General features: G+C 46.5%; 1 protein-coding gene across 1 annotated transcript; it reads right to left on the bottom strand.

Annotated features, from left to right (window-relative positions):
• Window positions 1-32,473: 32,473 nt before the first annotated feature.
• C6 (complement C6) lies at window positions 32,474-103,237 on the bottom strand. Its single transcript, XM_083154298.1, has 15 exons — window positions 103,090-103,237; window positions 98,553-98,710; window positions 96,694-96,850; window positions 96,321-96,465; window positions 82,900-83,038; window positions 81,129-81,276; window positions 72,000-72,200; window positions 69,123-69,363; window positions 59,961-60,083; window positions 57,270-57,436; window positions 55,676-55,901; window positions 53,177-53,348; window positions 49,831-49,942; window positions 34,565-34,697; window positions 32,474-32,868 (listed from the first exon to the last, which is right to left on the bottom strand). The coding sequence occupies exons 2-15, from the start codon at window positions 98,693-98,695 to the stop codon at window positions 32,858-32,860; spliced, it is 2,118 nt and encodes a 705-aa protein (XP_083010424.1). The 5' UTR covers window positions 98,696-98,710; window positions 103,090-103,237; the 3' UTR covers window positions 32,474-32,857.
• Between the last annotated feature and the right edge of the window lie 19,214 nt (window positions 103,238-122,451).

Raw genomic sequence — 122,451 nt, 5'->3', positions numbered from 1 at the left:
TACCATTACCTTCCCCATCCCTAGCCCCATCATGTTCCTCAGCCCCCAGTCACATCAGCGTAGTCAGCCACCAGCCCCATCGCCTTCTTCAGCCACAGCCCCATCACCATCCTCAGCCCCGTCAGCTTTCCCAGTTACAGCCCCTTCACCATCCTCAGCCACATCACCCATCACCTTCCTCAGCCCCCAGTCACATAATCATCATCTGTGCCTATCAACACACCTTCTCCAGTCACAGTCCCATCACCTTCCTCAGCTTCCAACCCCATTACCTTCCACCATCACCTGCCTCAGTGCGAATGGTGATGATGTGTGGTAATGACATCACACTGTCGACTATATGTTCAAGTCCAGCTCGCGCTGCATCTAGGAATAGCCCAGCACTAGCCAGGCCAAGCCACAATGCCCATCACCTTCCTCAGCCAAAGCCCCTGCCTCAGCCACAGCCCCCATCACCTTCCTCAGTCACAGCTCCAATCGCCTTCTTCATGCACAGTTCCCATTACCTTCCTCAGCCTCAACTCCCATCACATTCCTCAGCCACAGCCTCTATCACCTTCCTCAGCCACAGCTCCCATCACCTTTCTCAGCCACAACTCCCATCATCTTCCTCAGCTACAACTCCCATCACCTTCCTCAGTCACAGCCCCTTCCTTACCAAAATGCCCCCATCACCTTCCTCGGTCACAGCCCCCATCAACTTCTTCAGCCACAATTTCCATCACCTTCCTCAGCTAAAGATTCCATCACCTTCCTCATTCACAGCTCCCATCAAATTCTTGATTCACAGCGCCCATCACCTTCCTCACATTCCTTCATCAGCAATATGCCCCCATCACCTTCCTCGGTTACAGCCCCCTTCAACTTCTTCAGCAACAATTTCCATCACCTTCCTCAGCCAAAGCTTCCATCACATTCCTCAGTTACAGCCTACATCACCTTCCTCAGTCACAGCCCCCATCACCTTCCTTAGCGACATCACCTTCCTCAGTCACAACTCTCATCACCTTCATCAGCCACAGCTCCAAAAACCTTCCTCAGCCACCACCCCATCTCTTTCCTCAGCCTTAGCCCTATCATCTTCCTCAGCAAAAGCCATCATCACCTTCCTCATTCACAGCTCCAATCACATTCCCAAGTCACAGCCATCACCTTCATCAGCTGCATCCCCCAACACCTTCATCAGCCACAGCCCCCATTGCCTTCCTCAGCCACCGCCCCATCACCTTCCTCAGCCACAGCCCCATCACCTTCCTCAGCCACACCAACTTTTTCAGCCAAAGCTCCCATCAACTTTATTAGCCACAGCCACATCACCATCCTAATCCACAGCCCCCATCATGTTCCTCATCCCCCAGTCACATCACCTTGCACCATCACCTGCCTCAGTGCAGACGGTGATGATGTGTGGCAATGTGACCTATCACATCACAACTGTATGTCCAGCTTGTGCCGCACCTGAGAACCATCCAGTGCTGGCCGGGCCAAGCCACAAAAGAGCTGTGCACGAGGGTTCCAGAAGGGGCTGCCTGGATTCCAGATCATGAAATGCCCCTGACTTGGCCCCTCTCAAATGCTGGTATTCTTGGAGGAAGGCATGAGGTTGGGTGGAGGACACAAAGTCACCTTTCCCCATTCCAACGCGATACCAGTGTTGAAGCCCTGCATGTGTGCATATGTCCTTTGCGCATGTGCAGAGCTCCTGTGCGGGCGCCTTCGAAGACTTGCTTAGTCTCCGTGGCACTCGCACAGGGGGCAAGGAGGAGGGCCGGGGGCATTTGCATGGGTGCACCCAGGAAAATGCTGGGTGTCCTGTGCAAACGCTGGCGGCCTTACAAGTTTCACAAAGCAGTGAACTACCGCTGCTTAGCAAGCTAACCAGAATCAGGGCCATGGTATAATTTGCTGATTAGATCCTAAAGTTAGAACACATATTTATCTTCCCCTTTTTATGGTTACTTCATATGTCTGTAATGTTTCATTTAATGAAGAACAGTGTTTCACAACAATCCCTTTATACCAATATAGATAGGGCGTAAATGTTTCAGATATTTTATTTGTGTTGGGTGAATCCCAAAAATACTTTTCATATGCAGCTGCATTTAATGTGCTTGTAGTTGCATATCAAGATTTTATTCATAGAAGAACCAAACAAAACGGTTATTTGTGAAACTGCGCTATTCAATTATAAACAAGGCTGACATGGGCAAATACACAGGCTGTGATAAACCCAGGGTTGCCTACCCTCCCTGAATGATTGGGAGGCTCCCGAAAGTTGGGCATCCCTCCCGGGTACCGGCGGCACCCCCCCAAATCTCCCTGGGCAACCAATCAGATCCTGTCTACTATAAATAAGTAGATTCTGATTGGTTGCCCATAGCAACATTACATGTGAAGTAGAATACACATCTTAGTAAATTTCCCCCTAATTGTCATTTCCTAGCAGAATGTATGGTGAATGACCACTGCACAGCAGGTAGGGGGCTGGTGTCTGTAGTTACTGTGTGCAAGGTCTTAGTAGTAACGAGGGACTTTTGTATATAGACAAAAAGAATCGACACCCCTGGCGCACTTCAATCATATATCACTTACACTAAAAATCACAGGATATAGTGTCCATAAAACTCCAAATAAAGGAAAGTCCCTCTGTGTTTTCCCACATAGACAATCAAAGTTCGAGATAGGATAACATCCTCCAAAGTGCAAAGTGCTTTAGGCTTTCTCCCCTCTGGGTTTTTCTAGGGAAGAAAAAAACTGATCGTGCAGACACCTTTTTTAAAGGATAACATATATTTATTGTTGCACTCACAATTTTCCAGAATAAAAAAAAGCATATAGTCACCAGCCGGTGACAAACGTTGTGGGAGGTTACACCCAGTACTTCCACGGTAGTAAAGGCTCCGGAACCTCTCAGGCGTCGAAGTGATCAGGATGGTCTACAGCGTGTAACATAGACGAAGTCGGGTGATTCTACCAGCCACGGGAACACCAGCTTAATGCATTTCGGACCTGTTTGGTCCTTTATCAGAAGCGTGATGTTTCCCGTGGCTGGTGGGGTTTAAATAGCAAGAAAAGGCACCAAGGAACCTCCGTTCCCGAGCGCCGAAAGCGGAAGTCTGCGTCACTTCCGCCGGAAGGGACGCGTTTGCGTTCCATTCTCGGGACCTTCATGCGTTCCATATTGCGGAATGGTACTTCCGGTTTCGATATACACATGAATTGATATTGCACATTACCCGATATTAGCAGCATTGAGAAAAACATAAAGAATTGTTCAATGTTAATATGCAATAGCATTTGGGACATTCTTCTTTCTATTCGAAGGTTCTTTTGTTATCCATAATGCAAGGTCCATTTTCCAATTTTAATTCATCGGGAGTCCATTTTTTGGATAAAGTCCATATATATATAAAAAAGATTAAAAACAACAGTTAAGAATCATCATAAAAAAGTATTAAAAATTGCAAATTAATATCAAGAACATACTTATGTTTTGGTTTATCAAGTTTTTCTGCCAGGAGGTATTCTCTTTTTATCACATCTGCCTTTTGTTTAGCAGCTAATAATTCTTTTTCGTCATAACCTTTTGCTAAAAACCGGTCTGACATGTCTGCCACTTGAACCTCATATGTATCCTTCTCTGTACAATTTTGTTTGACCCTAAGGAACTGACCGTACGGAATTCCTTCCAGCCAGTTCCTATGGTGCTGACTATCCCGCTCTATGTAACTGTCGGTTGCTTTCTTGTGATTGGAAGTATACAGCGAATTATTCTTTATATAGATATTCAAATCTAGAAAGACTATTTTTTCCATGCTCCAAACAAAGGTCAAGTTCAGGTTAAAATCATTGAGGTTCAATTTTAAAAAAAATTCTAATAGGGATGTTTCATCACCCTTCCATACCATAAAAACATCATTGATGTATCGATGCCAGGAGACCAGACTTGCCCCCAGTTCTGGGCCCTACCATATGACAAGCTCCTCCCAGTACGCCATGTACAGATTGGCGTAACTGGGGGCAAATCTGGTCCCCATTGCAGTCCCGACCATCTGCAGATAAAAACTCCCGTTAAAATAGAAAAAATTGTTTTCTAAAATAAAAGTTATGCTTTCTAGTATAAAGGTTTTGAGCTTATCAGACAGAGTGGTTTGATCAAGAAAAAAGGAAACTGCCGCTCTTCCCTTGGTGGGGTCAATTATAGTATATAACGTTGACACATCACCACTTACTAAAAAAGAATCAGACTCCCATTTTATTTTGTCTATCTTGTTTAACACGTTTTTTTTTGTGTCTTTAAGATATGCTTTAGTCTCTTTAACAATGGGTTGGAGATAGAAATCTACCAAAGCTGAGAGGTTTGATGTGAGGCTGTTGGAGCCAGATAAAATGGGTCTTCCAGGTGGGTTGGTTTGGTTTTTGTGAATCTTCGGTAATATGTACATGGTCGGTACCGAAGGTTCTTTTATATTCACAAAGTCGTATTCTGCTTTTGTAATTACCTCATCCTGTAGTGCCTTATTTACAAACACATCAAAGGATTTCCTAATTCTTACGGAGGGGTCAGATTTTAATTTTTTGTATGTATTACCGCTTTTTAATTGACGGTTGATCTCATTTATATAGTCATCCTTATTTAGAATAACAACCCCCCCCCCCCCTATCAGTGGGTTTAATTATGATTTCTTTATCGTCTCTGAGAGATTTAATAGCATTCATCTCTTTAGAGGTCAGATTGAGATTTTTTCTTTTTTCTTTCGTCTTTGTAATTACACTCAAATCTTCTGCTACAATTTTATTGAAGCTATCAATAAAACAGCCCTTAATGTGGGATGGAAAGAAGGTAGATTTACCCCTAAAACCTTTTGTATGGGGACTTTTGTATGTGAAGTGTCAAGTAGGTAAAGGAATCCATGCTTTCCTGTCCATTTGGTAGATATTCTAATGAAATTGGATTGAACCTTTTGACATATAGGGGGAAATTTATCAAAATGGATTCGTAAAAAATAGGTGTATTCGTAGGCAGAAATACACCTATTTTTTACACATTTGTATTTTCGGGATTTACAATCCCGGAAATACAACAATTCGTATTCCTAATGATGGGACATTCGTATTTGTATTTACAAATACGAATGTCTACACCATCGATAGGATACGACAGAAATCACCATTCAAAAGAATGGTGGTTCCTGATTTACTAAGCAGCCGTATTGATAATACGGCTGTTACTTGGTGTAAAACAGGCACCAAAATACGACAGGAAAATACACCCTGATGTTCCTGTCGTATTTGACTTTAGCCTGCACGGATCAGTCAGATCCGTGCAGGCTTTAGTGTAAAAAAAAAAGGAAAATTAAATAAATAAATTAAAAAAAACAGCGTGGGGTCCCCCCCCCACAGCTGTAAACAGCACCAGGCTGAAGGAGACGGGGCCGGTAATTAAAAATCAGGGAACCCGACAAATAGGGGTTCCCCGATTTTTAACAACCAGCCCAAGGCTCCAGGTCCGGGGCTGGTTCCCAAAATACGGGGGACAAAATGACATGGGGTCCCCCGTATTTTAAGAACCAGCCCCAGGCCAAACCAGCCAGCAGGGTAATGTCACAGCCGGGGGACACTTATGATATAAGGTCCCACGGCCAAAACATTAACCCTACTGACCAGTCAGCCTGGCCAGGGGCCCTGGGGAAGTGGGGACCCCCCCAATGAAGGGGTCCCCCCCCCTCCAGGACTTACCTGACCAGGCTGAAGCCTGGTGCTGTCCCCGGTGACCCTGGGCTGTGGTCACCGGGCTGATCTTGGTGTAAAAAAAAGAATAAACTATTGTTTAATACTGGTGAACTATGAGTCCCAGCAAGCCTCCCCCGCAAGCTGGGACTTGGAGAACCACAAGTCCCAGCATGCGGGGCATTAAAGTGCCCACTGGGTCTTGTAGTTCCACAGTATTAAAAATAGTAAAATAAAACACACTGACACACACTTAAAATAAAACTTTAATACATCCAAAGCCCTTACATACTAATACTTACCTATCTTCATCCCGTAGGTAGCCCTGGTCCTGATGTCCTGGTCTTCTGGTCCTGTGTCGTCTTCTGGCTCCATGTCGACCGTCGCTGTCGCCGTCCGGGTCAGACGAAATCCATGGAGGAAGCTGTGGAAGGAAACTATTCTCACCTGTCCCAGGGCGACGTAGTCCAGGGAAGGGGTCTTTGCAAAAAAACAAACCGAGAACGCTAGCCAGGCGAACAGCTGAGTTGCAAGGTACTCTGTGTACATCGTGTGGCTCCGCCCCCGAATGCCGCTATTGGCCGCCTTGCGGCCAATCAGGAGCCGCTAAGCCGGCTCCTTCAGCCTGGTGCTGGTTACAGCTGTGGGGGGGGGACCGCACGCTGGTTTTTTTTATTTATTTATTTATTTTTTCTTTTTTTTTTTACACCTTGCAGCCTGCACGGATCTGACTGATCCGTGCAGACTGCCAAAAACATTCGTATTAGCGGCCGTATATATGGCCAGCTAATACGAATGGTTACACCAACGGAGGGTTACAAAGCAGTCGTATCTGACTGCTTTGTACATTCCCCTCCGGAACACGACTTTGCATACGACTGAAACAGTCGTATGCAGTCGTAGGGGAAATACTAATACGAAAAACTAGGTTTTTCATATTGGTAAATTTCCCCCATAATCTGGATTTATTTATCACAGTAAAATGGTCTAATTGACCTATATGAATGCAAATGTCTCAAGCATGTACATCTCATACATGCCCAGTCCTGTGTAAAATTGGACATCTACTCTGACTGCTGTAACATCTTCTGTATGCTGATCCCCTAGCAATAGGGAAGAGTTCTTCTTCAGGACTTTGAGCAATAAACATCCTTGCCTCATCTTGCGACCAATAGGATTACTGCAATAATCCCATTCTCTGCCTGTACTGGGTAACGGATCCAGGGTCTCCAAAGTTCCGCCCTCTGACAGCTACCACTGTAGAGGACCTGGTCTGTGTTCTGTGACCAGTGGGGGAGTAGTCGAGGTCAGTGAGGTGTGTCAGCAGCGTGTCGATGCATACATCGCAGGTGCCTACATCAGGTGCCTATACGATGTATACATCTCAGTACTCAGGTGCCAGCGTGTAGGCCTGAGGCGGTATCCGTGGTTCCAGATGCCACGTGGTAGGAGTCTGGTGGTGGCAGCGATATCCCCACCCACTGCGTAGTGGGTGGAGTCAGTAACGGGTGGTTACTAATGGTAACAGGGAATCCCCTATTGGCCAGGTCCCATGAGACCAGAAACTGCCATCTGTGGAGAGTGTAGGGCAGGGGTCCGCTCACAGTGGGGTGTATTTATCAACAAGGGATATTCTTGATATTACTTGTTATGAATAATTAATTGGGCTCCAACATCCTCCTGTTATTTCTTTTATTATTAAATATTTATAGACAATTATTCTTGCAAATAAAGTGTACTTACTCTTTGGCCTTTATAATGTGTCTTTGAACTACATTGTGTTTGAGTTTTCATGATTACATTGATCGTACGCACGCGCAGTGTATTGGTAACCGGCTGCAGTGCGATGAGTTCGGAATTGGGCCCTCTATTCGCTACACAGAGAACCTCAGACCTGGTTGCCTTTCCTTCCTGCAGTAGTATTGTAATAGTGTAATCCATGGAAAGTTTCCCATATCTGATAAAGGCCTGCTTCTCTTTTGGAAATGTAACTTGGATGGCCTGATGCCTGATGGACTTTAATTTCTGTCTGTGTAGCCCAGCATAAGTTGTTCTGACCAGGTTACTATGCCCTTTTAAAATTCCATAAATACATCATTCCCTTATAAGCTTATCTTTAGACTGCTCTGCGGCTGTCACTATGTTTTAATTACAATTTTATAGCTAGGGACTCTATGGGCAATTGATATAATAATTTTTAGGTTTTGTTAAGGATGGCCGAGTGTCTACAGCAATAATATTCAAGATGACATTGACTGTTTAACCCCAGCCTGTTTTTGCCTTCCTGACAGAGCCCTTTTTTTCAAATCTGACATGTATCACTTAAGTGGGGATAACTTTTTTTTGCTTTTACTTATCCCAGTGATTTTGAGATTGTTTTCTCGTGACACATTGTACTTCAAATTAGTGGTAAATTTGGGTCGATACAGTCTGTGTTTTTTTGTGAAAAATACCAAAATGTCGTAAAAAAATGGAAAATTTAGCAATTTTCAAAATGTTAAATTTTCTGCTTGTGAGACAAATAATCATACCACTCAAAATAGTTAATAACTAACATAGACCATATGTCTACTTTATGTTTCCATCATTATTTCAACCTCCTTTTAATTTTTTTGGACACTAGGAGGCTTAAAATATGAATAGCAAATTCTCAAATTTTCAAGAAAATTTCAAACACTGATTTTTTTGGGGACCAGTTCAGTTCTGATGTGACTTTGAGGGACTTGTATGTGAGACACCCCCATAAATGATGCCATTTCAAAAACTGCACCCCTCACAGTATTCAAAACAGCATTTTGGAAGTTTGTTAACCCTTTAGGTGTTTCACAGGAATTAAAACAAAGTGTAGGTGAAATTTCAAAATTTCATTTTTTTTGCAGATTTTCAATTTTAATACATTTTTCTAAGGAACACAGTAGATTTTACTAGAGAAATGTGACTAAAAATTGATTCCCCCAATTCTTTTGTTTTCATAAATATCCTATATGTGGCCCTAGTGTGCACGTTGACCAAACCACAGGCTTCATAATAGAAGGAGCACCTACTTGATTTTGGAGCCTGCTTTTTATGAGATTATTTTTTAGGCACCATGTAGGTTTCTAGGCACCATAAGATGCTAAAAGTTAGGAACCCTCCCCACAAGTGACCCCATTTTGCAAACTACACCCCTCAGGGAATTCATCTAGGGGTATAGTGTACATTTCAAACCCCCAGGGGTTTCACCAATTGTGGTACAACTGGGCAGTGAAAATGAAAAATTAGAAAAATTAGAGACAAAGCACCCCAAAATCTGTGCCCCAATTTCTCCCGAGTACGGCAATGCCTCACATGTGACCAAAAAATACCATTTGGGTGCATGGCAGGACTCAGAAGGGAAGGAGTGATTTTTGGATTTTGCAGCTCAGATTCTGGTGGAATGTTGGTGGGTGCTATGTCGCATTAGCAAGACCCCCGAAGCACCAATACAGTGGAACCCCCCCACAAGTGACCCCATTTTGCAAACTACACCCCTCAGGGAATTCATCTAGGGGTATAGTGTACATTTCAAACCCCCAGGGGTTTCACCAATTTTGATACAACTGGGCTGTGCAAATGAAAAATTACATTTTTTTACACAAAAATGCAGTTCTGGCTCAAAATTTTTCATTTTCATAAGGTATGAAGGAGAAAAAGCACCCCAAAATCTGTGCCCCAATTTCTCCCGAGTACGGCAATGCCTCACATGTGACCAAAAAATACCATTTGGGTGCATGGCAGGACTCAGAAGGAAAGGAGTGATTTTTGGATTTTGCAGCTCAGATTCTGGTGGAATGTTGGTGGGTGCTATGTCGCATTAGCAAGACCCCCGAAGCACCAATACAGTGGAACCCTCCCACAAGTGACCCCATTTTGCAAACTACACCCCTCAGGGAATTCATCTAGGGGTATAGTGTACATTTCAAACCCCCAGGGGTTTCACCAATTTTGATACAACTGGGCTGTGCAAATGAAAAATTACATTTTTTTACACAAAAATGCAGTTCTGGCTCAAAATTTTTCATTTTCATAAGGTATGAAGGAGAAAAATCACACCAAAATCTGTGCCCCAATTTCTCCCGAGTACGGCAATGCCTCACATGTGACCAAAAAATACCATTTGGGTGCATGGCAGGACTCAGAAGGGAAGGAGTGATTTTTGGATTTTGCAGCTCAGATTCTGGTGGAATGTTGGTGGGTGCTATGTCGCATTAGCAAGACCCCCGAAGCACCAATACAGTGGAACCCCCCCACAAGTGACCCCATTTTGCAAACTACACCCCTCAGGGAATTCATCTAGGGGTATAGTGTACATTTCAAACCCCCAGGGGTTTCACCAATTGTGGTACAACTGGGCAGTGAAAATGAAAAATTAAATTTTTTACACAAAAATGCAGTTCTGGCTCAAAATTTTTCATTTTCACAAGGAATGAAGGAGACAAAGCACCCCAAAATCTGTGCCCCAATTTCTCCCGAGTACGGCAATGCCTCACATGTGACCAAAAAATACCATTTGGGTGCATGGCAGGACTCAGAAGGGAAGGAGTGATTTTTGGATTTTGCAGCTCAGATTCTGGTGGAATGTTGGTGGGTGCTATGTCGCATTAGCAAGACCCCCGAAGCACCAATACAGTGGAACCCCCCCACAAGTGACCCCATTTTGCAAACTACACCCCTCAGGGAATTCATCTAGGGGTATAGTGTACATTTCAAACCCCCAGGGGTTTCACCAATTGTGGTACAACTGGGCAGTGAAAATGAAAAATTAGAAAAATTATAGACAAAGCACCCCAAAATCTGTGCCCCAATTTCTCCCGAGTACGGCAATGCCTCACATGTGACCAAAAAATACCATTTGGGTGCATGGCAGGACTCAGAAGGGAAGGAGTGATTTTTGGATTTTGCAGCTCAGATTCTGGTGGAATGTTGGTGGGTGCTATGTCGCATTAGCAAGACCCCCGAAGCACCAATACAGTGGAACCCCCCCACAAGTGACCCCATTTTGCAAACTACACCCCTCAGGGAATTCATCTAGGGGTATAGTGTACATTTCAAACCCCCAGGGGTTTCACCAATTTTGATACAACTGGGCTGTGCAAATGAAAAATTACATTTTTTTACACAAAAATGCAGTTCTGGCTCAAAATTTTTCATTTTCATAAGGTATGAAGGAGAAAAAGCACCCCAAAATCTGTGCCCCAATTTCTCCCGAGTACGGCAATGCCTCACATGTGACCAAAAAATACCATTTGGGTGCATGGCAGGACTCAGAAGGGAAGGAGTGATTTTTGGATTTTGCAGCTCAGATTCTGGTGGAATGTTGGTGGGTGCTATGTCGCATTAGCAAGACCCCCGAAGCACCAATACAGTGGAACCCTCCCACAAGTGACCCCATTTTGCAAACTACACCCCTCAGGGAATTCATCTAGGGGTATAGTGTACATTTCAAACCCCCAGGGGTTTCACCAATTTTGATACAACTGGGCTGTGCAAATGAAAAATTACATTTTTTTACACAAAAATGCAGTTCTGGCTCAAAATTTTTCATTTTCATAAGGTATGAAGGAGAAAAATCACACCAAAATCTGTGCCCCAATTTCTCCCGAGTACGGCAATGCCTCACATGTGACCAAAAAATACCATTTGGGTGCATGGCAGGACTCAGAAGGGAAGGAGTGATTTTTGGATTTTGCAGCTCAGATTCTGGTGGAATGTTGGTGGGTGCTATGTCGCATTAGCAAGACCCCCGAAGCACCAATACAGTGGAACCCCCCCACAAGTGACCCCATTTTGCAAACTACACCCCTCAGGGAATTCATCTAGGGGTATAGTGTACATTTCAAACCCCCAGGGGTTTCACCAATTGTGGTACAACTGGGCAGTGAAAATGAAAAATTAAATTTTTTACACAAAAATGCAGTTCTGGCTCAAAATTTTTCATTTTCACAAGGAATGAAGGAGACAAAGCACCCCAAAATCTGTGCCCCAATTTCTCCCGAGTACGGCAATGCCTCACATGTGACCAAAAAATACCATTTGGGTGCATGGCAGGACTCAGAAGAGAAGGAGTGATTTTTGGATTTTGCAGCTCAGATTCTGGTGGAATGTTGGTGGGTGCTATGTCGCATTAGCAAGACCCCCGAAGCACCAATACAGTGGAACCCCCCCACAAGTGACCCCATTTTGCAAACTACACCCCTCAGGGAATTCATCTAGGGGTATAGTGTACATTTCAAACCCCCAGGGGTTTCACCAATTGTGGTACAACTGGGCAGTGAAAATGAAAAATTAAATTTTTTACACAAAAATGCAGTTCTGGCTCAAAATTTTTCATTTTCACAAGGAATGAAGGAGACAAAGCACCCCAAAATCTGTGCCCCAATTTCTCCCGAGTACGGCAATGCCTCATGTGTGACCAAAAAATGGCAGGACTCAGAAGGGAAGGAGTGATATTTGGATTTTGCAGCACAGATTCTGGTGGAATGTTGGTGGGTGCTATGTCGCATTAGCAAGACCCCCAAAGCACCAATACAGTGGAACCCCCCCACAAGTGACCCCATTTTGCAAACTACACCCCTCAGGGAATTCATCTAGGGGTATAGTGTACATTTCAAACCCCCAGGGGTTTCACCAATTTTGATACAACTGGGCTGTGCAAATGAAAAATTACATTTTTTTACACAAAAATGCAGTTCTGGCTCAAAATTTTTCATTTTCATAAGGTATGAAGGAGAAAAAGCACCCCAACATCTGTGCCCCAATTTCTCCCGAGTATGGCAATGCCTCATATGTGACCAAAAAATACCAGTTGGGTGCATGGCAGGACTCAGAAGGGAAGGAGTGATTTTTGGATTTTGCAGCTCAGATTCTGGTGGAATGAATGGTGGGTGCTATGTGGCATTAGCAAGACCCTCGAAGCACGGTGAACTGATGAACCTAATAATCCATAGATGTGTGGTATATTTTAAAACACTCCTTTATACATAGGCCGAGTTTGTCGGGGCAAGTTTCACAGTGGAAAATAGTATCCTTTCTTATTCCCTTTTTATAGCAAACTTTGCACCTTTTTTGTGTCCTGCCCTTTTTTGCAGTGGAGGGGATTTCGTTAGGAAAATGCTGCCCTGGTACAATACGGGGGCCAGTACTAGAAGTACTGGGGCCCTCTGCCTGCTGGTTCCCAAATATTAGGCCCTTTATGACTTCCTCTTGAAAGTGCATAAATGTCCCCCTCTGGCTGGTAGAACGGAATAGCACGTAAGCGTTATACAGTGCCATCTGGATGATATACACGGCCAGCTTCTTGTACCAGATTTTTGTTTTCCGCAGGGCACTGTACGGCTTCAGCACCTGATCTGAAAGATCCACTCCGCCCATGTACTTATTGTAATCTATGATACAATTCGGTTTTGAGGTGTGGGTACTGGTACCTCATACAGGGACGGAGGTGGTACTGTCTCCGTGAATTGTTGTCAGTATAAGGACATACCTCTTGTCCTTATATTTGACCAACAACATATTTTCGGTGCATATTCCCCTGCTTTCACCCCTTCTCAGTACTTGGGCAATGTGCGTTTTTGGGAGGCCTCTTTGGTTCTTGCGCACAGTACCGCAAGCTGCTGTACCTCTTGAACCAAGGGCCTTAAACAGGGGGATGCTAGTGTAAAAGTTATCCACATAGAGGTGATAACCTTTATCCAGGAAGGGGTGCACTAAATCCCAGACAATTTTTCCACTAACACCTACGAGGGAGGGGGGGCATTCTGGCGGTTCAATTCTTGAATCCTTCCCTTCATATACCCTAAACCTGTGGGTGTACCCTGAGGTGCTTTCACACAGTTTATACATTTTTATGCCATACCTTGCCCTCTTACTGGGAAGGTACTGGCGGAATTTAACCCTTCCTTTAAAATGTATAAGGGACTCGTCGATACAAATAAATTTTTCAGGGATGTACAACTCTGCAAATTTGGCACTGAAATGATCAATGACCAGCCTGACTTTGAATAGCCGGTGAAAGGTGGGATCATCTCTGGGTGGGCACTGTGCATTATCGGTGTAATGTAAAAATTTAAGGATTATCTCAAAACGAGTCCGAGTCATGGCCATACGGTAAAGTGGGGTGCTGTACAGAACATCTGTACTCCAATATTGCCTAATTTCTGGCTTTTTTACTATGCCCATATGTAACACCAGACCCCAAAACGTCATCATCTCTACTGCATCTACAGGGGTCCACCTAGCAAATGATGACGTGGGGTTTTGAGCAATAAACTGCTGGGCATATAAATTACTTTGGTCCACCATTAAATTTATAAAATCATCAGAGAAAAATAATTTGAAAAAGTCAATTTCTCTGAGACCTGTTGAATCAAATTGGATTCCTGGGATGGCCAAAAACTCAGAAACCTGGGGCTCTAAATTGTCTGGTGGTGGGGTCCATACGGGATCAATCATTTGGGGGGGGTCTCAGCTGCTCTACGGGGGCGTCTTTGAGGGGGTCCCTCATCACTAGAGGAGGAAGAGGAGCTTAAGACGAATCCTTCAAATTCCCCGCTTGCATCACTGGCTGTGTCAGAGTCAGAGGCAAGCATGGCATATGCCTCCTCCGCTGAATACATTCTTCTGGATGACTGGGATGACATTTGGGATGACATTTGGGATGACATTTGGGATGCCATTTTTATTTTTGTGTTTCTGTAAGTGTAATGTTTCAACACGTGTATAGTGTAGGGGGGGTACAAACTTTATTTCAACACGGGGGGTATGTAGTGTGTAGTGTGTATGTAGTGCAGAAAAAAAAATACTTTTTACAGGAATTTGATCCCAATAAAAAAAAAAAAAATTGAAGGGGTTAAAAAAAAAAAAGGTCCTGCGCCAAAAATTGAGCACAGATGTTGGTCAGTAACGTCCGTCACTGAACAGCGCTCAAAGGCAACAGGAATTTGATCCAAAAAAAAAAAAAAAATTATATCAACCCTGTGCCAAAAATGCTGTTCAGTGATGTACGTCACTGATCAGCGCTCAGCGGCCACAGGACACCCAAAAAAGCAACGTGGGTGTAAAAACAATTTAAAAAAAATAAACCACAGCACTCTCCAAAAAAAAACAATTTAAAAAAACTGCAGAAAAAAAATTATATCAACCCTGTGCCAAAAATGCTGTTCAGTGATGTACGTCACTGATCAGCGCTCAGCGGCCACAGGACACCCACAAAAGCAACGTGGGTGTAAAAACAAAACCCCACTGCACTCTCCAAAAAAAAAAAACTGCAGATCAGTGATGCAGTGATGCAACACTGATTAGCAGTGAGGGGCAGCAGGCACACAACTGTGGGTGCAACCTGACAGGGTATATATAAAAAAAAAAACCCTGGACCCCCAAAAAGTTGCTGATCAGTTAATTTATACTGATCAGCACAAAAGGGGGGGCAGCAGGGGGGCAGCAGTCAGTTGCACAGGCAGCACAAGCTTTGGTGCAACTGACAGATATATATATAAAAAAAATAACCCCTGCACCCCCAAAAAGTTGCTGATCAGCACAGATATACTGATCAGCACAAAAGGGGGTGCAGCAGACACAAACTATAGCACTCTCTATCACTCTCTATCACTCTCTGTCACTATCTCTCACTATCTCTCACTATCTCTCACTCTATGACACTGCAGCAGCAGCACACAGGAAGTCACAAGATCCAGGAAGCATCCAGCTGCTGGCAGCACGCTACCAGCGGTGATCAGGTAAGTATCAGGCAAGGATCAGGTATGTATATCACGACAGATTGGCCGGTGACCGCTCTGCACGCAATTCCAGACCGGAATGGCGTCTGCAGCGCAGTCACCGTTAGTTTAAAACACGCGCTATGGCTGTGATTGGTCCGTCGGTCCGACGGACCAATCACAGCCTTGGGGGCAGGTGGGGTGAGGTGGGGTGAGGTGTGGTCATCACCGGTGACCCCCTCACGCCCCCTCACACCCGGCGGTGATTGACACCTGTGTTACCGAGCGTCTGATTCGCCGGTAACACAGGAAAACGCTGCGACTGGCTGTTCACATTGAACAGCCAATCACAGCGATCGCCGACGGGGGGAGGCATCGCCGCCCCCCCTGGACATGCTGGTACATGTCTGCTGTCAGGGACAGCAGACATGTTTAAACTGTCACCGCGTCTATAGACGCGGGGACAGTTTAAAGTCATGACGTATATATACGTCATGTATCGGGAAGTACATCCCGGCCATGACGTATATATACGTCAAATGTCGGGAAGGGGTTAATTGCCCTTTAGGAACATCAGACTTTTGTCTGAATAAACCCCTTCATTTAATGCTTATGGGTACGTAGTCTGGCAGATGCAGCATATTTCCACATGAGGATAATGTGGAAAATCCAGACCATATTTTAGAGCAGCAGCAGGAAAATTAGATCCAGTCCAGGTTTCCTGTGATCAGAGGTGGGCTGATTAGCAGCACCTGTGGCGTTCTGATATAAGTGTTTTAAGAGTAAGAGGTCAATGTTCCTGATGGTGAAATAGCTTCCCGGGTGATAGGCTGAGGGACAGGGTGTGGACTACAGTAGGGACCAGAGGCGGATTGGCATGCCGGGACGCCGGGTAGATTCCCGGTGGGCCGGTCCCTCTCCCCCGCTATTTGGGCTGCCTCAGCCTGCCTGTCATTTTGCCGTGCACAGCTACAGGCTTCAGTGGACTCGGCGGGGGGCGGGGCTACACGGACTCGTGGGGGCGGAGCTACACGGACCCAGCCTGCCTGTCATTCTGTCATACACAGTTGCAGGCTTCAGAGGTCTCGGCGGGGGGCGGGGCTACACGGACTCGTGGGGGCGGAGCTACACTGACCCAGCCTGCCTGTCATTCTGCCATACACAGCTGCAGGCTTCAGAGGTCCCGGCGGGGGGCGGGGCTACACGGACTCGTGTGGGCGGAGTTACACGGACGGGGGGGCGGAGCTACACAGAACTACTGGCCTGATTCCAATCCATTCCAAGAGGGAGAGAACTGAAGTGACTGCAGTGCCCAGACTGGAGATTTCAGTGTTTGTTAAGGTGTGTACATACAGAGAAATATGATTGCTGGCAATATATTGCCAGCAATCATATTGCTCAGTGTCTCCTTTTCATCAGCGATGAAAAGGAGACACTGCCAAAGGGGGAAACAGCCAGCAGCCAGCCACTCATGGAAAACAGCAAAACACTTACCAGTGGCTGCTGTCTGTGCTGTGAGGGTGATACATAGGGGCCCATTTATCAAACCATATTTGTGGCTAAATCCCCAAAAACGCACATTTTCGGGGTTTAGCCGCAAATGTTTAGTATCTCCTAAATGTATCAAAGGGGGACCGCAGCAGGGATCTCCGATCCCTGCTGCGATCCTCCCTGCAGCGCCGCCGGCCGCATCCCCCATAGGTTTCTATGGGGGATGCGAAGCTGCCCGATGTATCAACATCGGGCAGCCCGGGATCGCACCCCTGGGCTATCGCCATTCTGGGATGGCGATAGCCCATTGTAGCCTATGGCTACACATTGCACTGCCCGAGCATCGGAGCCCTGTCCCTGCGCCCTTAAAAATGATACATTCACCTGATATGATCGCATTTTACAATGCAATGCTGGGCGGTAATATTCCGCCCAGATCGCATTGTAAATGCGATCTTGATAAATGCGCCCCTTAGTGTATAAAGTTACAGCAGAAAGGTGTGCCAGTGTGGTGGGCTGCTCATCCTCTCCTGCTCAGGCACTGTTCCTGTTATAAGGGGGGGGGGGGGGCAGCAGCTCAGCACACACACAGACTAAAGGGAGGAGGGAGCAGAGGCATCAGCAGAAGCAGCTTCATACACTGACCTCCAGCTGGGGATGGGTGTCCGTCCGCTGCTGACCTGCACCGCTGACCTCCTGCTCGGGGTGAAATGCAGCGCCGGGGGAAGCCGCTGGTCGCAGGAGCATGCTCCTGTGACCAGCGACCATAAGGGGCTACACACGGGAGCATGCAGCTGGTGATTTATCGCCAACAGCACTACAAATCATTGGCAATATGGTCGCTCAGCGACCATATTGCCAGCGATATGTGCTGAAATCTCCCCCGTGTGTACACAGAAGAGGTGAGAGAAAAAGTATGTGTGTGTGTGTCAGTATCTACAGGGAGGGGAACAGCTTGCTTTGCACTGCTGTCATATTGGGTTTTGTGTCTGCATTACTAAACTAGTGTGCAGCACATGTAAATCAGCCAAGGGTGTTCAATTAGGATGCATTCAGGCTTAGGCTGCAGGGAGGGTGGGTAAGGGCTGCAGAGAAATTTAAGGTTAGGGAGTGCGTGATAGAGCGCAGGCCGCAGGGTGAGGGAGCATGTCAGTGTGATAGAGCGCAGGCCGCAGGGTGAGGGGGCATGTCAGTGTGATAGAGCGCAGGCCGCAGGGTGAGGGAGCATGTCAGTGTGATAGAGCGCAGGCCGCAGGGTGAGGGAGCATGTCAGTGTGATAGAACGCAGGGTGAGGGAGCATGTCAGTGTGATAGAGCGCAGGGTGAGGGAGCGTGTCAGTGTGATAGAGCGCAGGCCGCAGGGTGAGGGAGCATGTCATTGTGATAGAGCGCAGGCCGCAGGGTGAGGGAGCATGTCAGTGTGATAGAGCGCAGGCCGCAGGGTGAGGGAGCATGTCAGTGTGATAGAGCGCAGGCCGCAGGGTGAGGGAGCATGTCAGTGTGATAGAACGCAGGGTGAGGGAGCGTGTCAGTGTGATAGAGCGCAGGGTGAGGGAGCGTGTCAGTGTGATAGAACGCAGGCCGCAGGGTGAGGGAGCATGTCAGTGTGATAGAGCGCAGGGTGAGGGAGCATGTCAGTGTGATAGAGCGCAGGCCGCAGGGTGAGGGAGCATGTCAGTGTGATAGAGCGCAGGGTGAGGGAGCATGTCAGTGTGATAGAGCGCAGGGTGAGGGAGCATGTCAGTGTGATAGAGCGCAGGGTGAGGGAGCATGTCAGTGTGATAGAGCGCAGGCCGCAGGGTGAGGGAGCATGTCAGTGTGATAGAGCGCAGGCCGCAGGGTGAGGGAGCATGTCAGTGTGATAGAACGCAGGGTGAGGGAGCATGTCAGTGTGATACAGCGCAGGGTGAGGGAGCGTGTCAGTGTGATAGAACGCAGGCCGCAGGGTGAGGGAGCATGTCAGTGTGATAGAGCGCAGGGTGAGGGAGCATGTCAGTGTGATAGAGCGCAGGGTGAGGGAGCATGTCAGTGTGATAGAGCGCAGGCCGCAGGGTGAGGGAGCATGTCAGTGTGATAGAACGCAGGGTGAGGGAGCATGTCAGTGTGATAGAGCGCAGGGTGAGGGAGCATGTCAGTGTGATAGAGCGCAGGGTGAGGGAGCATGTCAGTGTGATAGAGCGCAGGGTGAGGGAGCATGTCAGTGTGATAGAGCGCAGGGTGAGGGAGCATGTCAGTGTGATAGAGCGCAGGCCGCAGGGTGAGGGAGCATGTCAGTGTGATAGAGCGCAGGGTGAGGGAGCATGTCAGTGTGATAGAGCGCAGGCCGCAGGGTGAGGGAGCATGTCAGTGTGATAGAGCGCAGGGTGAGGGAGCATGTCAGTGTGATAGAGCGCAGGCCGCAGGGTGAGGAAGCATGTCAGTGTGATAGAGCGCAGGGTGAGGGAGCATGTCAGTGTGATAGAACGCAGGCCGCAGGGTGAGGGAGCATGTCAATGTGATAGAGCGCAGGGTGAGGGAGCATGTCAGTGTGATAGAGCGCAGGCCGCAGGGTGAGGGGGCATGTCAGTGTGATAGAACGCAGGGTGAGGGAGCATGTCAGTGTGATAGAGCGCAGGGTGAGGGAGCATGTCAGTGTGATAGAACGCAGGCCGCAGGGTGAGGGAGCATGTCAGTGTGATAGAGCGCAGGGTGAGGGAGCATGTCAGTGTGATAGAGCGCAGGCCGCAGGGTGAGGGGGCATGTCAGTGTGATAGAGCGCAGGGTGAGGGAGCATGTCAGTGTGATAGAGCGCAGGGTGAGGGAGCATGTCAGTGTGATAGAGCGCAGGGTGAGGGAGCATGTCAGTGTGATAGAGCGCAGGCCGCAGGGTGAGGGAGCATGTCAGTGTGATAGAACGCAGGCCGCAGGGTGAGGGAGCATGTCAGTGTGATAGAGCGCAGGGTGAGGGAGCGTGTCAGTGTGATAGAGCGCAGGCCGCAGGGTGAGGGAGCATGTCAGTGTGATAGAGCGCAGGCCGCAGGGTGAGGGAGCATGTCAGTGTGATAGAGCGCAGGCCGCAGGGTGAGGGAGCATGTCAGTGTGATAGAGCGCAGGCCGCAGGGTGAGGGAGCATGTCAGTGTGATAGAACGCAGGGTGAGGTAGCATGTCAGTGTGATAGAGCGCAGGGTGAGGGAGCATGTCAGTGTGATAGAGCGCAGGCCGCAGGGTGAGGATGCATGTTAGTGTGATAGAGCGCAGGCCGCAGGGTGAGGGAGCATGTCAGTGTGATAGAGCGCAGGTTGAGGGAGCATGTCAGTGTGATAGAACGCAGGCAGCAGAGTGAGGTAGCATGTCAGTGTGATAGAGCGCAGGGTGAGGGAGCATGTCAGTGTGATAGAGCGCAGGCCGCAGGGTGAGGATGCATGTCAGTGTGATAGAGCGCAGGCCGCAGGGTGAGGGAGCATGTCAGTGTGATAGAGCGCAGGCAGCACGTCAGTGTGATAAAGCTCAGGGGGCACTGGGAGGGAGTTAGTGTGATAAAGCGTACGCTTTAGGGATAGGGAGCGTGTCATTGTGATAGAGCTTACGCCTCAGGCAGAGGTAGCGTGTCAGTGTGATAGAGCGTATGCCTCGTGAGAGGGAGCGTGTCAGTGTGATAGAGTGTACGCCTCAGGGAGAGGGAGCGTATCTGTAGGGGCCAGTGTTTTTGTTTGTAATTACATTTCGGGTGCCACTGTGTTTTATTTATTCCTATTGTGGACAATATGTCTGTTTATTTTTCTGCACCGCAAATTGTTTTGTTTTATTTTTTTTCCCGTGGGGGGACAATGTGTGTGACATGGGGCGTACCAGGGAAGGGTTTAGTAGCGGCATTATCGTAGTCACATACGCAACTGCAGCAAAAGACGCAAGGACGGCTGCGACTGTGTCCAACTAAGGCAGAGATAGGGAACCTTCGGCCCTCCAGCTGTTGTTGAACTACACATCCCAGCATGCCCTGCAACAGTTGTAGCACGACCACATAGCAAAGCTGTAACAAGGCATGCTGGGATGTGTAGTTCTGCAACAGCTGGAGGGCGGAAGGTTCCCCATCCCTAGTAAGGCCACATAAGGAGGGATCCCGCCCATCTTGACAAACCCCACCCCTAAATAGACCCCGCCTCCATGAGGGCTGCTCCCAAAAATTTCCCGGGCTGGTTTTTCATCCCAATCCGCCCCTGGTAGGGACCACTGAAACATTGAAAGGAGTTTGTACTATGCTGTGACATGCATGCACCAATACTGTAACCATCCTTGCCTCTGCTGTTTTCCTGGTATGCTGTTTACCTGCTACAAATTAAGACCAAGACTTCATCTTATCCAGTGTATGTGATTCCTGGCCACATTAGGTCTTAACATATATTTCAATGAATATTAAAAAGCTAAAAATAACCCAAAGCTACTGTTTATGCCTCATAAGCAAGTATTATAGGCATATATTGGTACTTATGTATTATCTGGGCTCCCATGTTAAATGTACCCAATTTTTTCATACCCCTACTATCCAACTACGCATGGAGTTGATTTTATATAGTGTGGCGAGCGCAGCGAGCCACCGTGCCCTAAGCGTTGCGAGGGGACGCGGTCTCATAAGAAAAACGGGAGCCCAGATATTACATAAGTACCCATATATTTTGTTAAATTTAATAAAATATTTTTGTTAAATATTTTATTAACGTTTAATAGTGTACAAGAGAACAACATTGTCAGTCTGTTTAATTATATCATTCCAGGCTTGTTCTTTCCTTGTGTTTGTGTAACACATATTTGTGTTAGACCTTTTACATATTTTTCTTTATCCAGTTTTCAAGAATGATCAAAATGTACCAGAGAAAAATCCCTGAACCAGAATGAATGTTAAAATTTGGCACCTGAATTAATTTATGAATATTTTTTTTTATGGCTCATAAAAGCCATAACCCTCCAATTCTGAGTAATGTGTTGTGTCAAACCCCCCTCCCCCCAAAACTAAAGTCCATACCATTATGTAAGATCTGACTTGCCTTCTTCATTGCTTTGTAACATTGCCTCCCTGCCTTTAAGTCCCCTGAAATAGTGACACCTAGACCCTCTATTCTTCAGTAGTTTCCATTATAGTGCCATTTATACTATAAATATATACTATAAAAAGACATATATCCACTCTGGTGGATTCATGCTGCATGCACATCTCCATAGAACTCCATTATTGTACGGGCCGTTTTTCATTTGAGCCCAGTATCATTTATTATTGGAGAAAATCAAGCCCATCGGTTGTTTCAATTGTTTCACTGCACCTGATGAAGTCATGAATATGACGAAACGCGTTGGGCCTTCCATTCTGAATTGACTATACCACCAGTGTCATCGATCCAATTGTGATTCATAATGTCTCACCAGAGTTATATATTTATTGTTTATGTGTAATCATCACACCCAAGGAGGTGTTTTTTATGACAATTTTTTTATTGTGGTTGTAATAAATACAATTTTTTATTGAAATTGTTGTGGTACATTAGCGCCCTCTGAAACCCCACTTTCGTTTTTTATATATATATATATATATATATATATATATATATATATATATATATATATATATATATATATATATATATCCCAATATTGAGATATATATATATATATATATATATATAACCTTTTTATTACCATTTCTATGCATCCATTTTTATGTATTGTTATGCACCTTGTTTTCACCCACATTTAAACACACAATGCTTTACACATCATGTATAACATGCCCCGCTTGCTCTTTTTAGATGGACTCCACAGGCACGCTACCGACCGGCTGACAGCGGCTGCTGTCATGGTAAATGGAGACGCCGGGCCGTGTTTCCGACAACTAAGGGAGACGCTGCTAGTCGTCCCCTTGGCAACCATACGATGCAGCGCTCAGCTGTTTCCGGAAAGCCAGCGGAAGCTCTGTCCTCCCACGCAGCGGCTTGACACTCCACACAGGTATTTAAATGCTGTAATGGCTGCACACTTAATGTTTTGGGGACTTGTGTAGTTTCACGGCGCCAGCATGGCGCCGTGCTACTTCCGGTTTCTACGCTTGGCAAACTATCTAAAATAAACTAACTTAACTCCATGCCAACATGGATAGTTCATACCCCCACTATCCATGTTGGCATGGAGTTGATTTTAGATAGCGTGGCGAGCGTAGCGAGCCACCGAGCCCGTAGCGTGGGCAAGCATGCTCGCGCCGTGAAACTACACAAGTACCATGTTTTGTTTTGTTGTTTATCACTTCTCACCCTGTTGGTCGTCCTGATGAAGGGGATTGCTCCCCGAAACTGTTGACAGCCATGACCTGATTTTGTCACGATTTTTTTGTATGCTGTGATTTAATATACATTTTCTCAAAAAATCCAGAGAGTGCCGCCTCGTGATTCTATATTCAGGAATCCAAAGCCAGACCTATTAACCTTTCAGGAAGGCACCCTGGTGGCTATCTCATCATCCACAGTGCCAGACCACTCCACCACTATATATATATATATATATATATATATATATATATATATATATATATATATATATATATATATATATATATATGGACTTTTGGTTTGCAGTATGGCACTCTAAATAGAAAAAGTCCCGGTGCCAGGAACATAAAGTTTTAGAACATGAAAAGCACTTACCCCCCTTGGTTGTAGAAGAATAGGAACCGGCACACGGGTAGATGGTGAAGAAAGGTTGATTTATTGTACAAACATGATTGCACACAACGACAGCTGTACACCTGACAGCTGTTTCAACCGAAATAAACGGTTTTCATCTGATGAAAACCATTTATTTCGGTTGAAACAGCTGTCAGGTGTACAGCTGTCATTGTGTGCAATCATGTTTGTACAATAAATCAACTTTTCTTCACCATCCACCCGTGTGCCGGTTCCTATCCTTCTACAACCAAGGGGGGTAAGTGCTTTTCATGTATATATATATGTATACTAGCTGAATACTCATGCTTCGCTACGGGATGAGGATGGTAAAATAGTATTATAGTTGTTCGTTAATTTATGTTGGTTGGAGATAAAAATCAGTAAAAATCAGTGAAGTGAAAATATAACAGTTCAGGGTCTAAAAAACATTAGAAACTTCACAAATAAAATAGAAAACGCTTTTTTAGTACAAAAGCACTGGGAGGCTCCCGAAAATCAGGTTCCCCTTCTGGCCCGCCGGAAAGGTGGGCAACCCTCTCATATACCGCTGGAACCCCTCAAATTTCCTTGGCCATGGCGGTAAATGAACCTGATTTAAGGCTTTTCAGGGGAGGGGCAGCGCTAAAGATGCAAATTGCATCATTTAGCCCCTCCTCGGGATTTGCAGTACTGGGGGCAGGGCTTGATGATGTCTACATCAGGCCCCGCCCCGGAAGTGCTGCTGAGAGGAGACTTTAAAAGTAGGCAACCCTGAGTAGCACAATGAGAATGACTGTGCTCAGTAGAGAGCAGCTTGTGTTGTCAAGCCAGGCATTCCTAAACTGAAAGTGAAATAGCATTTCGCGTAGAAAAGCCAAGCACACCTGAAGTGAAAGTAACATGTATAGGAATACCGATGTTAGTGGACAGTGGATGGTCAGCATTGAGAGGCAGGCGCAGGCAGCGATGGGCTCACGTGGTGGAGGCAGCAGGCGGTAAGTGAGGTGTGGGAGAGATGAGGGGAGGGGCCCTTCTAGAGCTGCAATCTGACCACATCTGTTGTTAAATCCCATATCCACTACCCCCTCTATCAGGACCTGACTGGCCATCTGGCCCTTCTGGCAAATGCCAGAAGAGCCGATGGCCAGGTGGCCTGATTTTCGCCATCCTCTTAGTTGAACTAGTCTGTCAGCTCAGCACCGCCTCCTCGGCCGGCGTCCCTGTGCTGAACGGACAGCCTGAGCCATGTCATTTGCATATGCATCATGACGTTATGATGCAACCTTGACTGAGTCTCCGTCCTCCAGTCTGAGCGTCACTGGCGTTTGTGGGGGATGGAGGAGCTGAATGGCATGGGGCAGAAGCAGAGCATAGAGGCATTGCCGCATTTGTGGATGTCCGACGTCATGACAAGTTCCCGAACTGCGCGACTGTGCGGGAAGTGTAGAGCGGCTGGGCAGGCACCATCTGAGAACACGGTGCAGAATGGACACATCGAGACCCCGGCAGATAACTGGCTTCTTCAGGATGATCGCAGTAACTGGCTTACTTCTCCGTGCCTCCTTTTATCCCCTGGAGGTGGGTGGGATCAGCGTGAGTTGTCTTCTCCTCATTGGGCAGCTGTCTCTGTTCTAATTCAGCGCTCGCTCCGTCTCTCGCTGGGCGTGACGTCACTTCCGCCCTTCTCCCTCTGTGGCATCTTGATTTTACTTCCGCCCTGAGCTGCGTGATGTATGTGGCGCTTCACTTTGTTTGTGGCTGGTTGCCTTGGTTACAGGTCTGCTTGCTCGCCGTGTCTTCACTCTCCCATTTGGCTGGTTGCCGTGGTTACTTGTACGCCGATTTTCTGCTGGAGCTTTGGACTTTCTTGTTCAGCGGGATTGTTGATAGATAATTTCTTATAGTTTTTGTTTTTAGAGATCTTGAATACATAGGGGAGGAGGTGGTTATGGTGTTTGACACAAGGGGTACAACGGACATAAATGGGTATACAGATTACTTTACTTAGTGAATTGTGTGTAATCTGTAATTGCATAGTGTCTATGTATGACAGATAAATAGCAATCCTACATCCTAATGGGTAAATACATTCCTTGATGTTTATGGTACATAGGTTGCTCCACTCAGTGAATCTTATGCGATCTATGATTGTACTGTGTGTACATATTGCGGATGAATTGTAATCCTAGATCCTCATATGCAACTCGGTACTTGTTTCCTAGCACGGCCACACCGATTTGCATCGGGGTAATCGTGTCGGAAAAATCGCGTCGGTCGCATCGCGTGCGACCAAATCGCATGCGATGCGACCAACGCGACCGACGCGATTTTTACATTGAATCAAATGTGAATAGGGTCCATGGGACCCTATTTTACATTGGATTCAATGTAAAGTATTCCCCAGACCCCCAATTTTACCCCCTCAATGCCACCCTACGATTGACGCCAACCCAAAGCGTGGCGAGCGCAGCGAGCCCGTGAGGGGCGGCGGTGCGCGTCCTCCGACCTTTTCAAACCCCTACTATCCACGTCGGCGTGGAGCTGAGAATCTAAAGTGCGCTCGCCACCGAGCCCGAAGCGTGGCGAGCGCAGCAAGCCCCGCGAGGGGACGCGTATAACTTTACAGGTATACGCATCCCCTCGCCACGCTTCGGGCTCGGTGGCTCGCTGCGCTCGCCACACTTTATATTCTCAACTCCACGCCGACGTGGATAGGTCGGAGGTCGGAGGACGCACACCGCCGCCCCTCGCGGGCTCGCTGCGCTCGTCACGCTTCGGGTTGGTGTAAATCGTGGGGTGACGCTCACAATGGGGTTGCGTAACCCATGACGGGGCCATATACAATGTGAAATGGGTCATATTGGCCCATTTCACATTGGTTTCTATGTGAGATGGACTTAATCAAGTCCATCTCATCTTGTGCCATTATAATGGCACAAGACCAACGCGATGCTCCCGATTTCAATGTTAAAAATATTTTAACATTGAAGCCTATGGCAAAATCGCGGGCATCGCGTCGGTCGCATCGGGGGCCATGGTAATGCACGCGACCGACGCGATGCCCCCGATTTTGCCTTTGCCGGCAGAATGGACCTGATTTCAAAGGAAATCGGGTCCATCGCTTGCATCGTGTACCTTAACTTAAAGGTACACGATGCCCGCGATTGTGGCCGTGCTAGGAAACAAGTACCGGCAAATCTATTTCTTGATGTTTAAGTGAAACATGGTAGGATCTATGCCCTTGTCTAGAATTTTAGTTATGGTCATAGCTTTTAAACTGGGGGCTTTCTTTATAAGGTGGCGTGTGCTCATATAAAATATAAAATATAAATGGGCACCTATAGTCTCGCCTATATCTTTGATTGAGGGTCTTATTATATTAACTAGATATTCTACGGCCGGAAAAAGTCATGTCATGTTATATCCTCAGATCAAGTTAAGTTGTCTCCTCAAATTTTCAGTAAACTTAGGTACCCCATCCTTTGGTGTTTTGGATTGATGTGTCCTTATTTATACTCCTTTAGCTTTTATTTCAGGAAGGCTGAGATTTCAAAGTCAATATTAAGGCCCTTGGGGGCGAGGGTCCCCATATGATATATTAGTTTTGTTTCTTCCTTAATGAGTAGTGGCATAATTACTCCAAGGCATAATTACTTTCTTGAGTCCAGTGAATTTTAAGGTGCTGGGGTCACTTTTGTGCTTTTCTTTATAGTGTGCTGATACTCTATGGTTATCTTTCCCGTTCCTTATATTGCATATATGCTCCTGGACTCTTATGTGGAGCTTTCTTTTTATTTGCCCTATATATTGGATCCCACACGGGCATTCCAACATATACACGATCCCTGTGGTGTTGCATGTAATTCGGTCTCTTATGATCAATTCCCTTCCGTTAGATGAGGATGTGACTTTTTTGGTCATTTTTGTATCCTTATTGTATGTTCTTTTGCAGGCTGTGCAGATTCCGCACCTGGAAAACCCTTTGGTGTGGGTGATAGATCTTATACTTGATACCGGGGTGGGTGGTTTTAGGTAGCTGTGGACCAAGTTGTTTCTAATGGTCCCTGCTCTCTTATATATGATGCAAGGTCGTTCTGGAAGGAATTCCTTTAGTTCTTCGTCTGCCTGTAACACATGCCAATGTTTTTTTAGGCTTTTCTCCAGCATCTTACTCTGTGAGGAGTACTCCGAGACAAAGGTGAGTCCATCCTGCTTTTTCGTGTCTTCATTCGCAACCTTTTGTCTTCAGTAGGTTCTTTCTTTCCAATCCTTCAATCCTATCTTTTTCTTTTTGTAGGAGTTCTGGGTTGTACCTCTTCTCTTTGAAATTTTCAATCAGTTGTTTTGATTGGGCTTCGTAGTCCACAGTCTTGGAGCAATTTCTCCGGATCCTTCTGAGCTGACCTCCTGGGATGTTTTTAGGCCATTGTATATGATGGTTACTTGTGGCATTGAGGTAGCTATTGCAGTCCGTCTGTTTTATGTATGTCTTTGTTGCCTTCTTCTACAAATATGTTCAGATCCAGGTAGTTGATGCTGTTCTTGCTGATGGTACTGGTGAACTCTAAGTTTATCGTATTTTTGTTGATGTGCCTTATAAATTGTTTCAGGCTTTCTTCATCTCCGTCCCATATTATGATGACATCATCGATGTACCTTCCCCAAAGTCGTAGGTTCTTGCTGTGTTCTCCAGGGCTCCATATGGTTTCTGTTTCCCACTAGGCTAGAAAGAGGAGGGGGCAAACTTCGTACCCATAGCTGTCCCCTTGCATTGCAGATAGAAATCCTCTTTGTAACAGAAACAGTTATGGGTTAATGTGAATGATATGGCGTCTATGATAAAGTTCTTCTGGGATAAATTCAGGCCTCCTTCTTCTTCCAGTTTCTTTCTCACGTTCTTTCATCCATTGTGGTGGTCTATACAGGTGTACAAGGCTTTGATATCACATGTGGCCAAAAGGAACGTGCTCTCCCATTTCATTTTTTCCAGCATTTCTAGTATGTGTGTGGTGTCTCTGATGTAGCATGCTTGTTTCTTGACTATCGGTTGCAGAAACTTATCGATGTATTCTGAGAGGTTCGATGTTATTGAGTTTATCCCTGCCACTATTATCCCGACAACCCACCCCCTATACACCCCTAGGAGTGTCATTTTAATTGCTAATTTTTTTAGTTCCCTCGGCCATGTTTTAATACGCTCGTATGTAAAATGTCACGATCTTCACTTGTAAACTTTGGGTTTGTATAGAAAGACAGAAGTACAAATTTTTGCTTTTATATATTAGATATAAAAAAAACAATCCCCCTAGATTGTTCTAATCTTAAAAGATATCCAACGTAGGTTACCTACTTCACTAAGGTCCCTGTTAGAGGGGGCCCGCAAAACAAAAATAACAACAATAGTGAAATTTGGCACCAGTGGATATAAATATACAAAAGTTCCTACTTGCAATGGATATTGCATTATCCAAGGGAATAATGCAATATCACGATGATAATATATTTATTAAAATCATTAAAAGTTATTATGTTCACTTGGATGTTGGCACATGTTTTTTTTTGATCCAGAATAATTGGTATTCAAGCTGTACATGACAAATGCAAAACCAAACGCGTTTCTTCTCAAAGAGACTTCTTCAGGGATTCCTTTGAATATCAAAAATTCAATGGAACAAAGAAGTTCTACTTTCTACTATGGCCAACAAGGAGTCCGTCACTGACGATCTCTGAATCTTCAGTATTACACAGAAAATATGCTGCATTCCAATATCAGCAAGGTGCGTCTTAAAGTGGTCAGCAGGGTGTATATCACTGACGATATATATATATGTTGTGTGATGTACTCTCATCCAGCCTCCAAAGCTCCACACATTTACTGTCACTGGATGAATGGTGAACCCAGCCAAGCAGCAGCCTCTGGGGAAACTCCGCTCATGATTAGCTGGGGGCGTGCCAATCACCCAGTTGGGGGGATGAGCCACAAATGTAAACATACATTTGCGGTTCATCCAGTCCGGTGTTCGTTTTTTTTTTTTTACACCCTTGGGATGCGAAGAGGACGTGATCTCCGCCGGAGGCCTCGGTAAGTATAATTTACTTCCACAGGTACTGATTCGATTTTCAACCAGAGAAGGGGATGGGTCAACATTGGAATAACAAAAAAGGGGAGAATCGGCGCTCAAAGGAAGTACTAGTTCAAGTGCTTGCATCAATTCAGTAAAAAATATATTTTTAATAAAATAATTTCATACACATATACATAAAAAATATATACTGATAATTCTAAATATAAAAACAATAGATAAATGGCATGGACCTGTTGGGAGAGATATAGGTGTTTTGTATAGTCACCAGTACTGTGTTGATAGGACCTGCACTGATCCAAAAGCTTGTGTCCATAAGTGTCCAGAGAGCGTCCGTGTAAATGTTGCCGTATGATGGTATGTCCTGGTAACTGCCTAGGAAGTAGGCCCGTTGGCAAAAGATGATATTTGTAGCCAGCCCGGGGTGTCCTTCCAGTTGGAAATGGCAATCAGGATTTGCAAGGCTTCTCACGGTTTCAGTGGACCAATTGTTGGGACAGGATCAGATGAGAATGAAGCAGGTGGTCAACACTTCATTAATGGGACTTGGTGTTCATTAATGGGACTTGGTGTTAGTCTCTCTCCAAGTGGCGTCCAGCAAACACCAACGCGTTTCGCTGTGTTGGCTCACAGCTTTATCAAGGTGTCGATAAAGCTGTGAGCCAACACAGCGAAACGCGTTGGTTTTTGCTGGACGCCACTTGGAGAGAGACTAACACCAAGTCCCATTAATGAAGTGTTGACCACCTGCTTCATTCTCATCTGATCCTGTCCCAAAAATTGGTCCACTGAAACCGTGAGAAGCCTTGCAAATCCTGATTGCCATTTCCAACTGGAAGAACACCCCGGGCTGGCTACAAATATCATATTTTGCCAATGGGCCTACCTCCTAGGCAGTTACCAGGACATACCATCATACGGCCACATTTACACGGACGCTCTCCGGACACTTATGGACACAAGCTTTTGGATCAGTGCAGGTCCTATCAACACAGTACTGGTGACTATACAAAACACCTATATCTCTCCCAACAGGTCCATGCCATTTATCTATTGTTTTTATATTTAGAATTATCAGTATATATTTTTTATTTATATGTGTATGAAATTATTTTATTAAAAATATATTTTTTACTGAATTGATGCAAGCACTTGAACTAGTACATCCTTTGAGCGCCGATTCTCCCCTTTTCTGTTGTTTCTCTAATTTTTATCTGGGGAACTGACCATCCCCTGAATCGGCTGCTCTTTAAGGGAATACACTCATAGAGAGGCGCTCTAATAGATTGACCTAGGTCAGTCTTTTTTCTCCAACATTGGAATAAGTATAGTATGGGTGATTGTATAGTGTATTAAAGTTTTATTTCTTTATCTATGTGTTTTATTTAACTATTTTTTCTGCTGTTGAACTAAAAGTACCAGTGGGCCCTTTAATGCCTTGCATGCTGGGACTTGTGGTTCTCCAAGTCCCTGCATGCGGGGCATGCTTGCTGGGACTTGTAGTTTGCCAATGCACAATAGTTTATATTCGATTTTTTACACAATACATTAGCCCATGGTTCTACAATATAGTACATTTTCACTGAAATTGAGCTCCGACAGGAAACCTGCGTCTGGTAAGAGGACACATTACAGAAATTACCATCTCACTGTTTATTCTAGTTCATTCTTTCTGACAAAATCCTTCTTAGATGGACAAAACCATGTGCACTGCAGGGGGGCAGATGTAACAAGTGCAGAGAGAATTAGATTTGGGTGAGTTATTTTGTTTCTGTGCAGGGAAAATACTGACTGCCTTATTTTACACTGCAATATAGATCTCACTTTGAAGAAAAACCCCACCCAAATCTAATTCTCTCTGCACAAGTTACATCTGCCCCACCCGCAGTGCACATGTTTTTGTCCATCTAAGAAGGATTTTGTCAGAAAGAATGAACTAGAATAACCCCCTATGTTTTATAGCCACATTACATCCAGCGCACAATCTTACACTTCCAGAATACACATATTACTGTCATTATATATGACATCCGGCAGTGGTGTCAGTGTAATAAAGTATTTATTTTTGGAAAACCTTTATTACATATTAGGGCAATTTTTTTAAAGAGAATTAATAATATTCTTATTATACAGCACAATATTAATATCATCTACATAAATCATCAGCTCCTATACAGCAGAACACAACTGCAGCAATTCAGCCATATTAACATGAATTCCTTATGTAGATATTATATATAGGGTGAGTATTATGTGTTAGCAGCAGGAGGAGATGGAGACAAAGGACCTTATTCAGATTGGCTCGGTCCCCCACGTGCACGCATGGAGGATCGATGTTTCTCTTTTGCGCGTACACATTTCTACACTTGTGCATGCCCCGGGTGTGTGCGGAAGAGTGTTCGCCAGGCGAACAAATCCACCACTTCTGGCATGGGGAGGTGACTGTTAGTCGCGGCCATGGGAACGCCGAGTGTTTCATGGGTGTTCCCCTGTAAACGCTGGGCGTTCCCATGCAAATGACCCAGTGACGCGGGTGAGCAGCTGACATCACCGGATGTCAGCTGCCCGCCATGTTCTCCTCGAGAACACACGCAAAACGAAGACACCAGAGAGTGTCTTAGTTTTGCGTGCACCTACCACATCATTCCATGGTCGGCGACCACCGAATGATGTGGGTGTTTCCCCATAGGCTGCGAATGGATGTTTATGCAAAATGTCCATTCGCAGCCGCGCGGGGGAATTCGCCCTGTGAATTGGGGGGGGGGGGGGGTGGCGGCGGCATATGCGAATGGTTGGCAGGCGAAAAATGACATGCAACATTGCGAACGAAGCAGCGATGCATGTCATCCAGAATAACCTCCAAGTCACAGGGCAGTACAGGTAACAGAGCCATATTATACAGTATGTATTACACAGTCCCTCTGTGCAGTCACTTCGTTTACAGTACGTCCATTGTCATATCACAGCGGCTGATCGTCACTTAATCTCTGTGCATGTGTCCTGGTGTGTACATCCGGTTACCGCTGCTCTGTTACTGGTACTCATCTGGGGCCATAAGCTGCAGACACTCGCTGGGATGAGGGAGGATAAAATGAGCCTTATATGATGCACCGTATACCAATATGCCCCTGACGCGTTCCGTGCCATGCACTTTCCTCAGAAGGTCGCTGTTTAGAACAAAGAAGCAGAATAAAGTCTTGTTAACATTGAACAATGTTAGAAACCTAATGATTGATAATTTAAAGGATTACAGGGCCTCATTCATAGCTGTCCGCCACCCTGAGGGTGATTTAGATGGCCAATGTTCACACACTTGCATCCAATCAGCTTCTTTATATCTATACTCTATAAAGTAACAGCTGTAAGCTAAATAGTTAATATGGACTGTTGAACACTGCAGAGCTTGTCCCTGGCAGGTAGCGCCATCTGCAGGTGACATCAGCCTATAGTAGCCTATGGGATACTTTTCACTGTTTTGTTGGGATACGGTTATTAGGTCGACAAGCATTGGGTCAACACCAATGCTGAAAGGTCGACATGCAGAAAGATTGACATGGGTGTAGGACGACTTGTCATTAGGTCGACACAAGCATTAGGTCAACATGGGCAAGGTCGACAGTCAAAAGGTCAATGTGGGAATTTTTCACTGTTTTTTGAGCCGACATGTGCCGACAGGCGTTATTATTACGCCCTAACATCCACTAGGGCGTGGCGGGAGAATAAAATAGTGTGCCGAACGTAGCGAGGCACCGTGCCCGAAGCATGGTGAGTGCTGCGAGCCATGCAAGGCGGACGCGGTGCTATGTTTCAGTGTCCATGTCGATTGTGTCAACATTTGGGTAAAAATTGTGAAAATCCCCGTGTCGACCTTTTTATTGTCGTCCATGCCCATGTCGACCTAATGACATGCCGACCTACACCCGTGTCGACCTTTCGACGTAATGGTGTCGACCCAATGCATGTTGACGTAAGTGGTGGAGACCTAATGATCCATACCTGTTTTGTTTCAGTAGTCGGCCATGTCTGCATAAAGCCCAATGTTTAAAAAATGTAACACTAGAGAAATCAGAGATTTCACCAGCGCTCACCTACAGCATTTAGCACCAGTTACCACTGTCCCCACGTCTATAGGGACAGAGGGGGAGATTCTTAGAGAATCTCCGCCCCCCTTCGCCGCCCATCGCATATTTAATTATCACATATGCTGTAACATATGCGATAATTAAGGCAAAGGACAGCTCTTGCGTTAAGAGCTGTCCTTTGCGGTGAGAGTCGCCGGGTCCCAGCAGGTCCCCCAGCGGCTCTCCCCTCCCTCCCACACCCGGCGCTGCTGCTGCTGCGCCGGGCTCTCCTCCTCCCTGCACCCGGAAGAGGATCAGTGCAGGGAGAAGGTCACAGGTCCGGGCAGCACTGCGCTGTGCTGCCTGGACACAGGTGAGGGGGCGATGCGGGGCGGCGGGGGGTCGGCGCGGGGCGGCGGAGGGTTGCGATAGAAGGCTTCTATGGGGCATCGCCAGATTTTTCTGGCGATGCCCCCCCGCCGCGGTAACCCGGCGGGGGATAACGGGGTTTTTACCGCATTTTTAGCTTAGAGAATCTCTCCCAGAGTGATCTTGCAATTCAACACGAAGATATGGCGTTGCCTGTACTCAGCAATGGGGGAACAGTGAAGCCAGAGATGCTGGATTCCCTCTTGGTCAAACTACAGTGCACATAAAGTATATGGTCAAGCTTTAGGCTGCTGGCGTCAGGGAGAGAACCCTCACTGAGAGCTGGTTATTGATAAGTAGACCCCAAAGTCTTTCATAGTCTATGCTACATATGATGAAAACAACACATTTAGAAGAAGAATACAATACTTACGAAGACACTGAAGTTCCTCTTGTTTCCATGTTCCATCTGGGAGACACCTTAGGAACTGGAACCCTTCAAGGTTATAACCAGTGAAGCAGGTAACTTCAACCTCCTCGGCTACGTCATACCAGCTCTTCTCATTCTGTGGGCAGAAGATTATCATTATATAGTACATACTAGATTCTTTTGTTTAGCGTGATGATTGATGGAAAGCAGTCATGGAACTAGCAGGAGCTCCTACACAGAAGCATTCATGTTCTCTGTATGAGAGTGTCTCCTTTGAGAGCTAGATGTGTTCTGAGATTTACAGAAAGACAGCACATACAGTACAGCCAGGGCCGGACTGGCCATCTGGCACTTCTGGCAAATGCCAGAAGGGCCGATGGCCTTGTGGGCCGATTTCTTGTAAAGACTGCAGCGGTGCAGTAGCACCGCTGATGCCTTCATTGTGCACTGCACCGCCGCGTCCCCCACCCCCGGCGTCATTAGCATATTCACGTCATGTGACGCTGCAGCGTCATGACGTCAGCTGCCGACGCACCGGCGGCAGATACAAGCAGGAAGCCGCCTGCATACAGCATGTGTTCCCGGCACCCTCTCCAGGCAGTCTCCCTCAGCAGGCAGTCACTTGGTGCAGGGGGAGCAATACTGCAGTACCCCCCCCCCCCCCTCAGCGGTGATCAGCTCCCAGGTCAGTGTAACTATTCCCTTTCCTTGGCACTGTGGGGCATATGTATCTGGCACTGTGGGGCATACTGTATGTATCTGGCACTGTGGGGCATATTTACCTGGCAATGTGGTGGGGCATATTTACCTGGCACTGTGGGGCATATTTACCTGGCACTGTGGGGCATATGTATCTGGCACTGTGGGGCATATGTATCTGGCACTATGGGGCATATGTATCTGGCACTGTGGGGCATATTTAACTGGCACTGTGGGGCATTTGTATCTGGCACTGTGGGGCATATGTATCTGGCACTGTGGGGCATATGTATCTGGCACTGTGGGGCATATTTACCTGGCACTGTGGGGCATATTTACCTGGCACTGTGGGGCATACTGTATGTATCTGGCACTGTGGGGCATATTTACCTGGCAATGTGGGGCATATTTACCTGGCACTGTGGGGCATATTTACCTGGCACTGTGGGGCAAATGTATCTGGCACTGTGGGGCATATGTATCTGGCACTGTGGGGCATATGTATCTGGCACTGTGGGGCATATTTATCTGGCACTGTGGGGCATATGTATCTGGCACTGTGGGGCATATGTATCTGGCACTGTGGGGCATATGTACCTGGCACTGTGGGGCATATGTATCTGGCGCTGTTGGGCATGTGTATCTGGCACTGTGGGGCATGTGTATCTGGCAATGTATGATGGGCATTACAGTGTGTTCAAAAATGTGTTAATCCTCCTTTTTGTGATGCCACCACCCCTTTTCATGAGGCCACGCCCCCTTTTGCGGCACGGCTAGGCCGCGCAAGGTCCCGCCCACGTCTGGTGGGCCTGTGTGCTCAAAATGCCAGGGCCTATTTTTGGTCCCAGTCCGGCCCTGAGTACAGCAGAGGTTAACTTCCTACCACTGCTGCACCTCCACATCACTCAATAACACCAGTGCTTCAGTGACTTCGGGATTGTTTTTATTACCTGTGGTTTTCATGTATTTGAAGCTTTATTTCTCAAGGGGAGCCCAGAAATGTTCCTCCCCATCAAAGTGCTTCTAGAAGGTACAACAATAGTTGTGGGATTCAAAACCCTTTGCAAAGTTAAATGGCCCTGCACCCCAGCCAGTAGCGCATGCAGGGGGGGTTTCTGAGTACCCAGAAACCCCCCAGGAAACTAAGGGCCCTAGGCTGAAAGCTGAGGGTCCCCTCTTTCCATGGATACAAGAATTTTAAAAATCAGCCCTGGGGAACAGGAGATATCTGACTTCAAAGCAGTGATCCCCATCCAAGCCTTTTAATTGCTCTGCCCAGTCAGATATTTCAGTTTCTGTCTAACATAGAGTTTTTCTGAGGATATATTCCAAAAGCTGGGACTCTTCCCCTTTGATGGACACTAGTAGCTTGTCTCTACTGTTCCCAGAACCAGAGATATCAGTCTTCCAGCAGCTGGTTACTGCTCCAGCTCCACACACCTGGTATGTAGTTTTATATTCTCGTTCACAGATTGCTCTGCCTCCTGAACTCTGATCCCCTAGTGCCCAATAGCATTTGGTAGGTGGGGTTCTCTAGTTTTTAATTCCATTAAAAGTTAAGAAATCTATTTCCGGGAACTGGAGATATCAGCAGTCAAGCAAGCTGTCCTCCCATCAGAAAATTATGAATAATAAGCCCACTCCACTATACACCCCTCCTCTGCGTATTAAACATCCTCTACCACTATGTACGGCGCTGCGGACACTTTGCGGCGCCTTATAAATAAACGTACTACTACTACCACCCTGGAAGTTATGTATCAGGACACCTTCATTCAGCCCAATGCCCCCTTCTGCCACCATCTGTGCAGTAAAGGGGTAATTAGTGGAAATTACTGATCCAGGCCCTACATGCTTAGCGGTTTATATAATACCACCCGCGGGACATCAAAGCTTCTGCTCATAGCACCCCCACCCCTACCACTGGAGGATAGGTAGGGGCCCCAATACATTGCTATGCCCAGGGGTCTACACTGCTGTTATGTATATATATATATATATATATATATATATTTATGATTATTATTAATATACATTTGGTCTATCTATAATACTTTAGCTGACCCGGCATATACTGGGTCACCTAAGTGTCCATCTCCGTGCTTTGCTCCGCCCCTCTCTGGAAAGCCCCTTCTGAAAATCCTGCGTTTGCCCCTGCCAGCAATGGGACGTCTCTACCCCGCTTATCTCATTAAAAAGAAAACCGAGGGCTGATTAAGCAAGAGGTGACATAAACCACCTAACGGGGTCTGAGTTGCTAGCACTTTAGGTTGTGTGTTGCTAGGGTGTTATGACAAGATCAGTGATAGCCAATTAGGTATCAAGGGAGGAGTTCCTTGAGCTAGGAATAGGCAGGAAGTCAGGTGATCTTCCTCTCTGGTCGGAATTTCCCCACCCTCCCTCCCTCCCTAACTTTCTATTTCTTGGCGGCGGTAAAGAACGGTCCTTGTTTAACCCCTTCCCGACATTTGACGTACATTTACGTCATGGTCGGGATGTACTTCCCGACACATGGCATAAATGTACGTCATGAGTTCAAACTGTCACCGCGTCTATAGACGCGGTGACAGAGGGACGATGTCTGCTGTCCCTGACAGCAGACATCTTCCCTCATTGCCCAGGGGGGGCAGCGATGCCCCCCCGCCATCGGCGATCGCTGTGATTGGCTGTTCAATGTGAACAGCCAATTACAGCGTTTTCTGTGTACCGGCGAATAACGTTCGCCGGTGACACAGGGATCGGTGGTGATTGGTGCTGTTAAGTACAGCACCAATCACCACCGGGTGTAAGGGTGACACTGGTGGTCACCCCACCTCACCCCACCTGCCCCCAAAGGCTGTGATTGGTCCGTCGGACCGACGGACCAATCGCAGCCATTACACCTCAAATGAGGTAACGGAGACAGCCCTGCAGCCGCCATTCCGGTCAGGAACAGCGTGCAGAGCGGTCTCCGTGCCCATCTGTGCCTATACTGACCTGATCAGCGTTGGTGGCATCCGTGCTGCCAGCTCCTGTGACTTCCTGGTGCTTGTGTTGCTGCTGCTGCTGCTGCTGCTGCAGCAGCGTCATTGTGTCAGAAATTGTGTGATATAATTTTGTATCTGCTGCCCCCTGCTGCCCCCCTTTTGTGCTGATCAGTATAAACTAACTGATCAGCACCTTTTTTGGGGTGCAGGTTTTTTTTTTTTTTTTATATATACCCTGTCAGGTTGCACCCACAGTTGTGTGCCTGCTGCCCCTCACTGCTAATCAGTGTTGCATCACTGATCAGCAGTTTTTTTTTTTTTTGGGGGTGTTGTGGGTTTTTTTTTTTTAAATTTTTTTACACCCACTGTGATTTTGTGGGTGTCCTGTGGCCGCAGAGCGCTGATCAGTGACGTACATCACTGATCAGCATTTTTGGCACAGGGTTGATCTATTTTTTTTTTTTATCAAATTACTGTTGCCTTTGACTCATCAGCATTTTTTTTTAATTTTTTTTTTTTGGACGGTGCTGTGGAGTCTTTTTTTTTAATTTTTTTTACACCCACGGTGCTTTTGTGGGTGTCCTGTGCCCGCTGAGCGCTGATCAGTGATGTACATCACTGATCAGCATTTTTGATCTAATTTTTTTTTTTGGGGTCAAATTCCTGTTGTCTTTGACTCATCAGAATTTTTTTTTAATTTTTTTTTTTTGGAGGGTGCTGTGGAGTCTTTTTTTTTAAAATTTTTTACACCCACGGTGCTTTTGTGGGTGTCCTGTGCCCGCTGAGCGCTGATCAGTGACGGACGTTACTGACCAACATCTGTGCTCAATTTTTGGCGCAGGAGTTTTTTTTTTCTTTTAACTTACACGTGTTAAAGCACTACATACACACTACATACCCCCCGTGTTGAAATAAAGTTTGTACCCCCCCTACACTATACACGTGTTGAAACACTACACTTAAAAATAATAAAAATGTCCCAATCATCGCAAAGACTGTTTTCAGCGGAGGAGGCATATGCCCTTCTTGCCTCTGACACTGACACAGCCAGTGAAGTAAGCGATGAATTGGCATTTGTCTTAAGCTCCTCTTCCTCCTCTAGTGATGAGGGACCCCCTCAAAGACGCCCCCGTAGAGCAGCTGAGACCCCCCCCCCCCCAATGATTGATCTCGTATGGACCCCACCACCAGACAATTTTGAGCCCCAGGTTCCTGAGTTTTTGGCCAACCCAGGAATCCAATTTGATAGTACAGGCCTCAAAGAAATTGACTTTTTCAAAGTCTTTTTCTCTGATGATTTTATAAATTTAATGGTGGACCAAAGTAATTTATATGCCCAGCAGTTTATTGCCCAAAACCCCACGTCATCGTTTGCTAGGTGGACCCCTGTAGATGCAGTAGAGATGATGACGTTTTGGGGTCTGGTGTTACATATGGGCATAGTTAAAAAGCCAGAAATTAGGCAATATTGGAGTACAGATGTTCTGTACAGCACCCCACTTCATCGTAAGGCCACGACCCGGACTCGTTTTGAGACGATCCTTATATTTTTGCATTACAATGATAATGCACAGTGCCCACCCAGATATGATCCCACCTTTGACCGGCTATTCAAAGTCAGGCCGGTCATTGATCATTTCAGCGCCAAAAATTGAGCACAGATGTTGGTCAGTAACGTCCGTAACTGATCAGCGCTCAGCGGGCACAGGACACCCACAAAAGCACCGTGGGTGTAAAAAATTTAAAAAAAAAGACTCCACAGCACCCTCCAAAAAAAAAAATTAAAAAAAAATTCTGATGAGTCAAAGACAACAGGAATTTGACCCCCCAAAAAAAAAATTAGATCAAAAATGCTGATCAGTGATGTACGTCACTGATCAGCGCTCAGCGGGCACAGGACACCCACAAAAGCACCGTGGGTGTAAAAAAAAATTTAAAAAAAGACTCCACAGCACCGTCCAAAAAAAAATAAATTTTTGGGGGTGTTGTGGGGTTTTTTTTAAAAAAATTTTTTACACCCACTGTGATTTTGTGGGTGTCCTGTGGCCGCAGAGCGCTGATCAGTGACGTACATCACTGATCAGCATTTTTGGCACAGGGTTGATCTATTTTTTTTTTTTTTGATCAAATTACTGTTGCCTTTGACTCATCAGCATTTTTTAAAAAAAATTTTTTTTTGGACGGTGCTGTGGAGTCTTTTTTTTTAATTTCTTTTACACCCACGGTGCTTTTGTGGGTGTCCTGTGCCCGCTGAGCGCTGATCAGTGACGTACATCACTGATCAGCATTTTTGATCTAATTTTTTTTTTTGGGGTCAAATTCCTGTTGTCTTTGACTCATCAGAATTTTTTTTTAATTTTTTTTTTGGAGGGTGCTGTGGAGTATTTTTAAAAAAAAATTTTTACACCCACGGTGCTTTTGTGGGTGTCCTGTGCCCGCTGAGCGCTGATCAGTGACGGACGTTACTGACCAACATCTGTGCTCAATTTTTGGCGCAGGAGTTTTTTTTTTCTTTTAACTTACACGTGTTAAAGCACTACATACACACTACATATCCCCCGTGTTGAAATAAAGTTAGTACCCCCCCCTACACTATACACGTGTTGAAACACTACACTTAAAAATAATAAAAATGTCCCAATCATCGCAAAGACTGTTTTCAGCGGAGGAGGCATATGCCCTTCTTGCCTCTGACACTGACACAGCCAGTGAAGTAAGCGATGAATTGGCATTTGTCTTAAGCTCCTCTTCCTCCTCTAGTGATGAGGGACCCCCTCAAAGACGCCCCCGTAGAGCAGCTGAGACCCCCCCCCCCAATGATTGATCTCGTATGGACCCCACAACCAGACAATTTTGAGCCCCAGGTTCCTGAGTTTTTGGCCAACCCAGGAATCCAATTTGATAGTACAGGCCTCAAAGAAATTGACTTTTTCAAAGTCTTTTTCTCTGATGATTTTATAAATTTAATGGTGGACCAAAGAAATTTATATGCCCAGCAGTTTATTGCCCAAAACCCCACGTCATCATTTGCTAGGTGGACCCCTGTAGATGCAGTAGAGATGATGACATTTTGGGGTCTGGTGTTACATATGGGCATAGTTAAAAAGCCAGAAATTAGGCAATATTGGAGTACAGATGTTCTGTACAGCACCCCACTTCATCGTATGGCCATGACCCGGACTCGTTTTGAGACGATCCTTATATTTTTGCATTACAATGATAATGCACAGTGCCCACCCAGATATGATCCCACCTTTGACCGGCTATTCAAAGTCAGGCCGGTCATTGATCATTTCAGCGCCAAATTTGCTGAGATGTACATCCCCCAAAAATGCATTTGTGTAGACGAGTCACTTATACATTTTAAAGGAAGGGTTAAATTCCGCCAGTACCTTCCCAATAAGAGGGCAAGGTATGGCATAAAAATGTATAAGCTGTGCGAAAGTACCTCAGGGTACACCCACAGGTTTAGGGTATATGAAGGGAAGGACACAAGAATTGAACCGCCAGAATGCCCCCCCTCCCTCGTAGGTGTTAGTGGAAAGATTGTCTGGGATTTAGTGCACCCCTTCCTGGATAAGGGTTATCACCTCTATGTGGATAACTTTTACACCAGCATCCCCCTGTTTAAGGCCCTTGGTTCAAGAGGTACAGCAGCTTGCGGTACTGTGCGCAAGAACCAAAGAGGCCTCCCAAAAACGCACGTTGCCCAATTACTGAGAAAGGGTGAAAGCAGGGGAATATGCACCGAAAATATGTTGTTGGTCAAATATAAAGACAAGAGGGATGTCCTTATACTGACAACAATTCACGGAGACAGTACCACCTCCGTCCCTGTACGAGGTACCAGTACCCACACCTCAAAACCTATTTGTATCCTAGATTACAATAAGTACATGGGCGGAGTGGATCTTTCAGATCAGGTACTGAAGCCGTACAGTGCCCTGCGGAAAACAAAAATATGGTATAAGAAGCTGGCCGTGTATATCATCCAGATGGCACTGTATAACGCTTACGTACTATTCCGTTCTACCAGCCAGACGGGGACATTTATGCACTTTCAAGAGGAAGTCATAAAGGGCCTAATATTTGGGAACCAGCAGGCAGAGGGCCCCAGTACTTCTAGTACTGGCCCCAGTACTTCTAGTACTGGCCCCCGTATTGTATCAGGGCAGCATTTTCCTAACGAAATCCCCTCCACTGGAAAAAAGGGCAGGACACAAAAAAGGTGCAAAGTTTGCTATAAAAAGGGAATACGAAAGCAAACTATTTTCCACTGTGAAACTTGCCCCGACAAACCCGGCCTATGTATGAAGGAGTGCTTTAAAATATACCACACATCTATGGATTATTAGGTTCATCATTTCACCGTGCTTCGGGGGTCTTGCTAATGCGACATAGCACCCACCATTCATGCCATGTCCTGCCATGCACCCAAATGGTATTTTTTGGTCACATATGAGGCATTGCCGTACTCGGGAGAAATTGGGGCACAGATTTTGGGGTGCTTTGTCTCCTTCATTCCTTGTGAAAATGAAAAATTTTGAGCCAGAACTGCATTTTTGTGTAAAAAATGTAATTTTTCATTTTCACAGCCCAGTTGTACCACAATTGGTGAAACCCCTGGGGGTTTAAAATGTACACTATACCCCTAGATGAATTCCCTGAGGGGTGTAGTTTGCAAAATGGGGTCACTTGTGGGGGGGTTCCTAACTTTTAGCATCTTATGGTGCCTAGAAACCTACATGGTGCCTAAAAAATAATCTCATAAAAAGGAGGCTCCAAAATCAAGTAGGTGCTCCTTCTATTATGAAGCCTGTGGTTTGGTCAACGTGCACACTAGGGCCACATATAGGATATTTATAAAAACAAAAGAATTGGGGGAATCAATTTTTAGTCACATTTCTCTAGTAAAATCTACTGTGTTCCTTAGAAAAATGTATTAAAATTGCAAATCTGCAAAAAAAATGAAATTTTGAAATTTCACCTACACTTTGTTTTAATTCCTGTGAAACACCTAAAGGGTTAACAAACTTCCAAAATGCTGTTTTGAATACTGTGAGGGGTTCAGTTTTTGAAATGGCATCATTTATGGGGGTGTCTCACATACAAGTCCCTCAAAGTCACATCAGAACTGAACTGGTCCCTAAAAAAATCAGTGTTTGAAATTTTCTTGAAAATTTGAGAATTTGCTATTCATATTTTAAGCCTCCTAGTGTCCAAAAAAATTAAAAGGAGGTTGAAATAATGATGGAAACATAAAGTATACATATGGTCTATGTTAGTTATTAACTATTTTGAGTGGTATGATTATTTGTCTCACAAGCAGAAAATTTAACATTTTGCAAATTGCTAAATTTTCGTTTTTTTTACGACATTTTGGTATTTTTCACAAAAAAACACAGACTGTATCGACCAAAATTTACCACTATCTTGAAGTACAATGTGTCACGAGAAAACAATCTCAAAATCACTGGGATAAGTAAAAGCAAAAAAAAGTTATCCCCACTTAAGTGATACATGTCAGATTTAAAAAAAAAGGGCTCTGTCAGGAAGGCAAAAACAGGCTGCGTCGGTAAGGGGTTAAATGAATATCGTATGAAGATAGTGGGGTGTGCATCGATATGTCGCTAGCCCATGCCACTTGGACAGGGGATGGGCTGCACCATCCGCACAGTTGGGTCGCGAGGGGAAAGTTGGACACCAACGATGTATGAATGGTATGTTGTGATCTTACCCCTCTCTCTTTTCTATGACCGTTCTTTAGGACCGCCACCCTTTATAGTCAAGTTATAGCTGTCAATTAATAAATTTGACATCCTATTTTGGAAAGCCAGCACTTGTGTCTGTCTCGTTATTTTAGTGTTAAGTTAGTTTTAAGGTTTTAGATAAGTTTATTAAAGTGTGGGGCATAAAGATTGCCGATGGTGAGTTTATGATCTCTAGCGCTGCAAAATAAAATCTCACTTTTGCACAGCTTTGCAAAAATAGGTGCAATGTTCATTGAAGAACCCAAGCAAATATTAGCACATGCATGGACAGTCCTGTTTTTCTGGGTTTGTCCTGCTGCGGTGTCACCTGATGGGGGGAGGGGGAGGGGGGATTGGGATGCTACATGTGAATAGATGCAGTGCACAATTGCATAGTGTCTATTTACAGGAGAGAGGGACCTTTGATAAAGCTGCAGTTGGCAGTGAAACGCGTCAGGTGGACTACTTGCTCTTCACCCACGGGACCCCATTTGTGGACTCTTACACCTGAATTGGTTTTATTTGTTCCAAGTGTACTACCACCCACGGACTCACAACACTCCCCCCCCCCCCCCCAGGAACCCTCTGCCATTTGGTCTGGTGGATACTGCACCTCCCAAAACATCCAGTGGCAAAATTCCATCTTGCAACCAAACAGGAGGACTGTTAGGAACAGGGAGATCTCGCCTACCCTAACTCCGTTGTCACCCCTTGGAATTGGCGGATGCGTGCTAAGCTAACCTTCACCAATAATAGCCGCGTTCGTGGGAGCCCGTTAGTCAGGCTCCCACCCCGATGCCACCTGGTCTTACTAGTGACAACGCAGCCGCCAAGGCCGGAGGTAAACAAGGGGAAATCTACCTAAGAAACCAAGGAGGCGAGAACCACCCTGCCCCACAGAAGGGGGTGTCAGTGGATAGCGGACTGGGCTGGGACCCGCGGTGCTAATGCTGTGGGCAGCAGGCCAGACAAAGTACCGTGGCCAAACTGACTGGTATCACAATACACAAGGTGTACCCAGGTGCTGAGTACACGGTATGCTGACACAATCCAAGATGTTGACGGGTGTAACAATACACAATATGCTGACACAATAAGAACTGCTGACGGGTGTAACAATACACAATATGTTGACACAATAAGAACTGCTGACGGGTGTAACAATACACAATATGTTGACACAATAAGAACTGCTGACGGGTGTAACAATACACAATATGCTGACACAATGAGAACTGCTGACGGGTGTAACAATACACAATATGCTGACACAATAAGAACTGCTGACGGGTGTAACAATACACAATATGCTGACACAATATAAATGACAATAAGGGAGGCAAGGAGTGAGAGTCTCCCAACTTATTTGAACACCAAGATATCAGCAGGCAGACGCAAGCAAGGTTTCTGGAGGCAGCCAGGAACAGGGACTGGAAACCAGGAACCACGGGTGAGCAGGAGCCTGGAACCGGAAACACTCAGGACGCCAAATCAGGAGCTATAGCCGGCGTCTGAGTGTCCCAGTGTCCAAGTTTAAATAGCGCGCCAAGCGCTACCCTGACGCTGCGTGCGGCGTCATGCACACCCCTTCCTCCCTGCGGCCGCCAGGCGTCCTCCGTCGCCTTGGCAACCGCTGCGGCAGGGGAGGAAGGGGTTGTACGCCGGCAGCCTGACTGTCTGCCGGAAGCTCCCGGCTGATGACGCGACGGCGTCGCGGTAACCCGGCAACCGCCGGAAGAACAGAGGAGACTGCCGGGCGAGCGGAGGCGCTGCCCGTGCAGCTCCTAACAAGGACACTGTTTAGTGAGCAGATACCACCACTCCACGTGGTCCTGGTCAAATCGGCGGACACCGCTCTCGGGATATTTTGGGGATAATCCATCTCTCCCCTATCCCCTCCATCCAACAGACGAGGGGTACCAAATAAAGCGGAACCCGTTCTTCCTCCAAAGGGTGCCATAAAACCGCACACCACTGTGAGGACCTTACCACCACCTAAGTGGAAACCTTGGACATCCAGACCTCCAACCAATTGGTAAAGTGCACTTACCTGTGACTCCACTTCCATACCACCGCCCCATCCTGCATCCATTGTTCCCCCCCTGGGGTCCCCATTGTACCCAATTCATTCATTTTTTCCTGTGATATGAAGAGCCTTTTTATATATTAACATTAATTGCTTTTATTGTGATTTATAATTTGTTCATTTTATACAGTAAAAACTATCTATTGTACCAAACCACTGTGTGCCAAACATTTACTTAGCGCTGCTCACACGCCTAGAGCGTGATTGGTGTTGTTGAGAGGGACAGGGGGTAAGACCCGACAGTGATAGGAAACAGGAGATGTGGGTGCATTTTTACAAAGCCTTGCCCCCGAGTTCTCACCACCTTCTTGGGTTAGAGTTCCAAATCCATATTTGCAAGATGCTGGGAGGTTTGGAACATGGACTATAAAGATATCAACAAGATCTCCTTTGTAGATTACAGTCCTTTGGAATGATGCTCATTCTTTATCGGTTGCACACGGGTTGTGTGTTTGTATAAACACAAAGATTGGAGCCAAACACTTTTTACTCAATGTGCATTTTAGAAAATGTTGTTGCAGAATATGCTTCTTTGTTCAAGCGTCAGTAACTAGACACTACACCATGATACCGTAGCTTAAAATATAGCACCATCTACTGTCCTCCAGTACAGGAACGCTAGTATTGTTTAGCCTGAAGGTTGTTGCTATATATTTTTTATCGTAGTTGTTGATTTTATAAAAATTTAATTAAGTTAAAAAAAAATAAAAAAAAAATTTATTCGGGCTGTCCCAGAAAATTTCCGGGCATATCACTAATATAGAAAAGGTGTGCGCCAGTGGTGTCCAGGTGATTCCCCCCCCACACACACACACACACACACACACCCTTCCAGTCACCCCCCCCCCCCCCCCCGTCACCTTTGCTCCGGCGATCGGTACGCAGGAGCTCCGTTGACCCACCAGCCAGCCAGCCGTCACTCATTTTACAGTGACATCGGCGGAAGGCTCGGGTATGGTCAGCGCGGTTTGGGGGGACTTGGGAGCGCTCAGGCACCCAAGTCCTCCCGAGCCACCCTGAACATCCCCCAGCCTGCCGCCGACGTCACTGCTGAATGTGACAGGTGGCTTAGGCAGGGTGGAGAGCCACAGCACTGCAGGGATGCTCCGGCGTACTAACGCCGGAGCGGAGGTAAGGGGGGGCTTACAACTTTAAGTGGTGGGTTTGCTGGGGCAGGACAAACCTGCCCTGATAGGAAAATGGGTTAAAAAAATGTTAGGGACTTTACTAGCATGGGATTGGAGTAATTCAGCCTTGATTGTTTTTTAAGCGAATTTGAAAATCGAGCGTAGCCATTTTGATCTGTTTGAATTGGTTTGTCTCACTCAAATAATATATTTTAATCTTTTGTAACTAAGGATTTTCACGTAGGATATTTCTTTCATTTAGCTTAATTGTCCATTTTGTTTGAGTGCTGATCTTAACCAAAATGATAGTTTGAAGTTTTGCAGACAGCATAAGATACATATAAGGGAATGGGATCATTCGTCAGACTGCATTTAGGTCTACAGTCATTAGGTCGACCCCACTAGGTCGACTGGCAGAAAGGTCGACCTGACTTAAGGTCGACATGGGCCAAGGTCGACATGACTTAAGGTCGAATTTGCATAAAGGTCGACATGAGGAAGGTCGACTGGTCATAAGGTCGACATGGGTTTTTCACTGTTTTTTATCCGAATGTCGACACAGTCGACATGGACACAGTTGGCAATGAGAATCGGACCCTCGCATCGCTCGCTTCGCTCGCAATGCTTCGGGCACGGTGCCTCGCTGCGCTCGGCACACTATTTTATTCTCCCACCACGCCCTAGTGGATGGTAGGGCATGAAATACCGCCTGTCGGCACATGTCGGCTCAAAAAACAGTGAAAAACCCATGTCGACCTTATGACCAGTCGACCTTCCTCATGTCGACCTTTATGCAAATTCGACCTTAAGTCATGTCGACCTTGGCCCATGTCGACCTTAAGTCAGGTCGACCTTCCTGCCAGTCGACCTAGTGGGGTCGACCTAATGACTGTAGACCTAAGTTCATTCTAATAGATGACCGCATCCCCATATAAGATAGATTAACAGGAGAGAGGGACAAGGGCATAGAGCAGATACTGAACTAAGGTCATACTAGATGGCCCGTGTGAACATTTTGCATGCAAATAAATCTGATCATCATAGCCAGGCTGTATCAACGCATCCAGAGAAAGAACTCTAGGGCGAAAAGTGAATTTTCAACTTTTTAAATGAACAATACAATGTGCAATTGTAAATTAACAATGTGTCAGAAGGAGAGAACTTATTCTTTCAAATGGTACCTCATTTATATGAAGGGAGAAAAAGGGATCATCACTAATAATCACCTTCTATAAATATTATGTTTGAAGGTATTAATCAGATCAGCAATTTGTGCGTCAAACATTCAATTTATATTATTTGATGTATGTATGTAAGCAGAGAACTTGCTGTTTGCTACTATGAACTGGTGATGAGATGAATATGCACTTATTATAATGGGTGTATTCATATTGGTCATCTTTATGCCAAAAAGCTGCATTGATATTACACCCAACTTTTATTTCTTTTTAAATGTCAGAAGTGGAGAATATACTGAGTTTCTAGCGGCACCATGCTTATAACTTCATTATTTGCATTTTCCATGGTCCCACTATATAGGTTACATCAGGACTTAATGGTACACATGGTGCAATGTACTTTCTATTCGTTCGAATCCGGATCAAATCACACGGCGCCGAGTACACATTCGATTTCGACTAAATAGCACAGATCAGTACTATATAGTCTTGCCTGCACAGTGTATTTTTCTATTAGACTGGGAGACCATGGGGCCACGCATTGGGATCGAGTGAATTTATAAACAAAATCAAATAAAAAAATAATCTACATCAAACTGTTTGTACGCCCTATTACTTGTTACACCATACTTGCCTTCCCTACCGGAATGGCCGGGAGGCTCCCAAAAACCGTTTCCCCCACTCGACCCCCTGGAAGGGTGGGCAAGCCTCCCGCATACCCCCGCATCTTCCTACCCTGCTGGTAAAATCCTGCAATGTGCAGTTAAACACGGATGGGGAGGGGCTAAAATGGGTAATTAGCTCCAACCCTTTTGCGTACATCCACGAATCATAATTTTAAACAATGGGGCGGGGTTTGATGATGTAGGGCTCTGTCCCACCCCCTAATGGCAGCTGAAAGTCCCTTCTCCAGGCTTCTCCTGGAGAGGAGACATTACATTTTGGCAAGTATGGGTTACACACTGGGTGACACATTGTCTGTTCGAGAGATGTGTCACCTTACAGCCTTGCTACGATGCACCCTCATCACAGCAAGAATGTTGCATCATATCGGGGATGGCATGCTCCGCTACCCCATTAAAGTGATTGGGAGCCGGCATGCGCATATGCCCACTTCCTATCCACTTCAATGGGTCCCCGCAACCATGCGAATGAGCACAGCCTACTTCACGGTCCCACCAGAGCACATTACTGCGGTACTATAGATAAATCGTAGGCCTCACTTTACTTCTTAGGCATTCAGAAATGATGTAATGGGTCATATATATTATTTACCATAGGCAGAATTATTCCAACATCAGTTACTGTATGTGAAGGTGTATGAGGGACCTTATAATAAAGATCACACCGCCAATGATCTCTTCCATGAGATCTGGAACATACATCCCTATGAGTTGCCTGATACCCATCCTGTGAGTGCTGTATTTAGTCCTTGCAGTATATACTGTAGAATAATATCTTACTATTAACATTCCGTTTTCTGGTGGTTCAGGTTTCGGACATCCGCTCTTGGGATCAGGGCGTTCCTGATCAATTTCTTTTTTGTCGTCATCGTCGTTAACACATATTGCCGCTCTAGATGGTAGGTTAAAAGATATATACATATAAATATACATAGAGAAAAGTGCCCCGCTCACACTGTAGAACATTCCAAAAAAAAGAACGCTGACGGCCCCAAAATGAGCCTTTCCCACAAATGAAATATTACCTGCAATTAATAACATGGTTTGCGGAAGTTAAGCGCTAATATTTCATTGGCATACTGCTACGCCAAACATGAAATCAGCATTTCTAAGGCTCATCAGTGACTCTTGTCAGTTGTCAGCATCATTTCAACTGATACTGACTGGATACACATGGATGCATAGGTGGATTTAAGATGCCCATACACTATGAGATTATGGGCCGATTTCACCAGATTTCGGCACTTTGGGTCGCTAAATTGGCACAAAATTGCATGTGTATGACATCTGATCCGATACGCGGTCCCGTGCGCATAGGACCAGATCAGAAGGTCGGACGGGCTGGATATAAGTCTCACCTGGTCTGGTGCGGGTGCTGCAGCGGGTGGTGAGAAGCAGTGGGGCGGGCGGCAGGTGCTGAGTGCTAGCGGGTGTTTAGCAGGACAGGCAGGGTTATGGCGGTGTGTGGGGAGGCAGCGAGTGCCGTCGGAACAGGGCATGCGAGCTTCTCATGCGCGCGCACCCCCTTCTGGCGGCTGGCTGAAATGACTGGTCCCGTGCGCATAGGACGGTCCCGTCTGACCTGGTCTGGTGCGGGTTAAGCATTCCTTTCCAAAAAAACTGCCGCTGGAGACATTGTTTTGATCATTTTGGCTTTTCTCTTTATAGTATATTGTTTTTTCTTTAGTTATCTCAGAAATACAATGGGCCTAATTCAGGTTTGATCGCACGGCAGCTGCCATTTGCAAAGTGCTCACATGGAATGATTTTCCCAGTGTGTGCTGGCGTGTGCAGGCTCTGGGTAGCCCTGGACTTATTATGCTGTGATGGAAACAGGCTGATCGTGGCCGTACCTGGCATCATACACCCTCCCCTAAAACACTTGGACACGCCTGCATTTTCCCTATGCCTGTCTGCATTTTTCCTGGCACTCCCATCAAATGGCCAGTTTCCCCCTCCAACTCCGGCTTCCTGTCAATCTCCTTGAGAACGGACAGCGAGCAAAAAAAGTTGCAGGCTTTCCGTGCACACAGATTGTGGCCCAGATGGATGTGCAGTCTATTGATAATCGGCCCCTGTGTGAATTCAAAGCCAGGATGATCAGGTCTGAATTAGGCCCATAGAACGCACAATACGCAAAATGCAGGGTATGTGCAGACATTGTGGGTAATAACTTCTACGGGTTTTATATTCCTCCCATTAAAGGTACCAGGTGATGAAGCCATTTTGCGTGCACTGCGTAGGATTACCCTGAGTGGAATAGGTCCCACCTAGAATAGAGGACAGAAAACGGGTGGTGGCAGCTAGTTGTAGAGTCCCAGTCCTAACGCTAGCTGTAGAGTCCCAGTCCTAACGCTAGCTGTAGAGTCCCAGTCCTAACGCTAGCTGTAGAGTCCCAGTCCTAACGCTAGCTGTAGAGTCCCAGTCCTAACGCTAGCTGTAGAGTCCCAGTCCTAACGCTAGCTGTAGAGTCCCAGTCCTAACGCTAGCTGTAGAGTCCCAGTCCTAACGCTAGCTGTAGAGTCCCAGTCCTAACGCTAGCTGTAGAGTCCCAGTCCTAACGCTAGCTGTAGAGTCCCAGTCCTAACGCTAGCTGTAGAGTCACAGTCCTAACGCTAGCTGTAGAGTCCCAGTCCTAACGCTAGCTGTAGAATCCCAGTCCTAACGCTAGCTGTAGAGTCCCAGTCCTAACGCTAGCTGTAGAGTCCCAGCATGGCAAGATAAGGCATACAAGGACCAATACACTTGGGAATTGAGTCCAAGGGTCTAAGGTGAAAATTTAGTCCAACGTTGATGGTAGCAGTCTAGTGAGTGGGATTCAGATGATCTACTCACCCGACCTCTGTAGGGACTGCCGGTGGTCAAGCAGGGAGAGTGGCCCAGGGGAAGCATCCTGGTGGATGAGACAGGCTGGAGTCTGCAGGCGGCAAGATGTTCTCTCTGATCTCTCCTGCTCACACTGTCATATCCCATAAGCCCCATGGATGTCTGTGTAACATGGGTCGTTGCTTGGGTCACCTAGTAGTAGAGGGAACGGTGGGCCCGGCGGGTGTTGGGAGCTAGCAGGGCCCAAAGAGTAGCTAATGTGTCCAGCAGCAGCGAGGTCGGAGCCGCATGGTCAGGTCTAGTAGCTAAACAGCTATGGATTGCAAAAATGTACCTATGTGTGAGAGGCATGTGGGTGATGATATATATTTGTACAGAGTGTAGAAGTTTGTCGAATGCCAATCACTCTGAAAAGTTTCCTTTGCAAGATAGTGCGCTGAAATGTCGGTAGAGATGTGCGTGGGGTCGGTGTTTTGGTTCTAATTCATCAAATGTTTTGCTTCAAATTTGGTTTTTAGTTCGGTTAAAAAGTGGGATAAAAAAAATTGAATCATCGATAAAAATCTGTAAAAACGCCTAAACCCGATAAATTTTTGCAATTTCTTACCAAATCTCTCACTTTCTGAATCTCTCATACTATTAAATCTCACCCAGGGCGGGATGTTCTTACATCCGCACCCCAGCTCCACCGCAGCCCATCGCATACATAATTATGTGCTCTAAAATATGCGATAATTATGGCAAAGGACAGCTCTTGCGTTAAGAGCTGTCCTTTGCGGTAAATCAGCGGGTCCCATCGGGACCCAGTGGCTCCCCTCCCTCCCTTACCCGGCTAATGCTGGTGCTGCTGCGGCATGGGGGCTGGCTCTCCTCCTCCCTGCACCCGGAAGAGGATCACAGTGCAGGGAGGAGGAGATCACAGGTCCAGGCAGCACAGCTCTGTGCTGCCCGGACACAGGTGAGGGGGGGTCGGTGAAGGGCGGTCGGGGGTCGCGTTAGAAGCCCATAGGCTTCTATGGGGCATTGCCATAACAGGGTTTTTACCGTATTTTTAGTTTAGACAAACTCCCCCCCAGTGTTTTTGTTTGGTTCAGATCGACAAAATTCAAGTGAATTCAGATTTCTGGAGAACCGAAATGGGCATCTCTAAATGAGATGTAAAAGAAACATAGCTTCGATAGGTCTGGGAGGAGAAGTCACATCCGATCCCCCTTGATCGCCCGGACCTTACCAGATGGCAGGATCGCATGCGTATATAATACAAAGTAAAATGTATAGCATTCAAAACCATGTTACGTACTTGCTTTCAAACAGGCTGACGGAACAGTGCTCTTCCTGTGTCTGTGGACCTTCACAGGCTTTGCCCCCATTACGCGGTGCAGGGTTGTTACATTCTCTTGTCCTCCTTCTAGTGGAAGAACCGTCACAGGCGCTCCAGGACGACCAGCAGTTCCAGGATCCATCAACTACAACTGGTGGATGTACAATAAGATAAAGTCAGCCATGGTTCTACTTATCATTGGTGCCATAAGCTGCTATCTTCTTGCACTGAATAATTTATGGTCATTGCATGGATAAAGTGCTCCAGCACTTTACTAAGATGCAGTGTCAGCACTACAACAAAAACCTAAATCAGTTACTGGGAGCCAATATAACATATGACCAGCAGAGGGAGCTCTGTGATGTAGGCGTCCCAAAGGAGGGACCAGGAAAAAGAAAACAGACTGGCCTGCTCGAAGGATACAGTATAAGCCTGTAAGACAAGGGGTCAGTGTGAGATACCCTGCACCCATACTCCTTCCACATGCCTGCCTTTAATTCCCCATAAGTGAGCCTATCATCTAGATCAGGGGTTGGCCAACCAGCCCTCAAGATCTACCAACAGTTCATGTTTTCCAGGCCACCTTTGGACGCATAGAAAGCGTTGGTTAGGAATGAATGCATCACATACTTGTTTTCCCTCCCAGAATGGCCGTGAGACTCCCAAAAATAGTGTCTTCTCTGGGCCCTTCGGGAAGGTGAGCATGTCTCCCGCTTGCTCCCCGGAGCCCCTGCACCCTCCTTGTCCACTGACATGAATAACAGAGATGGGGTGGGGCTAAAATGATTTTATTAGCACCATTTAAGCCCCGCCCCTCTCGATGGACCCAATGGCAATATGAGGCATGGGGGCAGGGCTTGGTCATGTCAGCCTCGTCACCGCTCCCCTCTGTTGTGTTGCCTCTCCAGAGACACAACAATAAAAGTAGGCTAGTATGATTTAGCATGTTTGAAATTGTGACAGTTAGTAATGAATGCCCAGCTAGGTGGTCTGGAAAACCTGGATTGGATTGCCCAGCCCAGATCTAGAGAATCAGAAGCCAGCATTGCTACAGCAAAGCTGCCCAGGAAATCATGTGGATGCTCCAGGCGGTTCGGACAGCAGAGTGCCTGCCCTGAGGATGCTCTGGACAGCGCTGTACTTCCCAGTGCTGGTGGCCACACCCCTTCAGCGTAACATCCTGCTGTATTGTAAAAGCCCCATACACTGGGCCAACACGTCCTAAAAACAATTGGACCTGGTTTCCCAGGAGTGCTCACATAAAATTTGGCACTTAATGTGTCATTTCATACATGTGAGTAATCGAATAAAAGGCAACAAGAAAGATAGAAGCTGGTTAGTTGATACATTAGCTCTCTTAACTCATACTTGCCTACTTTTGAAAACTAGTTTCAGGGAGACTATAGTTGGTAGTAGAATTTTGCAAAGTGCCCTCAGTGAGGGGGCGTGTCATGCTCCACCCACTGCTGCTTTTCAGGGAGTCTCCTGCAGAATGCAGGAGGGGAGGTAACTATGATGTAACAGTGTAATGTGGGCTAGGTGACATGAGGGAGATTGCTAGACTAATGAGGGAGAGAGGGAGATTGCTGTCATGTCAGGGAGTCTCCTGCAGAATGCAGGAGGGGAGGTAACTATGATGTAACAGTTTAATGTAGGCTAGGTGACATGAGGGAGATTGCTAGACTAATGAGGGAGAGAGGGAGATTGCTGTTATTTCAGGGAGTCTCCTGCAGAATGCAGGAGGGGAGGTAACTATGATGTAACAGTGTAATGTGGGCTAGGTGACATGAGGGAGATTGCTAGACTAATGAGGGAGAGAGGGAGATTGCTGTTATTTCAGGGAGTCTCCTGCAGAATGCAGGAGGGTAGGCAGCTATGTCTTAACTTTACCTTTCTCCAAGGTGTGATACATCTTCCCCTGAATCAGATAAAGGGGCATGGCCTTGCAGGGTGCTGCCTGTTGATCTCAAAGAAGAGGCAAGGCCTAGCCCAGGGATGTCCAAACTGTGGCCCTCCAACTGTTGTGAAACTACACATCCCAGCATTCCCTAATAGCAAATCTGTGGCAAGGCATGATGGGACTTGTAGTTTCACAACAGCTGGAGGGCCATAGTTTGGACATGCCTGGAGCGGGAAGCCCCTATTTAGCTTTCTTTGGTGGTGTGCCTAGCATCCCCAGAAATAATGACCCCTGGAGGCTTATTCAATATTGTTGCCAAATGTCTACAGCTATGTCAGGAATTTGTTAATGTCATCTTGCTGTAAATCTGTCAAAATGCAGATGCTGTGGCCATTTGGCAACATCAGACAATGCTGTGGGGGCGAGAATGTATTTGCATGATCTCATTCTGGGAGAAGTATTTGTATTTAAAACGTACAAACATTTTCTTTTAAAGTACGAAGGCCGTGTGACCGATAAAGGGTTATTGTAGAACACAATGCAGCACGTCTGCAGCATTATTTCTGTGCAGTACTTGCCTGAACTGTAGTCTGGGGCTCGTTTCTCACAGCTGTCCCCGTATGTCCCAGCCTGACAGACGCAGAGGCACTCTGTGTCCACTAAAACCGTTCTGGCATTATTAGGACATGGGGAACAGCGACACGGATCAAACGTTCCGGCATATTCCTCAAATGCTTTAATAAGGTTGCGCCGTTTCGTCACTGCGCATGGAATGCCTTTCACTAAATCCAAGATTGGCTTCAACTGCAAAAATAAGATTGTCAGCAGCCCTTAAAAAAGTTTGTTATAAACTGTAAATGCCCCCCCCCCCCCCCTCTTACTCAGTTACAAATTTTATTATTTTTGAGGCAAACTTCTAAACTAAAGAAGAAGTACATGCAGCACCCACTTTTTGTGCCGTGCGATGTACGGGAGCGCGCATTGCCTCAAACGGTACAAATCGTACCATGTATGTGCAGCTTAACATCTAAAAGGAGCCAGAGGGCAGTATTCAATGTGAATACTGGCGACGTGCAGCGAATCCTGTTAAGGATTCGCTGCACATTCGCCACTGCTCGCTGCGTTCCGGAGCCTCGCCGACTCTGGTATTCAACGATTCAGGGGCTCACTGCCCCTGACTGGCGAATTTGAGCTACTGCGGCGGACGCCGCAGGGAGCCTGAGGGCGGTGGCAGGCAGGGAGATGGAAGTCTCCCTGCCTGCCCCTGAACGTTTGTGGGGGGGAGGTGGGCTCCCCGGGTGCCAGGCAGCACAGGCTGCCCCCCGGGGGTGCCAGCAGGGGACCGGGTATATTCACTACACCCGATCATGCATATGTAATGATCGGGTGAAGTGAATATATGAATATCTAATGAGTGGCTCGGCTCCGGCCCCCTGCTGGCTGCTCTGTGTAAAAAAAAAATATATATATATATTTTTTTTAAATTAAATATATATTCATGTGCTTACAGCACATGAATAAAAATAGCATGCCCCTCCTCAGAATAAAATTCCAGATTTTTTGACACCAATTGTAAAAAACAAAACACTTTATTTTAAAAGTTTACCTTCCACTTCACCATAAAAAGATAGCGATTGCTACTCGGTGAATCATGGCGAAAAAAACCTTGAAATGTATTCGCCATCTGGTAATTGAATAGGGCGATTCACCGTTTTAGGCAGAAATTCGCCTTACAGCACAAAATCGCCATAAAAACCTTGCGAATCAGCCTCATTGAATACCGCCCAGAGTGTGTGAAATAGCCTTTACAGAGATCACACAAAGCTAAGACACCAGAGAGTGCCTTGAGTGCACCTTCCAAATCATTCGTTGGTCGGCGGCCATTCGAATAATTTGGTCCCTGTACCCAAGGCTGCGAATCGATGTTGATGCAAAACATCCATTTGCAGCCATGCGAGGGAATTCGTAGAACTAGGGGAGGAGGGAGGCTGTGCGAGCCACAGGTGGAGATATATCCACACGCAATGCTGCAAATTTCGCAGCATTGCATGTGGACCAGAAGGAGGTTCTATATTTACTTTGTCAGTACACGGAAAAACCTTTTTTTCCATTACAAAAATAAATAAATGCTATGACAAAAACATTTTTATTTCTAGGAAAATTTAGTCTTACCTCAAATTTCACCATGACCGGGTTGTCTGACACAGACGCAACCCAGTCTGTATAAACTTGATGCCCAGGGAAGGACCCCTTTTTCTGCCAGGCCAGTTTACCAGCATATTCAGACCGTCCGCCTTTTGTGAGCGAGACAGAACTCTCTGATGACTGTAGAAATGAACCTGATTAGGAGGAAATGGTGGGAGGAGACATGGCGGAAGGAATTAGGGCGTGACACACAATGCGAAACACAGGTAGCTATATTTCAATGAATGCAGCTCTTATTGGTACTCATTCTAATTCATTCGGAATGGGGCGAATTTGGCCCCGTTCCGATGGTTGGGGCTCTGCGGACGGCAGAGGGGAGGGGGGTCACCCATGGGAACACCCAGAGTTTTATGGGTGTTTCCATGAAAGCGCTGGGCATTCCCATGGGTACGCGGGCCAGGCAGCTGACGACATGGGAACGTCTACGCCCTGGCGCTCGCAAATAAAAGTCAGTTCCTACCTATTTGCGAAGCCAGGAGAAATCATACGATGACCATTGAATGATTTTTCCTGCAGTGATGGCATGTGAGGGGATGTGTTTTCATTACACATTACCTCGCATGGTAGCAAGGGGAATCGGTGGCGGGAGGAGGTGGGTATTCGGCGGGGTGGTGACGATCAGTTAGCTGCGAACCTCGCGGCTTACTGAGCAAACTAGCATCAGGCACATTGTGGCGTTAAATGATCTCCTTATCTTTGTCAGGGTGGATGTTTAAATATATGGGGGAGTGCGGATTACCTGAGAATGCCATTCCCACACTCTCAGCCAATCAGCGCTTTCCCATTCAGTGCTATGGGATGTCCTCAAATGACCCAGTCATTTACTATAAGTCCATCTGTTTGTTATTGTGCCTAGTTCCTGGGAAACATAGAAGTATAGGGTTTAATCCTTTTGTATGCGTTTCATTGCCTGCACCGGCACCCGATCACACACCCTTGCGGGCTGAAATCAACCCGAATTTGCATAAAATTGCCCAGAGCCCTATGGGGCAGCAAACACTGTTGTGCAAATCTGGTCTGCCGTAAAGTGTTCCTGACCATCATGTGTTTGAAAAAGGAAAGTTGAGAGCTGATTGGCTGGAGCACTATTTATCATGGGCCACTAATTGCAACTTCTTTCGTAAATGACACTGGTTTCCTATTGCTATTTATAACCCCTCTGACATAATGGTCTGTGGCCTTCAGTATTGTATTGTTTTATTTCATTTTTCTAATTTTCCTGCACTCCTCCCAAATTCCTCCTCCCAAAATCCCAAATAGCACACTGCTGTGCTGCCAGGACCTGTGACCTCCTCCTCCCTAGCCCCTGCATCCCCTTCTGGGTGCAAGGAGGAGGAGGAGAGCCCGCAGCAGCTGCAGGATATCAGCCGGTCGGGTAAGGGATGGAGGGGGAGCTGCCACACATTGCCGGGCACATCGCCATGGACAGCTCTTAGCGCCAGAGCTGTCCTTTGCAATAATTATCGCATATGTTAGGGCATATGTGCAATGTGCGGCAGACTGGGGCTGCGGGGTGTTACTGCATCCCGCCCTTCGTGTTGGGCCACTACTACATTTTATCTGTTCATACTTGTCCCGGGCAATTTTAAGTACCCAATCTTCCCCTGAATCTATGTATTAATCACCTATGCCACCTGTCCTTCCACCTATATATACCCCTTCTGACCATCCATCAATCTAGGCATCCATATGGTGCTCTATCCACCCCCCCCCACCCCCTTCCCCCCAGTCCATATGTCTTCTTCCATTCATCCTACCTGTCCTGGTAGTGTCTCTCCTGCTCAACAACCTCTATCTCATTTCTTCCTGACCCACACTCTCTCTCCCATGCTCTCAGGCACTCTCTCTCTCCCTGACACTGTCTCTTTCTCTACCTCTCTCTCCTTGACACTGTCTCTCTCTAACGCTCTCTTTCATTGATAACCACTCTCCCCTGTCTCTCTCTCTCTCTCACTCACTCACGCCTTCTTTTTCTATCTCCCTGACATTCTATCTTGCTTCCCTCTCTTTCTTTTTTGCTTCCTGCTTGATGCTGTCTCTCACTAAGGGGCGAGATGTACTAAGCTGCAAAAAGTGATAAAATGGAGCTCCTACCTGTCATTTTTGCAAACTCAGCCTGTAACATGACAGTTAGGAGCTGATTGGCTGGTGGTTTATCACTCTCCATGTTATCACTTTGCAAACTTAGTACATCTGGCCCTAATACTTGCATCCCTCCTTCTCTCTCTCTCTTGCTCCTACCACTCACTCCCTGACACCCTTTATCGCTGATTCCCTCTCTCCCCCTATTATCCCTTTCTCTCTTTCTTCCAGACACCTCTGTCTCTCTCTCTCTCTCTCACTCCTTTCTCATTCCCTCTAGTTATGCCCCTGTCCTCAAGTAACCCCAACAGTGTATGCTTTCCATGTCTCCACACAGAATCACAAGTGAAATAATTATCTGCACCGCCTTTTAAAATGTATCAGTGAGTAATGAATGCACCTGTGCACCTGCTGGGTGACCTAGATAACGTGAACTGTTGGGGGTACTTGAGGACCACTGACCTAGAGCATACCTCCCAACATGACCCTCTCTAGGAGGCCCCTGCATTTCGACATTATGGCTTTTTGAATGTCTACATTTTAATTAAGTAATGTACTTAGCACATCCCCAGGTACCTTCATAGCGCTCTGTCATCTTGTTTGTTGTGCATTTGTTCTTTACTGTTTTTTTCGTCCAAAATAATATCCTTACGCGTGTTTCCCATGTTGAACATTCTTTTGATTCTGTTTGGGTTAGACCTGTCAAAGGATATATTGTTGAATTAAAAGAAACACAAAACGTGTTCCTTTATAAGAAATGTTGCATTTAGTAAAATTACAAGGAACCATGACTAGTGATGGACTGGAACATGAAGGGCCCACCAGGTGAATGCAGTGATATGGACCCTTGCTTAAAAGGCATGGTTAGCCATCAGGGGTGGCCAGCCATCAGAGGGGGTGTGGCCTGTCACCAGAGAGGCTTGGCTAACCATTGGATAGCATGGTCTGGTATAGTGAATACTGACAGTGCTTGCATAATAATGTACCAGATTGATTAAAGAATACACCATAATCCTTGGAATGCAGTACATGTAATATATGTATAGTACAGTAATTGTTATATCCCAGAAGGACCCCCATGTGTGGCTGCAAACTGCTGCTCTGGGTTGAGGCTGCTTCGGGGACTAGTGGGGGTAATTACCGGTGGTCTCTAGAACTCTACAGATCCCCTGGATATGATCCTGCCCGCCCAAGAAGAGGAAATGAGAGTGATGTTTTCTAGGGCAGGGGGGGGGGGAAGGTTGTGGATTGAAAGGTGAACAATGTCTAGGTAGACAGACAATAGGTCGATATGTTCAAAATGTTGACACAAGCAAAAGATTGACATGGAAATGTCGATATGAGTTTTTCTGATTTTTTTGGGGTGTCAATGTCGACACCTGTCAACATGGACCCCCAACTAGTGTAACGTGTACCCTTTCATAGCTTGATTTGCTCGCCATGAGTCTTCCAAATTGTAGTCCATGTCGACGGTAAAATATAAAAAAGTTTAAAAAAAATTGGTGAAACATATATGTCGACCTTCCATGTGTTGACTGTTGTATGTCGACATTTTACTGATGTCAACCTATTGTACTTCGACTTGTTGTTAATGTTGTTCTAGAATGTGTCGACCTTTGTCTGTGTCGACTTATTGCATGTCAACCTTTTGGTGTTGACCTATTAATTGTTGACCTGGACATTGTCAGCAGATCAACCGAAACCAGTTTGGGGGTGTATAGCTGCAGGAGAACATGTACAATCCTCCCACTGACACCCCAGGGGTGTCACATAATTATTGGTGACCTTGTCTATATAACATGAATGCACTGAGCACAGGGCCGGATTAAAGCAGGGGCAAAAGGGGTCAGTACCCCTGGGCCCCCTGTAGCTAGGGGCCCCTTTTGTTTGGCATGTATTTAAAAAAAAAAATTGTTAGCTAAATAAAGGTTTTGTGCATGGAAGTGGGGTAGTACTGCAGCTTCACCTATCTGCCAATGTGACAATGATTAATGGTGCTGAGCATAGGGTGCTGAGGCACACGGTCTGCACAAGTGTGCAGTGCATCACTGGGAGTTGACTAAGCCCCATGACACATTGCACAAGAGGGCAGAGGCTGAGAGATTTGTGCTGAGCTCTGATTGGTGGAGATCATTACATGCTTCTCAGGCCCATGGAGGACAACAGCAGCAGCCTAGTCATGAGATGGTTTTTAATCAGAGGCAGCACTGGGACTGTGAGGTCTCCTACAGTTCTACAGAGTAAGGTGCAGAGGGACAAACACAGGCTTTTCATGTGGCATGTACAGTTTATATACATACATATATATATATATATCCAGGAAGAAAGGGGTATTGTAGGGCGCCACTTGTGTCCTGAGCAACTGAGTTTGTTTGTATTAAAAAACAGATATACCTTTTTAGAAAAAAGGGTGTCAGCTGACCTCTAGGAAAAACACCTTGGTAAGGGGTGTGGCATAAAAAGATACAATGGTTTGAAAAGAGGTCTAAGCGACTACAAATATCTGTGTCAGAGACGTTTTACTTTAAAAACATATAAAAGTTTTATTTAGTACATGTAAAAAATATATAAATATATAAAAAAATGCACAGGAGTATTTATATAAGAACAAACAAATACAAGAAATGTCATAAGAAAAAAACCAATAGTAAAAATAGCGAAGCTAAGTAAAAATGCCTATCCAAAATATCGCTAAAAAATGGGAGATAAATAAGTTTCAGATAAAAGATACAGAGGTATCAAACTTATCTTTCTATGGAGGAGTCAGCAGGCAGTACCCAACACGTTTCGTCATCTAAGACTTCATCAAGTCATATATATATATATTTATATAGACATGGTTTGGTTTGGTGGTGCGGCACTCCCCGCAAATTGACGAGACAGGAATCTGGTTTAAAGGCAACGTTTCAATATCTTTAAACGTTGCCTTTAAACCAGATTCCTGTCTCGTCAATTTGCGGGGAGTGCCGCACCACCAAACCGTGTCTGTCTGAATTATCCAGTGGTGGCACCCAGTAATGACAAGTGCAAGGGGGCCCCCCTGTCTAAAGTGCCCCGGGCCCCCCAAAGGCTTAATCCGGCACTTTCTGTGCCTGAGTGACCAGCAGGTGTCTAAAGGTACCCACACACTAGAAAGATCTGCGATGTTAATATGTGCGCATAAATTAGCCTTGAAATCTTTTGTCCGTCCTGGACAAAAGATTTCAGGTAAGCGCACATCATCACCAAAGATTTCTCTTGAGATCCCATGTATGGATCTTTTGCTAAATCTTCTGATCTTTCATGCAGCACGTAAGATCAGAAGATTTAGCAAAAAATCCGTCGGAGTGCGCATCTGATCAATATTGGAAATTGGCAAATTGGCCAATCAGCAAAAAAATCGTTCTAGTGTGTGGGCACTAATGAAATGTGTGTGTTGGATCATCTAGTAAAGGCTGAATACATGTGACTGAGGACATTTGGCTATATTTGCTCTTAACACTGGGATAAATGAATTGTTGGTTAGTACAGGAAAGCACAGCTACAATCCGATTCCAATCGCTGGCACAAACTGTGTTCATAATGTAGAAGCCCACAGCCGTAAAGAGAAGGAGACAGGGTTGTGTCAGGATACCAATTATGATTGGCAGAAGGGTGAATGTTGTAGTAGTTTCTATACAAGTTCATTAATGGTCCGGCTCCATCAGCTGATTGACCCTTTAATAGAGTAAAAATGTATAATATGAGTGCGCAATCCAGAATCATGGCCCCCTTAGGCAGTGGGGCCAACTAGAGCACTCAGACCCTACTGCACATGTGCAAACCTCTGGAAAATGGGGCGTTGCACCCGCAGTACCCTGGGACTTCGTGTGTGTGCCCCAGTTCCCCCTCCCTAATATGAATGCATTTTGATCTGATTTATTTTTTTAAATTTCAAAGGTGCGCTCCAGCGGTCTCGGCACCCGCGAGTCCGTCCGTTAAGAGGCATGGTGTGCTACGCACTGACACCCTGTTCCTCTAGCTCCGGCTTGTAGGCTCACTCAGAGGCGTTTCCAGCTGCTATATACCGCGATCCTTTCCGGGTGTAGCAATGGCGCCACAGCCCGGTAGCTCTGTTATCCCCCGTATACACGCTGATTCCAGCTAATCGGGTTACCATAACAGCGGTGTCGAAATAAAAGCGCATTTAGTACGCCTGATATACCTATGTCATTAAAGTATTGGAATCACCTGTACATATCCATTACTTGCTAAAACCACAAGCTGAGATATTGGAAATCATATCCAATACTGCTCCATTTCTTGAAGGAGAACAGCTTATTATTAAGCGCAACCTCAAGCACATCCATTTGTGAATAGTATCTAAAACAGACAAAGGCACCACACAATACTATTATAGTAAAATTTTATTCCATCAATAAACTTTGGGAACTGGGACCCCACGTTGTAAGGGTAGAAATATCCTTTTTAACACATGTCCGTGTCTACTTGGAAGCGGTACATATGTCAGAATGAACTTAGGTCTACAGTCATTAGTTCGACCCCACTAGGTCGACTGGCAGGAAGGTCGACCTGACTTAAGGTCGACATGGGCCAAGGTCGACATGACTTAAGGTCGAATTTGCATAAAGGTCGACATGAGGAAGGTCGATTGGTCATAAGGTCGACATGGGTTTTTCACTGTTTTTTTTATCCGAATGTCGACACAGTCGACATGGACACAGTTGGCAATGAGAATCGGACCCTCGCATCGCTCGCTTCGCTCGCGATGCTTCGGGCACGGTGCCTCGCTGCGCTCGGCACACTATTTTATTCTCCCACCACGCCCTAGTGGATGGTAGGGCATGAAATACCGCCTGTCGGCACATGTCGGCTCAAAAAACAGTGAAAAACCCATGTCGACCTTATGACCAGTCGACCTTCCGCATGTCGACCTTTATGCAAATTTGACCTTAAGTCATGTCGACCTTGGCCCATGTCGACCTTAAGTCAGGTCGACCTTCCTGCCAGTCGACCTAGTGGGGTCGACCTAATGACTGTAGACCTAAGTTCATTCTAATAGATGACCGCTTCCCGTCTACTTTGTATGTATTGTGTCTTTTATTTCGCTATCAATTTTATTGTGTGAATAATTAAAAGTTATATTTAATTGTGAAATTTCTTTGGTGCGCCACATAGAGACATTCTTTCTGTGGCAGTCCACTCCAGAGGTGTCCATGTGCCCTCAAAGAAGGTCAATTGCAGCTAATGCTGCTCAGAGAAAGAACTGCATTTTTATAGAAACAGCAGGGCTGTGAGGGGTTAACAGACAGCTAGTGTCCCAGCTCCCCTGCACTTGTGACAGGAAGCTGAGAGGTCAGAGGTGATCCCAGTAGCAAGGTGAGAGGGAGGAAGTGTGCAGAGAGTGAGAAGACGTGCTGGGAGCAGGGTGAGACTCAGGCAGAGAGAGGAGAAAGCCCAGCAGTGTGTGTGCAGTGAATGGAGAAGCTGTTCCCCTGTCCTGCACTGAAGAGGAGTGAGACCCAGAGAGGAGTGAGACCCAGAGAGGAGTGAGACCCAGAGAGGAGTGAGACCCAGAGAGGAGTGAGACCCAGAGAGGAGTGAGGCCCAGAGAGGAGTGAGAGACCCAGAGAGGAGTGAGAGACCCTGAAGAGTCATGACCAGCAGGAGCTGGCATCTGCAGCTGAGAGTTAAGGTACAGGAGCTCCCCTACCCCCAGGCTGGCCTGCACCCCAAATTGGCCCACTTTACCCAGCTATTGAAGTGGCTCTCCACTGCATAGGGGACAACTGTTATTGGGGTGCTGATCACCCTGCGACATTACCAGCCCAGAGACACCTGCAACGCCCCTCTGGCTGCATGCCAGATTTGCCACCACTGCCAAGCCTATATCTACAGCCTGTGTTGTATGTCTAGCAGGGAGTTGCCCTAGGTAACGGGGACTCGCCTGTACCCCGTTATAGGGGACCATTAATATTTTCTGGCCTTTATATAGTAGTGTGCACACTAAGGTAGGGCCTACCCTTGTACTTGTGAGGATCTTCCTTCGTGGGACCGTTTCTTCATTGACTGTTTTCCTTGCACCAGGGACTATAGTTCAGTATAGTGTTATATGTGCAGTATAGTGTTATATGTGCAGTATAGTGTTATATGTGCAGTATAGTATTCTAGTGATGTCATATTATTGTCTTTAATATTGCTCTCTTTGATGTCATTGTCTTTGTGTTTTTTTTATCTTTCTTATTGATGTTTGCATATGTGTACGAGTATATCACAGCGACTAGTGCAGTTGTTTTCCTTTAATAAATATTTGTCGCTGCTAACCGAAGTAGCGTTGTCTTTTGTGGGTCCCTTGGGTTGTGCCGTTCCCTGCCACAGGTTCTCCAGCAGAAGCCGCAAAGAATCCAGAAGCCGCCGCCGTCACCAGCTCCAGATTAAGGTACGCCATCTTGCACCACACCGAACAGGGGCACTGTCACACTTGGCGTCTACGAACAGGATTGCACAAGACCCCTGTGAACGGCAAGATGTGGCGATCGCAGTACATAGAACCGCTGGAGATGCGAAGAACCGCCACTCCACCAGCCCAAGCCAATCAGAACTCGATTGGGGCCATCATCGAAGCGATGACCGAAATGACCAGGATGATCCGTGAGATGCGTCAGGAATGGGCGGAGGATGAAAAGGAAAGACAGCAACGTGAAGGTGGCAGAAGGCATAGATGGCAACAGAATCGCCAATGGAGGTCGGAACGACTACACAGTGACCGAGCCGATGTATGCCCACAGACTGTGAGATGGCACGGGAGAAGAGGTCCACCGGCAGTGTTCCAGAACACGTCAAGAGCATCCGGTGTAACGCAGATGACTGATAGGCCGCGAACCGGCCCAAGAAGGATCACAGGTCGTGTCCTGTGGTTTGATGTGCCACGCGGATATGGATTCATTAAGCGCGCAGACACTGGCCATAGCGTGTATGTCCACTATACCGCCATCCAGCATGCCAACCCCCAAAACAGCTTCCGGAGCCTGAGCAACGGTGAGGCCGTAGAATTTGAATTGACAAGCGGGAAGAAAGGCACCAAGGCCGCCAACGTGACTGGACCGAATGGAACACCGGTGCTACGTAACAGACGCACCCCAGCACACTATCCAAGTCATAGAGAACCCCAACCGTACTACCAGCAAGAGTACAGCCACAGCGGAAGTAGAGCTGAACTGAGGGAAGTAAATGGCAAGAGTGACCGATTTAATGCCAACCCTCCTCGACCAGGACAGATGCCCCGCCCACCAGAACCTGACATCACGAGGTCAAGCAAGAAACCGGTCGTGCGGAGTGAGGCAGTCCATCAGAACTGGCAAAAAGCGACCAGGCCTCAACTTCCGGAGCCAACGCGGGAGTATGTGCCCAGGATGGACGATGCCGATTACCGGGTGGCGAATCTAAGGCCGAGAAATGTCGGAATGCTAGACCAGCAGAGAAGCCCAGAGATTGTGGTTCACATGGCTGTGACACAGACAGTGGAGCCGTCAGCAGCAGAACCAGTTGTGCCACTGCCTGAATCCAAGGCCAAGATCTGTTTCATCGGTGGGAAGCCGGTAACAAGTGGTGAATATACGACCATCTCAGGAGAGGAATTCGCCCTCAGAATCCAGCAGGCGATACAGAGGTCGAAGAGGCAAGATCGAGAGGTGAGACATGCCTAAAGATGCGTACATCGTGAGAGTGGGCGCCATCCATTGACAGCCTTGGAGAAGCTGGACCGCGGAGGGATGGAGGTCCTGTGGCAGAGGGATGGTTGACCTGGGGAGCCCACATTAGATATCAGGTGGCAGGAAGGTAGTGATGCTTATAGTTGTTTTTGAATGTATAATTGATCGCACCTGTTTTCATTTAGCGTTTGAATGTTGTCATGGACATTGACAGGACTTTGTCAAGAACTTATTGGTCCGGGTAAGTTGCCTGCGGACAGGCAAATTTCCAGCAGGGAGGTGTGTGGCAGTCCACTCCAGAGGTGTCCCTGTGCCCTCAAAGAAGGTCAATTGCAGCTAATGCTGCTCAGAGAAAGAACTGCATTTTTATAGAAACAGCAGGGCTGTGAGGGGTTAACAGACAGCTAGTGTCCCAGCTCCCCTGCACTTGTGACAGGAAGCTGAGAGGTCAGAGGTGATCCCAGTAGCAAGGGGAGAGGGAGGAAGTGTGCAGAGAGTGAGAAGACATGCTGGGAGCAGGGTGAGACTCAGGCAGAGAGAGGAGAAGTAGAAAACCCAGCAGCGTGGGTGCAGTGAATGGAGAAGCTGTTCCCCTGTCCTGCACTGAAGAGGAGTGAGACCCAGAGAGGAGTGAGACCCAGAGAGGAGTGAGACCCAGAGAGGAGTGAGACCCAGAGAGGAGTGAGACCCAGAGAGGAGTGAGAGACCCAGAGAGGAGTGAGAGACCCTGAAGAGTCATGACCAGCAGGAGCTGGCATCTGCAGCTGAGAGTTAAGGTACAGGAGCTCCCCTACCCCCAGGCTGGCCTGCACCCCAAATTGGCCCACTTTACCCAGCTATTGAAGTGGCTTTCCACTGCATAGGGGACAACTGTTATTGGGGTGCTGATCACCCTGCGACATTACCAGCCCAGAGACACCTGCAACGCCCCTCTGGCTGCATGCCAGATTTGCCACCACTGCCAAGCCTATATCTACAGCCTGTGTTGTATGTCTAGCAGGGAGTTGCCCTAGGTAACGGGGACTCGCCTGTACCCCGTTATAGGGGACCATTAATATTTTCTGGCCTTTATATAGTAGTGTGCACACTAAGGTAGGGCCTACCCTTGTACTTGTGAGGATCTTCCTTCGTGGGACCGTTTCTTCATTGACTGTTTTCCTTGCACCAGGGACTATAGTTCAGTATAGTGTTATATGTGCAGTATAGTGTTATATGTGCAGTATAGTGTTATATGTGCAGTATAGTATTCTAGTGATGTCATATTATTGTCTTTAATATTGCTCTCTTTGATGTCATTGTCTTTGTGTGTTTTTTATCTTTCTTATTGATGTTTGCATATGTGTACGAGTATATCACAGCGACTAGTGCAGTTGTTTTCCTTTAATAAATATTTGTCGCTGCTAACCGAAGTAGCGTTGTCTTTTGTGGGTCCCTTGGGTTGTGCCGTTCCCTGCCACAGGTTCTCCAGCAGAAGCCGCAAAGAATCCAGAAGCCACCGCCGTCACCAGCTCCAGATTAAGGTACGCCATCTTGCACCACACCGAACAGGGGCACTGTCACATTTCTGCTTCTGTAAAAATTTCCTGGGCGCTGCGGGCAAAATGGGGCACCGCGCACCAATTATTGATAACTTGTCCTGGTTCCTTGACCTTCCCATTCACAATCACTGGTAACTTTACAGGGGTGATTTATGGACACATGCTCACCCTAGGGCTAATTCAGCCAGCCCCGCAGTGATGACACGATTGGCAAAGGTTGCAGTGGTGACAATGTAGGGTTTTCAGGGTATATTTACAGTATACACAGCACTAAAATTAGGTTCAGGGACTCTTAGTCTAGGGGCAGAGCTATTTAAAAATAATTATATTAATATACAATCATATACACACGTTATTAAAGAACTTTAACATAAATAAAATTTATTTTATGTACATTTTGGCCCAGCTCAGGTTAAGAAACCCAGTTCCCAGTCCAATTTTACAACACGACATCTAGTGCAGCTGTTCTATGTGTCACTGCTGTAGTATTATTTTTATGATGGCCTTACCTGAATTCTTCAGTTCTTCCGCACTATACTGGTAGAGAAGGTCGTACGATCCACCCATTGAGCCTTTAGTGATGTAATGGGTGCCAAAATTATCAAATATTCTACTATACAGAGGATAGTTGTATTCCAAGGGGAGGTGATAGAGATCCGCCAGAAAGACATTTGATAGCCAGAGATTGTCCGTCTTCATAGCGAAATCTGACACCGAGATCACTTTACTGACCCTAATAAAATTAGAGTTCTAGAAAGGAAAACATATAATGTAGTGTCTCATTATAAGTATCAGACAGATTAATGACATTTTTACAAATCTATTAAAAGTTAAGAGTAAATGACAATAAAACTATGGGCCTGATTCAGACCTTCTCGGTATGCAGCATATACATATTTGCTGCCTAGTGACCATGCTCACACATTTACTTGTCTATACTTACTTTTATCCTGGACGGAGATGGATGAAAATGGGGGCGGGCGCTATCATCATGTGACCTCAGCCGCCCGCCCCAAAGCAGGCATGGACACGCCTCTGTTAGCAGGGGTATGCTCAGCGGGTCCCCTCCGTCCGCCCCCTGCCCGCCTGTCCACCATTGAGCGAACTCGCTGAAGCCGTTTTCTCAGAGGGTTTGCACATGCTCATGCATAAACCCCCAACAATCGGCCGGGTAGCGAATTCGGAGTTAAAATGAGGGGTCTATTCCGTTTAAGAACTTTACCCCATTCCCACATTATAGTGGGTTGACAATGTCTCGGTCGACACCTGAAAATTGTCAACACACCATATTGGCAGAAGGTCGGCACTCAAAAAGTTTTTCAGGTTTTTGGTGTCTATGTCGACATATAGGTTTACCGCGGCCCCCCTCTCTGCTTCGGGCACACTTCCATGTTCTCACTTTAATCTATGCCCACTGGGATAATAAAGTATGAACCAAGTCGGTCTACACCAAAAAAAGTGAAAAAACTTGTGTCAACATTTTGAGTGTCGAGCTTAAGCTTGTGTCGACCTTCTGTCAATGCCTACCTATGGTATGTCAACCATTTTTAGTGGTCGACCTAGTGAGTGTAGACCTAGACATTGTTGACCAAGGGACCGCATACCTGGCAACCCGCTGATGTCCAGATAATGCTATTGCGTTTGGAATGTGTTAGTGACTAGGGCTTACACTTTTGATCAGTTGTACTGACTGCTAAGATTTATGGCACCAAGGTTCCAAGTATAGCTTGAGACGTCAGTCCTTTGGGATGTCAGGGGTCTAGTGTCTGAAGGGTCTAGTTATAAAGGGTCAGCTTTATACCAGCAATAAACCGAAGGAAACCAGAAGGCAAACAACACAGCAACATTACTTCTAAACGACTGCATTAAAACCACATAAGTCAGGAACATCATGTGGCCTCAACTTACCTTTACCATGAGAACACCTGGACCAGGCCTACCACCACTACGGCTGAGAACACCAGGACTACCCCTCATGGTCTGATAATAGTTGCATTAACCATATCAGGATGGAGGATGAGGAGGGAAGTGGATCACCCTAGCACCAGCAGAACAATGGCCAAGGTCCCCCAGCCTCATTGGAAGTAACGGATGCTTCTGGCGCGTCAGCCCCCCCCCCCCCCCCTCCCAGCCTGCGTCCAGAGGAGGACAGAGGTGAGGAGGGAAGTGGATGATCCCAGCGCGGCAGACGACAGGCGATGAAACAGCAGCCGTGGCCCCCAGCCCTCCTCCCACTTGCTCCTGGGTACAACCTCGCTGGGAGCCCCCCAGGGAGGCGAGGGCCCAAAACTCCTAAACAAACCCCCAACTCCTGCCTCCGGTCTCACTGACTGACTCTACCCCCTCTCCCTGCACGTTGGTTCCCACCCAGCTACAGCTCCAGCCAGGGCCCTGACACGCTGCCCACCCAAGCCTACAGCCTTATGGCCATCCTGTGAAAGGCTGTAGGGAGATGGACTGTTGAGCCCTTCTGCTGCTGCCCGCGAGAAGCATGATCAAGATGGCAACGCTAATAGCTTCCTAGAAACTGTGCACTCAGCCATATGTAACCCCGTGTCTCCCCTGTCTCTGCTTATACTGTTACCTGCCTGGCTGCTGTGGTGACTAGGGGCACTGCTGATGGCTGCTTAGGCGCTGTGCAGCTCGGCAGGTAGGTGTTCCCTGTGTAATAACTGTACTGTCTCTGCTTATAGTGTTACCTACCTGACTGCTGCAATGACCAGTGGTGCCACTGATGGCTGCCTCAGCCCTGTGCAGCTCAGCAGGTATGTGTTCCCTGCATGATAACTGTACTGTCTCTGCTTATAGTGTTACCTACACAGCACAGCAATCCTAACCAAATTCCTAGTATATGCAAATATACCTGGCCAATAAAGCTGATTTTGATTCTAGCATCCATAATGTTCCTATGTGCTGGTGCAAGCATATACTGTATGGGTATGGGGTCATATTGGGACTTATTGCCTGGGACATGATTTTTGAGGTCAAGCGCTGACCCTCCTGGGGCATATATTTTATCATTGGTGATTCTCCCATATAAAGCTGTTAATGCCAGTGGGTCTAATAATACTTTTGTGGATTTCAATCTCCTCTCTTAAAGTTGTGTGCTGTCCAGGACCACATGGACCTGTGACAGCCCACACGTCACTGGCCTTGAATTCAAGGCTTGAAGAACACCTTGGGTCAAATGCACCAAGCTTCAAAGTGATAAAGTGGAGAGTATTAAACAACCAGTCGGCCAGCTCCTAACTATCATTTTCATACCCAGTCTGTAACTTGGCCATTAGGGGCTGACCGGCTGGTGTTTTATCACCATCCGCTTTATCACTTTTGAAGCTTGGTGCATCTGACCTCATAAACAAAACTATACAATAACTATATTGTACCTTTTTGTTAGAGGCTGTTACGGTTTCCTTAAAAGATGATGTTGATGTCCATTTTGAGCTGGATTTCTTACTGAATAATATTGGAATTCCAAAAGAGTCCTTTCCAGAAGACTGCGCTGAATCACTACTGCTACTGTCTCGCCTAAAGTCATTCAGGCTGTCATAGAAATCAGAAAGGACATCATCCGTTTCATTGTCCACCTGCAGGAAGACATGTTCAAAATACTGTATGTCAAAAGGTTAAAACAAAATCTCATTAAATCAAACCTTTAACTCTATCATTTCACTTAACACTCGACTTAATGTCAGGAACCAGTTTCTGTCTGTTTGGCATTTTTGCTCACTGGTGACCTCCAGTGGCAGGTCTGTTGCCATTACAGCTTTGTGTTCTGGGAGCTTAATTTATTCACTAGGCTGTGAGAAATTAAGCTAATCAAGCACTTGCTGGAATCACCTGAGGCCTTTATAAGCCATGCTCTCCTGGGGATCCGTGCCAGTGATAGCTCATTTCCTGTCAGTTCAGTTCCTGTCAGCTTCCTGGTTAAAGTTCCTGCTGCATGTGCAGGGAACTTCTGTCTGGTCCTTTGTTTCGGTCTCCTGTCTGGATCCCAGGATATCCTCTGCAGCTAAGCTTCCTGCAGCCCTGCATTTAGCGTTCTATATGCTACCTTGGTCCCTGGAGTGTTTGGGTTTCTCCCTGTGGCTCCAGTTGTCTCCTGCGTCAGCATCTTCCGTGTCAGCGCCTCCTGTGTCTCCTGCGTCAGTGTCTTCAGTGTCAGCGCCTCCTGTGTCTCCTGCGTCAGTGTCTTCAGTGTCAGCATCTTCTGTGTTCCCTGTGTCGACGTCTTCTGTGTCGGCGTCTCCTCACTCCTACGTTCAGTGTTCCTGTCCCGGGACGGAGTCCACGTGAATTCCACCTTCTCCCTCTCTTCGTGGGTCACGTAAGTGCTCCTGTGGAGCCCGGGTTCTTCTTTTATCTCTGTTGTGGCCCGCCGTGGCCGTTCCCCTCCGCGGGACTGTTTTCTCTTGTTGTCAGGTTATGGTTTATTCTTGTCTTCTATTTTTCCCCTTATCTTGTTCCTTAGTCTCCGTCAGGTAGGGGTTTCCCCTTTCCTCTCTGCATCCGGTTTTGGGGAATATCCGTTTTCTGTTTTCTTGGTTCCGAGGATTCCCTATCTCCTGTTGGGTTTGCGACTCGGTCGCGTTGTCCCGTCCTTGGCCTGGTGCCGGTTAGTTAGGGGTTCTTTCTCAGTTAGGCCCGTTAGTTAGAGCTGCCTCTTGAGATACCCCCTGGCGATCGCTCACCCCTTGTCTCCACGTAACACCTGGCTGCATCGGGGTTAGAGCCGGCGTAACTGGCTCTTTCGAACGCGGCGGCTACAGGCGAAGCCTAGCACTACCGCAGGGGTATTCCATCTGCCCGGGGGACTCAACAGAGTTAGTGTAGGTTTCGCTGTGGCCATCCTAAACAGCGGTCCCAGCTACGGGCTCACGCCTGATCTCCAGCTCCCTGCCTCCTGCAGCACCACACCAGCATCCTCACGTCCCTGTCTCCGGACTTCAACCGTGGGTAACAACCAAATCCGTAACATTATCACTGGCCATACCGATATATGCATGTGTTCACGGTAGTCATAGGGGTACATGCATATATAAAATCTTGTTTCAAGGTGATTTGGGTGTTTTTTTTGATTGGTTGCGGGACTTATAGATTTGTCCATATTAAGATTTTTTTTTCCTTCTTTCCCTTCCAGTATTTTGCCCGGTACGGGGTTTTGCTTTATTCAGCATACTCAGGTGGTCTGGTCTGTTTGTTTCATTTCTGTACTTAATTATGCAGGCCTTGCAAGCTTCCTTGATGGCCTTAAATACGGCCTTTACAGCCTTAAAACCTGAGCGGGTTAAGGATCTGCAGCAGTCATTTCTGCGATTGCAAGATCTGTTAACCCAAATTTTCCTGGACCTGTCTGAGGTTTTTGGGGCTCAACCAGCTCCTAGGGAGACCCTGGCTAAGGGGTTAATCAGTCAAACTTCAGATCAGGAGATTCAGAAGAGACATAGAAGTTTTTTACGGCCAAAGCTCACACCAGAAGAGCGGCAACGGCGTAAAGACTTTAACCTATGTCTGTATTGTGGGGAATCAGGCCACTTTCTCCAGTATTGCGAATTGCGCAGATCTGGTGGTGGTACTGGGAAGGATTTTCCTCAATCCAAGTGGTATCAGGAGGTTCCATCTATGCCTGTCTCCTCTAAGCAGGAGGAGCCTGACCACACACCCCACATACGTAGCGCTCCGACTTACAACTGGGGTCCTAAGACTAGAGCGCCCCATGTTGAGGTACGGAATCAGACGGGAATGTGGAATTCATCCACAAAGATTCCAGACAGAAAGACGTTGGATGCTAATCTTCCAGTCAGGGAGATCAACGTTCTTTCAACATTGGAACTGTTATGTCCCGTAGAGGAGTCTCAGGTTTTTCCCTCAAAAGGGGCTTCAAGTGGCATAATCCCAGAGGGGGTCCTTGAAGCCGTCACCCCTAAGAGGGTCTTGGGGAACTTAACCCCACATGGACTTATGGAGGTCATTGCTCCTGATGAGGCCTTGGGAGGCATAACTCCGGAGAAAGAATCCCTGACATCAGTCTCAGCCGGGATTTCTAGTGACATCTTCCCTGATCTTGGGGTTCACGGAGTTGCCTCTGAGGTTGTGGATCCAGGAGTGGCACTCAAAGTCCTGGTCTCCATAGGCGAGTCCGATGCCGTGGGCTCATCTAGCGGCAAGGGCGCTTGGGGCTCATTGAACGTTTTGGGTGCTCGAGGTCAGTCGAGCCAATTTGATGCCCAAGGCCCGCCGGGCGTGTCTGATGATACTTCTAACACGCCATACTTCGATGGAGATTTGGCCCAGCTCCGACCAATTGCTCAGCAATTCCTCGCTAAAATGGACTTCTCACATAATGTGAAGATAACTCCTACTTCTGCTGTCCGTTATCTCTTATCATGCTTTAGAGGAAGAGCTTTGGAGTGGGTTAAACCTCTCATAGAGGCTGACGATCCCATCCTAAGGGATCTTCCGGGTTTTCTAAAAACCATGCGGAAAGTGTTCAGCCCAAAGGCCGCAGCCCCGAGTGGGGGCCCAAAGGCCGCAGCCCCGAGTGGGGGCCCAAAGGCCGCAGCCCCGAGTGGGGGCCCAAAGGCCGCAGCCCCGAGTGGGGGCCCAAAGGCCTGTTTCGCCCCAGAAGGTGGGCAAGTCTGTTTCGCCCCAGAAGGTGGGCAAGTCTGTTTCGCCCCAGAAGGTGGGCAAGTCTGTTTCGCCCCAGAAGGTGGGCAAGTCTGTTTCGCCCCAGAAGGTGGGCAAGTCTGTTTCGCCCCAGAAGGTGGGCAAGTCTGTTTCGCCCCAGAAGGTGGGCAAGTCTGTTTCGCCCCAGAAGGTGGGCAAGTCTGTTTCGCCCCAGAAGGTGGGCAAGTCTGTTTCGCCCCAGAAGGTGGGCAAGTCTGTTTCGCCCCAGAAGGTGGGCAAGTCTGTTTCGCCCCAGAAGGTGGGCAAGTCTGTTCGGTCCCGGAAGGGGACTCTGCCTGTCCGGCCCCGGAAGGGGACTCTGCCTGTCCGGCCCCGGAAGGGGACTCTGCCTGTCCCATCCCAGAGGGGGGCTTAGTCCATTTTGCCCCAAGAGGTACCCTTAAGGCTGAATCCCTGGAAAGGGCGGCCATCTCCTTGGCTGAGGTCCCAAAGACCACAGCCTCAGCAAAGGACTTGAGAGCCATAAACCCAGTTGGGGTCTCGGTCATGCTAGCTTCCAAGGAGACTTCTGAAGTTTTAACTTCTAGTGGGGTCGTTCACACAGAGAATTCTAGCTCTGAGGTCCTAGAGGTGGACGTTTCCATGTCCATTGTATTTGATGGAGACCTTGCCCATTTTGTTGCCCTGGTCAAACACTATACTTCCCTTTTTGAATCGGGACCATCTTCAGGGGTCACTTGGGCTAACATTGTAGACCTCATCATTTCTGCCTTTAGGGGTAGACCTCAGACATGGGCCTACAAGCTGATCAGGTGTAGTGACCCTTGCCTTAAGGATCTTTCCTCTTTTTGTGATGCCGTTATTAAAAAGTTCAGTCCCAAGAGGAAGGTTGAGGCTTCATCAGCTCCTGGAGATATGGTCTCCAACATTAGCCAGAGGTATGAGGTCCCAGCTCTGAGAAATTCACAATCAATCCATTGCACTTTCGCCTCACCTTGTATACTCACAGGCAAGAGTCCAGCAGTTGCTCCTGCCTTAATGATGGCAGACAAGAGAGTGCTGGCTGAGTTGTCCAGTCAAAAGTCTGAGATTAAAGACTTTCACAAAGATTCCATCTATGGCCAAAGCGTTCATTCTTCTTCGTTACCCATCCCGTCTGTGAAAAAGACGTTCAGGATCTCTTCAGTTCAGGATTCCAACCCTGAATCTGATTTGATACCCCATAGCTGTAGCTTGGGGGAGGGTACCATCAGATCTGATAATGTGTGGGGCCTTAAGTTATTTTTCCCTTCAAAATCCAGGAAAAAGAGAAGAAAGAAACATTAATCTTTTCTCCTGGATCATCTTTTAGTTTTGGTTGTGCCCTGTGGTCACCCTTAGGGGGGGCACTGTCACAAGCTGTGGTTGTAGCTTGTGTTTTCATTTTTGTTGCCTTTGCCCCGTCGTCCAGATGCATTTAATTTTTGGAGGTCTGGATTTTGGGGTCTGTTGACCCCTCCTCAAGGGGGGGGTACTGTCAGGAACCAGTTTCTGTCTGTTTGGCATTTTTGCTCACTGGTGACCTCCAGTGGCAGGTCTGTTGCCATTACAGCTTTGTGTTCTGGGAGCTTAATTTATTCACTAGGCTGTGAGAAATTAAGCTAATCAAGCACTTGCTGGAATCACCTGAGGCCTTTATAAGCCATGCTCTCCTGGGGATCCGTGCCAGTGATAGCTCATTTCCTGTCAGTTCAGTTCCTGTCAGCTTCCTGGTTAAAGTTCCTGCTGCATGTGCAGGGAACTTCTGTCTGGTCCTTTGTTTCAGTCTCCTGTCTGGATCCCAGGATATCCTCTGCAGCTAAGCTTCCTGCAGCCCTGCATTTAGCGTTCTATATGCTACCTTGGTCCCTGGAGTGTTTGGGTTTCTCCCTGTGGCTCCAGTTGTCTCCTGCGTCAGCATCTTCCGTGTCAGCGCCTCCTGTGTCTCCTGCGTCAGTGTCTTCAGTGTCAGCGCCTCCTGTGTCTCCTGCGTCAGTGTCTTCAGTGTCAGCATCTTCTGTGTTCCCTGTGTCGACGTCTTCTGTGTCGGCGTCTCCTCACTCCTACGTTCAGTGTTCCTGTCCCGGGACGGAGTCCACGTGAATTCCACCTTCTCCCTCTCTTCGTGGGTCACGTAAGTGCTCCTGTGGAGCCCGGGTTCTTCTTTTATCTCTGTTGTGGCCCGCCGTGGCCGTTCCCCTCCGCGGGACTGTTTTCTCTTGTTGTCAGGTTATGGTTTATTCTTGTCTTCTATTTTTCCCCTTATCTTGTTCCTTAGTCTCCGTCAGGTAGGGGTTTCCCCTTTCCTCTCTGCATCCGGTTTTGGGGAATATCCGTTTTCTGTTTTCTTGGTTCCGAGGATTCCCTATCTCCTGTTGGGTTTGCGACTCGGTCGCGTTGTCCCGTCCTTGGCCTGGTGCCGGTTAGTTAGGGGTTCTTTCTCAGTTAGGCCCGTTAGTTAGAGCTGCCTCTTGAGATACCCCCTGGCGATCGCTCACCCCTTGTCTCCACGTAACACCTGGCTGCATCGGGGTCAGAGCCGGCGTAACTGGCTCTTTCGAACGCGGCGGCTACAGGCGAAGCCTAGCACTACCGCAGGGGTATTCCATCTGCCCGGGGGACTCAACAGAGTTAGTGTAGGTTTCGCTGTGGCCATCCTAAACAGCGGTCCCAGCTACGGGCTCACGCCTGATCTCCAGCTCCCTGCCTCCTGCAGCACCACACCAGCATCCTCACGTCCCTGTCTCCGGACTTCAACCGTGGGTAACAACCAAATCCGTAACACTTAACCCTGTAGCAGCCAATTCTGGTGCCGTCTATTCCCAGAAAACAACCAGAACCCTGACCAACCTGAGCTGATCTCCTGCCCCTACTCTTCACTTTAACCATCCATCGATAATTGAACTATTTACCCCAAATTTCTGGACTTGATTCTCCATTGTTCTCATTACCATGCTCTACTAGTCTAGTGCAGTCAACCATTGTCTTCTGGTTAGTCATATTCTCACTTTTCTGCCTCTGAATTCTTTGTACGTTCACCTCTCTTTCCTCCGTTCCTTCCTCTTACTCATCCTTCTTCTCACTGCCACTTTCAAAATGCCAATCTCCTAAACCACTCTTCTCCTCATACATCATCTGCTTCACTCTGGTCCTGAGTTGTACAAATATGGCCGGTGTTCACACAACTGAGCTATTGTTAACAGAATGAGCATGTGCCGTGATCACACTGTGCATATGTCAATGTGCCACTGCAATCCTGTTCTAACGAGGATGTCATGGGAAAGTGATGGACAAAAAGTTACCGTTTGGACAGGAGTGGTTAGAAAAACGGAGGCATGTCATGGCTATTTTTTTTGGGGGGGGGGGTGTATCTGCAGTAAGCTGAGAGCTTGTACATGCAAAACATGGCACGCGGGACACTACTGCTGTGTCTAGTCTACTTTGTATTTTGGCTTTACTCTAGGGTGCGCTTCCGTTTCCACAGCAATGTTCACTCTCTTGTCATTTTTTTTGCCTACCACTGCAACATTTTTGACTTTACCAAACTCCTCTCCCCAATATCTGGCCATAATCTGGCCTGATTTATTTCATCACTTTCCCTGATACCTCCTACCTAATTTGTCTTCTCCTCCTATCAGGGCCGGCAACAGCCCCCCCCCCCCCCCCCATGTTTTTGTCTCACCAACTTTTCTCCAACAACCTTCTGTTAACACTATCTATGTACCTGCTAATGGGGACTAAAGTTGTATCCTTCTCCAATCCTCTCCTACCTCCATTGCCCTCTTAACCCCATTCCCTCTAGACCAGGGGTCAGGGAACTTTTTATACCTTTTATGCAAAAATATATTTAGATACGCCGACTTTTCCCCCCTTGAAGTGTTATACACACTATACCCCCAGAAATTGATGATATATCCTACTAGTATGGTACACAGCCTGGCAGACATGGATGATGATGATGATGATACCATGTATGGCTGTGTGTGGTACAAATTTTATACCACACACAACCATACATGGTAATCCTCATCATCATCATCAATGGCTGCCAGGCTGTGTGTGGTATAGCCAGTGATAATGTGACATCTAGGCAACTATTAGTGTCAGTATTACAAGATGATATAGTGACCGTCTGTGCACATTTTTCTCGGCACGACTGTGAGAGTATGAAACACACAAGCGGCATTTCATGCCCTACCATCGACTAGGGCGTGGAGGGAGAATAGAATAGTACCCAAAGCATGGCGAGCACAGTGTGCCATACGATATTCGGGACAAAAGCGTGAAAAACCCATGTTGACCTTTGACCTTAGGCGTGACAACCTTGTGTCGGTGTTGACCTAAGACCTGTTGACTTTCAGTGGCCGACCCAGTGTATGTCAACCTCAATTTGGTCGACCCAATGAACCATATCCGTAATAACTGGGAGAAAATTAGGCCAATGATATGACCCCGGAAATGAGAAGAGGAAAAGGTCCAGTGAGTAAGGACAAATAAGAAAGACAGGGAGTGAGGTTTAGATGAAGCACAATCTGTGGATGGGGTGGAAGAGAAAGAAGAGTAGACTTGATAGATTTGAAAGAGAGAGAGAGAGAGAGAGGGTTCAAGGCAGGAAAGGTGCAAGAAGGAGATACCCACTTCGCCTTGTGGTGCTGAGGGAAAAGAAGAGCCCGTCAAGAGACATTTATCAAGGATCGCATATACAATGCGATCTGGGCGGTTAGCACTGACCCCCCACGACTCCGCAGCCCCGGTGGCAGTGCGGTGTGTATGGGCTACCACCATCTCAGAGTGGCGGTAGCCCAAGGATGCGATGCACTGCTGCCTGACTTTGATACATCAGGCAGCTTTGCATCCCCCATAGAAACCTATGGGGAATGCGGCGGGCGGCGGTGCAGGAGTGATCAGAGATTCCTGCTGCTTTCCCTCCTGATACATTCTGGGGATACTTAATATATTTGGCTAACCTCCGAAAATGGATGTTTTTCGCGGATTTAGCCACAAATATACAATAATAAATGGGCGCTACAAAAAGCAGTGGTGTCAGTATGGAAGATCCACAAAAAAAATGCCTTTTACCAGTGGTGGTTACTATGGGCAAGAATGCAGCCTCCCGGTCCATCAATGCAGATTACAGTCAAGAATTAGGCCTAAATTATTCCATGCTTGCTGGCTATCACCATCCAAATGTACTGGTAAGGTGACTGCCAGGTGGTTGTGCCAATGTAACTTACTGATGGAACCATTATTTTACTTTTGATAGCTTAGCAGCCAGAATCGCACCATGTGTACAGTGCTTGTCCCCTGCGGGCGATAGAGATGCGCATCCTCGCAGCTGCGCTATTGCTCAGCCAAATAGACTGCGCAAGCAAATTTTGACTTAGTCAAAAATATTCCGCTTAGTCAAAATCGTCATGTAAACTGCAACAGTAACCCTTATACTTGGATTATCTTGGGATGTTCATGCAATGGAACACTCTGCCAGTATTACAGAGGCCATGCCCACTTTTCTGAATAGGCAACGGCCATTTTACAATGCCACGCCCACTTTTCCGGGAATGTGCGCGCCGAAGGGGAGGGAATGTCCAGGAATCCATGATGAGCGAGGTGGCAACCATCCTTTAAACAGGCCCTGGCCAGACCATATTGTTATTATTCTACTGTAGGAAGCTGACTAATACCCTGATTCACTCAAGCAGCAATTCATCACCAGTGTACATGTAACAGTGAGTACAGCTGCACCTGTAATTTATAAACACAGCATCACTACTTGTTAAGTAACTCTGATGTCTGCCTATATAACTCTGCAATAACAACACCTGAACACAAATAATTTCCAACATAATCTTAACAAATCCAACACAATATACCTGAAATGTGATACTTTCTAGATTGGCAGGAAGGCGATACAACTTTCTACTTGGTCCTGTTCCGTTTCCTGAAACTGTTTTCCGATTTCCACCAAAGTAATTGTTGTCGAAAATCTCACCTGCGCTTTCACCGGACAGGTAGTTATACCTATAAGCACAGCATACAGGATATATATTTTAGAAGCACCCAATAAATAATAAGTTAAAAAACAATCTCACACATGAAGAAGATGGATGAGTGGGATTTGAAATAATATAAATGAACTACTGTCCCGAGACAATCACAATGGCATAAAACCTTTTAATAGTTTTATTATTTATTTGCTATAATTAGCCAAGATACATACAAAATAGAAACAGACTACTCCGGCCATCACAATGTAAAATATTATGTATTTTGTATAATAAATAGTATTTTTTATTTTGTATAATCGTCTCCTGCGAATTCGATCCGGGGACCAATGTTGCGGGTCTGCGCATGCGTATGGGGGAAAATACGCCTGTGTAAAAATAATGCAGCCAGTATTTACCCTGCACAGAAACAAAATAACTCACACAAATCTAACTCTCTATACTTGTTACATCTGCCCCACCGGCAGTGCACATGGTTTTACCCATTTTCAAAAACAAATTTGTACTGAGCTCAGATCTGAATAAGGGCCTATGGCCCTCCAGCTATTATGAAACTACAAGTTCCATCATGCCTTGCTACAGTTTTGCTATTAGGGAATGCTAAAACTATGGCAAGGCATGCTGGGATGTGTAGTTTCACAACATTTGGAGGGCCACAGTTTGGACATGCCTGTATTAGGCTAAAGTGGCCACTTTTCTTGCCTATGTGTTTTTCAGTTCCCAAAATGGCTGCCTCCATGAGGTACTTCAGTGATGCCTCTTGTTCTATGAATTCAATTGGAAAATGGCCATGTTCCACAACATATCTCAGTGGTGTTGCTGGTTCTTACGGAACTGATTCTTACATTATTAAGCAACATGATTACTTATGATAATGACACAGGGGCCTGTTTCAGGTCCCAAATACCTGCTTTCCATTTCACAAAGTAATGTTGTTCGGTATTTTCCTCATGTGCAGGATCCATACTGTGTATGGGCAGTACGAATCCTGTAAGCAGCCATTTGGCGGCCTCCATTTTCCAAACCGTAAATGTGTCACCTCCATTTTGGGGGAGTGCCAAGGCTAGGATCTCTGTCTTCTGACAGAGAATACATAGCCTGTTGGCAGTGGCGGGTGGGTGGGGGGACTCTTTGCGCAGGCCCCGGCCTGTTGTAGGGGCCCAGGTCCCACTGCCACCCCTTCCTCAATGTAGACCATGGCACTAGGAAGATGGGGTACACTGCTGAAGCAGCATCTCTCCCCAGCCCAGCACACACACTGCTATGCAAAAGGCACATATGTGTGATATGCGGGTAAGGGTGAGTCATCCCTCCACCCCCTTGCTTCTCACTGCCACCCCCACCCTTTGGCCATACTTCCATGCATTGGCCATGCCCCCGAGTACCTGGGCCCAGCATGGTTGACGGCTCAGCTGCCTGTTGGTCGGAGCAGGTGATCCAATGCTGATCCCCAGAACATAGCACTAGATCACATATGCATATAGCAGGCATCTACTTATATCAGTCACCTCCTGCTGCATTACCATACTAGTGCATCTCTGCTGCTTCCAAGTAACAGCAGCGATGTCACCTCCAACCACATCTGAATTAGACCCTCTGCTATTGCCTCTGCTATTGACTACAAATAACGTCTGCTTACCCGTTTCCCATTAGCTGAACACCTGGAATATTCTCATAGGTCCTCTTGGGTGGTGGCTTCCTCCTACAGTCTCTCTCATCAGAATTGTCTCCACAATCATTGTCTCCGTTGCATTGCAATTTTGTGTCGATGCAGCGACCTAATTTGTAAAAGGCGGAGATTGTGAGCAGTTTTATTCTTTTGATATAAGGATATGTGCTGAATAAAACATAATTCTAATTTCAAATACCATGACGCATGTCTATATTAATACCATGCTGACATTATATACAAAAATATCCAACCGCATTCTATGATCTGTGTTTTGGTTTTTCTCTATTATTTTCTTGTGCAAGGTTTGTGAAATGTGAAGGGGTTTTGCAATAGGACAGAGCCGCTGCTTTTTGACCTTTAAGTTGCTATATATAACTGCATTGCTACAGCAAACACTGTTCCTGTTTGCTCAACCCTAATTGCACCACCACCACAAGGCATGTGATACTTTTGATCAGTGGCGTAACTATGAATTGGTCGCCCCCCGTGAACCCCCCCTCCCCCATCCCCCGCCCACAGCCTTACCTGTCTTGCTGGTCCCGGCTCCCTTGCTGGCTTCATTCTTCTGCTATGGAGACGGACCAACACAAAATGTCCGCCCACATACAGCAGACAGTTTCAGTGAACTGTCTGCTATATGGGGCGGACATTTTATTGTGGTCCATATCACTAGCAGAAGAATGACCACCACTGAAGACAGGTAAGGCTGCGGGCGGCAGATGGGCGGGCAAGCAAGCAGCGGATGGGCGGACGGGAGGGGGCTAACTTATAGCACCGCAGCCCCCCGGCGCCCCCACATGCACAGCGCCCCCCCACGACACGGGGGCTGCGGTGCTATAGTTACGCCCCTGCTTTTGATGTGGGTGTATTACCCTATTGCTGTACCAGGTCAATTCATCACTTTGCTGCCTCTACCTCTTCCCACCTCGTACTTGTCACACAGCCTTCGGTATGGCACTGTAAATATGAATTAATTGGCCTGGTTGATTTGCATCTTTGCAAGTCCACCAAATCCCGCCCGGTGAATGGTGATGACAAGCGGGACTGCGCATCATCAGCGTAGGAATCTGCTAAATCGTTATGAATATCGGCTAGTGTGTACCCAAGTTTACTTTAGTCTTATCTCTAAAGTTTCCCATTATCCTATTTATCTATTTACCAAGCTGTGAACAGCTTATTATTTTTGTCTTGACAAATAGTATTAAGCGGATGGTGGAACAGGTTATATACTACCGTCGTTTCTGAATACAGAATTATCACATTTTTTATTTAGATAACATTTCAAAACAATGGGCCTTATTCAGATCTAACCGCAGTACAAATTTGTTCTCAAAATGGGCAAAACCATGTGCACTGCAGGTGGGGCAGATGTAACATGCAGAGAGAGTTAAGTTTGGGAGGGGTGTGTTGAAACTGAAATCTAAATTGCAGTGTAAAAAAAATTGCAGCCGGTATTTACCCTGCACAGAAACAAAATAACTCACACAAATCTAACTCTCTCTATACATGTTACATCTGCCCCACCTGCAGTGCACATGGTTTTGCCCATTTTGAGAACAGACTTGTACTGCGAATCTGATGGCAGAATTTGACTTCTTAGAGTCAAACAACACCAAGCTCATGACTGAAATTGTAAGAGCCAAGCTACTGCAGTTCCAGCGTATTCCCGTTGAGATCATAACTGAGGGTCTGCCTTGGGCACAAAACCTAAGAAGCACAAGCTCAAGTGTTTTGTATGTCACAAGGTAGGACACAAAGCTTCAGATTGGAGAATGAAAAATACCAGTGGTGCGCAGAAGCAGCATGACAAGAAAGACGAGTCAGCACTGTACGTAACAGACAACTACAGGAAGGATTGCTGGTGCATGGACTCGGGAGCCACTAGGCATTTTAGCTACAATAAACATTGGTTCAATTCTTTGACACCGTGTGAACCCAGTACAGTTAGAGGGATCGGGAACAAGGTTCCTTACTGCATATCAAGCTGGGTCAGTCACAGTACAGTATGTTTAGGAATTGGAGGAGAAACGGGGGTGTGGCTTGGCCGGTATTGTGAGAGGGTGCGGGGACCAGGAGCTCCATCATTATCCTTTCAATATAGGAGACAAAACTGGGGGGTGATTTTGAGCGCTAGGGGCACGTGTGCTGTGTGATGTACAGAATGCTGCCCTCTGGTTTAGGGTTGCCGCCCTTACAGAAAGCTTTAGCGAAGAAAAGAGAGCCAGTAGGCGCCTTCTGTACACTAAAAAATGTTTTAATCAACAATCAACATACAAGTATCACAATTCACAAACACATAACATGTACCTATGCATGCATGCAAAAGAGATAAAAGCTAAAAAATAAAAAATTAAATAAAAATAAAAATAAAGTAAAAAGTCTGCATCAGATAATTACCGAGTCCTGATTGGATGGTGTGGATGCCAGTAATTATAATCCCAACAAGGGTCCAGAGCTGTGCAAGATGTTAGTGTCCAGAGATGTAATACTGAACAGTTTGTAATCCAAGGTAAGTAGACCACTTGCTTAGCACTCTCTGTTGGATGCCCGATATTAGTTGGTGGCGTCCGTACTGTGGAATACAGCACTATCACCCGCGGGGTCGACACGTCAGTATTGTTGGTATTCAATGCTGGGTAGTTGTCACTCCAGCAGTCCCGATACTCGTGGATGCGAATAGACTGAATCCCCTTGTGTTACCTTCTCACTGTCATGAGCTTGCGCCCAGTATGCTGTGTCGGCGTTACCGCACTGGCCTCAGTGTACGCGGCCGGCAGTAGTAGAACACGCCGCAGTGTCTGAAGGTGCCTATCTCGGGGATCAGATCCTTGCTGGTAAACGTAGCCGGGGACCGGTAGTTAGAGGTCGGTCATGTGTCGCTGCTGTATCCCTTTGGGTGTCTGGCTGCAATGTCCACAATTGACTCCTCACGAAAACTAGTTTCGCTGCGCTCAGGCAGCTTTTTCAATTCAATTATCCTTTCAATATATCCTACCTCGGGACCCGTGGACGTTCTTTACTTACCTCCTCTGGCTTCAAAGCTGTTCCTGAGTTCCCTGCGCCACTCGTGGACCTGCTGAGATGCTTGTGGAGTCCTGAAGACTGACGGGGCCTGCTGCGATCCGTGGGACCTCCTTCTTGGATGCAGGCACCATCTTAGATTTTCCGGCGGCTCTGGCTGGACTCTGGTGCTTCGCTGGTGCCTCTTGTCGGGTGGTTCGGCGGGTGGGACGCCTGGAGACTCTCCGGAGTAGTGGCGGTGGAGAGCGGGAGTTGTCTCTGACGTGCTCGCTGCTTGGCCGCACGAAGGCGCCGGTGCCGTCTTGCCTGCCTGCCTCCTGGGCAGAGATACCTGCATTGTGATACTCCTGCATCCCTGTACCCGCTGGCCATCTTCCGGTGCAATATCCAGCTGACGCTGTCCTCCAGCTCCACTGTTCTGTGTGGTGTGGCTTCTTCACAGATGGCTTGCTGAGACCTTCAGTGATTTGGTCCCCGGCGACTGTCCGCTCACTGTACCGATTCTTCTGGTGTGCTGAGATCCACGGACATTTTGGAATCCACCTCCACTGTAGAAGTGACGAGCTCTGGCAGCGTGCTAGCTGCTGTCATCTTATTGCTTCATTGATTTATGGATGGGGATCTCGACTCCCTCTATCCTTTCTAGTGAGTCACTTGTTCTGAACCATGGAAAGCTCTCTGCAACGGATCTTCTGTGCCATAATTGCTTCAACCCAGAGGCTTCTCAATATATTTGTTGCTACACCAGGGGCTACTGCTTCTCACTGCTAGCCCTATGGTCAGCGTTGTGAGGGGGACGTGCAGGATTTGTGCGTTTTTCTTGCACTCTCACTAAATGGACAGTTACAGTACCACCCCCAGACACCTACTTCCTGTCAATCTGCGCACTGCACCTCGACCTGGTTCACCCGGCAATAACCCATGTTATTTGTGCAATTTAAAAGGGGTATAGTTCTTTTCAGTGATGGATTGAGAGCGGGAGGGGTCTGTGTGCAACCAAAGCTGCAGAGAACTGTCATGGGGGAAAAATTATAATTTACAATGCCACAAAAGGGACTGATCAATACTGCTGCCTTGGCACTGACAGGTAAAGGGGAATGGGTGGGCCCATCCTACATCGCGTAGTGTACCAAACCACACAGCGCACAATGCTGTGCCCTCCCCTATGCCCTTCCCTATTATATTGCATAGTAAATATTAATTATCTGTTTATTTCTAATAATAATACATTCAATATGCAATGTAATACAAATCTGCATGTGGTGTATGTGTGTGTGTGTGTGTGTGTGTGTGGGGGGGGGGGGGCAGAGATATAAATTTTTCCGGGCCCCAAGATTTCTGTTGCTGGCCCTGCCAACAAGTCCACTAAAGAGCACCTGCGCCCCCACACGCCCCTCCCCTGGGGTGGGGTCCATTGTCCTTGTGATTTCTGTAATGCGCATACCAGATCTCTGGAACATTAGGCCTTATTCTAGTTCACTCTTTCTGACAAAATCCTTCTTAGATTGACAAAACCATGTGCACTGCAGAGGGGCAGATGTAACATGTGCAGAGAGAGTTAGATTTGTGTGAGTTATTTAGTTTCTGTGCAGGGTAAATACTGGCTGCTTTATTTTTACACTGCAATATAGATCTCACTTTGAAGTAAAACCCCACCCAAATCTAATTCTCTCTGCACAAGTAACATCTGCCACACCTGCAGTGCACATGGTTTTGTCCATCTAAGAAGGATTTTGTCAGAAAGAGTGAACTAGAATAAGGCCCAATGACATACCTCCCAACTGTCACGATTACAGCGGGACAGTCCCAGCGTGGCCATGACGTGCTGGGTGTGAGACGCAGGTCTCTACTCGCTCCAGCCCCATGAACGCTAGGGGCCTTTGCTGAATATTTCTCCCCGGGACTGCGCTACTTCTTCGGGCATGATCTAGCGTGATATCGGCGTAGCTTCCATGCCTGTCTAAACCCCGAGCCAATATGGAGCTTACCTTCGATAGTGCGCAGCAGGACTGTCGGACGGCCGCCCTGAACACTGGTAGTGACGCGTGCAAGGCTGTTGCGTGGAAGTGACGCTTGAGTCTAAGGAGGAGGACGCCGCGCGCCTCACTGGATGCACGCGGTGTGGCGGCGGTATCCAGCTTACCCGCCTGTGTTGTAGCGTCTTGCCCTTCCTTTGCCTCCTGGAGGATCTGATGCCTCCTGGTCTGTCTCTCTGCTGAAGCCGTGAGTCCTGCGCTGGATGCCCTCGTTTCTCTCGGAGGGGGGAGCTGGACGACTGGATGCTGAGAACTACGCCAGGTTTGCGATTTAAAGTTATACGGGGTCGGCTCTCTTGATTTTATGAAAGGCAAGCTTGTTAATTTATCCCTCGGGGCCTGTATCAGGAGGTTACGGGACGTGTTGAAGTGAGAAGGGTATCACTGTGCTTCAAGTGTGGAACAATATTTCTTTTTACCAGCTGCTTGTATACTCTCCTAAGAACCTTCTCTGTTTAATTGCAACTATCTTTGTAATAAACGGACATAACCATGGGTAAAACACAAAATGCATCTGCAGCGGGCAAATTGGCGAAATATGCCAGGCAATCTGGCTCCCACACCCCTCCAGCCACGACAGAGCCCCCCCCTCCAACCTCACCATCAATTGAGGAACAGCCAGCTACCGCCACACAAAAAGTGCTGGACGCCTTAATGGCCAGTGAGGGTCGTCTGACTGCAAAAATAGAGAAGGTTCAAGGGGACCTGGACCTGATACACCAAGCAGTACAGGTGATCAACGAAAGGCTCAGAGAAGTAGAGACCCGCACCTCAAAACTTGAGGACACAATCGCCCCGATGGCCCATAAAGTGGATGACCTCGCAGGCCAATTGAAACAATTAAATGCGAAGATGACAGATATGGAGGGCCGCTGCAGGAGGAATAACCTCAGGTTTATAGGGCTCCCCGAAAGAGCAGAAGGGCCCACTCCTGAACTGTTCTTAGAAAACTGGCTGATCAAGAGCTACGGCCGAGAATCATTTACCAAGTTTTTCTCAGTTGAGAGAGCCCATCGTGTCCCTACAAGAGCACCACCCCCAGGCTCTTCTCCCCGTACGCTCATCGCTCGTTTTGTCCACTATGCTGATCGTGAAGCAATTCTTAAGCTGTCCAGAAATAAGACCCCCTTAGAATGGGACAATAGCAAAATTATGGTGTTCCCAGATTACGCTGCTCAAGTGCAAAAAGATAGAGCTCAATTCTCGGAGATTAAAAGACGTCTGAGACTGTTGGAATTACACTATGCGGTCTTATTTCCTGCTAAACTGCGAATCATACACAATGATAAGACTCATTTTTTTTTCTCTGCTAGGGAGGCCAACGTCTGGCTGGATTCTACGTTTCCCGGCAAATAGAGCGAGATACCTAGCTCTCATTGAATAACTTGCCTAGCTTTATTTATATTTTCTTCACAGCTTGATGTATCATACACTCAGGATTTCTTATGCCCTTTAATAAGATCTTTTTTTTTTTTTTCTCCTCATCTCCTCTTCCCGGGGAGTTTTCTTTTTCTTTTTCTTTCTTGATTTTGATCACAGTTGCCCTAGCAGGGGCTGGCGGAGTATCCCAGCCTATGACCATTAATAAGATTGCCTCAAGTTGCTATGTTAGGGGAAATTGGGTGGGAGGGATTTGGAGGGAGAAGCATGTCCTTGGAAAAGAGAAGGGATTGACATGCAGGGTGGGGGGAGGAAGGAGGGTTGGGGGTAGGGGTCCCGTTAGAATTGGAATGGAATTGCTCGATTTGTGCTTCATATTGCCTAAGACAGACAGGAGACTTTGTCATCTTGTCATAGAAATGTTTCTATTGGTGATCACTATTTCTCTATTAATTTCATAAATGACTGGGGAGTATAAAATCCTTTCCTGGAATGTTAGAGGCTTGAGTAATGGAGTGAAACGCTCCTTGATAGCAAGGTTTATACGTAACCAAACTGCTGACATTGTGTGCCTACAGGAGACCCATCTTGAGGCGGACAGGGTTTGGGTAATAGAAAGAGCATGGGTTGGGTGGAGTTACCATTCCACCTTCACCTCCGCCTCAAGAGGGGTCTCAATTCTAATCCGCAGAGGCCTTAATTTTCTACCTGAAAAAATAGTTACAGATCCGAATGGCAGATATGTATTTATAAAATGTAAATTGGATTTAAGGCCGTTTCTTCTACTGGCGGTATATATTCCACCACCGTTTAATCTTGAAATTTTGAAAGCCGTGGCGGAATTTATGGCCTTATATCAGGATATTTGTACTATAGTAGTGGGTGACTTTAATAATGTTTTTGATCTATCATTGGATAAAAAAAGTAACTCGGGGCAAACTAAATACCCCCACCAAGCAAGCTTTGTGAAAATGATCAATTACTTGGGTCTCCGTGATGTGTGGAGGGAAAGGCACCCAGGCTCCCAGAAATATTCCTGTTTTTCCTCTTCTTATACCTCTTGCTCAAGAATCGACTTTGCCTTGGTTAGCGAAGATGTACTACCACTTATCCAGGGGATCGATTATTTAACAAGAGGAATTTCAGATCATGCCCCCCTTTCCCTTGACCTACATCTTAAAGTTGCCACGGGATATCGCTATTGGAAGCTGAATGTATTTTGGCTTTCACAATTTGAATCCCAGAATAAATTCGTGACCATGTGGGAGGAATTTTTCTCTCTCAATAATAACACCGCCTCTACAGGTTTTATCTGGGACGCCTTTAAAGCCTATCTTCGAGGCACTTTTATTAGGGAGATCTCTGGGCTGAAGGCCTCCTATAGGCAGAAGGAGAATAACTTAGAATCGATCTGTCGTAAACTAGAGGAAGAATATACAGCCACTCCATCTGACTCCAATAGAGATACATGGCAACAGGCTTGCGATAGATGGCAGGAATGTTTGCGGGAAAGGGAAAAATTCAGGGATCTATATGCTGGTCATTTAAAATATCGTGAAGGGGACAGAGCGGGTAGCTATCTGGCTAATATAGTAAAACAACAAAGAGGCCCTAATGTAATTACCGAAATAAAATCTGATCTGGGCTTGACTTTGGTTAATACTCCAGAAATTGCTGAGGAATTTGTTCAATATTTCTCTCAGATTTATCAAACAACACAGGCCTCATCAATTTCTGAAATTCGAGATTACTTAGCAAATATTGAGCATACAATCCTCCCAGCTCAATCAAGGGCTTCGTTAGACGCCCCTCTTACTCTCCAAGAGGTAGAACTGGCTATAACCTCAATGTCAGGGGGTAAAGCCCCTGGCATGGATGGTATACCCTACGATGTCTATAAGAAGTATAAGGATTATTTTGCACCTAGACTCTTGTCCCTTTTCAATGAGATTCTTGATAATAGGACCCTGCCAGACTCTATGTCGGAGGCTCTGATCTCGGTCATATTGAAGAAGGACAAGGATCCTAAGGACGTTCAATCATATCGCCCTATTTCTCTTTTAAATGGGGACGTGAAAATCCTTGCCAAAATATTGGCTACACGTCTTAACTCTGTATTAAAGGATATTATCCACTTAGATCAAACCGGATTCATTCCAGGAAGGCTGGCCTCTAATAATCTTAGAAGACTATACGTCCACTTGCAACATCCGTATGGATCTGAGGAGTCCGCGATAGTCTCATTAGACGCGGCTAAAGCCTTTGATACCGTGGAATGGAGCTATTTGTGGGAGGTGTTAAGTTGGATTGGCGTGGGTCCGGTTTTTATTGAATGGATTAAGATTTTATATAGCTCTCCAATTGCAAGAATTTCGATTAATAGATTCATCTCCACAGAATTTAAGATCACCCGGGGTACACGCCAGGGATGCCCACTATCACCAGGCCTTTTTGCTATAGCTATGGAGCCCTTGGCATGTCTCATTAGGAGTAGTACTGTGATTGAGGGACTCAGGATTGGCAAGAGGGAAGATCGCATAGCCTTATACGCAGACGATATTCTATAATTCTTAGATAGACATATAGAAACGATACCAAAGGCTATGGAATTGATTGAGCAATTTGGAGACCGGTCTGGTCTGCGAATTAATTGGAATAAATCCTTTGCCCTTCCTCTCTACGGCCCGTGCCCCCCATTGCAATATGCTACATCTCCTCTTAAATGGGTATCGGAATTCCCTTACTTAGGTATACAAGTCTCTAGAGATCCAGCCAGATTTGTTCCTCTTAATTTAAACCCAATAATATCATATTTAAAATCTAAAATTGTCACCTGGAGTCGCCTCCCCCTAACCACTACAGGCAGAATAAACCTGGTCAAGATGGTTATACAGCCTAAGATTTTTTATATTCTTCAACACTCTCCGGTTTATATTCCCCGCAAAATTTTTAAAAAATTGGATAGCTTGCTTTCTACTCTCATTTGGGCGAATAAAAGACCCCGAATAAGGCTTAAAGTTCTTACTAGAGCCAAAGAAGAGGGTGGTTTGGCCCTTCCGAATTTCCGGTTTTACTATCTAGCAGCTCATTTGGTATATATTAGCGAAAGTATAAAGCTGGTAGACAGAGTAACCAGTCTATCTGAATGTATAGCTATTGCTACAAGGGGCCATACTCCACTGCAGTTTTTACTTTCTGGTAACTGTAAGAATAAATATCCACCTTTGCTTAAACAGATGTATCGGATCTGGAGATTGGCGGAAGCCGACCTAGACACACAAGGAGTAGACCCCGATACACCACTTTTTAACTCCAAGACCCTGGTTGAATTTCAGGAGCTCCAGATCGAGAAAATCTGGCATCCGGTGGGAATCAAATCATTGGGCCAACTATACCAGAATGGGCAAATTAAGCCCTTCCAGTTATTGAAGTCTGAATTCCACCTGCCTAATAACTATTTATTCAGATATTTACAACTTCGCCATGCCAGCTCTAAACAATTTGGAGGAGACAGGGTCAATATTGCGCCCTCAGTGCTCAAGAGTGTTCTTGGGAGGTGCCCCCCTCGGCATGGCGCCTCCTATTTATACTCTATTTTGAACCGAGTCTTTACTGACAATGAACTGATTGACCTAAAGCTTAAATGGGAGAGAGATCTAGGTACTATTCCTGAGGCTTCCTGGAAGGATACTCTTGCGACCACTAGCCTGGCAACTAATCAAATAAGATTTCAGCAAGTGCATTTTTTTCTAATTCACAGAACTTATATGACCTCTGAAGTATTGTTTAAAATTGGTGGCAGAGATAACGATCACTGCCCAAGATGTCCAAATATAACAGGCACTTTTTTTCATCTTCTGTGGTCTTGCTCTGGAATAGCAAAATTCTGGGAAGACGTTTTCGAGGTAATTCAGAAACAGGGCTTTCAGAGGGAAGTGTGTCAGGCAAATTCTGCTATTTTGTCTATTTTTGATAAAAGAGTAGTGCCAGGCAAATCTCAGAGAAGATTATTGATTATTTTATTCACCTTGGCCAAAGTTTGTATAGCCAGGAAATGGTTTGCCATTGAGGGACCTACGCTAGTAGAATGGAAGGCTTTGGTTGGGTCTACTAAATCTCATGAGAAATTTGTTCACCTATCTAGGGGATCGATGAGTACTTTTGAAAAAATTTGGCATAGCTGGCGGGAAATTTAAATAGAAACATTGTCCAATCTAATATATTCCTGTTTTATCTTGTTTATGAATCTAACGGATCCCGGGGGGGGGGGGGGAGGGGGGGGGGGGGAGGGGGGGGGACGGGAGCAGGGGGATACAGTATAAGAGTAACAATAATAACCTATTTCTTTATTTTGTGTATCTTGTCATATGTTCACCCTATATAGGTTTAGAGATACCCTATAAAAGAGCTGTTATCTAGGTTTAGTATTTAATAATTGTTGTGTGCTATGTGCTCGCGTAGCGGGCTCCACGACCCCAAATAAGGTTAAGGTAAATTAGAGTATTCATTTATACACCTTTTTTTTTTTTCCTCTTTTTTGGATAAAGGGGGACTTAACCACTGAAAACTGTTTGTATAGTGTCCTTAGAGATGCCCTTTTTCACGTTTTTTTTTTTTTTTTTGTCTCTCCCTCTCTCTGTGGATAAAGGGGGACCTAACCACTGAAAGCCGTTTTTTAAAGTGTTTCTTCTGATGCCCTTTCTCACGACTATGGTAACAGGACACGTTTTTTTTTTTTCTTTTGTATATAGATAATAACACTCTCCTGATTGTGTTTGCTCACCTTTTTTTTTTTTTCTTTTTTTTTTTTTTTTTGGATAAAGGGGGACTTAACCACTGAAAACTGTTTGTATAGTGTCCTTAGAGATGCCCTTCTTTAGGTTTTTTTTTGTTTTTTTTTTTTTGTTTGTCTCTCCCTCTCTCTGTGGATAAAGGGGGACCTAACCACTGAAAGCCGTTTTTTAAAGTGTTTCTTCTGATGCCTTTTTTCACGACTATGGTAATAGGACACGTTTTTTTTTTTTTTTTTTTGTATATATAGATAATAACACTCTCCTGATTGTGTTTGCTCACTTTTTTTTTTTTTTTTTTTTTTCCTCTACACAAGTTGTGTAGTATCTCCCTTTGAAGAACTCACAATAATATTTATAATTATTTTGGGGTTCGTGGACCCCGCTTAGCGATTTGATCCTAGTGTATTCTATTATAACTGTACATGAAGTGGGGTATAGGGGTAATCTCTCTCCTACTTGAAATATATAGTGGAATCCTTTGTATTTCATCTCACCATTTTATGCATCTCTTAGATGGAAAAAAACAATTAATATCTTGTCTGTGCCCCATCTCCATTTTCTTCTTCTATATCCTGGGTAACATTGCCCTTTCCCTGGCAATGTATGTACTGTATCTTCCTGTAACGGTATTTTTTATGTCTGTTTGAGAAAATGGGGGGGGGAGGGGGGGGACGGGAGCAGGGGGATACAGTATAAGAGTAACAATAATAACCTATTTCTTTATTTTGTGTATCTTGTCATATGTTCACCCTATATAGGTTTAGAGATACCCTATAAAAGAGCTGTTATCTAGGTTTAGTATTTAATAATTGTTGTGTGCTATGTGCTCGCGTAGCGGGCTCCACGACCCCAAATAAGGTTAAGGTAAATTAGAGTATTCATTTATACACCTTTTTTTTTTTTCCTCTTTTTTGGATAAAGGGGGACTTAACCACTGAAAACTGTTTGTATAGTGTCCTTAGAGATGCCCTTTTTCACGTTTTTTTTTTTTTTTTGTCTCTCCCTCTCTCTGTGGATAAAGGGGGACCTAACCACTGAAAGCCGTTTTTTAAAGTGTTTCTTCTGATGCCCTTTCTCACGACTATGGTAACAGGACACGTTTTTTTTTTTTCTTTTGTATATAGATAATAACACTCTCCTGATTGTGTTTGCTCACCTTTTTTTTTTTTCTTTTTTTTTTTTTTTTTGGATAAAGGGGGACTTAACCACTGAAAACTGTTTGTATAGTGTCCTTAGAGATGCCCTTCTTTAGTTTTTTTTTTTTTTTTGTTTGTCTCTCCCTCTCTCTGTGGATAAAGGGGGACCTAACCACTGAAAGCCGTTTTTTAAAGTGTTTCTTCTGATGCCTTTTTTCACGACTATGGTAATAGGACACGTTTTTTTTTTTTTTTTTTGTATATATAGATAATAACACTCTCCTGATTGTGTTTGCTCACTTTTTTTTTTTTTTTTTTTTTTTCCTCTACACAAGTTGTGTAGTATCTCCCTTTGAAGAACTCACAATAATATTTATAATTATTTTGGGGTTCGTGGACCCCGCTTAGCGATTTGATCCTAGTGTATTCTATTATAACTGTACATGAAGTGGGGTATAGGGGTAATCTCTCTCCTACTTGAAATATATAGTGGAATCCTTTGTATTTCATCTCACCATTTTATGCATCTCTTAGATGGAAAAAAACAATTAATATCTTGTCTGTGCCCCATCTCCATTTTCTTCTTCTATATCCTGGGTAACATTGCCCTTTCCCTGGCAATGTATGTACTGTATCTTCCTGTAACGGTATTTTTTATGTCTGTTTGAGAAAATGTAATATAACTTTGAATAAATAAAGTTAAAAAAAAAAAAAAAAAGAAGGATTTTGTCAGAAAGAGTGAACTAGAATAAGGCCCATTGTCCTTGTGCTATGTTCTCTGCTATATAAATGCTGCATGCGGAAAGCTATGCATCGTGAATAGATATCGTAACGTGTTACCGCACCCTATGAACTCTCAGGAGCGGAAATCAAATAAGTACACAGATCCGATTGAACCTCTTTAGAGCTAACATTGTCATTAACTGAAACATTAAAATGCAACTAAACCACTAAAGAGAATTTTGTGCCTCGCCACAGCCAATACACATAAGAATCGCCCACAATAAATATTGACAACTTACCAGTGTCACACTTGAACTTCTTAGTGCAGTCGGCTTCCTCGATGTTACACACTTTTTTCGGGACACACGGTCGGGAGTCTGACAGGAGTCCAGCGCAGCTTTGTCCTCCAAACTGAGAAGGGCGCTCTAACGATCGCACGCGGTACTGGAAATACAGTGGTGTGTTAGCGTCCCTGGGAAGTGGCGGTACTGTGTCCACAAACATCTATCCTCTACACACTAAAAGTCATGTTACATATATAACACATGAGCACCGCGTCACTCAGTAGCACATTTGTATTTTCAAGTGACCTTTTCCCTTAAAGTGCATCTTATTTGACACTAATCAGCATAAGCTGCTTGTGCATATGAAGCATAACCTCATCCATAGTACCTGCTTTTTGAGACAAGGATCACAATCTGACCATGGCCCGAAGTCACCGAGTCGGCAGTTGATTGGACATGGCTGTTCGTTGCACGATCGACTCTCAGAAAATGTACAAAGTTGTTGACAATTATTTTTCCGGTAGTGCTCATCGTAGACCACATTCCTGCAGATAGAGATTGGAAATTAGAGGAGGGCTTTAACGCATTTAAGATGAAGGTTGTGCGCAGATCCTGTTTGCTTCTCCTGCTCTATTTCTATACAATAAGAATAACGCTGGCAGACAGTATTATATTGACCGTGAGCTGCGTGCCCTTGTTGGGGGTATGGTCACTAGGTCAACCCTATTTAGGTCGACATTCATTGGGTCGACCACTGAAGGTCAACAGTTATTAGGTTGACACTGTAAATAGGTCGACGTAGATAAGGTCACAGGGTCATAAGGTCGAAACAAGCATTATGTCGACGATGGGAAGGTCGACAGTCAAAAAATAGACATGAGTTTCTCATATTTTTTTTGAGCCGACATGTGCAAACAGACGGTATTTCGACTGCCGACTGTCCCATGACGTCAGCCTCCCGTCCCCGAGCAGGCTTCGATACACCTGCTTTGACATGTGCATGCCCAGCGTTTGTCCGGGCGCTCAAATCTTTTTTTTGTAGGAATGCCCAGGAAACACTGGGCGTCCTCATGCTCCAGCTCTCTGCCCGCACCGCTGTGTGAGAATGCCTCTTTGAGTGTAATACGCATGCGTATATTTTCCGATATGCATGCGCAGGCCCGCGGCGAATTTGCATGGGGACCAAGTCAACCAGAATCAAGCGCTAAATTTCATAGAATAGATTAAAGTTCTTAGAGGTCTATTTTATTTTAAATGCATTATTAAGGCCCATAATCAATCATCTGAACAGCTACAGGGCCAGATGTACTAATGTAGGGTATAATGTATTTTAAAAAATGAAATAAAAAAATATGCAAAACAAAAAAAATTAGGAATTAAAACTTTTTTTAAAAGATGCTTTCTCTGTCCTCAGATGATGATAACAGAGCAATTGCTTTAATATACTTTAAACTAGACAATTCCTGACTGTTTTTGACCAAGGTAGAGCTTTTCACTCTTTTATATATTGGAATATATTTTACTTACCATCGGGCTTTGATTAAGAAGTATAAAACAGCAACAGAAATAATTGCTAAGTAGGACTGATTTACCATTATTTCTATTGCCATTTTAAATCAATTGGTTAAAGCTGGAAATTACTGATGGCTTTAAAAATCTGCAGGTTAGTAAAAATATCCTTCTTCTGTACCTGGATTTTATTGATGATACAAAATCTTTTTAAGCTCAGCTTTCTGGTAACACTGGCTAGGTAGGGTCATGCTGTACATGTTGCAGGGGCCATCTTGGGGGCATGGATGCACCCACCTTTGGTACCTGGGCTTCTCCAGTGGGGGTGTGGTATGACTGCCCGACAACCGGGATCCAGACCTTCAGTACACCGGTATTGGAATACCGACTGCCGGTGCTTCCACAGGGGGGTGAGTGCAAAGAAGCCCCTTTGGGCTCGGTGGCTCGCGAAGGTTCTATTCTCCCTCCATGGGGGTGATGGACCCCCACAAGGGACAATAGGCCTTGTCAGTCAGGATCCCCCCTGTTGGAGCACTGGCAGTCGGGATTCCGATGTTGGTATACTGACTGTTGAGACCCTGATTGTTGGGCAGTTATCCGTCACCCCTCCAGAGGTGACCCTGTTTATTAGTGATCATCTAATATATAGATGTTTATAGGTGATCATCGATTAATGTGAATTAGGTGCTAGAGCTCCTACCTGTACATCAGAGAATTCACCTCCAGGTTAGCACTTACCGCTGTCTACTTTCAGTTCCGTGTTCACATGTTTTAGAACAACGTGACCAAGAGCCCCATGGGTAATGTTCACAAAAGCATGAAGTCGCCTCCCCCACAATGCAGCTCAGCAGCAGCCATGTGATGCATATTCTAGGATACATTGATGACGTTCAGAGCTGAAAGAAATACATTTTATTATCACTGTCCTAAAGCAATGATCCATGAATATCCTCAGCAGGTTTGTATACTGTAATTACTATTTTACCTTCTCACAGATATCAACAAATTGCATCTCACATCTAATGTACTGTATTAGGGAATAAAGTGGTTGTCTAGCGGACATCCTCTTGGCCAATCAATATATAGGTTTAAAATGTTACAGTTTTGTTCTTTTGAAATGGACTATGTGGACTAAAGGTCCATAGACACTGGGCGATTATGGCCGGCTTGTATGGACAGCGATGGCTGCTGTCATCGTGCTATGCAAAGCCGTCCACAAAGCCGCTCATCTGCTGGTAATACCAGCAGAAGACTGGCTTTCCCGGCAATGATGCTGGAGCGCATCAACGCTCACCGCTCATCACCGGGCCGCACACAATGGGCGGCTTCGAGCTGAAAGCCGATCAAACTTTATGTTTTGAGAGGCTTTCAGCTCAAAATCGCCCAGTGTGTATGGGCCTTAATCCTACACCTCGCACTGCAGTAAGGTTGTCAGTCAGCCAAGGTTTACATCCAGTGCTCCATGGTCTTTCCATCAATGGTGGGGTTGTGATGGTTTTCTGGTGATGTCCCACCGGCAGTGCACATGGTTTTGTCCATTTTCCAAACAAATTTGTACTGCGATCAGATCTGAATAAAGGCCAATGTGTTCATTTTTCATAGCTGAGCCAGCTTGCTGGCAGCAATGACCTAGAGGTAAATTTATTAACCTTTGGATTTTCAAAGCACCTGTTGATTCAAGCCCTTGGCAGATGAATTTAAAGCAATATCAGGAACAAATGCTAAACAAGCCTGATTTAGCATTTACATCTATCACCAGTCCTTTGGTCAATGGCCCTTATTCAGATCTGATCGCAGTACAAATTTGTTCTCAAAACAGGCAAAACCATGTTGACTGCAGGTGGGGCAGATGTAACATGTGCAGAGATAATAAAATTTGGGTGGGGTGTGTTGAAACTGAAATCTAAATAGCAGTGTAAAAATAATGCAGCCAGTATTTACCCTGCACAGAAACAAATTTCCGAAGTGGAGAAGAATCATTTGATGGTCCACGACCATCGAATGATTTCTGTCCCCTTCAGCCGAATGCGAGGGGTTGTGTTCTCGGACACATCCCCTCGCATGTTACCGCAGGGGTGGGGGCGGCTGGGGCAGTGCTGACCTGTTTGCTAGGCCCAGAGTTAGATATCATCCTCTATACAGCCTATTGATTCCAGGATACATCTCTAAACACTTAGGGGTTTCATTACTAAGATGGGATGTTGCTCTGGGCAACCAATCAGATTCTATTATCTTCTAGAAGGCGCAAAATGAATAAAAAGGTAAAGCTGATCGGTTGCTAGGGGTAACATCACCTCTTCTTATTTTTAGAAGCTTACCCCTTATAATAAGTGGACAGCTGTGGTCTACAGAATCTAGCAATCTTGAAATATATTGTAGGTTGTATGTTTTCTCCCATGGGGTGCTGCTTCCATTGAAGAGCTTAGGAACACATTTGGTGAAGGGATTAAATAACGATTACATGGAAATTTCAACTCCTTTTTTATTCCCTTTTAGACAGTTATACCCCTTTATGTGCCTATGACTCCTTCCCTTTTTGTTACATGTGGTTTGTTTTTTTTAAGACTCTTTTCCATGAGTGTAGGACATAGTTGCCGACTTTTGAGCTGCCCTCTCCGGGAGAGGGCAGCCAGCTCTGTCAAGCAGGGGGGAGGGGCCATTTCCAGGACTGGGAAAAAGAGGCAGTCCGGCTGCGTGGCCACACAGATGATGCCCTGTTGGGGGCATGTCTACAGCGTTACGGCATTTTAGCCCCGCCCCCCGCCGTGCAATGCCGGTATTTCAGTCATTGCACTGCGGGGGGCGGGGCTAAAATGCAGCGATCGCGGCATTTTACCTGCGGACCCCCCCGCCGAGGGACACATCGCAGGAGCTGGGGGGGATATGCGGGAGGATTGCCACCCTTTCCGGGGGACCGGGAGGGGGACCCGATTTCCGGGACCCTCCCGGCCATTCCGGGAGGGTAGGCAACCCTGGTGTAGGAGCTGCGCTCACATAAATGCTGGGGTATTGCTTCTAGCTGTAGGTCATGGTGTTTGTCCTAGGGTTGGGCCTCCTTCTGTGTTCTTGATTAAGGAGAAATGCATGACATAAAGTGGGGTGGGTTTCCACAGAAGCAGCCATCATTGGAAAAATATAATTTCATAAGATATGGGCCAGATGTACCAAGCTTCAAAAAGTGATAAAGGGCCTTATTCTAGTTCACACTTTCTGACAAAATCCTTCTTGGAAGGACAAAACCATGTGCACTGCAGGTGGGGCAGATGTTACTTGTGCAGAGATAATTAGAATTGGGTGGGGTTTTACTTCAAAGTGAGATCTATATTGCAGTCTAAAAATAAAGCAGCCAGTATTTACCCTGCACAGAAACAAAATAACTCCCTCAAATCTAATTCTCTCTGCACATTTTACATCTGCCCCCCTGCAGTGCACATGGTTTTGTCCTTCTAAGAAGGATTTTGTCAGAAAGAGTGAACTAGAATAAGGCCCAAAGTGTAGAGTGATAAACAACCAGCCAATCAGTTACTAAATTGCATTTTTCAAACCCAGGCTGTAACATGGCAGTTAGGAGCTGGTTGTTTCTCACTCTCAACTTTATCACTTTTTGGTGCATCCGGCCCATTATCCTATAAATCAGGCATGTCCAACCTGCGGCCCTCCAGCTGTTGTGAAACTACACATCCCAGACTGCCTTGCCACAATTTTGATATTAGGGAATGCTAAAACTATGGCAAGGCACCCTGGGGTGTGTAGTTTCACAACAGCTGGAGGGCGGCAGGTTGGACATGCCTGCTATAAACCATGCTGTGTTTGACAAGGAACAGCCAATGAGGAAGACCTTTGCAGAGCAATATACAGATACTGCTATTGCATGCATGCATTATAATGTACCAGACATAGGCAAAACTGTAGGGCGGTCCGAGGGTGCAACAGACTACTCCATTCGCTTGTTGGAGCAGGGAGCTGCTGGTAGGGAGGAGATTGGCTCCTCAGGGGGCAGAGTCTCTGTCAGCATACAGAGAACCTACACCCCTCCAAAGATAGAAATTTACAATGGAAGCACCGCGCTGTTTCTTTAAAACACCATGGATTAATTGACATGCATCAATATGTAGTAATAAGATGGCCACCGTTAGAGGTGCTCCCCCACCTTTAGTGACTGACACGGCACCCAGCAATACGCCAGTGCAGCCCAAGCACTGGCAGCGGGAGGCAGCACTGCTGGGACACAGGGTCTCTATCGGCAAATTCCATGTTAGTAAATGCCGTCCGCATTGAATCTGCTTAAAAACAGCACATCAAAAATGGCCACCAGCTTGGATTAGCCGGATGCTAGATTCTGGACCTCAAGGGTCTGTCAGGGGAGGGCATTACCCGAAAGTGCCGGATTCCGGTAGTGCTGGTGCTCTGCCCTCTGGTAACAAGCATTTAACCCCTATCCAGGACCAAGAAACCCCTGGCAACAACCATGTAACCTCTGGAGAGAGCATGTAACACATGTCCATGAGAAAAAAAACCCTGGCAAAAAGTATAAAACCCCTAGCAATGACCATGCAACCCTTGGCAACAAGCAAGAAACCCCTGGCAACCTAATGATCAGAATCCCAACAGGTATAATTACCCTCTCCCCCTACCCCCAAACCCTCCCTACCTGATACCTAACCATTCTCCCCTAACCCTAACCATCCCCGTAAGTGCCTATCCTTCCCTTCTTGATGTCGAACCCTACAATCTAACCTTCCCAATTAGTCTCTAACCCTAACCATCCCTTCCCACAGCATAACCCTCCCTAGTGCCTAAACCTAATCCCCTCCCCGAGACCCCAGCTGTCGGGATTCCGGCCTCGAGCATCTCCAATGTCAGGATTCCGGGGCTAGTGTTTTGGCCACCAGTCAGGATTTCACCTGTAGGCATCCCGATGCTAAATGAATCCAATTAGCAGACAGACAAAGACGATACACGTTCCTGTATAATGTCTCTATTCCATCAACAAAACAAGTATCCACTGATACCTGCAGTCCTTCAATGACCTTCAATAGCCAATTCCCACCACACCTCTGTCTTTATACCAGAAATGGGCCCTTTTTAAAAATGCTTAGTGGAACCCTGCCACATTCTTTGACTATTCCAATAAAAAAATAAGGTGAATATATAGAAATTAGGATTTTTCTTTTTATCTGCTCTCACAAATAACAAATCAGATTAGTCTAAACAAATCAGAAGATTTTAAAATAAACAGTAATCCCTGGTACAAGTATCGATCAGTAGGACTTACCTTTGTGGCTGCTACTGTTGTTCTTGTTGTGTATGAGACTTGTCTAACTAGGAGTCCAGGGTCTGTGTTTGCTTAGGTAAATTGTACACCGTTCACCTCCCCCAGCATCCACTGAACAGCAACCAGTGGTCTGTGATAACATTGTTTCTTTTCCATTCTTTGTTTAACTGACTAGGGCTAGTATCTACTAAAGAGTCAAGCCCCATACACACTAGTAAGTACTGTATATCGTTCACGATATGAATGATAAAGATATAGTTAATTATATATTATGCATATCGTCCGGCGTGTACACTCAATATCGTTAATGATGCGCAATCCTACAAGCTGACAATCAACACCCGTCACAACTCATCACAGGCACCGCGTAGTCTTGTACTCACTCAACGGTGCGATGGAAAAAGGCATATCCAGCCTGGAGCTGATGTCCCACACCCTCCCCTAAAACACTCACACACCTAGCTTTTTTCTGGACACTCCCAGCCTTTTTCCTAGGCACGCCTGCGTTTTTCTTAGCACGCCCACTAAATGGCTGGTTTCCACCCACAGATAGCTACTTCCTGTCAATCACCTGGCGAATGGTGTGCTTATAGAAAGCGTTGCAGTACTTCTTCGTAGGATGGCCTCGCGCATGTGTACTACGGGCTGTACGCATGCGTAGTGCATCATCAGCTCAACCTTTATGACATCAGTTTTCTTGCTGCTGCTGCTGCTGCTGCTGCTGCTGCTTTAAAACCTGGACTGGACCTTCCATATTACTTTCAAAGATGTTGAGCCTGCCATACTCCTCCCCCCTTAGCTTTAACCCCTTCAGTTGTGGGTTTTTTTTAGGGAGCGCACCCCACTCTCTCCCCGGGCAGCGCAGCTGAACTGTCAATCAGCCGCTGCCCGGCCCTGCGCCCCGCCACCCCGTCCCTGCTCCCGGCAGCCGACTTGTCATAAGCCGGCGCCGGAGACGTCAATAGAAAACCCAGAGGGGAGGGGGGAGGAGGAGGCATGGCAGAGGGGAGGGGGAGGAGGAGGCACGGCAGAGGGGAGGGAGCCGGGCAGCGCCGAAGCTGCCTGAGTTCAGCAATTGAACTCAGCAGTGCTGCCCGGCTCTAAACTGGCAATCCCGAGAATTTTCTGGGCTTGCCAGACTGGGCACTGAGGCACAGCCCTGAAAATTCTCGGGATTGCCACTGAAGGGGTTAACCACCCTGGTGAAGCTTACAAAATTTCAGGCAAGCGCTCTACCTCGCCCACCTCTAGTTGTGTCATCTGCCTGGGTACACAGACCTAAACTACTTTTCAGAGGCCACTCATCTCGCCCTCCTCCTCTTCCCCTAGCTTCACCTAAGGATTGCTTGGAGGATCGGGAACTACAAACTACCTGGAAGGGCATCGGCATTGAGGTGCTGTATCCTTGGAAGATGCCTCACCTCAAACTTAAATGACTGTAAGGCCAAAAACCAACGGGTCACACATGCATTCTCCTCTTTGTTCATGTGCATCCATTGCAAGGGCGCATGGTCTGTGACCAACAAAAACTCTCGTCTCAACAAATAATAATTTAAGGACTCAACTGCCCACTTAATGGCCAAGCACTCCTGTTCTACAGTTGAGTACTTGTGCTCTCTGGGCAGTAATTTTCGGCTAAGGTAGAGGATGGGCTTCTACTCTCCATCTACCTCCTTCCCCTAATCCTGTCCCAGAGGCATCTGTCTGCAACACAACTTTTTTTTCTTTTTTTTTTAAATCGCAAGCTTGCAAGACAGGATCGGTACAAAAAGCTCCTCTTAAATCCTGCCAAGCAGTTTCCACTGGTCTAGACCACGTTATTTGTCTGGAGACATTCTGTTAGTGGAGCCGCTGGTCTAGACCACGTTATTTGTCTGGAGACATTCTGTTAGTGGAGCCGCTGGTCTAGACCACGTTATTTGTCTGGAGACATTCTGTTAGTGGAGCCGCTCTAGTGGCAAAATCCCGTATGAACCTGCGGTAATATCCCACCAGACTGAGATCTGTCCTAAAAATAGTGAAAAACCCCATGTTGACCTTTTGACTGTCGACCTAGCCCATGTCGACCTAACACTAGTTTCGACCTAATGTCATGTCAACTTAGACCCATGTCGACCTAGATCCATGTCGGCCTTAACCCATGTCGACCTTGCTGCATGTCGACCTAGTGGTGTCGACCCAATGTTTGTCGACCTAGTTACTGTATACCTAATGACCGTATCCCTATTCCCTGTGGGTCCGCAGCAACTTATTCATAGCTCTATGGAAGGATGCTGGGGCACCATGTAAACTAGATGGCAGCACTCTGCACTGAAATAAGCCCTCGGGTAGCGAAAGCTGTTTTTGCCTTAGCAAATTCTGTCAAAGGAATCTGCCAATATCCTTTTGTCAAATAAAGAGTGGTGAGATATTGGCTAAATTTTCTACCAACTCGTCAACCGGGGGCATAGGGTGTGAATCAAAGCAAGAAACTTTACTTCATTTACAGAAGTCTTTGCAGAATCTTAAAGCCCCAGGAGGCTTAGGTACTAAGACAATGGGATTATTCCACTCGCTGGTTGAATACTCTATAAACCCTAGGTGTGGCATCTCTTCCACCTCTTGCTTTAACGCTGCCCGCTTTGCCTCGGGTATGGTATATGATCTTTGTTTAATTACCACCCCAAGAGAAGTCACAACATCATGTTGGATGATCTGTGTCCTTTCCCGCAGAGCCGGCCTTAGGCATAGGCAAACTAGGCAATTGCCTAGGGCATTTTTAATGCCTAGGGGCACCAGATTCTGGCCCTTATTCTGATCTGTGCGGAAATTCCCGCATTCTTACGGAGCGGTCAGCACGCAACGGTGTTTTGCCGCATGCGGCCATCGTCCGTAGAAACGCCCACGTGTCCTCCGCATTCGGACGGACTCACTCTTTAAGAACAGGGCGTGTTTACGGACGACATACAAACCATGCGTGTGCGGGAGAAACACTCCGATTCGGCACGGTATTACAGAGTATTACAGAGTATGCTCGGGAATACCGCATCCGAACGGGAGCCAAGCGGTGCTACCGCACGTAAGCGGAGTATTTACGCCAAACAACCCACTATGAAGTATCTTCTGCTATACATCACATGACCCACTTATTCAATTACCTATCCTCATAAAAAACTTCTTATTTTGAATTGGAATCAATTAGATGCCAATATATCCTTACAAGCATGCCTAACACATGCATTGCACACATTAACCCTTACAGCAATTGAAGTGCAATGGTTTCAATTAAAGCACTGACAAGCGTCCTATTAGTGAGTAATGAGTAAAGGAGTAGATTCTATTGGGTTCAGGTGTTAATGGTTGTAGTCATTAGGCGTACGTTCGCCTACCGCATGAACGAGTGGTGTCCGCAAAGCAATAGTACACTTGTGGACACCGCACATTTCTGCCCTTTTTGATCGCGTGCATTCGGAGTGGTTTCCGAATGTACGCCCCCCAACATAAGTGTACTCCCCCGTGTCCGCCCATGTTTCCGCCCCGTTTTGCCCACTTTGAAACTACGCCCATGTGTCATTCCGCATGACGCCCATAATACGCCCCTATTTCCCGAATGATAGCGGTGAACAGTTCTGGACGGGATCTGGCCGAACTGGTACCGAGTCAAGGCGTGGCACATGCGCGTTGCGTTCTCCACGCATGCGCAGACGCCGTAAAGACGCGATCCGAAAGTATGCGGTAAAGTCCGCGTCAATCAGAATAAGGGCCTCTGTGTGTGAGTGAGGCTGTATCTGCATATGAAATATTGCATTCATGGAAATCACTGTAACATAGCATTCTGTACGCAGGTACAGCCACACACAGAATATAGGCATGCTGCATATCATTTTAATAATTGGAAGCTCCTTGAGGGTCCTGGTCACATACCAATGCAAATAAGATGAATTTTCAGCAAAAAAAGGCACCAAACGTTAGCAGAACTGGCCAGGAGCTGCATGACCTATTGAGTCCAGATGTATCCAAGCTGAGGCAGAGGTCCCAGTGTTAGCGGCTGTGCGAGTGCTGTCTGCGGGTGGGTTAATTGTGCAATAGTGTTCAGCATATGTGTAAGGCGCATTATGTGTGTCATGTATAAATGCATTAATAATGTGCGACATATGTGTAACATGCATTATGTGTGTCATGTGTATAAGGGCCTTAATAATGTGCAACATATGTGTAATGGGCATTATGTGTGTCATGTGTATAAGGGCATTACTAATGTGAAACATATGTGTAAGGGGCATTATGTGTGTTATTAAGTGCATTAATAAAAGTTGGCATAATGTGTAATGGGCATTATGGTTATAAGGACATTAATAATGTGTGTCATGTGTAAGGGGCATTACTGTGTGGTATTATCAGGGGTGCCGAGAGAAAGGGGTAGGAGGTACAAATTACCCAGGCCAAAGTCTGATGGAAGGGCCCAGTGGGGGCCCCAGGCCCCCACCCCTTAAGTGACAGCAGCACCTGCAGCTCTTCTCCTCTGCCCAGCTCACACTGCTTTGTGCTGGGTTGCAGTGTGGCCATGGAGGGGCTTAAAATACAATATTTTCTCAGGATTTTTTTCTAAGGGTATAATGTGAATAATGTGAGGAGTAATGTATATAAGGTAAAGTGGTACTACTGTGTGATGTAACATGAATAAGGGACACCATCGCATGATATAAAGTGAAAAAAGGTGCACTACTTTGTGGCATAATTTGAATTGGGGGTACTATAGTGTGGTCATGCCCCTTCCCATCAAGAACACACCCCTGTTTGGGCTGCCCACCGAATGTGTGCACTGTTTCTATTTAAAATATTGCGGGTAGGAGCACCAAAATGATGACTGCTATTATGAGGGTTGATGGTGCTGGGAAAGGGGAGCAGGGTCAGAGGCGGAACTAGTGGCGGTGCTAGGGGGCACCAGCCAAAATCTTGCCTAGGGCGTCATTTGGGCTAGGGCCGGCTCTGCTTTCCCGGAAAGGCAGAAAACATATCTTAGAAACATAGAAACATAGAATTTGACGGCAGATAAGAACCATTTGGTCCATCTAGTCTGCCCCTTTTTTTCCCCTTCAGGTAATCTCAACCCTTTTTAATCCTTATTTCTTTGTAAGGATATTCGTATGCCTATCCCAAGCATGTTTAATCTGTTCTACTGTCTTAGCCTCTACCACCTCTGATGGGAGGCTATTCCACTTATCCACTACCCTTTCTGTGAAGTAATTCTTTCTAACATTTCCCCTGAACCTACCTCCCTCCAGTTTCAGTGCATGTTCTGTTACTTGTTTTCCTTTGAAGAAAATTTCCCTCCTGTACTATGTTAAAACCCTTGATATATTTGAAGATTTCTATCATGTCCCCTTTCCCTTCTCTGCTCCAAACTATACATGTTAAGATCTTTTAGTCTCTCCAGGTAAGTTTTGTGATGTAGGCCATGCACCATTTAGTTGCCCTTCATTGTACACTAATGTATTTATATCCTTCTGAAGATATGATCTCCAGAACTGGACACAGTATTCCAGATGAGGCCGTACCAATGACCTATAAAGTGGCATTATTATGTCTTTGTTTTCTGCTACTGATTCCTCTCCCTATGCAACCAAGCATCTGACTTGCCTTCCTCATTGCTTTGCTACATTGCTTTCCTGCCTTTAAGTCACTTGAAATAGTGACTCCTAGATCTCTTTCCTCCTCAGTAATTTCCATTATAGTACCCTTGATACTATATTGAGCTTTTGAGTTTTTGAGTCCCAAGTGCATAATTTTGCATTTTTTAGCATTAAACTGTAGTTGCCATGCTCTTGACCAATTCTCAAGTTTACTTAGATCATCAGTCATTTGATTTACCCCTCCTGGTGTGTCTACTCTGTTGCATACAGTATCTTTGTGTTATCTGCAAAAAGGCATACTTTCCCTTCAATACCATTTGCAATGTCACTAACAAAGATATTAAAGAGCACTGGTCCAAGTACAGATCCCTGGGGTACTCCACTGGTAACATGTCCCTCCATAGAATGCACTCCATTTACTACAACTGTCTGTTTCCTATCCTGCAACCAGGTTCTTATCCATTTAATTGTTTTATAATCCAATCCCACACCTTCAAGTTTATTTAGCAGTCTGCGATGTGGGACAGTGTCAAATGCCTTACTAAAGTCTAGATATGCCACATCTACAGCCCCCCCTTCATCTATTATTTTGGTCACAGAGTCAAAAAAGTCAATATATGTTTGGCATGAACTCCCTGCAGTAAAACCATGCTGTTTTGGATCCTGTAAGTTGTTTAATTTAAGATATTCCACTATTCTTTCTTTTAATAGTATTTCCATTAATTTCCCTACTACTGATGTAAGGCTCACTGGTATGTACAGATGGAGTAGGTCTCATCCTGGCAGGGGATGGCGCTGGCGTCGCCAGCCGCCATCCCCCGCCAGCGCCATGGCGATGGCGAGAAGGGGACGCGCGCACGAGAGGCGCGCGCGTCCCCTTCCGACGGCGCTTCCATCCGTTCCCCCGGGTCCCCGCCGGCTTGCCGGCGGTAACCCGGGGTCCCCGCCGCCTGCCCGCACCCCCCCCCTAACCCCCCCTAACCCTGTCCGTCTCCCTGAGGCGGAGACGGACAGGGTTTCCGTCGCGCTGGCGACGGAGACTGAGACGGGCGTGCGCGTGAGACGCACGCGCATCTCAGTATACAGTAGGAGCATGTTTCATCTTTGCTCCTTTGGCCATGGCTAGCCATGGCTAGCCATGGCTATTCTATTGTTCTCAGCTGCAATACGTATTGCAATACTCCTACTGTATTCGCTGGCGAGGTTGCTGGCGGGTCGCCAGAGGGGACGTCTGGCGATCCGCCAGCAAGGATGGGAACTACCCCATCTGTAGTTACTTGCTTCTTCTTTGCTTTCGCTTTTGTGCAGTGGAACTACATTTGCTCTTTGCCAGTCCTCTGGAACTGCACCTGTATCTAGTGACTGGTTGAATAAATCTGTTAATGGCGCTACCAGCACATCTTTTAGTATCCTTGGATGCATTCCGTCTGGCCCCAGTGATTTATCCACTTTCAGTCTTGAGAGTTCTGTTAGGACTATCTCCTTAGTAAATGTACTTCCATCTACATTATTTTTATGAATGTCCTTGCAACTTATCTGTGGTACCTTCCCTTCTCCTTCTATAGTGAATACGGAGCAAAAATAATTATTTAGATGATCTGCAATTGCCTTGTCTCCCTCCACCAAATTCTCAGTGTCTGTCCGAAGTCCTATTATTCCTCCATTTGATTTTCTCCTTTCGCTTATATACTTAAAAAAAAGTTTTGGTACCATGCCACCAAATTCACCACTTCCTGTTTCTGTCCAGGACTAAATGTGACTTCAATGGGCACCTGGCATTCTGGAACCTTTTCTGCTATCAAAGAGGGCTGACTGGCACTTTCCTTTCAATGTTTTAACAGATTTATATTGTAGATTTGTACCTCCCTTCTTCTACCCTCCTGTTGGACCTTGTAATTGACCGGTCCCACTGCCTCTATGATCTCATAAGGGCCCCACCATTAAGCATACATCTGACTTTCTTAAGTGGGTACAAGCACTAGCACCTTGTCTCCCAGTTTAAAGGACTGGCCGACTGCGGTGATGTCATAACGTTGTTTCTAAAGTTGCTAAGCCCTTTTCATGTGTTTGTGGCGCAATCTGCCTTAGATGGCCGTAAAATTGAGACACAAACTGAGCGATGTTAGGGTCCTGACAAGGTGGTTGTTCCCACCTTTGTTTTAAGAGATCCAAAATCCCTCTGGGCTTTCTCCCATAGAGGAGATCAAAGGGAATAAACCCTGTAGAGAAATGGGGTACCTCTCTGACCACAAACATTAAATAAGGTAGTAGTCTTGTTTTTCTTGAGACACTGCCCTCTTTATCATTAGTTTAAGGGTTTGATTAAACCTTTCTACAGTTCCATCTGTTTTGTCGGTGGTACAGTTAGGTGCTAATCCTGTCTACCTTTAACAACTGGTATAAATTCTTCATAAGTTTGAAAACAAAAGGGGTTCCTTTAGTATTCCCAAGCGTGTATACTGGGTAGTTCTCTGGCAATAGTGCCAGATTTCATATCATACAGGGGTATAGTCTCCAGGTATCTGGTGGCATCATCCACTACCACCAGTATGTGTTGGTGCCCTCAAGCAGATGTTTCCACTGGCCCTATCAGATCCATACCAATTAGTTCTAAAGCATGGAAATGATAGGGAGGAGTACCAGTGGATCCCCCCTTACCCTAGCTCCTAAGACAATACTACTGTATACACAAATGACTTTTGCAGTTGGTAAGGATCTAGCGCTCCTGCAGAAATGCCCCTGACCCTGGGGCCTCTTAAATGTTGAAATAAATCATCCTTGTCCCCCTCCCTGCCCCATTCCAATACATATTTTCCCTGACTAGACCCTAATGTAGTAACAAATATTTATATTCCCCTTATCCATGTTTACTCCCTAATCTGAACTCCACTGTGACGTTCAATTACTGGTGAACAGTGTTTCAAAACAATCCCAGCAGACATGGGGAAATGCTGGAAACAATTCACATTATTGTCAGACGTATCCATTCTCGTCAACTCACATCCAATCACAGCACAGTCCTGGAAATCTATATAATCACCATGCATAGCATATTTACATTACAGTAGCTGGCTGACCTGTGCATGGTGACTACAATTACTGCTGTTCTTACTGGACTGCATTTTGGGCCTTATTCTGACATGATCTGTAAAGTTGCAGATGACTGTCAGTAGATAGCGGCCGGAGGCTTCTTTTCTTTTATAAAGTAGTAGTTTATAGGATCTCAGTGAGAGGCTGAGATTCCAGTCATAGGGGGGATGTTCTAACATCCGCACCCCAGCTCCGCCCCCTATCGCCGCACATCGCATTCATAATTATCGCATATGCACTAACCTATGCGATAATTATTGCAAAGGACAGATCTTGCGTTAAGAGCTGTCCTTTGCGGTGAGAGTGGGGACCCGGCGGCTCCCCCCTCCCTCCCTTACCCGGCGATGCTGCTGCTGTGCAGGGCTCTCCCTTAAAACACCTGCGCACGCCTGCGTTTTTTAGGACACTGAGGGAGCCCAAAATAACTAAAAGCCTAGGGGCCAGCCATGGGTTAATGCTGTCCTGGTTACAGACATATTGTACATCTCCCTCTTTCTTACTGTGCATTGCGGCCCATACGGGATAATCGGGCACTGTGTGAATTTTCAGCTGTGCGGTCAGGGCTGAATTACTCACATTGGGCCTTATTCTAGTTCACTCTTTCTGACAAAATCCTTCTAAAGCTGTGTACACACGGGGGCGATATGGGCTGATATTGCTGGGAATATGGTCGCTGGCCATAAAAAACTAGGTTTTTCATATTAGTAAATTTCCCCCTATATATAATATAATTAATTATTCATATAGTATACAGTATATTACAGCACAGCACCAGAGGTAGGCCCCAGCACAGAGAAGACAGTAGTACTACAAGTACACAGTTAGAATGTCCTCCTTGCTAGGGAGAGCCCACCCTAAGCAGAGAGGAGAACAGAGTACACAGCAGCACTGAGGGAGACAGCACCAGCTAATAAAATAATTACAGCACAGCACACCAGAGGTAGACCGCACAGAGGAGACAGTAGTATTACAAGTACACAGTTAGACTACACAGCAGCACTGAGAGACAGCCCCAGCGAATAAAAAATATTGCGTTCAAGGTCAAGCTCAAGCTGAAGTTTAAGCCCCAGCAGCAGCACCAACACACCCTCTCCCAACCCACTACTAGACTGGAGTGAAGAATGCGGGCGCAGCAGCCGTTTTTAAAGCCTCGCGAAATCCGGCGCCGGGAGATGACGTTCTGACCACGCGGACAGACCCGAGTCAGGCGGGAATCTCCGAGCGCTGCTCGGAACCGGGCTTGGAATGATGACGTTCGTGGGGGCTCGGATCTCTGGAATCCGAGTCTGCACATCTCTAAAAATAACTCACCCAAATCGAATTATCTTTGCACATTTTACATCTGCCCCCCTGCAGTGCACATGGTTTTGTCCATCTAAGAAGGATTTTGTCAGAAAGAGTGAACTAGAATAAGGCCCATTGACTCGGGTGAACCGACACTGCGTTCCATCGGTGATTGCTGTGTGTCGCACTGGTCTGGATGTTTCCGACACAGATTTCCTGGCCCCGGCAGAGGGATTCCATCGCTTAGTCATACCTCCCAACATTTAGGACTGGAGGATCCAGAAGGGGTATGGGCTATGCAACTGCAGTCCACGCCCCCATTTTCCATCAATACATGCCCAGCGCTGTGTAAGCTGGCAAACAGCCAGGGCCAGGTGGGGGGGGGGGGGGGACTCCCAAATGCCCCCCTTCCCGACCATTAGACACTGCCGGCCCCAGATGGTATATGTATCTTATGTAGTTATAACAGGGGCATTTTAACGGAGTAGGGAGCCCGTGTGCAGAATCTGGGTGGCCCCCTCCTCACCACGGTGCATCTTACCAGAGCCTACTGTGCATGCTCCGGTCCCCGGAAACATGGCACCCGCCATGTTGTAGTGACAAAGGACAGCTGTGCGGACTGTCCCTTTAAAAAACCCTCAGTGGCTGGCATCCCGCATTGTTGCCCAACTCGCAAACATAACATCCATCTCTGCGCATTTTGTCAGCCATTTTTTTACCGCGACTTCAGCTACGGCGCAGGACTACAGCCATTATAGAAACATTAGAAAAAAAGAGTGATCAATCACACCGAGAAATCAAATCAATGGGTTTAAGTTACTGCCTTATCAATATCAAAATTCAGTCTGTGTAGTATCGAGGTGCAGCTGTGCTACCGCAAGACAGCGAGAGCGTAAATCTAGGGAAACAAGAGAATGTCTTTTGTGCGGTGCACAGGAGATAGAGAAATAAAATGTAACTATTAATGTTCATATATTAAAATACTGTGAGAATATAAACACAGTATCCGTACTGCAGCTTCTGTCAGTGTGTGCCGTCACCGAGTAATGACTGGCATATCGCTGCGGCTCACAGTTACAGACGGGCGCACCTCCGAGGCTGGTAAGATACACATTCAAAATACAGTAAACACATTTAGTATTAGACCCAGTATTCACGTGAGCAGGGGCGAATACTGTTACATTTTACTCCTGTGCACCGCACAAAAGACGTTCTCTTGTTTCCCTAGATCCATTATAGAAACACCTATGGGGCCTGATTCTAGTTGACGCCCTCCCATGAGAATGCACACGGGAGGGCAATGGTTTTCTGCATTTCTGCAGGTACATGCACTGTATGCGAGCAGCCACTCTAAATAGAGTGTTCGCCGAGCGCTGGCACACAACAGTGCAGGTGGGGGGCATATGGCGGTGGGCCGGGGGATGCACCCATCGCTGGCCATTCGCCCCGATGACACGGGTGCTGGAGGCAGGCAGCTGACATCACCGGGTGTCAGCTGCCCGCTCTGTCCTCGTACAGGACACTCAAAGCTATCAGTGTAGCCCAATAGCAGCCTAGCGTAGTTAGTGTAGTGTCCCAGCGGCAGCCCTGCATAGTCAGCGTACTGTCCCCACGAGCTGCAGCTCTGTCCCCGGCAAGCCTAGTGAGCGCCTCTCACACAGAGCCGGTAACCACCAGATCCCCTGCACTGGCGGACGTCGGCGGAGAGGCAATCATGCGGGTGCCAGCAGAGAGGCGCTCCATCTGCCTGAGACGCACGGGCGTCTCATACGCTTGTGCGTCTCAGTATTTTGTGCGGCAGGGTACGGCAACCCTGACCGTGTCGGCTTCAGGGAGACGGTCAGGGTTAGGAGTTCAGTAGCGCAGGCGTCTCGTGCACAAAGGGGGGTGCGGTGCGCAAGTGCATCTCATGCACAATAAAGGAGGCATTCGCCAGTGCTCCATGTTACATACTGGCAAATGCCTCCATTTCAACCCCCACTACCCACATCAGCCCGAAGCGTTGCGAGCGCAGTGAGACTCGGTACGCGTCCTCCCGACCTGTTCATACCCCCACTATCAGCGCGGAGTTGATTTTATAAAGTGTGACGAGCGCAGGGAACCACCGAGCCCAAAGCGTGGAAAGTGGACGCGGAATAGACGTCAAGTAATCTGCAGCCCCTCGTGGGGCTTGTTGTGCTTGCCATGCTTTGGGCTTCGGTGGCTCGCTTCGATCGCAACACTTTATAAAATAAACTCCATGCCGACGTGGATAGTGGGGTATGAACAGGCCGGAAGGACGTGTACTGCGTCCTCTCGCCACACTTTGGGCCGATGTGAATAGTGGGGGTGTTTCAGGAATACATTCACACCTGTCATGTCAGACAGGTTCAAAAATGGTCAATGGTTCCCACACACTGTAATAAGCGCTGACACAACACTGTCTGACTACGCTAACTGCGTAAGCTCCAGTTAGGTGCTAACATACACACAGTCGCAGACACAAGCTGACTACTCTGGCTGCGGGAACACAACACTGATGCTGATAGGGAAGCTGACTACACTGACTACGCTGACTGCGATGCTGACAGTGACACTACGCTGACTACACAACTGCCGCCGTGAAACGACACAAGTACCGAAACATCTTACTGGTTGCTATGGGCCAGTTCTTGTACTGAGCAGCTGACTCATAATACTGTAGGGGTATGGATTATTGGGTCACTAGCAAGTAGCTCGACAAGCATTAGGTCGACACCACTAGGTCAACATGCAGGAAGGTCGACATGCCTGTAGGTCGACAGGGTGATTTCTTTTTTACCTGAATGTCGACACAGTAAACATAAACACTAAAACTATTTTATTCTCCCACCATGCCCTAGTGGATGGTAGGGCATGAAATACCGCCTGTCGGCACATGTCGACTCGAAAAACAGTAAAAAAAAACATGTCGACCTTTTGACTGACGACCTTCCCCATGTCGACCTAATAACCCTGTCGATCTAATCACCCTGTCGACCTACCCCATGTTGACCTTAAGTTAACCTTCCTGCATGTCGACCTAGTGACCCAATGACCGTATCCCTGCTGTAGATAACCTTCTGCATCACTGGCTTCACGATGCTCTTCAGAAACGGAATCACTTGTCCACAAGTCTGCAGCTACTTCATCATCTATCAAGCACTCATAGCTTTTACCCGGATACCTGTAATAGACTACAATGCCATGTACGGCCACTTGGTCATTGATACAAACAAAGCACTGAGCTTCAACCTGTACCACAAAAGAGTACATTTCTGAGAAGGCTAAACTGAGGAGCAGCAGAGTCAGAGCGGGGGAGCCGGCGGCATCGGCAGCAGGATTAAAATAGCCCTCGGCGGATCGCACTTGACGGACGTACCTACCCCGCATCATGACATCACATATTGGACCATCCCCGCACCGTGACATCACACGGCGGACATCCACCCTGTGGGCCAGTGGTAGTTACAGAGGGGGGATTGCAACACAGTCCAAATTTCAAATAAGTAAGTCACGCCAACTGCCAGTGAGTCTCAGGCAGTGATGTTTGGCAGCATTTGAAATGGCATGTGTGGCTCCCATATTTGAATTCTGGACTGCCCTGCAGCCCCACCTCTAGATTCACCACTGGTAGGGATGCATTTATCAAGAAGTGCTGTAAAGAAGACATGGGGAGCAAAACGTTTACATCAGTTCATGGAAATATAATTTAGAACAGGTTAAAACCCATACAGATATTTAGACTTTCCACTCCATCATGTCAAGCTAGTACTGAGGCCCTTACCAGCACAGCAGTGTTGCCTAGTAACTGTATCTCTGATTATACAATAGAAGTACAAGGACATGTCTGGATGCTGTAATGCAAAATAATTGTAAGTTGTTCTAAAAAGCTGAACTACTCACCTGGAACAAACGTTATCTCTGTAAAACATTTCCAGAGTAACCGACCTTGCTTAAACAAAAGGAAGTATTTTGGCCATTGTACCGATGAGTTATTTATTGTGAACGCATTTATGATTATTCCTTGGTTCCCTTTTTGCTCTGTAACTTTTTGTGCAGAACTTTCCTTAAATTGCCAGATTGTTCTGTAATGTGTTGATGCCTACCTGCCTACAATGTTGTCCTATAGTGCGGATGAGAAGCGCCTTGCCCAATAAGTGGGGTAACATTATAGTGACTAGAATATGAAGTTATAATTATAGTGGGGATGTACTAATCATTGGATGGCATTACCTGTGGTTTTCTTGAATGCTTAGGAAAATCAAACAAGTAATATTTCCAATGTAGGGGAAGCTTTCTCCGAAGGAACGATAAGTAGGGAGACACATGCTGCTAGTATCCACCTACAATGTGTGTCCTGGAGCCCCACTCTCTACCAAAACCCCCACAATACCACATGTCCTTTTCTTTAGTGGTTCTTTCAATTACCCGAACAGCATTGGTAACCACTGGCGGGTTCTCTGTTCCAGCGGAACATCGATTTCCTGGTAAGGACAGTGCAGCCTCAGATTGGGTTCCACGGCTGGTGGATGAGTGTTGTGGCTGCAGCTGCTGTTACTGTACATGGTTTCTGTATGTCAAACAGGAAAATACCCAGAGAAGGATTACAAATCACACTTGGACTGGTGGACTGCCATCCACCTAAAAGCACAAGCCCCATCCACTTCACCACGGCAAAAGCTCCATCTTGGAGGCACGCCACCTCCTCAAAGACCAGGTCAAAACACAGTAAAGTGGAAAAGGCTTCGCCTACTCCATCAACTGGATTCCATCTAGTCCAAGGAGACAATAGGGACTTCCCTAGTACTGGTGGACCTAAATGGTGACTATCCGTTGAAACTATATATTATTCCCAATCATGTGTTTAAATGAAGTGCTCACCTGCAATTAACTTTTCATTTTTAAAGTTTTGTGTATACCAATTTATGATGTACAGTATGCTACTCTAATTATATCAAATGTATGATACTGTATATTTTAATTGCCACATGCCTGACATATTTTTAGCGCAATGTTGAAGGTTCCTGTACACCGCATGTTGGGAGTGACTCCCCATTTATTCCTAAACTGCTGCTATGTTTAATCACACTCCTTTGAAAGTGCATTTTCTCACAACACATTCTAAAAAGCTTTGCTTGTGGAATTTCCCCAAGTACATTTACATTAAGGATTCAGTACTGAATCCCGGCGGTCGGGATCCCGGTGTTCAGAATCCCGACGCCGGAATCCCGACAGTCAAAATGCCAACAAGAGGGGGACGTGGATCGCCCCCCCTTGCGGGCTCGCTGCGCTCGCCACGCAGCGGGCCCGGTGCCTCGCTACGCTCGGCACACTAATTTATTCTCCCTCCAGGGGTGTCGTGGACACCCACGGAGGGAGAATGTGTCGGGATTTTGGCGGTCGGGATTCCGGCGTCGGGATTCTGAATGCCGGGATCCCGACCGCCGGGATTTTAACTGCATCCCTACATTAAACTACAAAAGAACAATTATGGCTGCTGAAGAGCAAATAGGCTTCTGATGGTTTCACAAACCCCACTTTGAATTCAAAACACTTGCTCATCCTGGACCTAAATAGGGTTATCTTCCTAAGTATGCCATTGATTTTTAAGTGGACACTGCATTCATAATACAGTATACTTCCCTACTGATTCTATACTATACTATGTAATCCTTTGTGTAATCCACATCTATCTGACTTACTAATAACCTGTCCCTAAAAAAGAGAAATATGCTAAAGGATTTGTTAATGTTCGAAAATGTCTGCAAGTATACAGTCTGTAAGGGTTTATTTATTTATTAACAGTCTCTTATATCGCGCAGCATATTCCGTTGCGTTTTACAATAGGAGACAGGGATACAACAAACTGGGTATTTACAGACAGTCAAAGGTATCAGGGCCCTGCTCGCCAGCTTACAATCAATAGGGAAATAGGCATTGATACACAAAGATCGATATTCTTTATTGCATTAATTCCACCAGAATGCAAAGGTTCCTGGTGTGCTGTAAGATACGATGGCCCAGCAGTTTGGCCAGGGGTGAGGAGGGATGGAAAATGTGAAAAAAAGAGTGAATATGTGTGGACTGTACAGTGGGGATGTGATTGGATAGGAACAGTGTATGAAGGTTAAGTGGCTGGTTCTGGAATTTGATAGGCTTGTCTGAAGAGGGGAGTTTTCAGGGAACGCTTGTAGGTTTGGAGACTGGTGGAGCGTCTTATTGGGAGGGCATTCCACAGAGTGGGTGCAGCTCGGATAAAGTCCTGCCATCGGGAATGGGAGCGAGTAATGAGTGTGGATCAGAGACGTAGATCTTGTGAGGAGCGTAGAGGTCGGGTTGGAAGATATTTAAGATAAGAGAAGAGATGTATGTTGGTGTAGTTTGGTTTATGGCTTTGTGTTGCAAAGTTGTGCAGAAGCCACATGCAGCTTGTTCCTTGTCTTGGGGTTCTTTAAGCAGTGTAATAGTCAGCTGGAGAGACCTTCAGATGACATCATCTGTTACAGTAAGCAAGCACAGCTGTATCAGGGCTTGGGTTTTTTATGTAGATGGTCTTCAGTAGCTTCATCTATATAATAGGTGCTATTGATATCATTACAGCAGGCTGCTCATACAGCCATACACATAGTACATTCCTTTGCTTTAATGTAGTCTAACATGAGTCAGTGGGCCTTTATCTTGTCACATTGCCCCTTTGGGCCCACCGGGATCCCAGCACTTACCTGTCCGGATGCTATGGCGGGGTTTCGTCGAGTTCTGTTTCCAGGAACCGACCATGTGCTGTGGCCGGGACTGCTCAATGTCTTGCTGGTCTCAGTGGTCGGTCCTGCCAGGACTGGCTGGGTGTGGTACAGGGGTCCGACAGTCGGGATCCTAACAGTCATTTTCCCGATGTCAGGATCCCGGCTGGCCGGACCCAGACAGCATGGTGAGCGCAACTAAGCCCCTTGCGGGCACGGTGGCTCGCTACGCTGTGCGAGTCACCTATTCTATTCTCCCTCTATGGGGGTCGTGGACCCCCATGAGGGAAAATAGCTGGTGGTCGTCGGGAACCCGGCTGTCGTGTTTTGACAGTCGGGATCCCGACATCGGGTAAATGCCTGTCAGGACCCTGTCCGGCACCCGGACTGACTATGGGTTTTTCCAACCAATTAGGCTACCCTATACTCAAATCAAATCCAGCAGGCTCCTGGGTATATATGGGAGCTTCCTTTTGGGACCATTTGCCAGTACAATGTTAATCACAAGTCTTCTGTTCATTTAGGTTTTCTGGGCTCCTGTTCATGATGCAGCAGTTCAGTACAGCTGTCTTGGGTATTTTCCTCCGGTCAAGTCCGTCTGGTTAATCTCTGGTACCGTTATCATCTTCAGAGCCAGTGCTTCTTCAGTAACTCTGGTCCAGCCCATCTGGTCATGTTCCAGTTCAGTCATTTCCTGGTTATTCTCCAAATTCTTCTTCCTCTTCCCAGATTACTCTCCAGTCCTAAGCCAGAACTAGTTCCGATGACCTCGTTGGACACTGCTAAATCCAAACCTTCTTGTGGGAGTCCCTGGTGAGGCCGTTGGTGAGTTAGACTCTGCAGTGGCGTAACTATGAATTGGGCGCCCCCCGCCGTTAATGGAGGGCGCCCCCCGCTGCACCCCCCGCCCGCAGCCTTACCTGTCTTGCTGGTCCCGTCCCGGCTCCCTTGCTGGCTTCATTCTTCTGCTAGTGAGACGGACCAACACAAAATGTCCGCCCCCATACAGCAGACAGTTTCAGAGAACTGTCTGCTATATGGGGCGGACATTTTATTGTGGTCCGTCTCACTAGCAGAAGAATGACCACCAGTGAAGTCAGGTAAGGCTGCGGGCGGCGGATTGGCGGGCGACAGATGGGCGGACGGGAGGGGGCTAACTATAGCACCACAGCCCCCCGGCGCCCACACATGCACAGCGCCCCCCCACGGCCGCGGGGGCTGCGGTGCTATAGTTACACCTCTGAGACTCTGTGCCCTTGTTCCTGTTCTTGCCAACCATTAATTTCTATTCTGTAATATAATGTGACCATTGATGGTAGTCTATGTGGTCACTTTATATTAAACCAGCCAGCTTTCCCATTTCTCTGCAACATCCAATCAAAACCCTGAGCCTGATCCACAGTGTTCCTTTATGAGTAGTGTTTTTTTGTAAAGCACCCGGTAATCCATTGTAAGGAAATCGGGTCCATGGGGCTGTTTGGTCTTACAAAATATTCTCTCTTTGTTCTATGGTATACATTGGTGCTGCAAGCTCTGCAGAATTAGTTAAATAAGTGGTAGGTACCAATTTACCAAATGTACAATTATCATATATCCCCTACTCAGGGCCGGCGCTACCACTTGGCAGCTTTAGGCATTTGCCTAGGGCGTCGGCCACTGGAGGGCGGCAGTTAGAAGCAGGCCCCCCCCCTGGATGGAGGTGAGTGGCAACTCCCCCCCCCCCCCCGCCCGTGGAGCAACTTAGCGGCCACCGCCGCATCACCCACTCACCCCACCCCCCCCATGGAGTGACTTGGCGGCCCTCGGTGCATCACCCGCCACCCCCCCCATGGAGCGATGCGGCAACCCGCTCTGCATCACCCGGCAAACCCCCCCATTTCTTGCGACACGGCGCCCCCCCCCCCCCTTCCTTGCCTTGCTCCTACTACATAAGTGCTATGGGGTAAATTTAATAAGAGGAGAGTTTTTAGAAGTGTGAGATGTTGCCCATAGCAACCAATCAGATTTTAGGTATTATCCCCTAGAAGGGGTTAGATAAATGAGAATCTAAGTAGAATCTGATTGGTTGCTAGCGGAAACATCTCACACTTCACTCTCACCTTAGTAAATTGATCCCTATACGTCTGGTGGTAAAATAAAAGGAGTACTAAGCCCCACACTATGGAGGTCATTCTGGTTTGTTTTCACCTTTCCGAATTTGCAACGGTGAGCGATGATTATGGCCTGCGTATGCTCATATACACTTATACGCATGTGCAGCCCATCCGGTGCTGCGAATGGGTGTTCATGCAAAACATCCAATTGCATGCGCGTGGGGACATTCCCGATGCGCGCAGTGGGCAGGCGTTCGTGTGGGCGGCATTTAATTGACCCGCAAAGCCGTGAATTTTGCAGCTTTCTGAGTCAATCAGAATGACCTCCCATATGTTATTACAAATGTATCTAAATGTAGGGCTGTGTCCTCATGGGATCTAGCGCAATCGCTGGTAATATTTAACCACGATGTCCACTGAATGCTTGTTTCATTAACTTGAACTCTGATTCCTGGCAACTGGTGGATAGTTTTGGAGGAACAAACTAAAACATTATATCCCTGATTCTGCGTGAAACTTATCTGGGTCTCTGCACTTTCCACT

Source organism: Crinia signifera, chromosome 1 (assembly GCF_055691185.1).
Source record: "Crinia signifera chromosome 1, ASM5569118v1, whole genome shotgun sequence".
Taxonomy (NCBI): Eukaryota; Metazoa; Chordata; class Amphibia; order Anura; family Myobatrachidae; genus Crinia; species Crinia signifera.
Note: the sequence above shows the minus strand (reverse complement) of the source record. Positions and strands in the feature narration are given on the sequence as shown.

Bases quoted from the DNA above. Each gene is read 5' to 3' on its own strand.
- C6 (XM_083154298.1), bottom strand. From the start codon at position 98,695: ATGTATCCTAGAATATGCATCACATGGCTGCTGCTGAGCTGCATTGTG. The intron at 96,851-98,552 runs GTAAGTGCTAAC...CTCTATCTGCAG, and splicing joins GGAACTGAAAGTAGACAGCG to GAATGTGGTCTACGATGAGC. The intron at 49,943-53,176 runs GTACGTAACATG...CCTACCATCTAG, and splicing joins GTCAGCCTGTTTGAAAGCAA to AGCGGCAATATGTGTTAACG.